We start from the raw sequence: 110065 nt of genomic DNA on the forward strand, positions 1-110065 counted from the left end.
AGAGTCCAGGACCAGAGGGCTCAGCTTCAAAGTAGAAGGATGTTACTTTAGAACAAAGATGAGGAGGAATTTCTTTAGTCAGAGGGTGGTGAATTTGTGAAACTCATTGTCACATGCATGGAAGCCAAGTCATTGGGCATTTTTAGAGCGGAGGTTAATAGGTTCTTTATTAGTCAGGCTGTCAAACATTACGGGGAGAAGGTAGGAGAATAGGATTGAGAGAGAAAGTAAATCAGGCACAATCAAATGGTGGAGCAAACTTGGTGGACCAAATGACCTAACTTTCCTCCTATGTCTTCAGATCTATACGTTGATAAAGAGCCACAAGTCAACATTGGGACTTGTTCATTAGACTTTGAGCATTACTACTTTTTAAATGCATGGACATGTTTGTATTATAGAAACATGGTTGAGACAAGAATTTAATTGGTTTATTGTGGAATACATCACAGATATGCATTTTTAATATTTATATTTCCATATTTTCTGATGATGTAAAGGAGGTCTTTGAGCCATTGGAACTATGCTACCTGATTCAGAGAATTCACATGTTGTTCCTATTCTCTCTCATTTACCTATCAACCCCACTCTGATTCTATATCTGTCCAGCTGCACTGGGGATAATTTTACAGTTACTATTAAACCCATCAGCACATCCAAAGCATTTGTGAGAAAGACACATGGTCACGGGAAAGCACACAAATGCCACACAGACAGTAGCCAGGGTCAGGATCAAACATTGTCATCTGAGCTGAGAGACATCTGCACTACCTGCTATGCCACTATACTACCTGCTTCTTTTAAAATCATAAGCACTAAAATGAGAGGTGTTGTATTGCAATAGTTGGATACCCCAATGGCCACTGGTTGATAATGCCAGGATAGTTTAGGAAAAGAATCTCTGATACCACCCAAATTCCTGTGGTCTTTCTAATTACCTAGTCAGGAGCTCAGTGGGAACCTTTCCTGCTTGCTTTGATTGCAGTTTCAGCAAATCTCAAGAAGCTCAGCAATACCCAAGACCAATCTGGCTGCCTGATTTCACCTCCATTCAGCAACAAAACATTCACTCTCTTCACCAACAGCACACTGTGACAGTTCTGTGTAAATCTGCAGAACACTCTGTGGTTTTTCATCTGGGTTAGGCCAACAATATCACCCAAATCTCTACCTTCAAGGAAGACATGGGCAGCAGATGCATGAAAATGCCACTACTTTTGGGTTCTAAGTCACATATCATACTGCTTTGGATACTTAGCTCCTTATCTTTATCAAGAGGGTGATTTGCAATCACCATCTACTTTAGAGCAATAAATACCACCCTGCCAGCAATACCACCAAAAAAAATCAGTAAGTCCACAGGAACAACAAACTTTTAAAAGTTTTTAGAAAGAATCAATAGGCCAGCCAGCATCTGTGGAGAGTGAAACTGACTTAACATTTCTTTTAATGACCTTTCATCAAAACTCAGGAAGAAAGCAATATACAACTTGGCTTTGGATTTTTTCTTTTGCTTCATTTACAGTATAGTGCCATCCTTCTTGGTGATCTCTTTTGGAAATCAATAATAAATTTGACACTAAGAGTTTCAGACCTCTTATCACCCCATCATTGAATGTTTTCTATTAAGTCATCATCTGATTTGATTCTCTATCAATGTATCTGCAATCAAAATCCTAAAATGTGTTTTGCTTCTCTCTTTATATGATTCCCTTATCCGACTCTCTTTAAACTTGAGCTGATTCATATCTTATTATCACAGATTTTCAAATACCTATCAAGCTTCGCCCTTCCCCATTCAATTCCTAGCTCTTGATGCCAGTCAACCAACACAAACATCTGCTTAAGAAGTCCCCTCAATGTAAAATTCTTGCTCTTGCTTTCAAATTCCTCTTTGGCCCTGTCATTATTGCTACAAGGATCTACCCCTTAGCAAAATGATCAGAGAGGCACAGAGAGAATCTGTAATTACCGACAAGTACCTTTATTGTCTCAATGGGAGAACACGTCAATTTATACAACCTGTGTGCACACCTACTAAGTTTTCTGACCCTCTGTGAACAGTCAAAGAATAGAAAAGGTAATAACAGTAAAGTGAACCTATAGAGTCTTGCCTGTTACGCACTGGTGCTTAGAGCAGCAATGAAGGTCCTCCATTTCTGGTGATGTTCAGGGCTTCCTTCATCATGTCAGTAGTTTCCTCTCAGTTTTCACTACCGTCAGTCATGCAAGTCCCGGGTGGAGGCTCAAGAGTACCATCACACTCAGATGTAGATGGATTCCTCTTTGCTGTTTCTGTAATAATTTTGTTTTACCATTCAGGGGTGTTAGCCCTGAACTGAACCCATGAACTTGGAGGACCCATAAACCACTCTTACTCTGTCCTCTACCCTTTGACCTGTTTGGTATGGGTAAAATGACAACCTCCATCTCCTTCAAGCACACGGCAAGAACAAAGACAGTTGGTTTGTCTGCTTCCACTGTCCTTGATTCATTCGAATTCACTGATTTACTGAGTATGCCCACAAGAAAATGAATCTCTGGGTCGTATATGGTGACACATATGTACTTTGATAATACATTTACTTTACTTTGAACATTGAACTTCTTTGCTCTGAATATCGATCTGGTTGTATATTTCTGCAAGAAAAGGGCAAAACCCTAATTTCAGCTTTTGGTCATCTAAGGATTTAATCACTGCATCTTAGGTGGCTATGGTTTGGCCCAAAACTTCCCTTTTGGTTATGTGTAAAATCTTATGTACTTGGTGTGAGGTTTTTGTTTGATATTTTTCATGTGAAAGGTCATAGTATTTTTTTCTATGTTAGTGGCACCATATATGTAGAAGAGTATATTTTACTTAGTTAGATATAAATCAAGGTTAATATTGATTTCCCAAAAGTTATGAGCTACAAACTGCGAGAGTTCAATTTACAGAAAATTTTACTTCTGTCAATACATTTTCCTTGAAATATTAAATATTTTTGCTTCCCAGATACTTTCTGATGCTTTTTAATTAGACACATCTACTTTTTCCTTCATTTCGATCAGGAAAAGGGTACAGGAGCCTCAGAACTCACACTACCAGGTTCAGGAATGATTATTACCCTCAACCCTCAGACTCTTTAACCAATTGGGCTACTTTCATCCCACTTCACTTGCCCATCACTGAAATGTTCCCTTTAGACTTATTTTCAAGGACTCTTCATCTCATGTTCTCAATATTTATTGCTTATTTTTTCTCCCTCCTGTATTTGCACAGTTGGTTGTCTTTTGCACATTCGTTGTTTGCTCAGCCTGTTGTGTTTCATTGATTATTTAATGGTTCTTGGATTTACTGAGTATGCCCACAAGAAAACTAATCTCGGTTGTAATACAAGACCATATGATATAAGAGCAGAATTAGGCCATTTGGCCTATTGAGTCTATTCCGTTATTTCCTCTCAGCCTCAATCTCCTGACTTCTCCCCATATCCCCTCATGCCCTATCAGTCAAGAATCTTATCAACCTGTTCCTTAAATATACATAAAGATTTGGCCTCCACAGCTGCCTGTGGCAAAGAATTCCACTGATTTACCACTCTCTGGCTAAAGAAGTTCCTCCTCATCTCTGTTCTAAAGGGATGCCCCTCTATTCTGAGGCTATGTCCTCTGGTCTGAGACTCTCACACCATAGGAAACATCCTCTCCACATCCACTCTATCAAGGCTTTTCACCATTTGATAGGTTTCAATGAGGTCACCCATCATTCTTCTGAATTCTAGTGAATACAGTCCCTGAGCCACCAAATGCTCTTCATATGACAAACTACTCAATCCTGGAATCATTTTCGTGAACCTCCTTTGAACTGTCTCCAGTTTCAACACATCCTTTCTAAAATAAAAGACCCAAACCTGCTCACAATACTCCAAGTGAGGTCTCACCAGTGCTTTATAAAGTTTCAACATGATATCCTTGCTTTTATATTCTAGTCCTCTTGAAATGAATGCTAACATCTTCTTCAACAGGCTCAACCTGCAAATTAACCTTTAGGGAATCCTGCACAAGGACTCCCAAGTCCATTTGCACCTCAGTATTTTCACTCCATATAGAAAACAGTCAACTCTTTCATTTCTTCTACCAAAGTGCATGACCATACACTTCTCAACACTGTATTCCATCTGCCACTTCTATGCTCATTCTCCTCATCTGTCTAAGTGCTTCCATAGCCCCTCTGCTTCCTCAAAGCTACCTTACCCTCCACCTATCTTCATGTTGTCTGCAAACTTTGCAACAAAGCCATCAATTCCATCATCCAAATCATTGACATATAACGTATAAAGAATCGGTTCCAACACAGACCCCTGTGAAACACCACTACTCCCTGGCAGCCAGTCAGAAAAAGCTCTCTTCATACCCACTCTTTGCCTCCTGCCAATCAGCCACTGCTTTATCCATGCTAGAGTCATTCCTGTAATACCATGGGCTCATAGCCTGTTAACAAGCCTCAGTGTGGCACCTTGTCAAAGGCCTTCTAAAAATGCAAGCACACAGCATCAACCGATTCTCCATTGTCTGTCCTGCTTGTTACTTCTTCAAAGAATTCCAATAGATTTGTCAGGTAGGATTTTCCCTTAAGGAAACCATGCTGACTACGGCCTATTTTATCATGTGCCTCCGAGTACCCCAAAAACCACGTCCTTAACAATCAACTCCAACAACTTCCAAACCACTGAGGTCAGAATAGCTGGCCTATAGTTTCCTTTCTTCTGTCTCTCTCCCTTCCCGAAGAGTGGGTGACTTTTGCAATTTTCTAGTCTTCCAGAACCATTCTCGAATATAGTGATTCTTGAAAGATCATTAGTAATGCTCCACAATCTTTTCAGCCACAACTTTCAGAAAACTGGGGTGTACACCATCTGGTCCAGGTGACTTATCTACCATCAGACCTTCCAGTTTCCCAAGAATCTTCTCTCTAGTTACGGTAACTTCACACACTTCATGACCCCTGACACCTGGAACTTCCACCATACTGCTAGTGTCTTCCACAGTGAAGACTGATGCAAAATTCTTATTCAGTTTGTCCACTATTTCATTGTCTCCCATTATGACCTCTCCAGCAGTTCGCTATTCACCCTCACCTCTCTTTTACACTTTATGCATCTGATGAAACTTTCAGTAATATGGTGATACATACTGAATGTATTTTTGATAATAAATTTACTTCTAGTTTGAAATATAATTTTTTTTCTATATGTCTGCAAGTTCAGTAAATAAACCAGTAAAATGGCAGTGTGCTTGGATGCAGAGGCTTCTATGGGATCAATGAAAGGGGTTATTGTCTTTTTTTAATGTATTTTTTACAATCATAAGTTCCTGCTGGACATTAAGAACTTAAAGTATTGCAGGTATATCCTATCAGCGAGTTGTTTGTTGGCAGAGAAACTGGAGGATCTGGACCCAGTGCAGTGTGCAGCCTAACAGTGAGGAATTGGCTCAGTCGCTTTTCTTGTGATCACAGGACCCATTGGACATTGGTAATGTGGAATGTTGCAGGTCCGATTCCCTGGTTCATTGGTGGATGGTGGACGGTGGACGGAGCTGCGTGACCTCGGTCATGGTAAGGACTAGACCTCAAGCCACAGTGTCACCTGTTGGCAGAGTCGTTGGGTTGCTGCTGGAGGCGGAGTGACATGGATTCCACGTCGGCAGAGTCAGCTGCTCTCCAATGTTCGATCAGCAGAAGACAAGCTTTTTTTTTGTGTTTGACTGCAGGCTGCTGCAGCATTCATGAACTCAGGGCCATGGACTATATTTCTTGTGTGACTGTATCTTACTGCTATCTTATATGTGCTGTGTGTGACTATTGGTTCTGTGTTTTGCACCTTGGCTGTTTCATTTGGCTGTATTCATTGAATGACAATTAAACTTAAACTTGAAAGGTTAAGATAATTCTGAGATAATTCTGACAGTTATGGCACCTGCCCTGCTTGGGACCAGCTGAATCTGCAGTGAGAGGTAACCACAGCCCAGTCCATCACAGGTAGAGTTTTCAAGTATGGTGAAGAATAGGTTCATGGAGGGTTATGGGCTGAGTGCAGGTCGGTGGGACTAGGAGAGGGTAAGAGTTCAGCACGGATTAGAAGGGCCAAGATGGCCTGTTTCCGTGCTGTAATTGTTATATGGTTATAATAGCAAATGAGTAATTACTTATTCTGAGTTTTCCATCAAATAAACTCCGAAAAATAGATATATTAGACTCTTCCTCCCTCCCTCCCTCTTCTATTTTGATCTGGCTTTATGATAGTGCTTTATTCCTTCCTACAGCTTTTTTTGAACAGTTAATGCTTTGTTGTTTCAGACATCTCACTGAACTTTTGCTTTTCCAGAAGGATTAAACGATACAACATGTTAAGATTTTATGGATATGGTACAAAAATATAGCTTATTTCTTGATGGTATACAGTGTTAATTCTGCATCAAGCAATACTCCTAACTTGTTTGATTATGGGCAGTCTTTCAGTTATCCACTCTATGACATCGCACATCAGCATAAACATTTGCTACTGGATTTCTGCAGAAGGAAGCACTGGACAAGATCCACCTAGATTGCCTGACATTTTTAAAACCTAAATCCATGTTTTATTTCTGAATTAATCCCAATACATGCATAACTCAATTAAATAGCACCGTTGTCACCTACATTTTATTTCTTGCTTTGGCATTTCATATTCTATAATAACTGACAAAATAAACTGCATCCTCATCCTCTTCTGCCTCACCTCTTAATTGTTCGTCCTGTATGATAATCAACAGGCTATTAACCTTCCAAATGGGGGAAGGCATCATGAAATACGAGTGTTTTGCAATTTGAGTTTGAAAAAAATAAACCCCAGCCAAACACAAGTAGAAACTGACAGAACATGTACTGTGAACGTTTCAGTGCCAAAACAAATACCAAATTAAAAACAAACTCAAACCATGGAAATCAATATTCAAAATTCTTTAATAAACTAAAGCAGACATGGTTAGCCATAAATTACGCATTTATGCCAGTCCTATATTTACATATCTTCAGAATGCTTCCTGAATGACTTTTGCTTCATGGAATTCACTAAAAATTATTGTTTTATTTCATACGAAGAAGTATTAACCTTCTGCTGCTTTGAGAAACATGCTTTCAGCCATTGCACTTGAACCAGCACTGCTTCGGGATTCTCCTGCAGACAGCTTTGCAATTCCTAAAGTCAAAACACAACATGGTTTGAGATTACATTGCACCTCTACATGAGCAAGAACGTGCTGTTCATGAATCATGTCTTGCATTCTTTTCACCTTGCACTCAACTTCATCGAGACCAAGAAAGAAACTGTGAACGTCAGGAAGAAAAAAAAAACTTGCAGAACACACACACACCAGCTCTCACTGAGGGGTCAGCAGTGGAAAGGGAGGAGCAGCTTAAAGTTTCTCTGTGTCCATCACCTCTAAGGATCCATCCAGGCCCAACACGCATTGATGCAATCATGAAGGTATTCCAGTGGTTCTACTGCATTACGAGTTCAAGGGGATTTTACACATCTTGCAAATTTCTGTAGACGTACAGTAGAGAGCATTCTGACTAGCTGCATCACTGCCTGATATAGAGTCTCCTATGCACAGGATCACAAGCAGCAGCAGAGCATTATAGATGCAGCCAGTTCAATCACAGGCACAACCAAACCCATCTTCAAGAGATGATGCCTCAGGAAGGTGGCATCAATCACTGAGGACTCTCACCTTCCAGGACATACTCTCTTCTCTTTACTACCATCATGGAAGAGGAAGAGGAACCTGAGGACCCACAGTCAATGATGCAGGAAGAGCTTCCTCACCCCTGTCACTCCTCCATCTTGCCCTCCATGAACATCATCTCATTATTCCTCTCCTTGCATCATTTTATTTGTATGATTTACAGTAATTTTATGTCTTTGCACTGTACTGCTGCCACAAAAGAACACATTTCATGTCGTATCTCAGAGTAATAAATCTGATTCTTATCCTGGATTGCCTTTCATTACTGTGGCTATTTCACAAACAGAAGTTGGGCAACTGACAGAAACTAAGCCTGATAAGATTTCAACAGATAGTGCTGTCAGACAGTCTCTTCTAGCATTTCCAAATGTTTCTGATAATCAGAGACATTTATAATGAAAAAACTGATCAATTTTAAGATTTAAAAAAAAATTATGCTCTTTTTTAAACCACTAACAATGGGCATGAATAAAAGTAGCAAATGAGGTGAAAAAAACAAACTACTTACCTTTACTTACCCTTCTATTAAAATACACCAATCCAACTCAAACGAATGAAACTGCTCTAGATAAGACCATAAGACATAGAAAGAGAATTAGGCCATTTGGCCCATCGAGTCTGCTGCACCATTCAATCTTGGCTGATCCTTTTTCTCCCTCCTCAACCTTCTCCTTGTAACCTTTGATGCCATGCTCAATCAAGTTCTGCCTTAAAAACACCCAACAACCTGGCCTTCACAGCTGCCCGTGGTAATAAGTTCCACAAATTCACCACCCTCTGGCTAAAGAAATTTTTCTGCATCTCTGTTTTAAATCTTTATGCTGAGGCTGTGCCCTCTTGTCCTAGACTCACCCACTATGGGAAATATCCATTCCACATCTACTCTGTCTAGGCTTTTCAACATTCCAAAGGTTTCAATGAGATTCCCCCCTCATCCTTCTAAATTCCAGCGAGTACAGACCCAGCGCCATCAAACATTTCATGTATGATAACCCTTTCATTCCTAGAATCATCCTTGTGAACCTCCTCTGAACCCTCTGCAATGCCAGCACATCATTTCTCAGATGAGGAGCCCAAAACTGTTCATAATACTCGAGGTGAGGCCTCACCAGGGCCTTATAAAGCCTCAGCATCACATCCTTGATCCTGTGTTCTAGACTTCTTGAAATGAATACTAATGTTGCATTTGCCTTCCTCACCGCTGACTCAGCCTGCAAGTTAACCTTTAGGGTGTTCTGCACAAGGACTCCGAAGTCCCTTTGCATCTCAGATTTTTGGATCCCCCCCCCCTCCCATTTAGAAAATAGTAAGCACATTTATTTCAACTACCAAAGTGCATGGCCATGCATTTTCCAATATTGTATTTAATTTCCCACTTTCTTGCCCATTCTCCCAACCTAAGGCCTTCTGCAGCCTACCTGGTTCCTCAACACTATCTGCCCCCACCAATCTTCATATCACCTGCAAACTTGGCAACAAAGCAATCTATGCCATCATTTAAATCATTGATATACAGCATAAAAAGAAATGATCCCAACACCCACCCCTGCAGAACACCACTACTCACTGGCAGCCAACCAGAAAAGGATCCTTATATTCCCACTCGGTGCCTCCTAACAATCAGTCAAAGCTCTAACTGTGCCAGTAACTTTCCTGTAATGCCATGGGTTCCTAACTTGGTAAGTAGCCTCATGTGTGGCACCTTGTCAAAGGCCTTCTTAAAGTCCAAATATACAACATCCACTCCATCCCCTTTATCTATCCTATTTGTATTCTCCTCAAAGAATTCCAACAGGTTCGAAAGGCAAGATTCACCCTTAAGGAAACCACGCTGACTTTGTCCTATCTTGTCCCGTGTCACCAAGTACTCCATAACCTTATCTTTAACAATTGGCTAACTGCTGTCACGTGTGACGCCAAGCAGAGCTACCAGACGGATGATGCTCATGAGAGAGATAACGGAAGACAATGGAGAAACATTCAAAATGCTAATAAGAGAGAAGAGAGAGATTAATGAGAAAGAAAAAATTCAGATATTGACAGACCGTTTGCTTTGAACCTGAACTGTTTGAAGTTTGATGGACAGGTGATACCCCAGCAGGGGGATAAAAAGAGCAGGTTTGCTTAGGCACGAGACACCACAAGACCCTGGAAAGAGCAGTGTGCCCCCACAAGTTGGTGAGTGTTTGGAGGACTGGTTCGCAGGAATTGGTCAGAGGCTCAGAGGGTGTAAAGATACGATCAGTGGGAACCTGGGGTGTGTGTCCGCCCTTGCCTGGGTGCCGGGTTCACCGCGGAAGAACGATTGTATCCAGAATGGAGAGGTCACAGTCAGTGACCACAGCGGGATCAGAAGACATCAAAAGGTCTGCCTGAAACCAACTGCATCTCTCACTCTCTCTCTCTCTCTCTCTCTCCCCCCCCCCCCCACGGTACAACAACAGCGATTCCTTCAAACTTCACTAAACTGAACTGAACTCTGCTTCACTTAAGCAACCCACATCAAAGTTGCTGGTGAACGCAGCAGGCCAGGCAGCATCTCTAGGAAGAAGTGCAGTCAACGTTTCAGGCCGAGACCCTTCGTGTTGCTTGAATTTCCAGCATCTGCAGAATTCCTGTTGTCTGCTTCACTTAAGACTGATTATTTTACCCCTAGACTGCGATAGAGCTTGGTTGATTCCTATTACCCTATTTCTGTGTATATGTGTGTATTATCATTGCTAACCTGTTACATTTATATCCTTGTGATTAGTGTACTGTATTACTTATTTCTTTAATAAAACTTTATTAATTCCTATTAATCACAGACTCCAGTGAGTGTTCCATTTCTACTGGTTTGGCAACCTAGTTACGGGGTACATAACACTGCCTATAATTTCCTTTAGGCTGCCTCCCTCCTTTCTTAAAGAGTCGAGTGACATTTGTAATTTTTTGAAAGCGTTACTAATGCCTCCACAATCTCTACCCTTACCTCTTTCGGAACCCTAGGGTACAATCCGTCTGGTCCGGGTGACTTATGTACCCTTAGATCTTTCAACTTTTTGATCACCTTCTCCCTTGTAATAGTAACTGCACTCACTTCTCTTCCCTCATACCCTTCAACATCTGGCACACTGCTAGTGTCTTCCACGGTGAAGACTAATGCAAAATACTCATTTAGTTTATCTGCCATCTGCTGTCCCCCGTTATGAGCATTTTGAGTAAAATGAGTATTTTGCATCAGTCTTCATTGTGGAAGACACTAACAGTATGCTTCATGTTGTAGTGTGTGAAGGAAAATAAGTGGGTGTAGTTACTATTACAAGGGAGAAGCTGCTCAAAAAGCTGAAAGACCTAAAGTTACACAAATCACCCGGACAAGATGAACTGCACCCTTGGGTTCTGAACGAGGTAGCATTAGAGATTTTGGTGGCATTAGAAATGATCTTTCCAAAAATCACTGGACTCTAGTATGGTGCCAGAGGACTGGAAAATTGCAAATGTCAATCCACACTTTAAGAAAGGAGGAAGGCAGCAGAAAGGAAATTATAGACCAGTTAGACTGACCCCAGTGGTTGGAAAGATGTTAAGAGTCAATTGTTAAGGATGAGGTGATGGAGTACTTGGTGACACAGGACAAGATAGGACAAAGTCAGCATGGTTTCCTTCAGGGAAAATCCTGCCTGATGAACCTGTTGGAAATCTTTGAGGAGATTACAAGTAGGATAGATAAAGGAGATGCAATGGATGTTGTACATTTGAACTTTCAGAAGGCCTTTGACGAGGTGCCACACATAAGCTGCTTACCAAGTTAAGAGCCCATGGTATTACAGGAAAGTTACTAACACGGTTAGAGCATTGGTAGATTGCTGATTGGTAGAAGGCAGCAGGTGAGAATAAATAGGATCATTTCTGGTTGACTGCCAGTGACTAGTGGTGTTCCGCAGGGGTCAGTGTTGGGACCACTTCTTTTTATGCTGTATATCAATGATTTCGATGAAGGAATAATTGGCTTTGTTGCCAGGTTTGCAGATGATATGAAGATTGGTGGAGGGGCAGGTAGTGTTGAGGAAACATGATGGATGCAGAAGGACTTAGACAGCTTAGGAGAATGGGCAAGAAAGTGGCAAATGAAATACAATGTTGGAAAATGTCTGGTCATGCACTTTGATAGTAGAAATAAATGTGCAGAATATTTTCTAAATAGGGAAAAAAATCCAGGAATCTGAGATGCAGAGGAATCCTTGTTCAGAACACTCTGAAGGTTAACTTGCAGGTTGAGTCGGTGGAAGGGAAGACAAATGCCATTTCAGCATTCATTTGAAGAGGTCTAGAATACAAGAGTAAGGATGTGATGCAGAGGCTTTATAAGGCACTGGTGAGGCCTCACCTTGAGTATTGTGAACAGTTTTGGGTCCCTCATTTGGGAAAAGATGTGCTGGCATTAGAGAAGGTCCAGAGGAAGTTCACAAGGATGATTCCAGGATTCAAAGAGTTATCATACGAGAAACATTTGATGGCTCTGGGTCTGTACTCATCGGAATTCAGAAGTATGGGGGCGGGGGGGGATCTCATTGAAACCTTTCGAAAGTTGAAAGGCCTAGAGAGAATAGATGTGGAAAGGAAAAGGATGTTTCCCATGGTGGGAGAGCCTAGGACAAGAGAGCACAGCTTCAGCATAAAGGGGCGCCCTTTCAAAACAGAGATGGCGAGAAATTTCTTTAGCCAAAGGGTGGTGAATTTGTGGAATTTGTTGCCACATTCAGCTATGGAGGCCAGGTCATTGGGTGTATTTAAGGCAGAGATTGATAGGTTCTTGAATGGACGTGGCATCAAAGGTTTCGGGGAGAAGGCCGGGAACTGGGGCTGAGGAGGAGAGGGGGAAAAAAAGGGATCAGCCATGATTGAATGGCAGAGCAGACTCTATGGGCCAGATGGCCTAATTCTACTCCTATGTCCTATGGTCTTATTATTTCTCCAGCCGCACTTGCAGTTTCTTAACTCAGCCCACAAGGATTCAACATCTTCTGACCCCCAAGTCACATCTTTCTACTAATTTGATGCAGTTCTTTATCAGTAGAGCCACACCACCCCCTCTTCCTACCTTCCTATCCCTCTGAAACAACATGTAACCTTGGGCTTTTAGTTCTCAACTACAATCATCCGATAGCCACGATTCAGTGACTGCCACAAATCATACCTGACAATCTGTAAAAGTGCAACAAGGTCATCCACCTTATTTCTTATACTTTGTGCATCAAGATATAACACTTTGAGTACTGTACTTACTACCCTTTTTGATTCTGCATCCCTAATGTACTGGTACTCGTCCTGCTGGCTGCAATTTTGTCCCATCATCTGCCTGCCCTTCCTGACAGTCTGACCGCATGCTATCTTTGCTTTTTCCACCATCTGTCCTATCCTGAGTCCCTTCATTCTGGTTCCCAACCCCCTGCCAAATTAGTTTTTATCCTCCCCAGCAGCTCTAACAAACCTACCCGCAAGAATATTGGTTCCCCTGGGGTTCAGGTGCAACCCGTCACTTTTGAACAGGTCATACCTCCCCCAGAATAGATCCCAATGATCCAAGAACCTGACTCCCTGCCCCCTGCACCAACTTCTCAGCCATGCATTAATTTGCCAAATCATCCTGTTTCTACTCTCACGGACACGAGGCACAGGCTGTAATCCTGCTTCTCATCCAGACAAAACCCCACATCCTGTAATTTGATGCTGCTTGATCTAACAGTGTGGTTTCAAAATTCTAGACTTTATTTTCAATCCTTCTTTGGATTTGTCTCTGTCTTCCTTCAGACTGAAACAATAAGTAATTAAGGCTTGAATACTGAACCACCTCCTTTTTCCATTATCAGTCAATACTTATATAACCACCATAACACCTTCCTTAATTACTTTCTGTCTTTTAGATATCTTCAGCCATATCTTGGGTACTCAACCTTCACCTCTTAACCTTCTCACATTTACTATTTTCTCCTCAAATGAAACAACTTCAACACAGGATTTGCAGGATTGCAAGAGATAATTTAAGAAAAAAGTGGGAAAATGTAAATAATAGTATAAAAAGAAAAAAACACAAAATTGACTGAAAAACTAATCCTGCTTACCCGCATTTGGTTAGAATTATCCACTTGTGCCACAATGTGGGTAGTTTCAGCACAGAAATTGCGATCCACATTACCATTATAGGTGCATTTTAATTAAGGAAAGTAATCATCCCAAAGGAAATGACAATTAATTCACAACTTAAAAGAATGCAGTCAGTATCTTCTTTCAATTCAGGTTTATGACATGTGGGTATCACCCTGGGAAAATTGATAATCGGTCACCTTGAACCCCTCCAAGCGGACCACAATCTTGTCATGGTTTGGAGGCATTGTGTGCCTCAATTACCTCAGTTATGCTTTGGCTCTTGGTAGGGTCACCCATGACAAACAGATCAAAGGGTAGAGGCCAGACTATGAGTGGTCCACCGGTCTTCCAGGTTCAGGGGTTCAGCTCAGGGCTAACAGCACTGACTGGTAAAACAAAATTGTTACAGAAACATCAATGAAAAACCCTTCCACATCTGAGTGTGATGGTATTCCTGAGTCTCTACCTGGGACTTGCACAACTGCCAGTAATGAAAACCAACAACTAGCTATTGACGTGATGAATGAAGCCCTGAACACCATCCAAGACGAGGACTTTGCTGCTATCAACCCTAAATACCAGCATGTAGCAGACAGTAACACACCTTGAACCACAGCAGTTCAACAAGCAGCCACTGGGATATATTGGTTTGGTTTCTCACTTAACTGGGAACAATCACCTTTGTTACAGGTGTGGGTATAATATACTAGTAAGCATGTTGATTTCCTTCCCTGAAGGATAATTGAAAACCAGATGGGTTTATGCAATAAACCTGTAGATTTGTGTACATCATTATTGATATTAATTTTCAATTCAATTTCATATTTATTAATTAATTAAACTTAAATCAGGATCATCTATTGAATAAAGGGGCTAAAAGAGCTACATGGCCACACTAGCTCCGTGTAGACTCTGCAAAAACTAATTTAGACCCTTAACTAGGTCTGATTAACCACAAGACACAATTCAACATCATAAATCTGGACTGCCTTCATCTTACCTGACCTACATTTCTTTTTCCAATAAACACTAGCAGTAGCTTTAGTATCGAGAGTAACACACACAAAATGCTGGATGAACTCAGCATGTCAGGCAGCATCTATAGAAAGGAACAAATAGTCAGCATTTCAAGCTGAGGACCTTCATCAGGAATGCAGAATAAGAAGCTGGAGGCAGGGTAGGGGTACTAGCTAGAAGCCAGGTGAGGGGGAAGCTAGGTGGGTGGGGGAGGGCACGAAGTGAGAAGCTGAGTGGTGATAGGTGATGAAGGTAAATGGCTGAAGATGGAGGAATCTGATAGGACAGGAGAGTGGACCCTGGGAGAAAGGGAAGGAGAGGGAGCAGCAGGGGGAGGTGATGGGTGGTGAAGAGTAGTGATAAGAGGGAGCATGGAAGAAGAGGGAAGGGAAAAAGTACTGTAAGTTAGAGAAATCTACGTTCAAGTCATTAGTGTCATTATTTAAGAGCATAATAGCTGCTTTGCTACCGATTATTACAAGTATATGTTTATTGCTGGCCTATACTGTTGGGATGTTTTATTTCTCTCTTTGATTGAAACATTGAAATGAACTGCACAGGCACATTTGTTAACACACACAGTAAACCTGTTTTAAAATCCATTCTAAGTGACATCTGTAAGAGTATTGCAAGCAATAGTTCTGGACCTAACTTTTGACTCCACCAAACAGGAAGCTTTGTGTGACATCCTCCTCACATTTGACTGCCCACGTTAATCTCCCAGTCTTCTTCTTGCATACAATATTTATCAATGGGTTCAATCTCTTCACAGACATGTGTCAAACAAAGTTGAAGACTAATGGGAGTTGTTCAGTCAACATTGCCTCCACAGAGCTAATGTCACTTCCGATTATGGTTGGCAAGCTGTAATATTCATATGGTAGTTACAGTTTGAGAAGCCAATCTCCAAGTCACCTTCGGCTCATTCAGTATGGCATTTAAAAGGATGGACTACACGCTCAGAATTTACAAAACATATGTCCTCCATCAATCTGCTCCCACCACAGAACACTTCCTCTGAAAAATGTGGACAATTTCCCATACAACTGGAGCCATGTACTTCTCACCAGAAGCAGAAATTGAAGGTGAACGTCACCACTGCCACCAGTCACAACACAATGCAGGAACTCAGCAGGTCGGGCAGCATCTGTATAAACGATCAGTCACCAGTGCAGTGTTTGAAAGGCAGATCATAATTTCCGATGTGGCACAAAACTCATGCTTTACCATACAACAGTGATCCCTGCCTACCGCATGCTTCTGAGATTTGATCTACCTTCAGCATCCAGTCCAAAGTGTAAGACAGATACCAACATTGCTCTTTCTGCAAAATCCATTGGCTGGATGAGGGAACCAACATCTGCATTCTCCCCAGACCAATATTGCCAGCACTGAAGCCAAATTACACCCAGTTACCTTCACTGGGCAGATCACATCTTTTCAATACCTGATATCAGACTCTCAAAACAGAAGCCCTAAACTGAATGGTATCATGGGAAGCCATTATCTAAAGGACAGGGGAAAAGATGCAAGGGTGTTTTTGAAACCTCCTTAAGAAAATTGTAAAGTTCTTGCTAACTCCTGAGAAGTCCTTGACTAATGACTGTTCAAAGTGGAGGAAGAACATTTGGTATGGCATTGAGAACCTCAAGCTCTTGCAGAAGAAGCACAAAGAATACATTTGTCCCTCGGTATCCACGGGGGACTGGTTCCCAGAAGAGCTCTCGGCATCAGCTGATGTCGATTCCCCCCCCACCCCCCGATCTTTAAGCTCTTGAGGCTGTAGCGCTTTACATAGCCAGCCAGCCATCCCTTACTAGCCTTAAACTCCTTCCTCTCACTCACAACACAAGCAGTGAACGAGCGAGACACAAGGCGAACAATGCTCAAACAATGAGTGCTGGAGAGAGACTCTGTGAAATGGCGGGAGGCTACAGCAGGGTATGCCTACACATCACTTCATTCACGTGGATTCAGCTTAGTGCTCGGTGTGCGGCAAATTCAAGTTTTGCTTTTTGGAACTTTCTGGAATTTCTTTTTCAAATATTTTCGATCCGCGGTTGGCTGAATCCGTGGATGCGGAACCCGCGGATACGGAGGGCCAACTGTACCTGTATGGTAGCACACAAAGTTCCCAAACTATCCTGCTAAGTACACCCTGCTTCAACTGAAGAGAGAGAGATCTTATTTGTCACATCTACAGTGAAACATACAGTTTAGGTCTATTTAATGTGTAATACAGAGAATGTTGTCTGTAGTCAAATCAAATCAGCAAGAACTGTGCTGGGCAACCCACAAGTGTCATAACGCTTCCGGCATCAACATAGTATGCCCACAAATCACTAACCCTGACCTGTACACCTTTGGGATATGGGAGGACACCGGAGCACCAGGAGGAAATCCATGCAGTCACAGGGAAATTGTAGAAGCTCCTCACAGACAATGGCAGGAATCAAACCCCGATCCAACAGCTGGTGTTTAATAGTGTTACACAAACCACTACACCGTCATGCCACCTACATCCTAATCTGTGGGTTCTACAATAGCTTTATCATAACCAGCAGGACTGGAGAGGAAGGAGGCCATATTTGGTGCTGAGGAACTGTTCAAGTAGAAACTTAAAATCCACTTAGAGCAAAAGAAGGTTTCATTCATTTCATCATTATTCCTGTGTTCTGACTGATACAGTGATCATTTTGGTTTTCCCTATATAGTCCACTTGCAAAGTATTCACGTTCATTTGCTCTCTGCTAATACTCTGTTTGTGCTTTGATTCAAGGAGAACACTCATGCTGACTGCAGATTAAATTCAAATCAAGTACATTGTGATAACAAAATCATAGAATAAATTAGCATTTCACTAAGATTACAGAATAAACTTCCCATTGTATTTTTATTGCAAATTTTCAATACGGGGGGTGGGGACAGTTAATGAGAATACGGGCAGAATAAAATGTTGGGAATAATGTTGGATCAGTATAAAGGGATGGTAGACAGTTGGAATTGTGTTTCCACAGTGTTATTTCTATAAGACTCAGTAACTAGATAACGACTATTTCAGTAATTCTGACTGCCATAAGCATGACACTAAGAAATATAGCTAACACATCAGGCTACGCTTACCACATAAAATAAAAGGATATGTAATCAAATAGCGGCTTAACATCTTCTCTTCTGGTACATTGTAAAAGTAAACGTTCACCCCAGACATGAAATCTGGCAAAGCGCCTGGACCTCCTGCTGATTGTCCCGTCACATTATTCTCTGTCCCGCTTCTGTTTTCTTCATCATCATTTGCTGAAGCTTCGGTGGTAGAAGTTGAGGATCCGCAAGTAGCTGCGGTGGCATGATGCCTTTTGAAATAATAGCTAGCATATCTTGTAAAGGAATGAATCTTTGCAATTAGATGAAGTAATTTCATAAAAGAGACCCCAGAGTAGAGTTCACTGAAAGCACCATAACCAAGAAGTTATCATATGCTCCATCAAATCACAGCACTTAAAGAGGAGACAGGAAATCTCAATGAATGGTTAACTTTGAACTCTTCCTGCTGTGTCTGTATAGACCTCAAATTTATAGTCCAAAATTTAAAAAAAGAGATATATGGTAGAATCAGGGGCATCAAGGGTGTAGGCCCCGACAATGATTGAGGATATTTATGGACATGAATCTTTGAACATACGTGGATTGTTTATGCCTGTTCGATTTACCTCATTAAAAAGCATTTACATCAGTGCTTACAGCTCTAAGTGCATATATTTATAGCATTCTCACTTTCTTCCTTCTTCCAATCTCCTTCTATTCCACCTTTAGATGACAGTGGGTTAGCCAATACCAGAAACCGGAAATAGAAAAGAAAGGCTTGAGATCCTCAGCAGATCAGACTGAGAAGCAGTAATACAACATAAACCCTACAGTAATGTCATTCAAATCCTCAGTATAGAATTGACCATTGATTTGACAAACTTCAAACAATTCTGATTCAGATTTATTTATCACATGAACATGGAAACATACAGTGAAATGTGTCATTTGCATTGACAACCAACACCCCTTATGATGCACACGAGAATGCTGGAAATCCAAATGCTGGAAGAACTCAGGTCAGGCAGCATCTGTGGAAATGAATAAACAGTCAATGTTTGGGGCCGAGACCTTGTCCCAGGGGCTGCCTGCAAGTAGTTGATGGGAAAGCAACTATTCACTGAAAATGAGATACTTAAGAAATTGGTTCTCTAAATTTTTTTTGATGAGGTGTATTTGCCTAAACAGAAAAACTGTCACAAGTTTAACATTTTTTTCATTCGATCATGGAGGTGCTGCTGGCAAGGCAAACACTTGTTGCGTATCTCTAAATCTGTTGGGAATATGGTGGTAAGCCACTTTGGAGTCCAGGGTATTATAACAGCACTGTTAAGCAGGGAGTTCCATGAGCTTGATATGGCCACACAAATCCTTTTCAAGATAATACTCGATTTGGGTGCTTGCTAAAAGTTTATTCCAGGGCACGCTTGCCCTTTTAAACAATAGAGAACAATTACACTGTCCATCACATTGCTGATGACCAACCTCAGGAGGTTGGAACATATTTTACTGGAACATCTGGTTGTGTTCCTGGTAGGCTCTTCTATATTCTTCACTGAACAAGGTTGCTCCCCTAGCTTATTGTTAATGGTACAAGTGAGGGATATTCCAGTCTCAACAGAAGAGAGTTCTACCCTCATTGGGCCACAGTTCTTCAGGATGTATGCATTTGTCAGGTCTATTCTAAACCACTCCATTTAGCACAATGTTAACACCATACAACCTGATAGACTCTCTCCTCAGCAATATGGGGCACTAGAATTGTGCAGTCACTCCCATCAATAGTGTCATGGTCCATAAGTAGTGTGGAAAGGTCAAATCAAAGAGTATTCTCCTCCACACTGGCCATCTCACCATCAGCCTATGATAGTCGCAGCCATCGGAACTGACCCCATTTAGTCAGTACTTGTGTTCCTGTGCTACAATTGGTCATAGATTGTAAGTCCTATACCTCGAGTCCCTATTTATGCCCTTTCTTCCTTCAGTTCCCCTTTAGGGTGAAATGCATCTTGGATTTGGATAAGTAAGGAAGGTGAAGGAAGGAAGTACACTGTGAACATCAAAGTTTAAAATTGGGTTACTAAGAAAGCTACACATCCAGAATTGTGTGGAACATACCTCCCTAGAAACTGTTTATAAACAATCATAAAATTTCATTGAGGCATCCTAAATACACATTCACAATCCCCTTTGAAGGATGACAGGGATGTGGACAAAACATTCTACTCAGCTGGCTGTATAGTTTAAAGCAGTTGACTCTGATTCAGCTTAAGACTGAAATTGATGGTTTCCCCTGTTCTGATCTTCAGCCTTTGCCACAAGTATCTTTATAGATACAAAACAGCCTCTGATCAAAGCTGAAGACTGTATGGAGTTGACTGTATCAAAGCAAACAACCCTAAAATAAAGATGGCAACAAAGAAATGAGTAAAGAACTTTCAAATATCCAGCCTAAATGAGATCATGAGAGCAACAAGCTGCAAGAACATGAGTTATATTAGTTACATAAAATAATATTACAGGCATGGCAAGGACATCCCAAAGCTGAACACTTAATATTTTGATGGAATGCAGGTGAGACAGAGATAGATAGATAGATAGATAGATAGATAGGTACTTTATTGATCCCAAAGGAAATTAACCACATATAAAGTAAACCACAGCTATTACTTTCTAGATCACAAGGATACATGTATGTTGCTATCCCTCTTGATGAAAGATATTTCCGAATTAGTCTTTCGGTACCGTACCAGTTGAATCCTTTGGTTGTGTGCCCTATGCGTGGTAGATGAACACTTGCTGAAAACAAAAACAAAAATTAAGTATGTATCTCATATACTATGTCTTAATTTGTGTATTAATACCAATTTGTATTTTAATATTAATAAATGATAAAAAACAAAACATTTCTATAAAAATTAATAAAAATGGATATAGTTACATTGGTATCAAAACTCATTTCAACATAGCTTCAGTGCAAATATACAATAGTTCTCAATTTATTAGAAATTACAGTAAGTCAGTATACAAAATTTTTCTTATTTATTTGTAGCATGAATCTCTTCTAGCTTTTATTAGTTAATTCAAAATATTATAATTTAAGCTGTTAAATATTATTCTTGTTTTGCTTTATTGCATTCTTGCCATTCAGATTTCATTGTACAAATATCACAGCTGTGGTTTGAATTAAAATATAAATAAAACTATTGAATTACCATGTGTGTTAATTTCCCTATTAACTGTAGTATAAAAATCAAACTACTTTCAAGAATAAAGAGCACATAATTAAGATCATCTCTGATCTTTCAAAGGAAGCACTTGTTGCATTAAGCTATTGTACAAACATCAAAACAATAGCCTTGTTCTTAATCTTTGGAGCCAAACATTATGGAGTTTAGGTGACTATTAGGTAATATTAAATACTGTGGCAATCAATGATGTATTCAACTGATTGACAGTTATGTCTCACATTACAGAGTTGAGTCAATAAAATGAGTGTGATGATAAACTGGGAGAATATTTGTGAGCAAATCTGATCAGCGGAGGAAATCCATGGTGAAACATCTGGGCTGCAGATTTCACATGAGGTTAGTAGCTGCAGTGAGGTACCATACCCATGTGGATTCAATGTTTTAGTAAGCTAAGCAAAGCAGAAAATCTGCATGTAATGGCAACTTAACATATAATCATCTGCATAAACGCACACACAATGCTGGAGGAACTCAGCAGGCCAGGCAGTATCTATGGTAAAGAGTATATCCAACGTTTCAGGCCGAGACCCTTCATCAGGACTGGAGAAATAAAACAATGAGGAGTCGGAGTTAGAAGGCGGGTGGGGGGGGGGAGGAGAGGAAGAAGCACAAGGTGATAGGTGAAACAGGGAGGGGGAGGGGTGAAGTAAAGAGCTGAGAAGTTGATTGGTAAAAGAGCTACAGGGCTGGAGAAAGGGGGAATCTGTGAGGAGAGGACAGAAGGCCATGGAAGAAAGAAAAGGGGAAGAAGCACCAGAGGGATGTGATGGGCAAGTAAGGAGGTAAGGAGAGAGAGAGGGAGGGGCATTACCAGAAGTTCAAGAAATCAATGTTCATGCCATCAGATTGGAGCTACCCAAACAGAATATAAGGTGTTGCTCCTCCTAGCCTCACCGCGAAACTAGGGGAGGCCATGGACTGACATGTTGGAATAGGAATGGGAAATGGATTTAACATGGATAGCCACTGGGAGATCCTGCTTTTTCTGGTGGACAGAGGGTAAGTGCTTGGCAAAGCCATCTCACAATCTACATCAGGTCTCACCAATATACAGGAGGCCACACTGGGAGCACAGGATACAGTTGATGACCCCAACAGACTCACAGGTGATGTTTTGCCTCACCTGGAAGGACTGTTTGGGCCCTGAATGGTAGTGAGGGAGGAGGTGTAGGGACAGGTCTAACACTTGTTCCGCTTGGAAGGAGAAGTGCCAGGAGGGAGGTCAGTGGGGAGGGCCAAATGGACAAGGGAGCCGCGTAGGGAGTGATCCCCACATAAAGCAGAAAGCTGGGGGGCGGGGGGAAGGTAAAGATGTACTTGGTGGTGGGATCCCATTGGAAATGGCAGAAGTTCCAGAGAATTATGTGCTGGATGCGGAGGCTGGTGAGGTGGTAGGTGAGGAATAGAGGACCCTACCCCTGGTTTGACAAAACTGTTATTGTTCCTGCTGATACAATGCTTACTTCCTAATGCTAGTTATGGCATCATAGTGTTTACCACAATCACTTTACAATGCCAACAATCACCAATCAGGGTTAAATCCCTGCTGCTGTTTGCACATTCACCCCGTGACCAGTGGATTTCCTCCAGGTGCTCTTGTTTCCTCCCACATTCCAAAGACGTACACGTTAGCGTTAGTGAGTTGGGGGCATTTTACGCCGGCACCAGAGGCATGGTGACATTTGCGAGTTGGCCTGAGCACAATTCTTGGACCATGATGACTTCATCATGATCGTCATGACTCCAATATTTCTACTATTTTTTAATGTTTCTTAATTGTACATATGATTTTTTTGTGTTCTATCGCTGAGCAGCAGTGAACCATCTGATTGGCCTATCAGAGTTCTCTTTGGGAACTAGTTGACTTGATCAGCATTTCTGATCTGGCTATTGTTCACGATTGCATTTAATTAAAAAAAAATGACGGTTGACACAAAAGAACAAATTTCAATGCTTGTTACGATGTTTCGATGTAGGTGACAAAAAGTTATTCTTTAAATCTCTTTCTTGCTCCAGGTCCAAGTAAAAAAGGAAAAGGGGCACCCATGTTGATGTAGTAGATCAGAGTTGCAGAGTTGCCAAAGCAGTAACTTAATACATCAACCCTGTGAACAGAGTCATTCAGAGGAAGAGAGAAGTAAGGAACTGTGGGGTTTCAACATTCACAAGCACATTTCATTTCACCCTCTCAATTGCCACTGTGTTCTCACCTTCCTTAAGCAAAAAATCCAGGAAAAAAATAACCTACACAGTTAAATTTTAAAAGTCACGTGAATTAGTGTGGATAGTCACATAATTAAGTGACTATCCGTGCTGAAGTGACAATCTCTCTTGAGCAGGCTTAGAGACCAGTGGACTGGAGTTTCAGGTTATGCTATTAACTTCCCTGGTTTTAGCCCCACCATGTTCCAAAAACACTGGAAATCATCTTTTGAACATTTACATACCATTTCTTTTCTTTGCAGCTTTGTGGATCTTTTTCAGCCCTTCTTCTAAAGCTGTTAATTTGATGCCGGAGATATTGTTGGAGCGGTCTCTGTGTTGGGTAACTATTAATGCCAACTTTTAAAAAAATCTTTGTTAAACATTTACAGAATATTATCTATTTAAAAACAAAACAGGCAGACAAAACATATATTGTGCTTCACTGATCAAAAGGAATTTAAAACTGTGGTCTAAACATGAGAAAGATGTTGGTTGGTCAGGGCATGAAGGGATACAGGGAGAAGGCAGGAGACTGGGGCTGAGAGGAAAATTAGATCAGCCATAATGAAATGGCAGAGCAGACTCGATGGGCCAAATGGCCTAACTCTGCTCCTATAACTTATGGTCTTATACTATAAAGGACAGAAATGTACTCTTGATGCCGTGTGAATCAAATGATTAATATAAAGGTGGTAAAGAAGGCACTTCATCCATTTGCCTTCATCAGTCAGGGCACTGAATATAAAATTAGTCATGTTGCAGCTGTATAAAATTTTAGTTAGGCCACATTTGGAATACTGTATTCAATTCTGGTCATCACTTTACGGGAAAAATGTGAAGGCTTTAGAGAGGATGCAGAACAGCTTCACCTGGATGTTGCTTGAACTGGGCAGTATTAGCTATAAGCAGAGGCTGGACAAACCTGGATTGTTACAGCATAAAAGGCTGAGGGGCAGCCTGATAGCAGTATATAAAATTCTGAGAGGGGAAAAGTTTAAAGGAGATGTGCAAGGCAAGTTTTTTTTTGCAAATAGTGGTAGATGCCTGGAACTCACTGTCAGAACAAATATTGCCAGTAAGTGTTGCTTATTCCCATACATTTTGAAGGAAGTGGACAATGTGGGAATAGAGGCTTTGGCTAAAATTTCACAAGATCCTTTGGGAAAGAAAATCATGCCAAGAGATGACACATGAATGTTCGACACTCCTTGAGAAATAACGGAAATGCACAGGATATTGCTTACATTATGTTAAAGATATTTTATAAAATACTGATAAGAAGGCAATGACAAAGATATTGTGAAGTAGAGGAGAATACACTTGTAGAATATGAATGAAGGAGAATTTAGCTCCACTGTTAGGATCAGAGAAGAGTTGTAGATACAGGTTGACCACCACAAATCCGTAATGATTGAGACCTGTGCAGTGCTGGATTAGTGATCTTGCCAAATCACTGGTGGTTACATTAGGATTAAATAAATAAGCACATCTAACCCAGTTAATGATCACCTCACCCATAGATAATAAAGAAAAAACAAATGACAAATGAAAGGCAAGTGAAATTTATTGAAGTACAGGCAAAATAACCTTGCAAGGTAGATATATTTACATACATCAGAGGGTTGGTTATTGCCACTTCCAAAGTAAGGACTCAGATTGTACAACTAAACAGTGTTACAGGTCTGAAAGTGGGGGCCATCGGGATTGTTTTGTGTTTCATCTTGAAAAACGATTGAATCTTCATGACCTGGTGGTGGTGATGAAGTTGACACAGCATCTTCGAGAACTGGTGAAGATGGTGGCCGTAAATCTGCGTGAGCCAAAGTTGATGGCACTACTTGAAATGCTGAGGCCACCCATCACTGTAATCACACTCATATTCCAGTCCTAATTCTTCATGAGATAATTTCGCTTATTCCTACACCATAGGTACATGTTTTTTTTGTTTTTTAAGGAATATATAGGTCGGCACAACATCGAGGGCCAAAGGGCCTGTACTGTGCTGTAGTATTCTAGTATCTAGTGTCTAGTGTCTAGTATCTCTCCAGTCAGTTCTACGCCTTCACTGACGCGGAGTTTAAAACACTTTGAGAACTTTATCCAGTTGTGAACATCTTCCATATCTCATTGTTTACCTTATGCATATCTGTTTTTTTTAAATTTTCTGTCAGCAAAGGACTGGAGCAACTTTTCTTTTCGTTTCTTTATATCATAAACCGTGGAAGAGCCGATGTTATAAAAGAATGTAAAAACATAAGAAATGGGAGCAGGAGTAGGCCATCTGGCCCATCGAGCCTGCTCCACCATTCAATGATCTTAGCAGATCTGGCCATGGACTCATCTCCACCTACCTGCCTTTTCCCCATAACCCTTAGTTCCCCCCGTCTATACAAAAATCTATCCAATCTTGTCCTGTATATTTACTGAGGTAGCCTCCACTGTTTAATTGGGCAGAGAATTCCACAGATTCACCACTCTCTGGGAAAAACAGTTCCTCCTCATCTACTCCCTTGAAACTTGAAGCTATGTCCCCAAGTTCTAGACTCACCTACCAGTGAAAACAACTTTCCTACCTCTATCTTATTTACCCCTTATAATTTTATATATTTCTATAAGATCTCCTTTCATTCTTTTAAATTGCAACGAGTATAGTCCCAGGCGACTCAATCACTCCTCTTAGTCTAATCCCCTTATCTCTGGAATCAACCTGGTGAACCCGTTCTGAACCACCTCCAAGGCCAGTATATCCTTCCTCAAGTAAGGAGACCACAACTGCATGCAATACTCCAGGTATGGCCTCACCAGTACCCTGTACAGTTGCAGCATAACCTCCCTGCTCTTACATTCAATCCCTTTAGCAATGGAGGCCAACTTTCCATTTGCCTTCTTGATAGCCTGCTGCACCTGCAAACCAACCTTTTGTGATTCATGCACAAGCACTCCCAAGTCCCTCTGCACAGCAGCATGCTGCAATTATTTACCATTTAAATAATATTCTGCTCTTTTGTGGATGACCTCACATTTACCAACATTGTATTCCATCTGCCAGCCCCTTACCACTCACTTAACCCATTATTATCTCTCTGCAGGCTCTTTGAATCTTCTGCATAATTTGCTTTTCCACTCAATTAAGTATCATCAGCAAACTTAGATACACCCCACTTGGTCCCTTCTTCCAGATTATTAATGTATATTGTGAACAGTTGCAGGCCTAGTACTGACCCCTGTGGCACACCACTCATCACTGGTTGCCAACCGGAGTAACACCAGAGTATCCCAACTTTCAGCTTTCTATTAGTTAACTAATCCTCTATCCATGCTAATACATCACCCCCAACTCTATGCATCCTTATCTTATGGATAAGACTTTTATGAAGCCCTTATCGAACACCTTCTGGAAATCCAAGTAAATAACGTCCATCTATTCCCCTCAATCCACTGCGCTCATTATATCCTTAAAGAATCCTGTAAGTTTGTCAAACAGGATCCGCCTTTGCTGAATCCATGCTGTGTCTGCCTGATGGATCCATTTCTTTCCAGATGCCTCGCTATTTCTTCTTCAAAGATAGCTTCAAGCATTTTCCCAAATACAGATGTTAAACTAACTGGCCTATAGTTACCTGCCTTTTGCCTACATCCGTTTTTGAACAGTGGCGTCACATTTGCCGTCTTTCAATCTGCTGGGACCTGCCCAGAGTCCAGAGAATTTTGCTAAATTATCACCAAAGTCTCAGCTATATCTTCTGTCATTCCATTCAGTACCCTGGGATGCATTCCATCAGGACCAGGGGACTTGTCTATCTTCAGGCCCACAAGTTTGCTAGTACTACCTCTTCAGTGATCACTATTTTATCGAGCTCCTCACCTCCCATCACATCTATAACTTCTCTATTTGACATGTTAGACGCGTCCTCCACTGTGAAGACCAACACAAAATAGTCATTCAAAGCCTTTGCTACTTCTTCATTACCCAATATCAATTCCCCTTTCTCGTCCTCCAAGGGACCTACTTCCACTTTAGCCACCTTTTTCTGCTTTATATAATTATAAAAACTTTTACTATCCATTTTTATATTTTGTACTAGTATAGTTTCATAATCTAGCTCCCCTTTCTTTATTGCTCACTCAGTGGTTCTTTGTTGCTTTTTAAAGTTTTCCTAATCTTCCAGTTTCTCACTACTCTTAGGAGGTGGAGCTTAGGAGAGTTAATGGCGCCTAATGACAACTCCTTTGTTGCATCTTTGGAAAAAGCTCTATTTCCATATTTAATATCTCTATTTTTCCTTTTCAGAGTTCTTTTGAAGACCCTGACCTGGAGTTACATGCTGACTATGTTTCTTTGTGCGTCTGGGTTTCACAACCGGCCATTGTTGTTCAGCACGGCAAAGCCTCGGCCTAAGAGTCCGGCTCAGATTCAGAAGCCTGGGATCACGGGGCTCTGGAGATGGGCGGATCAAGGGTCGGTGTCATGACAGGAAACCCGTGTATCGTCGGGGGAGTCGGGATATCTGCAACTGTGTGCTCAGTTTTTTGGGCACAGAGCTCGAACAAAGCGACATGGTGGACTTTTAACATTGTAAACCAGCGAGTTGTTTATTATGTCTCCCCGCTCACAGGGAAAATGGAGACATCTCTTTCTCCCTTATTAGGGAGAGAGAGAACCTGTGGTATGTCAAATACTGGGTGAAACACAAATCTTTGGGGTAACTGCAAGTCTGTGTCTTTGCTGTTGCTTTACTCACGCTTGAGTGCTCGCTGGCGGTGCCGATGCCTTTTTTTTGCTGGTTGGGGGGGGGGATTGTTACTCACTGCCGCTTACACGTGGCGGGGGGAAGCTGGGGGTGGGACTCTGCGGTTCTAACATTTAACTGTCAGTCATTCTTTGGGGCACTTCTCTGTTTTCGTGGATAGTTGCGAAGAAAAAGTATTTCAGGATGTATATTCTATACATTTCTCTGACATTAAATTGTACCTTTGAACCATACTTTGAGCAATAAAGAAAGGGGAGCTAGATTATGAAACTATACAAGTACCTTTGCATGTCGCAAAGGTAATGCTACAGTTGTTATGGGGGACTTCAACGTGCAGGTAGACTGGAGGAATCAGGTTGGTACTGGACCCCAAGAAAGGGAGTTTGTGGAGTCCCTCCGAGATGGATTCTTAGAACAGCTTGTACTGGAGCCTACCAGAGAGAATGCAATTCTAGATTTAGTGTTGTGCAATGAACCGGATTTGATCAGGGACCTCGAGGTAAAGGAGCCATTAGGAGAGAGTGATCATAATATGATAAGTTTTAAATCTACAGTTTGAGAGGGAGGAGGGAAACTCAGAAGTGTCAGTATTACAGTTGAACAAAGGGAACTATGGTGCTATGAGGGAGGAGCTGGCCAAAGTTCAAAGGAACAATACCCTAGCAGGGATGACAGTGGAACAGCAATGGCAAGTGTTTCTGGGAATAATGCGGAAGGTGCAGGATCAGTTCATTCCAAAGAGGAAGAAAGATCCTAAGGGGAGTAAGGGGAGGCCGTGGCTGACAAGGGAAGTAATGGACAGTATAAAAATAAAAGAGAAGAAGTATAACATAGCAAAGACGAGTGGGAAGCCGGAGGATTGGGAAACTTTTAAAGAGCAACAGAAGGTAACTAAAAAGGCAATGCGCAGAGAAAAGATAAGGTACAAAGGTAAGCTAGCCAAGAATATAAAGGAGGATAGTAAAAGCTTCTTTAGGTATGTGAAAAGGAAAAAATAGTTAAGACCAAAATTGGGCCCTTGAAGACAGAAACAGGTGAATTTACTATGGGGTACAAGGAAATGGCAGACGAGTTGAACAGGTACTTTGGATCTGTCTTCAATAGGGAAGACACAAACAATCTCCCAGATATAATAGTGGCCAAAGGACCTAGGGTAACGGATGAACTGAAGGAAATTTATATTACGCAGGAAATGGTGTTGGATAGACTGTTGGGTCTGAAGGCTGATAAGTCCCCGGGACCTGATGGTCTGCATCCCAGGGTACTTAAGGAGGTGGCTTTAGAAATCGTGGACGCATTGGTAATCATTTTCCAATGTTCTATAGATTCAGGATCAGTTCCTGTGGATTGGAGGGTGGCTAATGTTGTCCCTGTCTTCAAGAAGGGAGGAAGAGAGAAAACAGCAAATTATAGACCGGTTAACCTGACGTTGGTGGTGGGAAAGATGCTGGAGTCAATTATAAAAGATGAAATTACGACACACCTGGATAGCAGTAACAGGATCAGTCCGAGTCAGCATGGATTTACGAAGGGGAAATCGTGCTTGATTCATCTTCTGGAATTTTTTGAGGATGTAACTATGAAAATGGACAAGGGAGAGCCAGTGGATGTAGTATACTTGGACTTTCAGAAAGCCTTTGATAAAGCCCCACATAGGAGATTAGTGGGCAAAATTAGGGCACATGGTATTGGGGGCCGAGTACTGACATGGATTGAAAATTGGCTGGCTGACAGAAAACAAAGAGTAGCGATTAATGGGTCCCTTTCGGAATGGCAGGCGGTGACTAGTAGGGTACCGCAGGGTTCAGTGCTGGGACCGCAGCTGTTTACAATATATATTAATGATTTAGATGAGGGAATTAAAAGTAACATTGACAAATTTGCCAATGACACAAAGCTGTGTGGCAGTGTGAAATGTGAGGAGGATGTTATAAGAATGCAGGGTGACTTGGACAGGCTGGGTGAGTGGGCAGATGCATGGCAGATGCAGTTTAATGTGGATAAACGTGAGGTTATCCACTTTGGTGGTAAGAACAGGAAGGCAGATTATTATCTAAAAGGAGTCAACTTAGGAAAAGGGGAGGTACAATGAGATCTAGGTGTTCTTGTACATAAGTCACTGAAAGGAAGCATGTAAGTACAGCAGGCAGTGAAGAAAGCTAATGGCATGCTGGCCTTCATAACAAGGGGAATTGAGTATAAGAACAAAGAGGTCCTTCTGCAGTTGTACAGGGCCCTGGTGAGACCACACCTGGAGTACTGTGTGCAGTTTTGGTCTCCAAATTTGAGGAAGGACATTCTTGCTATTGAGAGAGTGCAGCGTAGGTTCACAAGGTTAATTCCCAGGATGGCGGGGCTGTCATATGTCGAAAGATTGGTGCAACTGGGCTTGTATACTCTGGAATTTAGAAGGCTGAGAGGGGATCTTATTGAAACATATAAGATTATTAAGGGATTGGACATGCTGGAGGCAGGAAGCATGTTCTCGCTGATGGGTGAGTCCAGAACCAGAGGCCACAGTTTGAAAATAAGGGGTAGGCCATTTAGAACGGAGTTGAGGAAAAACTTTTTCACTGAGAGAGTGGTGGATATATGGAATGCTCTGTCCCAGAAGGCTGTGGAGGCCCAGTCTGGGATGCTTTCAAGAAAGAGATGGATAGAGCTCTTAAAGATAGCGGAATCAAAGGTTATGGGGATAAGGCAGGAACTGGATACTGATTGTGGATGATCAGCCATGATCACAGTGAATGGTGGTGCTGGCTCGAAGGGCCGAATGGCCTACTCCTGCACCTATTGTCTAACCTCTTGGCGACTTCGTAAGCACAAACTTTTAGTTTGATGCCTTCTTTTATTTCCTTAATTATCCAAGGCTGGCACTCTCCACCCTTACTGTCCTTGCTTTTTAACTGGAACATACTTTTGTTGAGCACCATGAAAAATCTCTTTGAAAGTCTTCCACTGTTCCTCAACCACTCCACTATATAGCCTGTGTTCCCAGTCTACACCACCCAAATCCTCCCTCATCCCATTGTAGTCTCCATTGTTTAGGCATAATACACTGGTTTTAGATCGAACTATTGTACCTTCCATTTGTATGAGAAACTCAATCGTACTGCGATCACTCTTTCCAAGAGGTTCCCTAACTACAAGATCACTAATTTTAACCTGTCTCATTGCACAGGACCAGATCTAAGATAACACATTCCCTTGTAAGTTCAGTAACATGCTGTTCAAGAAAGCCATCATGGATGGATTCTACGAAGTCCTCTTCAAGACTGCCTCGACCAACTTGATTCTCCTAATCTATGTGCAACTTAAAGTCCTGCATGATAACTGCTGTTCCATTTTTACATGCATCAGATATTTCTCTGTTTATTGCCTGTGCCACTGTTATGTTATTATTCGGTGGCCGATAGACAATTTCCACCAGTGATTTTTTTCCCATTACTATTCCTAATCTCTACCCAGATGGATTCAACATTCTGCTCCTTAGATCTTATATCATCTCTCACTGTCTCCCTGATCTCATCCTTAATTTGAATGCTACCCCACCTCCCTTACCTTCCCTCCTATCCTTCCATATAACCTGATATCCTTGTATATTTTATTCCCAATCATCTCCACCCTTCTGTAATGGCAACTAAATCATACCCCTTTGTACTCATTTGTGCCACAAGTTCACTGATCTTGTTTCGAATACTACAGGCATTCGAATGAAGTGCTCCTACAATTATTGTGCTTTTAAAACCTTGTAATTGTTTATTCTTTTACACTTGACTTTTCTTCACTTCTCTCTTACTTTTCTCTTTTTTATCTTTTATTTTTTCATTATCTTTTTCCACACTTTTCTTTTTTACTTTATCCATACTTCTCCAATCTGTTGAATCCACCCTCCCCCCACTATTTAGTTTAAAGCCCTATCTACAGCCCTAGTTACGCAATTTGTGAGGATCCAGGCCCCATCACGGTTCAGATGGAGCCCATCCCAATGGTACAGCTCCTTCCTTCCCAATACTGGTGCCAATTTCCCATGATGTGGGGGTAGAAGGGTGGGTTGGCAAGTTTGCAGACGACACAAAGGTTGGTGGTGTTGTAGATAGTGTAGAGGATTGTCAAAGATTGCAGAGAGACATTGATAGGATGCAGAAGTGGGCTGAGAAGTGGCAGATGGAGTTCAACCCAGAGAAGTGTGAGGTGGTACACTTTGGAAGGACAAACTCTAAGGCAGAGTACAAAGTAAATGGCAGGATACTTGGTAGTGTGGAGGAGCAGAGGGATCTCTAGGTACATGTCCACAGATCCCTGAAAGTTGCCTCACAGGTATATAGGGTAGTTAAGAAAGCTTATGGGGTGTTAGCTTTTATAAGTCGAAGGATAGAGTTTAAGAATCGCGAGGTAATGCTGCAGCTCTATAAAACTCTGGTTAGGCCACACTTGGAGTACTATGTCCAGTTCTGGTTACCTCACTATAGGAAGGATGTGGAAGCATTGGAAAGGGTACAGAGGAGACTTACCAGGATGCTGCCTGGTTTAGAGAGTATGCATTATGATCAGAGATTAAGGGAGCTAGGGCTTTACTCTTCAGAGAGAAGGAGGATGAGAGGAGACATGATAGAGGTGTACAAGATATTAAGAGGAATAGATAGAGTGGATAGCCAGCGCCTCTTCCCCAGGGCACCACTGCTCAATACAAGAGGACATGGCTATAAGGTAAGAGGTGGGAAGTTCAAGGGGGATATTAGAGGAAGGTTTTTTACTCAGAGAGTGGTTGGTGCGTGGAATGCACAGCCTGAGTCAGTGGTGGAGGCAGATACACTAGTGAAGTTTAAGAGACCACTAGACAGGTATATGGAGGAATTTAAGGTGGGGGCTTATATGGGAGGCAGGGTTTGAGGGTCGGCACAACATTGTAGTCCGAAGGGCCTGTAATGTGCTGTACTATTCTATGTTCTATGTTCTATGAATTCAAACCCACTTCTCCCACACCTTTCCTTGAGCCACGTTTTTAACTCTCTAAATCTTCTTGACCCCATGCCAAGTTGCACATGGCTCAGGTAGTAATCTAGAGATTATCCATTTTGGTTCTGCCTTTTAATTTAGTCTCTGGCTGCTCAAATTCCCTCAGTAGAACCTCTTTCCTCATTCTACCTATGTTGCCTGTGTTTTTCACAGCCACGCCTCTGTGGAGATTTTTTCAGAACTTCCACCATATCTTGTACAGATACCGTATGATGTTTGCACTTTACACCACAAGAAACACTTCCTTTATTCAATGAAGACATGACTGGGGCTAGATAAGCATTGGTTATAAAAATAAATGCAGAATAACACAGACAAACGATTTGCTCTTTTTAAAGGCTGTGCCAACAACAGCTGATTCTGCTAATGGTGCCACCAAAATAGTGACAACGGGTTGGCAGAGCAACATGGGAAATTTGAAATTAGGCTGGCGAAACTGATGTCCAAAACAGCGGTAGAACCGGATTAGTGATTGCCGGATTCGAGGTGGTCACCCCTGTATTGGAATAAAGGTAGGCTGTTCTGACTGGAAATATTGAGCGGTTTTCCAGACTCTTGTTTAAGTTACACACATAAAAGTTGCTGGTTTAAGCTTTTCTTTTACTCTGACAGCAAATGAAGCAAAGGAATTGATGAGACAAGTCTGAATCTTGATGATGACAGTAAACATAGGGCCTTAACGAATTCTCATAGACTTGTCAGAGGAGAAGAGTTTTTGGCCATTAGCTGGGTCAAAGACAGCTGTAAAATGGGAACTGATACTTGCACAGAGTAATAGAGTGGTGGCATTGATGGATGTGGTCATTCAAATAGCAAATACAAAAGTAAGGAGTAACACTTATATATCACATCAAAGCTAAGTAGAGGTTAGAATACTGTGTAAAGTTTTCATTGAATTATAGAACAGAAACGGCCCACCCTGTTCATGCCGACCACAATGGCCATCTACAATAATCCTATTTGTCCATATTAGGCCCATACTCCTCTACATCTTTTCCTTTCAACCCAGGTAATTATCCAAATGCCACTTAGCAGTGCAACTGTGTCTTCCTCCGCTACACTTTCTGGCAGCCTGTTCCAAATCTTCACCTCCCAATGCATGAAAAGCTTACTCCTCAGATCTCCTTTAAATTTCTCCTGTCACTTTTCACCTGCACCTCTAGTTTTAGACTCCTTTGCCCTGGGAAAAAGATTCAGTCCGTTATTTAATCTTTTAACTTATAAGCAATACGGACAATATTTCTCACCCCTTCCATGACATACTTGACAAACAGAGGAGCACCTTTAGTAACAAACTCTTTCCATAAGAGGAGCACCACTAAACGCCACAGGAGATCCTTTCTCCCTGTGACTATAAGACTCTACAACCCCTCCTCCTTAAGTATACATCCGAACAGACACCAAAATGTTAGTGTACAAAGCAGTGGTAATCCCAACGCTCCTGTATGCATCAGAAACCTGGGCAACATACCGACGACATCTAAAGGCACTTGAAAAGTTCCATCAACGCTGTCTTGGAAACATCTTAAATATCAGCTGGGAAGATAGAAGAACCAACGTCAGTGTGCTAAATGAAGCAAAAACAACAAGCATTGAAGCCTGCTTCATCAAGAACCAACTAAGGTGTAGCGGTCATGTTGTTCAGATGAAAGACGAATGTCTGCCGAAACAAATCTACTCCCAGTTTAAAGAAGGCAAACGTAGAAGAGGCGGACAACAGAAGAGATCCAAAGACATCTTAAAAGCCAACATGAAGAAATGTAACATCCACATCAACAATTGGGAAACCAATGCCAAGGACAGAAAACTCTGGCAAGCCATCATCCGAGAAGGAACAGCAACTTTCGAAGCCAACAGATGTGCAGAATTAGAAGAAAAGAGAAGAAAATGGAAAGAGAGGCAGCAACAACCAAAGCCCGATCTGCCATCTGGAACTACCTGTCCTGAATGCCGAAGAACTTTCAAAGCCAAGATTGGACTCATAAGAGAGCCCATAAGTAGATCAACAGAATGAAGACCATCATCCTCGACCTCGAGGGATACCCACGACGACAAGTGTATGATTTCATTCCACATCTGTATTTTTTACTATTACTCTTTAATGCACATTTTGTATTTTTTTTCGTACTTCAATGCTTACATTTTGCACTTTAAAGTTTATATTTCTGACCAAGCGACTTTGCAACAATAATTTTCTTTGGGATAAATAAAGTTTTATCTCAACTTAGCTTAACTTTGTAAGCCTTGATATGCTCACCCCTCAGCCTCCACTGAGTACAAATCCAGCTCATCTCTCCTTTTAACTACAGCTCTCCATTCCAGGCAATGTCCCAATGAATTTCTTCTGCACTATCTGCTGCTATTACATCCCCACTGCACTGTGCCAACCAGACCGTACATAATACTCAAAGTGCAGAGTAATCAATATTATGTCCTATTGCAACACTTACACTCAATTCCTTGATGTATGAACGCAAGCATACTAAATATCTTTTTTACTACATCATCTATCTATGGCCACTTTCAGGGAGCCATGGGTCTGTGTGCAATGTCTCTGTAAATCAATGCGTCTGTGATCCCTGCCATTTAATCTGTATGTTCTAACAGAAAAGGACCTCCCAATGTTCATTACTTCATACTTATCTGGACTAAGTTGCATTTGCGTCCACTCTGCCCAGCTTTCTAGCTGATCTAGGTCCCAATACATTTTTAAATAACCTTCTTGATTTTGCAATGTTTGCAAGCTTATTAATGATGCCACCATCTTTCTCATTCAAGCTTTTTCAAACAAAAACCAAGTGTCCCAATGCTGATCCCTTTGGTATACCACTAGTTAAAGATTTCCAATCAGAAGAACATGCATCCACCACTATCTTCTGTCTCTTTCACCCAGCCAGTTTTGGATCCAGTTCACCAACATGCCTCAGATACCTTACAGATTTACCTTCTGTGCCAGCTTACCATGCACCTGTCACGTAGGACCTTGTTTAGTGCAAACGTTCAGAGAGAAACAAAGAAAAAACTTAAAAGCAGTGTAAGGTGTGGAGATTATCAAGGATGTAAAATCATAGTTACTAAGAGATATGACCAAATAAATTGGTACACTCAGATCAAATAGGGTTTATCCCTAAAAGGAATTCTTTCTATAACAATAGGTGCCTTCTTAATATAATGCATTCCCCAAGACATCCTAAGGAAGACCTTATAGTATTAAGTTTAGATGCTGAGAAAGCATTCGACCATGTGGAATAGCAGTACCTCTATGAGGTTTTGAAAAAATTTGGAATGGGAGACAAATTTATAACTTGGATTAAGCTACTGTACAGTAACTCTAGTGCTAAGATGCTAAGTAAGCAGACCCTCTCTGAACCATTCAGATTGCACAGGGGCACAAGACAGGGCTGTGCATTAAGTCCCTTATTGTTTGCATTGGCCCTGGAACCACTGGCGGAGACTATATGTTCTCACCCCGAAATTTATGGGTACAATACAGAATATATTATCAACAACACTTCCCTTTATGTGGACGATGTTTTGTTGTTAGTAACAAAACCATATATTACTATCAACACACATCAAAGTTGCTGGTGAACGCAGCAGGCCAGGCAGCATCTCTAGGAAGAGGTACAGTCGACGTTTCAGGCCGGGACCCTTCGTCAGGGCTCAGGGTCTCGGCCTGAAATGTCGACTGTACCTCTTCCTAGAGATGCTGCCTGGCCTGCTGCGTTCACCAGCAACCTTGATGTGTGTTGCTTGAATTTCCAGCATCTGCAGAATTCCTCATGTATGCATATATTACTATTCCAGTTTTGCTGGAAATAGTCAAGTCAAGTCACTTTTTATTGTCATTTCGACCATAACTGCTGGTACAGTACATAGTAACAACGAGACAACATTTTTCAGGACCATGGTGCTACAAGAACAATACAAAAACTACACTGAACTACGTAAAACAACACAAAACTACACTGGACTACAGACCTACCCAGGACTGCATAAAGTGCACAAGACAGTGCAGGCATTACAATAAATAATAAACAAGACAATAGGCACAGTAGAGGGCAGTAGATTGGTGTCAGTTCAGGCTCTGGGTATTGAGGAGTCTGATGGCTTGGGGGTAGAAACTGTTACATAGTCTGGTTGTGAGAGCCCGAATATTTCGGTGCCTTTTGCCAGATGGCAGGAGGGAGAAGAGTTTGTATGAGGGGTGCGTGGGGTCCTTCATAATGCTGTTTGCTTTACGGATGTAGAGTGTGGTGTAAATATCTGTAATGGCCGGAAGAGAGACCCTGATGATCTTCTCAGCTGACCTCACTATCCGCTGCAGGGTCTTGCAATCCGCGATGGTGCAATTTCCGAACCAGGCGGTGATGCAGCTGCTCAGGATGCTCTCAATACAACCTCTGTAGAATGTGGTGAGGATGGGGAGTGGGAGATGGACTTTTCTCAGCCTTCGCAGAAAGTACAGAGGCTGCTGGGCTTTCTTGGCTATGGAGCAGGTGTTGAGGGACCAGGTGAGATTCTCCGCCAGGTGAACACCAAGAAATTTGGTGCTCTTAACGATCTCTACGGAGGAGTCGTCGATGTTCAGTGGAGAGTGGTCGCTCCGTGTCCTTCTGAAGTCAACAACCATCTCTTTTGTTTTGTTCACATTCAGAGACAGGTTGTTGGCTCTGCATCAGTCCATCAGCCGCTGCACCTCCCCTTTGTATGCTGACTCATCGTTCTTACTGATGAGACCCACCACGGTCGTGTCATCGGCGAACTTGGTGATGTGGTTCGAGCTTGTGTTGCAGCACAGTCGTGGTCAGCAGAGTGAACTGCAGTGGACTGGGCACACAGCCCTGGGGGGCTCCCGTGCTCAGTGTGATGGTGTTGGAGATGCTGCTTCCAATCCGGACTGACTGAGGTCTCCCGGTCAGGAAGTCACCCCTCCTGACCAGTGAAGTGAGGGGAGGGTAGGACTGTGAAGGGGGAAGGAGACGGGGTGGTAGGGTTTCCTTTGCTTTTTGCTTGTTTACTATACATACATTCATTTGACTTTCATTATGTTATTATAAGAAAGAAAAGGAAAAAAGAAGCATTGTACTTTAGGACATTGTCGGTTGTGGTTAAGCTGATGTTGCTTCACAATAAAAACATTTGAAAACTAAGAGATATGACACCATTAGGACTTTGTTTAGATATAACCAATGTTAAAAGGTTGACCTGCTGTCTCAAATATAATGTTGGAAAGTTGGAAAGTGCATGGTCACTTTGGGGGAAGATATAAACAGGCAGACTATTATTTAGATGGGGAGAGAATTCAAAATACAGAGATGCAAAGGGACTTGGGAGTCCTTGTGCAGGATACCCTAAAGGTTAACCTCCAGGTTGAGTCAGTGGTGAAGAAGGCAAATGCAATATTGGCGTTCATTTCTAGAGGTATAGGATATAAGAGCAGGGATGTTATGCTGAAGCTCTATAAGGCACTCATGAGATCACGTTTAGAGTATTGTATGCAGTTTGGGGCTCCTTATTTAAGAAAGGATATACTGACATTGGAGAGGGTTCAGAGAAGATTCACAGAAATGATTCCAGGAATGAAAGGCTTACTCTATGAGGAATGTCTGGCAGCTCTTGGGCTGTATTCCCTGGAGTTCAGGAGAATGAGGGGGGATCTCATAGAAACATTCTGAATGTTAAAAGTCCTGAACAGATTAGACATGGCAAAGTTATTTTCCATGGTAAGGGAGTCCAGGACAAGGGGGCACGACTTCAGGATTGAAGGTCGTCCATTTAGAACAGATATGTAGAGAAATTACTTTAGTCACAGGGTGGTAAATCTGTGGAAGTTCTTGCCACGAGCGGCTGTGGAGGCCAAGTCATTGGGTGCATTTAAGGCAGAGATAGATAAGTTCTTGAGTAGCCAAGGCATCAAAGGGTATAGGGTGAAGGCAGGGTAGTGGGGATGAGTGGAAGAATTGGATTGGCCCATAATTGAATGGTGGAGCAGACTCGATGGGCCTAATGGCCTAGTTCTGTTCCTATATCTTATGGTCTCCAAAATGGATCATAAGCTACAAGATGATCTATGACTTCATCATGTCAGTGCGACAATAGTGAGAGTCACAAACTGAACACATTCAAATGTCTTGAGGTAAATTAGAAAAATTATATTTATGACTGATTAAATTACAAAATCCTCTTCCTAAATAGTTATTAAAGTAGTGGCCCTCAAGTTCTTCAAACGAGGAATTAGATATTGGGTAAGAAAATGGTATATTGAAGTGAACATGTAGAGCACACAAAAGAGGTAATTATACTAGGTGGCTTATTGGAAGAAAAAATGGTTCAAAGACTCAAGTTGATTGCTAATACAGAGGAACAAGTGATAAAAAAAAACACATTTCCATGAAGAGTAGAAAAGGAAGAGTTAAAAACAACTTTCCTTCACACTTCCACATCTAAGAACCTTCACACTGCTCAGAATTTGCATCATTTTGAAACTGTGCTGTGGTTAAACAGATAATCATAATGATATGCTCATCAGTACTACCAAAATTCATCTTGATTCTCAATGGCATCCCTCAGTACATTGGGTTATGCAAAGAGGCAGAATACATAAATTAAAAATAATCCAAGATAAACATATTCTTCCTACGTACCAAGTCTTGACCAGTATTCCGTGATTCTTTATCATCAATGGGAAATAACAGGACACTACCCAGAGAAAGATCTGAAAAAAAAACAACTGAATCAAACAGCAATGATAAGAAAATTGTGTCATGACTTCTAATATTAGTAGTGCATATATAAGATTGTTTAATTATTTTTGTAATTGAAGGATAACTTTATCTTAGGACATGTCTGTCAGTATACAGGCCATACTCTTCTGATTAATGCTGTACCCTGCAATGTCTGATTTCATATAATCATCCCACAATATGTAAAATTATTTGTTTAATGGGACTTCTATATCTATCTATATACTACTAAAACTCTCATGCTCTGTCTGTCTGTCTGTTTGTGACCTCTAATTAGCACAAACGGTGCATTAGAGTGGCACTTCTTTTGGCTAAATCGAATTAAAATGCGCTAACTTACAGAATGCAGGCAAAGTTCAGGGTTACATATTCATATAAAATTGCTTATTTGCCAAAAATCAACAGGCTGCCTTTCACCCGAGATCCGATCGGCCATCATGGAAATCGGGACGCCACAGCCCGACGCATGCACACGGCCAGCCTCAGCAGCGTCTCACGATACTCACAGAGCTGCTTCCACCTTCCATGGAGACAGCGACGTCACAGCCCGACGCATGCGCACAGCCAGCCTCAGCAGCTTGGAGGCTTTTGGTGTTACTGCTTCCTATCTTCTACCAAGCATTAGGGTAAAAGTATATGGATAGCCTAATTATGCCGCGTGGAAAGAGAAGGGGGACATTATGGTCAAGAGATGATGCCAAACGTCGTCGGAAAGCGGCAAGGAGAGGGAGAGAACAACAATCAGATGAAGCCAGGGCTGTACGACTCCAGGATCAAAGAGTCAGGACAAAAAAATGAGAGAAGATGAGACAGAGGAGGACAGGCATGCGCGTCTCCAAAATGACAACAATAGGCACAGACGGAGGAGAGAACAAGAATCCAATCAGGCCAGGGTCGCACGACTCCAGGATCAGAGAGAAAGAACAAATGGTAGAAGAGATGAAAAGACGAAGGATGAAAGGGCTGCGCGTCTCCAGAATGACAAAAACAGGGATAGGAAGAGACAGAGGAGAAAAGGAAAAGTCAACTCGAGAATGTGCAGCACAGAATAATTATTGCGAGAATTGCTGAAGACGACAATGGCCGCTTTCGATGACAATACCTCGAAAAAGAAAGAGCAAGGCAAAATGCACGACTCGCATGCCGGCACATTTCTGCTGACGTTGGTTCGATGACCAGAGTATGCCCTCACTGTCGTGCCTTCCTATTCATTGGAGAAACAACACATTTCTGCTGTATGAAGAGAAAGGTCAGGATAGGCAATTTGCAGCCTCTACCTAATGAACTCCTCAATTTGTACAGCAATGATAAACCTATTGCAAACGAGTTCAGGAAGAACATCAGACAATACAATTGCCTCTTCCAAATGACATCCTTTGGTGCCAAAGAAGTCATTCCAACTAGGAATCGATGGAATCCTTCTGTGATTATTCAAGGCCAAATCCATCATTACATCAGACATTTAATTCCAGACCCGACCCAGCAAGCCTGATTCCTTCAAATTTACTTCATGGATATTTTAATTTTCATTCTGGTCACATATTTGTCTTGCTATGCGTCTTCCTTCTTTAATAAGCTGAGTTTTTCTTCTTTAATTTCCAAATCAAAGAGATAGCAATAGCATTCAGGCAAATTTAATGTTCATTCTGATCACATCAGATTGCACTACCCTTCTCTCAAAGGGTGCCCCAACGTGTCACCCCGTTGTCTAGTATATAACTATATTGCATCTACACAACTACCCACTGAAGTCCTGTAATGTATTTTCTTACTTGCATTTAAACCTTTATATATATTTTACAGTTCAAAGTAAAGTCCAGGGCCAAAGTCATAAAATATTATCAGCCACTAATGAATTGTGCAATGCACTAAGTAGTAATTACCTGGTTAGTACACCTTACAAAATCAGAAAAAGCCTTCCACTGAAGATTACACCCTATCGTGAACTCCCTTCTGAAGTTTAATTTTCTGAGAAGTTGCGGAATTTTCTCTACTAAGTCCGAAAAATGAATTTTAACATATAAAAGCCAGTTAAATTCAGAACATCCTGCATACAAAGCAAAAAATCCATTTTTATGAAACAAGTACTGCTGTTTTCCTTTGGAACGTCTTTGCTTCATCTTTGGTGAGACCACACACAGACAGGACTTCAGATTTTCAAATATTTCCCAGTAACTGAAAGGGTGCTGGCCCAGTAGACAGTGTGGAGTGAAGCAGGGACAAGGGTGGACGGAGAGAAGTGGCAACTCACCAAGGAATGCTCAGTTGCAATTGGCCACAGAGTGAATAGAGTTCACCCCAAAATGTAAAAAACTATATGGTGGCAGGGAAAAATGCAAAGGTATCAAAGTTCAGAAGTTCAAAATTCAAAGTAATATTTATTATCAGAGTACACACGTGTCTCCACATACAATCCTAAGATTCTTTTTCTGCGAGCATACTTAGCAAATCTATAGAACAGTAACTGTAAACATCAGGAACTGTAAACTAAACAAACTGCAAATGCAGATATACCGTTTGTAAATAAATACCAATAAGAGTCCTTAAATGAGTGTAGCTATCCCCTTTTGTTCAAGAACCTGATGGTTGAGGGACAGTAAATGATTTTCAACCTGGTCGTGCAAGTCCTGAGGTACTTGTACCTTCTACATGATAGCAGCAGCGAGAAAAGACCATGGCATCACAATTGACCTAGAATGAATCTGTCAAACAGGGTGTGGACCTGGCAGGGTGAAGCTAAAGCAGATGTGGAAGGGGGAGAGCAATATCCAGCTCAAGTGAGATCAAAGGGAGATGGTAACGTGGAGTTCAAGAGCACCTGAAAGGGAGATGGTCTAGCGGACCACTTGGTGCGGACCAGGGTAGGGACAGACAGAACAAAGAGGCAACTAACCAAGGTGTGTTTCAACAGTGTCAGCCATAGGTTGGACCAGGGAGAGCACGGTGAAGGAAACTGGGCTGTGAGTTGTGAAGAGGGTGCAGAAGGATTAAGCAGAAACAATGAGGTAAATAGCGCTAGTGTAAAAAGATAAAAGGGTGGCATGGAATAGCAGATTAAAGAGCCTCTTTCTGTGCTGGATGCCACCACGAAAATGACTCAAAAAAATACTAAATCAACCATTCCATAATCTCTCCTAACACCTCCACGTCCTCCTTGCCATCAAAATGCCTGTCTACTATCCAGTAGGATAAACCACAATTTCCTCCAGCAAAACTTTGAAATAAATGCTAGAAACATAGGAAATAAGAGTAGGAATATGCCACCATGCCCTTAAAGTCTGCCTAACCATTCATTATGATTATCGATTATTTATGCTCGCTTTCTGTGTTTTTTCACTCACTCGTACTGCAGAGACAGGTCATGGTTGATAACACAGGACAGTTCTTTCCATTTGGTACAAAAGTGGCCATCTTACGTTAGCATAAACATGAGACAGAACTGGAAGTTAAAGTGCTTCAAAAGGTTTAGAATCACAGAATGATTATCACATCAAAGAATGTCATCAGCTTCTCTAGTCTGTACCATCTCAATGTAGAGCCAACCCAGTTATACCTGAAATCTCCTTCCACAGTTTTGAATTTTTTTTCCTTTGAGTTAATTACCCAGTTTCCTTTTGAACACTACATTTGAGTTTGCCTTCACTATTGCCCTATAGTACATAGTCATTCACTGCATAAAACATTTCACTTCATGTTCAATTCGGTTTTCTTTCCACTCAACCTGATTCCATGTCCACAACTGTTGACCTCTCTGCCCATGCAAATACTTTTTCTTTATAGAAAGAAACCATAGAAAAACTACAGCACAGAAACAGGCCTTTTGGCCCTTCTTGGTTGTGCCGAACCATTTTCTGCCTAGCCCCACTGACCTGCACATGGACCATATCCCTCCATACACCTCCCATCCATGTATCTATTCAATTTATTCTTAAATATTAAAAAAGAACCCGCATTTACCACCTCGTCTGGCAGCTCATTCCACACTCCCACCACTCTCTGTGTGAAGAAGCCCCCCCTAATGTTCCCTTTAAACTTTTCCTCCTTCACCCTTAACCCATGTCCTCTGGTTTTTTTTCTCCCTTTGCCTCAGTGGAAAAAGCCTGCTTGCATTCACATTATCTCTGTCCTTTATGATTTTAATATATCTATCATGACCTCTCACAATCTCTTCTACTGAAAACAATTCAAGCTTTTCCAGTGTAGTCATGTAACAGAAATTTTATACTTAATGTGTAGTGCCCAGAGCAAAACAACAAGACTGCAAATGCAGCCAAATTGGTGTTAAATAAATAATCACCATGACTTCCTTGATTTTGTATCGCGTGCCTCTATTCATAAGCCCAGAAATACTGTTTCAAACTGTTCTGCCATTTTTAATTAATGTTTAGGAATAGGTAAGAAAGCAGTTTTAATTATGGGGGTCTTAGTAACATTGACCCATGAGGGTTGGGTTCACTCGAGTAAAAGCTTTTCAAAGTGCCAGTAAGCCTGAAACCTACCCTCTCAAAACAACTTTGCTATGAAAATTGATGAGAACGATTAATAAAGTTTGCAATATATGGGCATACGTGGGTTTAGTTGGACATAAATGATACCAGTGAAAAGGCTGTTTGCATCCTACAGCTGTCATAGAAGGTTGAATGGGGCAAACGGAGGGTGGGGGGGCAGCTTACAAGGGGTTGTACACAGGACGGATCATTTGTAGAGAAGGAAGCAGCTAAATCTGAGTGATCAGCAGGGTGAGTTGTGTTAATGAAGTGAAACAATTATGGAATCAGTGAATAGATGTGCTTTTCCTTACAGAATCTTAATGTTATTTTAAAATGAATATTTTTTTTAAATAATTTATTTAAAATACTTTTTCATGTCTAGAAAGAAAATCTGCTGCAGTAGACACCATGAGGTTCAAATCAAAAAAGTGAAATAATATAATGAATAAGTTTATGTTGAACACTAGATCTTCTGGTAAAATGGCGGTGCAGTCGATCGCAGTGGCTTTTAGTGGGTCAACCAAAGGTGTTACTGTCTTTTTAACTGTATTTTTTATGATCACAAGACCCTGCTGAATATTATGAACTTAAAGTGCCACAGGGCTACCCTATCAGCAAGTTGCTCATTGGCGGAGAAAGTGAAGGCGTTGAACTTGGTGCAGATCGTGCTACTGCCTACATCAGAGAGGTGTAGGAGGAATCAGTGCATGAAGACGGTGTGCGAAGACCGCGAGTGATCCTCTCCGTCACTTTTCTTGTGATCGCAAGACTCTGGCGGACATTGTTAATATGGAATGCTGCAGGTCCAATTCGCTGATTTATTGGCGTGGGAGCTACGTGGCCCCAATAGTGAGGACTAGGTCTCAAGCTGCGGTATCGCCTGTTTACAGCCGCCCAGGAGAGAGATATCGGAGTCTTTGTGCTCCATCAGAGGCGCAGGAATGTATCATCCAGGCTGGAGTTGACGCTGCCCCCTAGTGTTCACTCATCAGAAAACAAGCTGTATTGTGTTCAACTGCAACTCCTGCAACATTCATGGGACTCAGGGTGTTGGACTATGTTTTTTTTTGCGTGACTGTATTTTCCTGATATCTTATATGTACTTTCTACCTTATATGTGGCTCATTCTGTGTCTGACTGTTGGTATTGTGTTTTGCACCTTGTCCTGGAGTAATGCTGTTTCATTTGGCTGTATCCATGGGTATTCATGCACGGTTGAATGACAATTAAACTTGAACTTGAAGACATTTTATTCTAGAAATCTACTCAATTACATAGGTAAAATGGTTCAATAGCTTTTAGAATGCAGTGACTTAAAACAAAATCAGATAAAATTTTTAAAACTCTTTTTAAATGTTTTTAAAACTCTTGGTCTCTCTTACCTTTCATTTTCCCTGCTTTTCCATATTGCTTTCTTGGCTCATCAGATCGAGTTTCCAGTGCTGTAAAAAGCCCTCCGTTACCCCATCTTCCAGAGTCATCTAAAGAAAAGAAAAATGTTTTCATGATTACAAGAATCAGTGACCATTTTATTAGGTACCTGTGTCTTCTGCTGCTGTAGCCCATCCAGTTCAAGGTTCAACACATTGTGCATTCAGAGATGCTCTTCTGCACATCACTGTTGTAACACGTGGTTATTCAGTAACATCACCTGTCAGCTTGAACCATTCTCCTCTGACCTCTCTCATTAACAAAGTTTTTTCACCCACAGAACTGCTGCTCACTAGATGTTTATTGTTTTTTGAACTATTCTCTGTACACTCTAGAGGACGTTGTGCGTGAAATTACCAGGAAATCTGAGATACCAAACCACCCTGTCTGGCACTAGCAATTATTCCACAGTCAAAGTCACTTAGATAACATTTCTTCCCCATTCTGACGTTTGGTTTGAATAACAACTGAACCTCTTGACCATGCCTGCATGCTTTTATGCATTGAGTTGCTGCCACATAATTGGCTGTTCAGGTATTTGTGTTAATGAGGAGTACGAGTGTCCTAATAAAGTGGCCAAGGGTTTATCTTTCAAATTAACTCAGGTAAATACTTTAATAACAAGTAAGGGCTCTTCCTTTCTGTGCACCTTGAACTTGCACTGAACCTCTGTCTCGAGTTACAGCATACCTGATTTTCAGTTCTGTGATGTTTCAGTGAAGCGTGACCTACAATAGATTGTTCTCATTCCTGGTATGCAGGGATTGCGAGTTTTGAATTGCTCTTACTTTCTTTGAATGGCTGTAAATAAAACAGAAGCCTCAGCAGCTGTGTCATTCCAGTTTCTTCAGGCAAGTACTGGAATTATGAGCAGCTTCTTTAGAATGAAACTGGTCGGTCTGGAAGAGGAATGAGTTATTTCCACTGTCCCGATGAAGGGTCTCGACCAGAAACATCAACTGCCCATTTCCCTCCACAAGCGCTGCCTGACCCACTGAGTTCCCCCAGGTTTTTGTGTGTTCCTCCAGTCCTTCCAGCTGCCAAGATATGCTACAGGCTCCAAAAAGGGAAAAGGAACCCAGTCACCTGAGTAGGTCCCGCAGCATCAATATGCCAGCCTGATTTCAAGTATAAGGAAGATACCACATACTTAACCACTGTATCTAGGGCGGCCTAACAGTATTTAACAAAGCAGATAAACACAATCTGTAGTTTCAATATAGAAAACTATTCTTAGACATTTCAAGATGAATTATCAAAGAACTGAGTTAGATTTAAATCTTAATCAAAGAGATACATTGTAAGGATACCTTCAAATAAGGAAATAGAAATAGGGATGTTCGGACTTCAATATGACACCCTAGAGCAGGGGTTTCCAACCTGGGGTCCACGGACCTTTAGCATAATGGTATCAGTCTATGGCATAAACAAGGTTGGGAACCCCTGCTCTAGAGCCCGTGTTTAAGGGACATATCCCAGTTAAAAACACACAAGGATGGACACAGAGAGCTGTATGTCTGGAGAAGGATGCAGGGTATAGGGACACACCATGCCTTGGGAAAATATGAACAAGTAGAAGATAAATCATATAGATCAGTGAGATTTGGAAAGATATGTGAATGAGCTGACATCTCACCATTCTAGACATACGACTGCAGCAATAGAATGTTATTTTTCTGCTTACCAACACAGTGCACTATTATGACATCCTCTTCATCAGCAGCTGAAGGGTGAGTGACATCACCGAGGACATAACAAATAGACTTCTGCTCTGTATCCGCAGAATCTAGATCACCTGGAAGGTCATTTTCATCTTCCTCCGATTCGTCCTCACTTCCACTATCCAATGGTGGAAGACATAGTGATCTATAGCCACAAGAATTCCACCAAGCCATCCTGAGGGAAAGTTTATTGAATATATGACAGTTAATTAATGAAGAATAACTGATTGTTTAAAAAAAAACTCAAAATAATCTCTTTTTTTTAAATCTCCTATTATTATAAAGAGAAGCCCGAACCTGCTCAACCCATCCTCAATCATTGCTTATCCAACTAATCCAGTGAACATTTTCTGCACTGACTTCAATGCAAGCGTACCCTTACATAAGAGTTACATTACTGAGACATTGCAGAGAGATCAAAGGAAACAATCTTATACTTCACTAATAAATCAATACTTCCAGGAGTGTAAGAAAAACTATTGCCAATAAAAGAGGTGCTGAGGATGCTAAAGCTATTTCATTCTCTGCCCAGCTTCTGGCACCTATTCTTGATGCCTTTTAGTTTCTGAATAGAATCATTAAGTAGCACTACAGAAGAATCCCAGTGGCTCACTGAGCTAGACCAGTTCTGCAAAAGGAATCAAGGAGGCCCCACTTTTTTCTTCACTCTAGAATCTTCAATGTATTGAATTAATTTTAGAAAGCCACCACTTAACACAAGAACAGAATAAAAATGGACCAGGTGCAGGCCTACCTTTCCACTCAGTGTGATCACAGCTGATTCATGCAGGCCTCAACCCCACTTCTGCACCATTTCTTCATACCCCCCATTCCTCAAATATTTATATTTATAAATTATAAATATTTATAAATCGAATATTTATCTACTTCAACCTTAAATAGCTAAAATGATGCAACTTCCACCACCTTCCACAGCAGAGTGTTCCAGAGACACAACACCATCTGTGAGAAGAAATTTCTATGTATCTCCGCTTTAAATGACTGGTCCTTTAACATGTTGTAACACCCCATTGTCTGAGACTCTTCCACTCGTGAAAAACATCTAATCTCAACATCTAATCTGCAAAGCTCTAGAAAGATCATATATGTTTGAATAAGATCTTCTCTTATTTTCCTTAACTGCCAGGAATACAGGCACAAACTATTTAGTCTCCTGTGTTAGGACAATCATCTCATCCAATAAGAGCTGTGCATTCAATTCTCCTCCAAGCTGCACTCATCAATAATTTCTAATTTCTATTACTTATCAGTAGTGGGAACAATTTTTGTTCAGTGGTTTTGAAAACACTTGGCAGGTCCAGTTGTGGCAATGAACGAGTAGTATTTTAATATATCGAGATACAGCATGGTAACAGGCCTATCCAGCCCAACAAGCCCATGCTGCCCAATTACACGCATACGATCAATTAACCTACTAATCCACAAATGTTTGGAAGGTGAGAAGAAACTGGAGCATCTGGAGGAAACGCATGCAGTTACAGAGAAAACTTACAAACTCCTTACAGTCAACAGCAGAATTAAACACAGGTCTCTGGCACTGTAATAATGCTATGCTAACCAGTATGCTAACATGCCACTCCAAACCCACATAGCCAAATTAGTGTTAAACAACATTGAAACCAGCTTAACTACAATGCTTTCCATTGAATCAAAGATTTTGATTAATAAGTCCTTGAGACAACACAGAAATCTGTGTATCTAGCTATCGAATTTGGATGTACAAAATATGGTATTGGTGAAGGCATGTCACCACACTGTATACTTTCCCAAAATCGAGCGTAAAAGTAACATGAGACAGCCTTTACTTTTTCTTTAGCTCCTCCTCTTCCCGTTTCTGTTTCTTCTCTTCCAGCAGTTTTGCACGCTTAGCTGCTGCTTCTTGATGTTTCTGACGTCTCTGTTGAAGCTCTTCAGGAGACAATATTCGTTTCTTTCTGGTGGTTATACTTAATGCAGCACCTGGAAGAAGCTATATAGACAAAAATCAAAATAAGACAGCTATTCTTTACTGATATGGAAAAATACTCAGAAATTAACTGTCTTACATTGGACTTTGTGCGAAGTGATCTTCCTCCTTTACTAGATTCTTCCAGTACCATTTTGTGAAGTTCTAGAAGTTGTTCAAAAGTTTTCTGGTCTGCTGAACTAGGTTCCTTAGAGTAATCTCTCCCCTCGTACTGGTACATATGTGCTAAAACAAAAAATGACCTTGGTAATAAGTGAGTTTAAAAATTTTGCTGCATTCATGTAAATCAAAAAAAAAACAGAACCACCCACTCACCTTAGATTTTTTTACTATTTCATCCTTAACTCTACATCAACAAATTGAAAAGATTTTTTAAAGATATTTTGGTTACAATATTAATAGCTACTTGTAGATCGTGGTTTGGTAAATAAATCATTCTGGATGTGTTAATTGTGCTTTTTGGATTAAAAAAAAAACTTCAAATATGTTCACTTTTCTGGTAAAACTGTTTAAGCTGTACTTAAGACCTGTGCTGATCAACTGTCTGGAATATTCACCAATATTTTTAACCTTTCACTTTGGCAAACTGAGATATCCACCTGCTTCACACAGGCTTCAATTACACCGGTGTCTGAGAAGAACATGGTAACGTGTACTGAGAATGAAGATCAATTTATACTTCTGCATCAAATCTACACCACAGGTACGGCGTAGCCGCATACCCTACGCCATAGCCTGGCGCACACCTCCCCAAAAATGTAACTATGTGTCGCGGCGACGCAGACCACAACAACAGTGATTGGTCCGCTTAGTAGCATCGCACTTCCTCCTACACATTTCCGGTTGCTTCTTCTTCTCCGCCATTTTCAAATTGAGAGAGAAGAGAGAAGAATGTGAGTTAACGTGTGTTGGAAAATGGACCAAATCGAGGAGAGGTTAATTGAGGAAGTCCAAAGATATGTACATTTGTACGACTCTTCATTGCCAGACTATAAAGACTGCCAAATGGCATCAATTCGTGGAAAGAAATTTCCACAAACATCAGTTTCAATAAAAGTAACTCTTGTTCAACATTTATTAGCTCCAACTCCAACATGATGCGCTCAGTTTCAGTCGCCATTGTTTGAAGTACACAAAGAAACTCAACACAGTGGCATAGAAACCCCACTGCCAACTAGCATTTTGGCAGTGAATTGCAGACACACCAACACACAAGTATAAATGCTCACAACAGCGTAGGCCACTTGCGTAGGCTACAGCGTAGAGCCTACATAGAAGTATAAATCAGCCTTGAGACCTCAAGCCATGGTGTTGCCTGTTTACAACTGCCCCTGAGAGCCGGAGGCCTTGGAGTTATGCACTCCACCTCAGTACCGAAGGCAGTGTGGCACAGCCTCTATGCTGGAGTTGATGCTACCCCCCAAAGTTTGCTTGACAGAAGACAAGCCATATTGCATTTGACTGCAGACTGCTGCAACATTCAAGGACTCAGGGACTTGGACTATATATTTTTTGTGTGACTGTATTTTATTGCTATCTTTTATGTTCTTGCTATCTTATATATGCTATATGTGTCCTCTGCTGTACAGTATATGGATGTTGGTACTGTGTTTTGCACCTTGGCTCTGGAGTACAGCTGTTTGGTATTCAAGAATATCCAAGTCTGATTGAATGACAATTAAACGAACTTGAACTTGAACTTGACTCTGTGTATGAAATCGCAAGCACATACTTCTAGTCTCCAGTTCTTCATTTGCTTCCATTTTGTTACTTGCTTGCTCCTGTGTGACCCACATTCCTTTTCTGGTTTCTCCAAGAATATTTTCCAGACTAACATCTTCAATAGTACTCTCTTCAGAAGACAACAGCTTATCCAACCCAAATTTCAGGATTTCACTTAGCTACGGAAAAGAAAAAGAAAAGAAATTTGATTTTGAACCTTGATGAATCATTGTGCCAAACCATGCTACGAAAACGTTTTGCAGAAAATAAAACAAATTAAATATTTATCTTTGAATTTTGAATGTTATTTTCATTTATACAATTAAGAAAGAAATCATAGCATTAATGGAACTGATAAAAGTTTCTGAGGATGTGCCTGCTTAAATCAAAATTACAATACTTGCAAATTTCTTATTCATTGAGCAAGCTGAGGATTAAAGTGGAAAGTCCGGGGGATTATTTTAGCTTATCCTTGTGTAAAGAGTCTATAATTCCACCTTTTATAGTTTCCAAGCTGCTTTGTTAAGCAATACCGGCCCATCTATTTTGCTAAAAAGACTTCCAATTTTGTATTTCTCCTTGTGAAAAGAGTCCTTCAAAAACACTAATTTTACCATAACTTTACATCTGTGTCCCAGATAGTAATGTCACCTTTACCTTGCGATGCTCCTGACTTACTTTATCTATTGGATCACCTCCAAACTGTTCATTTTCAACAAATCTTCATCATTCCCTTTTAACAGTGTTTTGACATGGGATATCAGTTGGCCAGTTTACTGTACATGGTATAGTTGCGATAAGCTGATTGATGGCTCTCAACGCTACATATTTACTAAGGTCTGGACTGGTCAGAATTTATCTCTAACTGCATGAAGTTAGTGCCACATAACACAACATCCTCAGTTTGGAGACATGTCTGAAAGGATGGCACTTGGCTACTCCTCCCAATATTGTCCTAGACAGGCAGAATAGAATTCCTTTTACCAGCTGCAAGCCCAGCTTTACAGGTTTGTCTGCCAAGACTCCATCAACCATATCCAATAAGGTGCCACAGAGCCTTGGATTATTCCCCAAGCAGGATGGTCTGTGCTTGTGTTGCCCTCAGCGCTTCCTCCTGGTGCTGTTGGACAAGGAACGGTGCTGTCTGATCAGCTGTGGAGAGCGGTAATTGAGGAGTCTGGGCCATGGGTTCAAAGGCATTAATTCTGGGTCAAGAACGCACTTTAACTAAAGCCCGGTTAAACATTTTCAGGTGTGGCACAATTATCTAACTGCTGATGTTAGGAATTTACACATTGACTAACACGGTTTCTTTTATCAATATCATTGCCTAGGTTGGGTGATCCCCCCCACCTAATTGTTGCACCTTGTGGTGATTCAGTACAACAGTTAGGCTAATGAGCCTTTGCAGACGGATTTTATAGTGAACAATATTAGTGCATGTCTGGAAGCATATCTGTACAGACAGGTTTCCTATACCAAGGACCTTAGTGAATCACACTTCACTGTTCCTGGCCACTTTACCAAAACTAGATATTATTTCTTATTTAACAGCTGAATTTAAATTTATAGTTCCACGGTGAAATATAATCCTGTGATCAATAATCAGGCTTGTTATTACTGTTACATAAACAATATTCTCCTATACTCCCCATCATTTATGAGATATCACATTGTTAATGTTCAAGTTTACTTTTATTTGCTTAATTATACAAAGATGTTTACAGTAGAATGTGTACACAGTGCTAAAATAAATGGTTATGGCCAGTACCAATTGCACATAGGATAGTAGGGAAAATATTAATACTGGCAAAACTGTAAGCAGTTTGCTACATGGTGTGGATAAAGTGCTAGATCATTTAAGATTGAACATAGGTTGAAACTGTTTTCAAGCCCGGACTGCACACCCCTGACCAACAATCCTGCAGAAATGAGAACAGAACTAGGTTTTTGACATGCTTAACATGGCAAAATCATCATGTATGGAGTACAAGACTTTTGATTCTGAATGATAGTTATGGAGGTACCAATCCAAGATAGCAACAGAAGGTCTAATTACAACAGCAGACCTATGACTTCTTTGCCTATTTGGACCATAATGGTTAGCAATTGCTCACCTGCATATCAGAAGTCCCAGATGATTCTCCCTGTTCCTTCATTGAGAATTGACCACCTTCAATCAAAGTATTTGTCAACTTCAATTTTGACATAGCCCGGCTGTATATCAACTGTTCAACTGTGTCTCTTCCGATCAGGCGAATAATTTTAACTGGTCTTTGTACAAAAGATAATTTTAGAGGAGAAAAAGGTTCCATTCATCTTGATAAATTGTACCAACTTGTCAAGACATCATATTCTAAGCTTAACCATACCAATTTTTGTATAAGCAAATATACAAAAATATTTTGACTACACTGTTCGTGCAGTCTAACATGGACAAATTACTTTTCAGCTTCAACTCTTTACATAATGAGATTTTTACTTACATTGCCGTGATATTGTTGCTTTACATAAATATGCAAACAGACCAAAAAAAATGGATTTAGTAATAATGCCTTCCATTTGGAAACATTTGGTATAATTGCTTTTTGGTTTGGAGCTAAATTAATAAGTGATGGGGGAAACTTCCATTCAATAGAAAAATAGAGAATGAATCCATGTCGCTTTGACGTGGTGCTTGGAGATGAACCCAACATCACAAAGCAATTAATGGAAGCAGGATATTTCCGTAGTGGAATACGCTCAGATTAATTTATTTGTAAAAGAAAGCTATGACGTTCTGCTGCAACCGTGCACCTCTAATAGAATGAATGGAATTGATTTAATATCATTGACATATGAAAGGAAATTTGTTGCTGTGAGGCAGCAGTACGGTACGGCACAAAGTCTATAAATTACAAATATAAGTAATCAGTACGAAACAAAAATAGTAATGAGGATTCTTGGAACATTCAGAAATCTAAAGGCAGAGGGGAGGAAGCTGTTCCAAAATCATTTAATGTGGGTCTTTAGGCTCCTCTACCCCCTCCCTGATGGTAGTAATGAGCAGAGGGCATGTCCCGGATAGTGAGGGTCCTTAGTGATAGGTACAGGCCTCTTGAGGCACCACCTCCTGAAGATGTCCTCGATGGTGGAGGGGGTTGTGCCAGTGAGTCTAGAGTCCTCCGCGGCCTCTTGCGATCCTTTGTATTGGAGCCTCCATACTGGTCTGTGATGCAACCAGTCAGAATGCTCTCCACTATACATCTGTAGAAACTTACAGGTCTTCAGCAACATACCTAACCTCCTAATGAAGTACAGGCACCATCAAGCCTTCTTTATGATTGCATCAACATGTTGGGCCCGGGATGAACCCTCTAAGGATGTCAACACCCAGGAACTAGAAGCTGCTCACCCTTTCCACCGCTGGTCCCTCAGTGAGGACAGGTGTCTGTTCCCCCAACTTCCCCATCCTGATGTCCACAATCAATTCCTCTGTCTTGCTGATGTTGAGTGCAAGGTGGTCATTGTTACACCACTGAAACAGCCAATCTGTCTCTCTTCTGTAAGCCTCCACATTGCCATCTGAGATCCTACCAACAGCAATAGTGTCATCAGCAAATTTATAGATGCCATTTGAACTGTGCTAAGCCACACAGTCATGAGTGTACAGAGAGCGGAGCAGTAGGCATCACGAGTTTGTCAGCTGCGCCTATGTGATAGTCAGAGGGTTACCAATCTGCAATGACTGTGATTTCTCAGTAAGCAAGGATCCAATTGCAGACATAGGTGCAGAGGCCCAGGGGCTGTAACCTGATGATTAATACTGAGGGAATGATGGTGTTGAGTGCAAAGCTATAAATGAAAACCTGTATCTTGCCATACATCTTGCAGTCATCTAGATGTTCCAAAGCAGACTATAAGAGCCAGGGAAACTGCATCTACTGTTGCAGCAGGAGGCAAAATGCAGTGACCAGGTCATTACTCAAGCAGGAGTTTGTTCTAGGCACATCCAACCTCTCAAAGCATTTCATTACAATAGATGTGAGTGCAACAAGGTGATAGTTATTGTGGCAGCTCACCCTGCTCTTCTTGGGCACTGACTGACAATCTTTTGATGCAAGTACGATTCTCAGACTGCAACAGTGAGAGGTTAAAGATGTCCTGAAATACTCCAGCCAGTTAGTCAGCAGAAGTTTTCAGTACTCGGTCAGGTATACAAACTGAGCCTGATACAACTTTTTAAAAGGTGTTCAGACATTGGCCTCTGAGTCGAAGATCACAGGGTCACCAGCTGTGTACAGGCATAGTGTTATTCTCCCTTTCAAAGCGTGCATAAAAGGCACCGAGTCCGGTCGGGAGTGAAGCATCACTGCCAATTATGCGGTTAGATTTTGCCTCATAGGAAGTAATCACATGCAAACCCTGCCATAGCTGTCATGCATTCAATGTTATCTCTGTCTTCATTTGGAATTGTCTTTTTGCTCTCATCTGGACTCCTTGTAGAATTCTGGAGCGCCAGTCTTGAACACCACAGATCTAGCCTTCAAGGGGCAGCTAATATTCTGGCTTTCATCCAAGGGTTCCAGTTTGGGAATAGTTGGCTCTGTTCTTAAAGGCACACACTCATTCACACAGGTCTTGATGAAGTCAATGATGGCTGTGGTGCATTCATTCAGATCCAAAGATGAATCCCTGAATATGATCCAGTCTACTGATTCAAAACTGTCCGATAAACAGTCTTCCACATCCCTTGACCATAACTTCGCGATCTTCACCACTGGTGTTATGGTCCTCAGTCTCTTTCTGTATACCAAGTGTAGAAGTACAGCCGGGTGATCAGACTTGCCAAAGTGCAGGTGGTAGGATGGTACAGTAATTGTTCCTGATCGTGGTGTAGCAGTGATTGAGTGCGTTGGGTCCTCTGGTTCTACAGATCAATTCTACACAAAAATATCCTGGATTTGATTTCTCTAACTACATAGACACTGTACACAAAAGCAAAACTGTATATGTTTTTAAAGAAAGAGTTCTTTAAATGTACCGATTTTTTTTCTAATTAATCAAGTTTTCTTCATTGACCAAGGAGATTATACGTTTGCAATAATAGCATATATCAGAAGTGGTGGAAAACATGTATCTGATTTCAGCAGCCCACAATCAGAGATAAAGGGAGAAGAGAAGAGTTATTTGTGGTCCTGCTTTGGAAATGTAATTTTTCAACCAAGAGTTGTAAAATTAGTCAGTTCCATTCATGGGTACTAGCCTCCGTAGAATCCAAGAATTCTTCAAGGAGCAGTGCCTCAAAAAGGCAGCATCCATCATTAAGGACCCCCACCACACAGGACATGCCCTCTTCTCACCATTACCAACAGAAAGGAGGTACGGAAGCTTGAAGGCACACACTCAGTGACTCAGGAACAAATTCTTCCCCTCTGCTATCTGATTTCTGAATGGACATTGAAACCATGAACACTACATCATTATTTTTTTTAATTTCTGTTTTTGCACTACTTATTTAACTATTTGATTATACACAAACACACACTATAATTCATTTTTTTCTATACAGTATTATCATGTATTGCCTTGTACTGCTGTCACATGACACATGCCGGTGATATTAAACCTGATTCTGATTGCAGTTCATTGATACTCTGTATCGCTGTATGCATTAATTTAAGACATGGATGGGCCAATTCAAAGTTCTGTGACCCCTTTCTCTCTTGGACAAGGCTGCACATAATCCTGATCTGAATATTTTGCTTTTGTTTGCAAGAAATATGTATTTGGAGAAATCAAATCAAGGATATTTTTGTATAGAATTGGTAGGTAGGACCAGAGGACCCAACAAACTCAATCACTTCACAGTTCTGTCCACCTAAAACTGATCAAGCCAAAGTTGCAGAATCAGTAAAGAGGGCATTGATTTACAAGTTCAGGAGTACACTTCTGGCAACATTATGTGATGATGTTGACTTCCATCCTAAAAGTATTCATATTAAGAGCACTTCAATATAACACTGGATAGCAATTTTTTTCAAAAGTGTTGCTTCCTCAGAATTATTTTTTGGTTATGATAGATCACTTGAAGCTGACTATAAATAAAATTCCAGACTACTTGTATCACACAGAAATTTGGAGAAACAAGAAATGGACGTTTATTGAATATTGCATAAAAGTGCTGATGCTTTGCAATAGTTCAACGAAGTTAAAGGTGTTTTGTTTATGATGTTCACTTGTACTCAGTGTTTGACTTAAGTATCCAACAAGAAGCAGTCAGCATTGATAGATTCCAGTTGCCCTGATACCATTTCACTATTCTGCAATATCCTGATGAAACCTTTCAACATGCTCATCACTGACAGCACCAAGATTTGCAGGGAAGAAGACTAAATGGGAATGCATAAAATTAACCTTTAGTGACATGTTGCACCACCTGGTTTTGTATGTTTGAAAAATGTAATCAACCAGCTGCACGTAGTTTGATGCTCTGTAGTTGCCAAGAAAATTTTTAACAACATTCTTGAATGCTTCCATGCGATTTTCTCCGGTCCCACTAGAAGTTCTTTGAATTGCCTGTCATTGTTGATGTCAGGGTAAGTTTTTTACTCAGAGAGTGGTGAGTGCATGAAATGGACTGCCGGCAATGGTAGTGGAGGCAGATACGATAGGGTCTTTTAAGAGACTTTTGGATAGGTATATGGAGCTTAGAAAAATAGAGGGCTATGGGTAAGTCTAGTAATTTCTAAGGTAGGGACATGTTCAGCGCGACTTTGTGAGCCAAAGGGCCTGTATTGTACTGTAGGTTTTCTATGTTTCTATGTTTACTATTTTTGATTTGTGGACCAACAAAAATGCCTTCTTAATCTTGCCATCAGTTATTCTGGGAAACATCTGTCACAAATATCGAAATCCTTCACGGAAACTTTTGTGTCTGGTGACAACAGATTGCATCATTGCAGTCTTGAACTCAGTAATTCTGCTTTTGCCTTTGACAAATTTGTCTCTGACCAGGTTATTTAGCTCATATTGAGTTATCAGATGAGGCTCAATTGACATAAAGGGTTCAAAAATCAGTATCAGTATCAGTGTTATTTTCCATTCCTGGCTCGTGCATCATGGCATCTTTGTCTGTTTCCTCTAGACTCCATGTCTCTGGTGGATTCAGTACCAGAAGACTATCATCATGGTAGCATAGGTCTCATGGCTGAAGGTAGATTGGGGTATTCAATGGACTTCTTGTCTTTAGCAGAGAAACCAGACACACTGGTCAGACAGACGAGAATGATCCTTATGTTCTCGCCATATCATTAGCACAGCGAAGTGTGTTGACATCCGAGTACCTCTGAACGAAGCTCTAAGTTCAACAGCGCATGTTATGCAACAAATGTGAAGAGCCCAGATTTTGTTTTTGTTGCCATTTCTACATGAAAAGTAGAGCTCATAGGCTTCTTTTAATAAGGGGATCATACCAGAATGAATGTGACAAGTTACTGTTCACAGATTTACATCTATTACAAACTGGTGAAACTCCTGGGGAGAAACTGTGCAACTTTCCTTTGGAATAATGGAGTCTATGTGTTGTTTTAAACTGTATAAGTCTGCGTCTGACGTTGGCCAAACAATTATGTATACTCTTTATACACTCATCCCAGACCTCCTCTGTCAGTTCTATACCCAATTCATCCACCCATGCCTGTTTAAAACCTGCAGTATTCACCTGAGCTCCATTATGTAGGATCTGATAAAAAATAGGATACCGCACTACGAGTAATAGGATCAAATTTATTTATTGCCTCCAGGGACTCATGTTTGTTTAAAACCTCAAAGTTAGGTATATATTTCCTAAAATAATCTTGAATTTGTAAATATCTAAAAAAAACTAGATGCAGGGATATTGTAAACTGCTTGTAACTGCGCAAATGAGGCAAAGTTTCGATTAATATATAGGTCAACTACACTACAGATGCCTCTCTGTTTCCAGGTAGAAAAAACAGTATCATTCAGGCCAGGCAAAAAGGAATGATTGTCACAAATCGGAGTGTCAGTATAAGTTTTTGGGGTCTTAATGTGTAGTTGAATCTGCTTCCAAATTCTTATAGTGCTACCAACCACGAAGCTGTTACTAAAATGTGACTTATTAACTGCAGTGGGGCTATTATGGAGAGCTGGTAGGGAAGTCTTCTTATAAAGCATTCGCTCTGTGAGTAACCATGCTGGGCACGAGTCTGAGGTAGAGGGTGGGCCTTTTTTCCACCGTGCAATGAATGGATGGTGGAAAAAAACAGTATTTTTCACTGTTTCTCTGAGGCTTTTGGGAAGCGGTGGGAACCAGACCCGCTCATAGCCATCCTTGGAGCAACAAGCTCCCTATCTTCAGCCAATATGTGTGAAAAAATGGCTGTATTGTTTGGAATGGTGATTGCTCAGAAGTTAATCCTGCAAATGTGGAAAATGGACTCTGTGTCTACGTACAATCTGTGGCTGAGAGAACTGGCAAATACTTTATATTTGGAGAGACTGAGACTATGTAATGAAGGACAGAGAAGACATCTTTGAAAGGATATGGGGCCCTGTATTGGACTTTCTTATGGGGTGAGGACTGAGGTTTTTTGGTGCGGTGCACCTCTGCTGTGTATGTTGTTTTTTGCCTTTATATTTTTCTCCGTTTTGCTACTTAATATTTAATTTGATTTTGTTATGGTTGTGGTTTTTGTGGATGTGCTGGTTTTTTTTGTTTTTTTGTTTGTTTATTTGTAATAAATAAAAAAAAAATTTTTAAAATAAGGGGATCATGCACAGTCTTTGAGACTCAAACATATACTTGCTACCAATATAACAGAAAGTATTGTGGCTGCAGCAGCACTGGCCAAGGTACTTTACTATCACAAATACTCCTGAAGGTACAATTACGAGTACACATGATATTCCATGCACATAGAGCATGTGCATCAACGTGATTGCAAACCGATATACATGTAAACACAATGCACAGAACAGTGTGCGTGTGTGATGCTTTTACAGTCTTTCTAAAACCCGTCTTGCTATGCAGAATCCGCCCTGCCGAACCACGCCCAGGCATGCCTGGACGAGATAGAAAACTGTTCAGTTTACATTGGTAGGCAATATTTTAATTGACTTGAATTATGAATTGAAATAACAAATATAGGTTATTTTTACAAAAATCGTGCAAGTTAGGGAAATTTCATGGTGATTTTCATGATCAGCAGCCCAAAATCCATAAGATACACCCAAAAGTATTCAGGAAGTAAAATCCTTGTAATTAATATATTTTGGCAACACCAACATTTGAAAAAGTCAGATGTTTAAAATACCTATTCACTGCAGGGGTGGAGTTGAAGAAAGGAGTCAGCCATTCATGACCTCCAGTCCTGCCTCCTCATTGAATAGACCTTTTTTATTTTGCAATCCTCAGCCACCCAAACCAACCAAACCAGCTTTCAGTCTCAATCCAGTTACTCATTGGATTGAATTCTGTTCCAAATTCTTCCTGTCAACTTATTGCAAGGAATGTTTATAGAATAATTTTCAACAATAATAATCTGCAGGACTAAACAAGCTAGCACCTGGTAAAAGGAAATGCCATCCATGATACGCAGCATTAACTCTCAATAGCATGGCTTTAAAGAACAAATTTCAAAAACTATACTTTTGGAAGGTAATTTGCATATTCATGTAAATTTTAGAAGCTTGCAAAAGATACAGCGTCTGAAGCCAGACCTTTTCAACCAACCTCAAGGAAAGTAATGTATGGGTTCAAATATAAGCAAATCATTCTAATGAATATTAACCCCATCACCTTTTCTGGCCAATCCTGTGGGCCCTTGCAGATGCCTGGAGGTCATTTTGAGGATTGAAATCACTGTCTACAAATATGACAGTGTCAGCAGCAGTCAGGTTCATTCCTACTCCACCTGTTTTAAAAAGAAAATCATAACATTTGAGCATTAGGTTGGCTATTAGGTCAAAAATGTTGTATTAATTTTGATGCTAGTTTTTATTTAATGGTCTTTTCCTGTGTATCATCTATATCCCTCCATTTCCTTCATATTTCCATCTAAGAGCCCCTTCGACATCACCAAACTGCCTGTTTTCACTAATACCTATTCTAGGCACCTGCCGCCCATCTACATTTTAAATCCAAATCTTTGATAGATATCACAAACAACAGAAGTCCCAGCACTGATCCTTGTGGAATACCACTGGTCACAGACCTCCAGCCAGGATAACAGCCTTGCAACCCTGCTCTCTGTCTTCTCTGGGTGAGCTAGTCCTGAATACAGACTTACAATTCGCCATGGATCCAATAGATCCTTATCGTCTGAATCAACCTTCCATGAAGGGCCTTTTCGAATATCTTTCTAAAGATAGTGTAGACAATGACCCACTGCCTTATCCTCATCAAGCACCTTTGTCACCTCCTCAGAGAACTCGATCATAATTTGCCCTCCCTCAATTTAGTACCTTCCGGCAAGATCCAATTTTATCCTTACTCATAACCATTTTAAAACAAATGACCCAAGTCAATGAAACATGCAATTCGAAAGACAAGAGGAAAAAGCATATATTGTGTTGAGAGGCTTCAGCTACCAAACAAAGTGATTTTCTTTTAATAAGAACAGTAGGGTTTAAAATAAAGTAAATTTTAAATAATCTACAACGAAATAAAGCACTTAACATGTTTTTTACTGTATGGAATGTTCCACCAGAAGCAATGTTGGAAATAGTGTCCAGAAGACATTTTAAGAGCACAGATAAATATTTTATAACAAAGTACACAGGTAGTATAAGACCTAACAGTAGCCAGTAGTGCCATGATGATTTTTTTCTGTCCAGTAGAATCCTATGATTTTAAATCAGCAGTATTATTTTCGGGGAAAAATTATGCTTATTCCTACAAACCTGCTCTGGTGCTTAAAAGAAAAACAAATACATCTTGTTGATTAAAGCTTTTGATTGCGAGATACCGTTCTTCTCCACGTACTGACCCATCCATGCGTTCATAGCTGTAACCTTCAAGAAAGTAAAATTAGGAATATATGTGAGAATCACGCAATATTAATAATAGCATCAACTTATAGACAGTGCCTAACACAAACTCATGGTTTAACCTAAACTACTTGAAGTATGTAAGTACCATTGCAATGTAGGAAACAATACGCCAGCAAGAGCACAGGCAAAGTCCTATAATCAGTAAAATGATAACAACAGATTATTTTGGGGGATATTGGTTGAGAGATGAATATTGGCAAGGACACCAGAGAGGATCCCTCTGTTCTACTTTGAAATGGTACCATGAGATCTTTAACATCATTGACAGTGGCCAAAAGGATCACGTAATGTTTCATTCTAAAAGATAGGAAAGGTATACTGATAGGGCAGAGGTAAGCCATTTAGTAAGCTTTGTTCAAGCAAACAAAGTTACATTTGCCTTCAGGAGCTAATTTCCTAAAACAGAAAGGACAACACCTAGAAAAATTACATTATGTTTCCATTCATTTGCTTTCACAACTATAAAGCTTGTTATGGATGTGGCAAAATAAATCCACAGAACATTCCCTGGATCCTGATGCTATTCCATTTCTATGACTAGAAAATTGAGACGGGCAAGTCCAATTGTCAAAGACATTCTGCAAATGTTCACTTTTTCAACATTTCCAGCTAAAAAGGAATCATTATATAAATGCCTTTGCAGTGTTTACCTCTATATTCCATATAGTCCTGCAGAATATCCAGCATTCTGGTCATTTGGGAAAACAGCAACACTCGATGACCTCTGATGAATAAATTAAAATTACAGCTTAATTATCTCATATATTTAAGAGATTTTTTTATTCCTCCTCCTCCCTGTGCACAAGATACATACACTCCTGTTTAAAGAGGGGAATAGTACTGGTTGTGGATAGCTTACTGACAATATCAAACACAGTGTACTGTAGCTACCCAGTATTCATGAGGAAAGGGGTGTATCAATTGTATGAATATGCCAGTTATAGAATAATAGCTCAAAAAATTACTGTACTTCACACACTAATATTTTATGCATAAGCCTTTAAGTAACCTACCAAACTATATGTCACCTCCTTACCATTTTAAATATCATTGATTTACAATGCAATTATATATTTAAGGCTAAACGTCGTCAATGTGAAATACAGCCCATAATTCAAATCAATGACTGTGTTCACCATTACATTAAGTGACAAATCTTCAGAGAAAATGTTGCTGCCGATCAGCCTGCAACTGCACTGCCCTTATGTATGTAACATCCAGTCAAGATTTTTACTGCTATGCAGCAGGTATTTCATTTTAGCAATTCTGTAAGAGCAGTTTGTTCTGCTTTCATCATGTTTGGGTTTGACCTAAAGAAGAAGGGTTGTGATGTTCATGTTTAGGAATGTAGTGTCATCCAAGCAGGATGGTGGAATTGGAAGAAGGTTATAGAGAACGCTGGGCAGAGAGGTTTTTGTGACAGACACTGGTGTGGGTCAAGGACTTTTTGACGGGAGCTGGGAGAAGACAGGAGGGAAGGTGGCTGAGGATGCCGTCCCTGTTGCACAAGGTGCTTTGTGCAGATGAATGGCTTCAAGGAGGAAGAACCAGTACTCCTGTGGGAGAACCCGTTTGGTCTAGATGGATTTGAAGCGACATTCAGAATTGGTATGTGCTTTCACACAGACCGTGGGGACAGCTCATGAGTTTAAGATAACTTCAAAATGAGCTGCAACTTAAGTGCACATTTGGACTGGGTTAACTGTAATGGGCTCTTATTATTTTTTTCTTTTTCTTGTCCTACTCACTGTTCGATAAAGCTAAAATTTGTAAATATACTTTCTTTATAATTGTACCCAGTGTACAGTCGTTATTTCTTGCTGACAGGTAATTTGTACAGTATTCGCTCAGATCATGGTTTGGGTGGGTGAGACATCTCAACCTCCTGGGTTTGGCGAGACTCAAGTCATATCAACCCTAAACGTACAGGGTCTGAGAATGGTGGGTTTCTCACCATTGAGTCTGGTGACTGTTAGCGAGGGGCTAACAAGCCACATCTCTAGAGAGGCCCAGTAAAAAGGTATTTCATGTACAAATGCAAATAAACCAAAAATGTCTTTCACATCAATTTTGCATAACACTTCAGAATCAGAATCAGAATGAGAATCAGAATCAGGTTTATTATCACCAGCATGTGATGTGAAATTTGTTAACAACTCAGTAGCAGCAGTTTAATGCAATACATAATCTAGCAGAGAGAAAATAATAATAATAATAAAGAATAAAATTTTTTTAAAACACATAAATCAATTACATATATTGAATAGATTTTTTTTTAATTGCAAAAACAGAAATACTGTATATTAAAATAAAGTGAGGTAGTGCCCAAAGCTTCAATGTCCACTTGGGAATCGGATGACAGAGGGGAAGGAGCTGTTCCTGAATCGCTGAGTGTGTGCCTTCAGGCTTCTGTACCTCCTACCTGATGGTAACAATGAGAAAAGGGCATGCCCTGGGTGCTGGACATCTTTAATAATGGACACTGCCTTCTGAGACACCGCTCCCTGAAGATGTCCTGGGTACTTTATAGGCTAGTACCCAAGACAGAGCTGACTAGATTTACAACCTTCTGCAGCTTCTTTTGGTCCTGTGCAGTAGCCCCTCCATACCAGACAATGATGCAGCAATTAAATTCACCATTTCAGCATTTTATGAAATTGCTGGATATTTTCAGAAATTTTCATGAACATCAGATAAACGTTAGTTGTTATCGTACTTCAAATCTCAATTTTCTAGGAAATATTAGATTTCAGTTTAGATCTCCTTACAGTGGAGATTAATTGGAATTGCCATTCTCAGAAACCATGTTCTCATTAAGAGGCTAGCTTCCTGGAAAACAAACATATGGATTGTTTCACACAGGCAGGTGAAAAATAGGGTAGAGTGCCAAGGTAGGTACTAAAAGGAGAACTGTGCGTAATTCTAAAATGCCTACAAAACAATAGTCAACAGTTAATCCAATTAAAACAACAACTGAGACCATTTACCATTGGTTTATACCTTTCCTGTTGAAGAGTTTAACAGCAAACCATGCAGATTTACCCCAAAATCTTGCTTAGTAGCTACACTCAGTAAAAATATAAAACATCTACAGACATGTATACTTTAACAGGAATCTGAGACCACTTGTATGAGTTAATCTAATATTTTTCAGTCTTGGTACATTAAGCCAATATTATTGCTAATGAATATAATGGCTTTGTAACTTTAAGTAGACACTGATGTAAAACTTGATTTGTTTTAAAAAATTAACTCTTGTTGCCACAATGCACAGAAATCATAGCAAAGCAATCTTATGCAAGTAGTTTTAATAATCATGCCTGGGGTGTAGAAACGCCAGTAATTTGTCCAGTAGATGAAGTTTCCCACTTGCTTCAACAAGGTGCTCTCCAATCTGAAACGGTTCTGGTTCCACCCCTAAAACAACAAAACACAAAATGCAAAAAATGACATAAGTCTGGACTGAGACATCAAAATTATTACTATTTCTATCCATCCTTTAAAAGATGGAAACCAATACAGGTAGGAAAATAAACATTTTTAAAAATACAAGCAACACAACAAAATTCTGGAGGAACCCAGCATCTATGGGAAAAAGCACAGTCGACGTTTCGGTCCGAAGCCCTTTGGCAGGACTGGAGAAAAAGAGCTGAGGAGTAGATTTAAAAGGTGGGGGATGGGAGAGAGAAACACCGGGTGATAGGTGAAACTTGGAGGGGGAGGGATGAATTAAAGAGCTGGGAAGTTGATAGGTGAAAGAGACAGAAGGCCATAGAAGAAAGAAAAGTGGAGACGAGCACCAGACAGAGGCAATGGACAAGGAAAGAGATAAAGGTGAGAGAGGGAAAAGGGGATGGGAAATAGTGAAGGGGGTGGGGGGGCATTACCGTAAGTTTGAGATATCAATGTTCATGCCATCATGTTGGAGGCTACCCAAATGGAATACAAGATGTTGTTCCTCCAACCCAAGTGTGGCCTCATTATGACAGTGGAGGAAACTATGGATGAACATATCAGAATGGGAATGGGAAGTGGAATTAAAATGGGTGGCCACTCAGAGATCCCTCTTGTTCTGGCGGGCAGAGTGTAGATGCTCAGCAAAGTGGCTTCCCAATCTACATTGGGTCTCAACAATATACAGAAGGTCATACCAGGAGCACCAAACACAGTAAATGACCACATTCGACTCACAGGTGAAGTATTGCCTCACATGGAAGGACTGTTTAGGGCCCTGGATGGTAGTGACGGAGATGGTGTGGGGACAGGTGTAGCACTTGTTTCACTTGCAAGGATAAGTGCCAGGAGGGAGATCAATGGGGAGGGACAAGTGGACAAGGGAGTCATCTAAGAAGCGATCCCTGCAGAAGGCAGAAAGTGGGGGCGACAAACATGTTTGGTGGTGGGATCCTGTTGGAGGTGGCGGAAGTTTCAGAGAACTATGTGCTAGATATGGAGGCTGGTGGCATGAGGACGAGGAACCCTATCCCTGGTAAGGTGATGGAAGGATGGATAAGAGTAGACATGCATGAAATGGAAGAGAAGTGGTTGAGGGCAGCGTTGATGGTGGAGCAAGGGAAGCCCCTCTCTTTGAGAAAGGACTTCTCCTTCATTCTAGAATGAAAAGCCTTATCCTGAGATCAGATGCAGTAGAAGCAGAGGAATTGAGAGAAGGGGAAGGTGTTTTTTCAAGTAGCAGGGTGAGACGAGGTATAGTCCAGGTAGCTGTGAGAGCCCGTGGATTTGTAATAGGCATTGGTGGATAAACTGTCTCTGGAGATAGAGACAGTGAGATGGAGAAAGGGAAGGGAGGTGTCAGAAATGAACCAGGTGAATTTGAGGACAGGATGGGAGTTGGAAGCAAAGTGGATGAAGTCGACAAATTCAGCATGGGTGCGGGAAGCAGCACCAATGCAGTCGTTGATATAGCATAGGCAAAATGCGGGATGGTCACTAGTGGAGGCTTGAAGCATAGACCGGTATGATATAACAGTGGTCAATTATGTGAATTCTTTACTACTTTGAAGATCTTTTCAATATACTATAAATATAATCCCAGGATGCATATGCACTTTGAAGCTATGAAGTATGGTTAATTTATTAAACAAGAAATTTTTAGGTTACTGCTCCCTTGGGTCCCAGGTCACATCCCCAGTGCCTCAATGCCCTTTCTGGCCACTACAGAAGAACTATACAGAATTTTGATTTATGATGCACAGTGAAAGAAGATAGGAACTGCAAATTCAAAGCACTTACAAACAATTCCAAAGATTATCCAATTCTAATTAAAGGTACAAATAAAATTATCTTTTTATTGAATCACAGCAAAAATTTTCAGCAACTATTTTAGACTGTACATTGGTGGTCTAGCTATTCACTACTTCATTGCTTTTTCATCTTTCAATGAGATGGATGGGCTTGGTTCAGTAATATCAAATTCTCAACATGAGGCAGAATTGCTCTCAGAAGGAGTCTCAGATCCTCACAATCGATAACTGGCAGTCTGTTTCGTTGCTTTGAAAGAAGTTGGGTGACCTCACCGTAACCATGCTTCATTAATTACGATGTTGGAAAGGCAAAAAAGAACATCTTGAACTTTTTCCACAGTGCAGGATAGTATTCAGAGATTTATTTCAGCAATCAAAAGTCTTGATATGATTTTTTGAACCTCGGCTTCAGCTCAAAGTCATTTTGCAGCAAAATCAGTTCTTCCTCCATTCTTCCTGTTAATTCCTCATTACGGTGTTCAGCAATGGATTTATTACCCAATCTAGAACTTATATTGAGAGAAGATCCTAAGATCTCTCTCTGACAACCAAAAGTCTTTACACAGCTCACCCAGGTAGGAACAGTATACTTGAAGATCGTCATTTGGTATTTTTCTTTCTCTTCCAACTTAGGCTTGGAAATTGGAAAAGGTCGCAATAGCCAGAGTTGCACTGAAATAGGGTTAACTGAGACAAAAACATGGAGATGACTGACAAAAACATGGAGATGACTGACACAATTCACATCACTGTGTTGCAGTTAAAGTTTGACTTCATTAAACTATGTCAATAATTCTAACAAATAAGCAACGTTAAGCCTAATATTCTTGAGTTGATTATTGAATGAAGCTTCAAAGAATTTTATCAGTTTCAAACTATCTCAGACGATTTTCTTTTGAGAGCCATCTGACTTCTGTGTGCAACAGCAAGCTTTTAAACTATTTATCATTCTCAATACAAAGCTCTTGAAATAGTCGAGAATTGACAGCATGGGACTTGGTTTTATTTACTGCTGTGATAACAGTATTTTATGATGTGTGCAGCCGATCACTTAGGCTTTTTGCAACAAGATGTTTTCTGTAAATTATACAGTGAATGGTAAATATTCTATGTATAGCTTTTTTCAAGAAAGTAATAACCCCACAGTGATGTCCTCTAACACTGGACAGCAATTTTTTTCAAAAAGTGTTGCTTCCTCAGAATTTTTTTGTGGTTATGATAGACCACTTGAAGCTGAACATAAATATAATTCCAGACTACTTGATTCACTTGGGCATTTAGAGAAAGAGGAAATTAAATTTTATTGATTATAATGCACTTAATTGATGGTTTGCAATGGTTCAACTAAGCTAAAAATGTTTTGTTGATGATTTTCATTTGTACTCAGTGTCAGAGGCTTCTCACTTAAATGTCTAATGATAATTAGTCAGCATTGATGGATTCCAGCTGCCCTGATACCTGTTGTCCAGGTCTCACTGCTGTGCAGCAGTCTGCTAGTGACCAAAGTGTTGTACACTGCCACTTTTCTTTTGTCTGAGAGTCTGCAGTTCTCCCAGACTCATGTAGTGAGGCAGGCAAGAGCTATTGCAATCTTCCCAATGTACTTGTCAATTTCTATGTCCAAGGAAAGGTTGTTACTGATGATGGACACCAGGTATGTGAACTAATGAGCAACAGTTTGTAGTTATCAATTGACTGGTGGTGCCTCCATTCCTTGTCCCAAAATGTTTCTCCTTTTCAGGCTGATAGTCAGACCAAGTTCCTTTCAGGCCTGGGAGAAGTGATCCATCAAGCTCTGGAGCTGCTGCAGAGTGTGCGTTGCGACAGCTGGATCGTCAGTAAACAGCATGCCTCTGATCATATCCTTTGGTTCTGGTTCTTAGGTGGGTGAGGTTAAAAAGCCTGCCATCTGATCTAGTGTGGAGGTAGATCCCCTTTGGTGCAGTCTGGAATATCTGGATAGGAATGCAGGAAAACACACTGCTGAGGAAGGAGCACCTGTCCAGGATCTAGTCCAGCTCGTCCCAGTGTCTGGAGCTAGAGTATCTCCAGGAAATCTCAGGTAGAAACTTTGTCTGGAAGTAAGAATTGGTGCTACATAGATCATGATAGGTGCAGAACTCCAGCAATCACAGTCTGCTCTCGTTCATTTTGCCCACACCAAAGTAACCTAAGCAGGATGGTCATGAGTTGTGATCTGCACCCACTTTGGTATTGAAATCGCCCAGAAGAACAAGATGGTCCTTGCTGGGGATATACATTCCTGATGGTGGTTGCAAGGTTCTCATGAAAGTAATCCTTTGCATGAGACGTGGAGCACAGCATGGAAGCATACACACTCACATGCTTACAAGAGTAACTGGACCTTCAGTGGTGTTGAGTCAAAGAGTAAGTCACTCAGATCCATTGCTGCCTGGTTTCACCATCTTCAACAATGTCTTCCTCGCTGCGAAGCCTACTCCATGCTCTCTGGGCTTGTCAAGGCCATTCCCTTGCCAGAAGAAGGTATAATCTTTCTTCTTTAGTGTGCCCGAGTCAGCCAGACATGTCTCCTGGAGGCAGGCTATATCAATGTGAAGGCTTTTGAGCTTCTTGTTTATTACAGCCATGTTCCTGACATCACTGATGTCTCAGAGGTTACCAGGGAGGCCAGCCATCATTGTCTGAGCACTCCAACATCCCAGTTTTAGAGCAGGTCTCTTATGCTGCTGTTTTGGTTCACCTGGTACAGCGTTTCCAGTCTGCAGTTCAGATAATATCTAATCCCCATGCATCCAATGAGCAAAGCATACTGTGGCAGGACAGAACCTTTTTGACTGGGGGCTGCCCAGTTTAGGGCAGATGGTAGCTGCCCAGTGAAATCCAAGCATCAGATGCAACACCTGGGGGTATGCTCTATGTCAATCGTAGTGGCTTATAATTTATGGTTAGTCTTACCTAAAGGATCACAACTGAGATTTTTTACCCAAACATGGAATAAATTTAAATCTAGATTCACCTCAATCCAAGTAAATTACAAATGACTCCATATACTCTTTATGGATTACTGCTTTGCTTACCATCAAAAAGATAAGGATGACCAACACATTTTCTAAGTTGAATCAAGATATTCATCAATCGAGCTTTCTTGCTCATTTCATTTTCGAATGCATCTGAAAAGAAAATTACAATTGTAATACAGTACAAACTAATCATTAAAAAACATGTGATACAACTAAATTCCACACTGTAATTCCAGATGGAATACATAAAAATGGCCACAGCTGCAAAAACTTAGAGAATATTAAAAATGATAAATGACTGTGAGTTGTTTTAACATTCAGAACTTTAAAAATGGGAATCTGGGTACTTATTAATCTGCAAATTAGTTTGTACGTTTTGAACCTATGTTCACTAAATACTTAAAATTAAACAGGATTTAAATTTACCCTAAAATAAATTTTCAGCACTTTTTCAGCTCACGCCAAAATCTAGAAAATTAAAACTGTTCAGTGATCCATTAAGTTCTTGAACAAACTGGTAAAATCCTAATCCACTAAAGTGAGGATGACACAAAAATGGTGTTTGTTATTGTAGTAGGTTACTACAGGATATGGATGGGATGCAGAACTGGGCTGAGAGGAGGCAGATGCAGTTCAATCTGGAAAAGTGTGAATTAATTAGAATCAGAATAGGTTTAATATCACTGGCATATGTCGTGAAATTTGTTGTCTCTGCAGCAGCAGTACAATGCAATACCTAATAGAAAAAATATGAATTACAGTAAATATATATATATTAAATAGTTAAATTAAATTAGTGCAAAAATAGAAATAAAGAAGTAGTGAGGTAGTGTCCATGGGTTCAATGTCCATTCAGAAATTAGATGGCAGAGGGGAAGAAGCTGTTCCTGAATCATTGAGTGTGTGCCTTCAGACTTCTGTGCCTCCTTCCTGATGGTAGCAATGAGAACAAGGCATCACCTGAGTGACGGGAGGCCTTAATGATGGATGCCACCTTGTTGAGGCATCGCTCCTTAAAGATGTCCCAGACACTATGGAGGCCAGTGCCATGATGGAGCTGACTAAATCTACAATTCTCTGATGAAGGGTCTTGGCCTGAAATACCAACTGTTTACTCTTTTCCATAGATGCTGTCTGGCCTGCTGATTTCCTCCAGCATTTTTGTGTCTGTTACTACAATTCTCTGCTGCTTGTTTTGACCCAGTGCAGTAGCCCCCTACCCATACCAGATGGTGATATAGCCGGTTAGAATGCTCTCCATGACACATCGGTAGAAACTTGCGAGCGTCTTCAGTGACATACTGAATCTCCTCAAACTCCTAATAAAATATCGCCACTGCCGTGCTTTCTTTATAGCTGCATCGATACCTTGGGTCCAGGATACATCCTCAGAGATGTTCACACCCAGGAGCTTGACACTGTTCACACTTTCCACTTCTGATCCTTCAATGAGGACTGGTGTGTGTTTGTGTTCCCTCATCTTAACCTTTCTGAAATCCATAATCAGTTCCTTGGTTTTTCTGACATTGAGTGCAAGGGTGGAGCTGCAACACCACTCAACTGGCTGATACACCACATAGAAGTGTAAAGATTGATCTTGAAGGCAAGCTACAAGGTTAATGGCAGGATTCTTAGCAGTGCGACAGAAGAGAGGGATCTTGGTCTCCAAGTCCGTTGATCTCTCAAAGTTGCTATGCAGATTAATATGGTGGTTTAAGTATGGTGTACTTGGTCAGGAGACTGAGTTCAAGTGCCGAGAGGTTATGTTGCAGCTCTACAAGACTCTGGTTAGAGCGCATTTGCAGTATCGTGTGCAGTTCTGGTCATCTCATTATAGGAAGGATGTAGAAGCTTTAGAGAAGGTGCAAAGGAGATTTACCACGATGCTGCCTAGATTAGAGAATAGTTATGAGGAAAGTTTGTGCAAGCTAAGGCTTTCATCTTTGGAGTGGAGGAGGATAAGAGGCAACTTGATAGATGTCTATTTAAGATTTTAGAGACATAGGGAGAGTGGACAGCTGGGGTCTTTTTCTGAGAGTGGCAGTAACTAATGCCAGAGGGCATTATTCTAAGATGAGGGATGTAATGTTTAGGGGAGTTATAACCGGTAGGTTTTTTACAAAGTGAAAATGCCAGGAATAAACAGCCAGGGGTTGGTGGTACAGGCACATTTAAAATAGGCAGATGGATAAAATAAATTGGGTTATGGGCTAGTAGAATGAAAAGGTTATATTGTACATGACACAGCTTAAAAGGTTGGCATATCATGTGTCGAAGGGCCCGTACTGTGCTGAGCTCGAAAGTTTAGCAACATCAACACCACTTCGCAGTAAAAATACATTTTTTTCAAATTGTGTTTTTCTTGCAAGAATTTTGTATAATTTATTTGAGCATTTTTATTCGTGAACGCTGCTTATACGATGCTATGTGCTGGTGATGTTACTGCAATAGTTTTCATTGGACTTTGACTCTGGAGCGGAGCGAACCTAAATTTTATTGATCCGGCAGTTCATCTCCCGAACTGCGGGGTTAGAGCTGCAACCCGAGCAGCCGCCGGCTGGGGTCGCTGTGGTCAGCGTCGTGGCCGGGAGGCGGCAGAACTCTACCGGAAAACACGTGAGGTGAACGGAGACACATCCTTTAGGGCCAGAGGTGCACGGTGCAGGCAGCGGCCTTGTAGCTCGGGAGCAGGTCAGTCTCGAGTGTTTCTGCGGGAGGTCCGAGGGCAGGTGGCTCCACCCGTCTCCGGGGGTTGGGCTGCATTTGCGCGGATGCTAACCGCCTGCCCCAGTTACAAAGCGGTGCCGCTCTAATTACACAGCTCACTAATGCCCCAGGTGCACAATGTACTGTAGGTCAAAGTAACACATTTCACTGTTATTTTGTTCGCAACATACTTCATAAACTTACTTACATTTTTGAAAGAAGTAAACCAATCCTCCCTGTCCGGAATGCAACCTAGTGCACTCACCGGACTAGGAAAACTTTAGCAGTGCTGCTTTTTCAGGGACTTGGGCACAGACTTATCCTTTGGAAAGGAGCAGTTAGTAACCGGCTAGACTTGTAATTGGCCATCTTGGCAAGGCCAAACAGCAGACCAGTGAGTACCCCTCCCCGACTTGCCACCATCCATACTGGGTGCACAAAAATCAGGAGAGTACAATCAGAATTGAGAAGCCTCCCATAGGTGGAACACATCCAGGCTACAGAAATGGTAGGTGATCCAGGAGTCTATGAATTAATCTGAAAACCTATCACAGTGCCTGCTCTCTCAATTCAGGGTCCACACTATAAAGAACATAGTGCTTTTGCTTAGAGGTAGATCCAGCTGTAAATCCCTCTCTGCCTGATGGCAGAATAGATTGCCACAGCATTACTAGATAAGGGCAAAGAAGGAGAAAATATGCAGAATTAGCCATAGTAGTGACTGATTCTGCACAGACCAAATATCAGTGTGGGCTTTGGGGACTGAGTCAGATGAGCAAGAATTACTTTAGACAGGATCACCCCACGCTCAAGTCTCCCTGTCACCAGCCACAACTCTCAGTGGCATGCAATATGATCTTTCATGGTCTTTTCTGTCCCTGTACCTGGCTGCCCAGACAAAGCTCCATCCTCTGCTGGTGACAGAGCATTATTGATGGAAACCATCGTGTCTTAATTAAAGTCAGCTAACTCCCTCAGAGAAGTATAGCTGAAACCTGCCACTGAGAGTTGTGTGTCGTCCTGAAGGCAGTGCCTCTGGCTGACCAAAGTATATTGTCAGTTTAAGGAAAATTATAGCAGTATATTTAATCCAGCTTTAATCCTCATATTTTACTGCACATTTCAAGTTTGTTAGCAGAAGCACCATTAATTAAATATAAAATGTAAATATAGATACAGATAATATGACAACTAATGACCATCAATTGTTCATGATTTGGTCTCTATAAGGGATAAAAACTATATTCATAGAAGTGCATTAATAGCTTAATTTATTCACAGCTTTCCTAGATGGGAATCTTTCATGAATGAGAAAATAAAGGATTTTGGTGAGAATCATGTAGAATACTGGAAGAAATGTGGTATTAAGCTTATTGGATTATAATCTACACTGAGTTTTCTTCTGGGTGTTGGGTGTTATAACACTTGAAAAAATAGCAACTTCTAGTGACGTATATTCCTGAACTGCCGTGTACATACATCTATTGATGCTTCTGGACACATCTTCAGTGATGTTCCTGGAATCATCGGTTGTTTCGGGTCTTTCAACATCATACAACCTCCTCCAGGTGACCCAGCCGGGGCTGATCAGACCCCAACTTGTGTCCAGATGGCTAGCTACTTATGACTCCATGGCTCCCCTCTTTTGAGCCACAGCCATTTTGAGGCCCTCTCTGCCGCATCGGTGGTACTGCGGATGGCTCTCCTCTTCCTCTCTCCCTTGATGCCCAAAATACTGAAGGCTCTAACTAAAGAATGGGCTACGAATCCCCTACAACCAACCTCCACTGGGAGACACCTCGCTCTCCATCCAGCCTGCTGACAGTTGCTGACCAGTCCTGCATACATGGAGAGCTTCCTTTCAAAGGCCTCCTCCAAGCTGTCTTCCCATGGGACTGTCAGCTCCAGCAGCACCACTTGCTTAGTAGACTCAGGCACTGGGACAATGTCTGGTCACAGGGTGGTGGCTGCGATATGGTTGGGGAACTTCAGCTGCCCTTCGAGGTCCACCATCAGCTGCCAGTCCCTTGCAGAGGTCAGAATGCCTGCAGATATTCTTTTTGCTGGTATTGAACTGAGACATCTAAAACCAAATTAAGTAATCATTTCTTTCATCAGTTGGTTGTACACAAAACAATGACTGCATTTCCTCAGATAAGTAGATTGAACATTTTCTCTGAATATGCTCGGACTTTTACAAAAAAATAACATTAAATAAATGCATTTTTTTTATTGAATTGTGACGGTCAAATGTAAAAATATACTCAAATTTATTTCTTGACAAAACAGTTTTGAGTTTATTTGATTGAGTCTTTATTTAAATGTATGTTGTTATAAAATATGAACTCTAGAGATGAAATTAGAATAACTGCCCTTGACATCAAGACAGCATTCGATTGACTATGGCATCAAGGAATCCTGGCTGAACTGTTGTCAATGGGAGTCAGGCGGGAAAACTCTCTGCTGTTTGGTATCATACCTAACACAAAAGAAGATGGTCATGGCAGTTGAAGGTCAATCATCTCAGCCACAAGACAGTAAGAGTCCATAGATGTTCCTCAGGGAGGTGTCCTAGGCCCAACCATCTTCAACTGCTTCATCAATTATCTTTCAGTTACAAGGTCAGAAGTAGGGATGTTTCCTGATGATCCACAGTTCCTCAGGTGATGAAGCGAGAGCTGGACGTTATCCAGGTTGGGCTGATAGATGGCAAATAACATTTGCACTACACAAGTGCTGGGCAATTATGATCAACATGAAGGGAAAATCCAGCTCTTACACCCTGACATTCAGTGGCATTGCCATTAATGAATCCTGCACCATCAGTATCCTGGGGGTTAATATTGACCTGGCTGCAAGAGCAGGTCAGATGCTTGGAATTCCATAGCCAGTAACTCACCTCCTAACTCCCCAAAATTTCTCCACTGTCTTCAAGGCTAAAGTCAAGAGGAATACTCTTCACTTGCCTGGATGAGTGCAAATTCAACAATATACAAGAAACAAACAGGACATGACAGTCGGCTTGATAGACAACCCACTCACTCACTCACTCATTTCAGTAGAAGTTTGTACCATCTACTGCAGCAACTCACAAGAACTCCCCATCACCCATGACCTTCAGCAGCTAGAAAGACAAGGGCATCGAAAGCATAGGGAAGTTACCCTCCAAGCCACACACCACCCTGATAAGGAAATTATATTACCATTCCTTCAATATTGCTGGGTTAAAATCAAGGCGCACTCTGCCTAGGAGCATTGTAAATATACCCTCACCTCAAGGTTCAGCAGCAGTTCAAGAAGGCAGCTCACAACCTCCTCAAGAGCAACTAGGGATGCGTAATTACACATTGGCTCTGCCGGTAAAGCCCATGTTCCCTCAGTGAATATAAAATATGTAGGAATTTTCCTTAAAATATGTGTTCATGTTTTTTTACATTACTGAAAAATACATGGCACTGGAGGAAAGATTAGAGCAGGGGTTCCAACATTTTTTTAAGCCATGGACCCCAACCATTAACCGAGGAGTCCATGGACCCCAGGCTGAGAACTGAAGAGTTATTTCATGAGCTATTGGAATTCAAGAATCAATTTAAAGTAAAAGGGTCAATTTAAAGTAATAGAAACAAACAGACATACAATGTAAAATAACTTTGGTTTAAATATATGTTGTAAAGATTAGCTTTACTTGTCACGTGTATTTCCAAATATACAATGAAATGCATAGTTTGCGTTAACAACCAACAGTCTGAGAATGTGCTGAAGGCAGCCCACAAGTGCCACTGGGGCCAACACAGCATGCCCACAACTTATGTCTTTGGAATGTGGGAGGAAACCAGAGCACCTGGAGGTCATAGAGAGAATGTACAAGCTCCCTGCAGACTGCGGGAATTGGACCCTGATTGCTAGCCACTACGCTACCGTGCCACAATACCTGGACACTCTTATTTTCCAGCTAAATGTGGCATGAAATATTACATCAATGCAAAATATCTAGCTATCAGATGTGCTTAAACTTGTACAGATATTTGAAAGCTATACTACCAGATATTGTTTGAAGTTGTTTTTTGAATTTAGATAGTATGTTTGAATTCATTTGCTCTTGTTTAAATTGTTCCTTAGATCACGGTAAACAGCCGACTTTTCCCATAACTGGAAAAAGAGTGAAAGTATTCAAGAAAAAAAAATTGTGACTCGAACATCCTATGCTGCAGAATTCCTGATAGTATCATCGTAGCTACAGAAATAATGGTGCTGTTTCATCAAGCGTTGCCTAAAGTTGTAAGTGCTCCAGAAAACCCAAAATCTAGGTGTGTTCTGCAGTGCAATTTGGGATCCTGAACTCAACCTCATAATAAAAGGACAAAGTCATTTATTTACAGCAGGCTGTCACAGTTTATTTTTGTTTCTTGTATTCTGAAGGCAAGGATGGGCCCAGAACTAATAGTAGTTTTGGTGTGAAGAAACTACCTCAGCCAGCTTCACTCACTGCCTGCGGTTGCTCATTACAATGTCACAACATGGTTTCTGACTCTTTAGGTCAAATTTTAGCCTCTGCAAATGCTGTCTCCTCCTTTTAATTTTCCATACTGTGAAATACAGAAGCTGAGCAGAAAGACCAGGTATATAGCTTAAACTGAATTGCACAGATCATCAGATTATTATAGTTAAGTACAAAACTGTATTTACAAATCAAATTTAATTTTTAAAGATTGAAATGGAACTACAATTAATTTAAAATTCCACCAATCTTTATCCTTCTAAAGTCAAAACATATTACTGGTGCTTGTGGAAAACACATAGCTACCCTGAACCTCTGAATATATTTAAACATAATTAAAAGCAGAGAATGCTGAAAATACCAAGCAGGGCAAGCAACATTTCTGATCTCAGGTCATCAACCTGAAATATTTCTCTCTCCTCGCATATTACCTGACTGAAGTATTCCCAGAATTTTCTGTTTCTGAAGATCTTTAGCATTTGCTATTTTCTGCTTTCAATTTCAGTGTGAAGAATGCTGTTATGAAGGGAAATTAGTGTTCATTGATTTGTAAACAGAGCAAGGAATGTTATAAGTTAATAAAGATCTGTTTTCCCTTCCAGGAACTCCATGCTCATCTCAATACCTCTATCAGCAGCACCACAATGGAAAAGCTGATACTGCAGAAACCACATCTCAGTGTTGACCACAATATGACCATGATCAGGAAAGGCCACACAAGAACATTGGAAGAGTGTGTACTGATAACTGTGGATTTAAGATCAAAATTAACTTAATATCTTAAACCAGTTATAAAAGTTGATGAAATGTTCTGCAGAATTTATCTTAGATTGGAAATAAAATTGGTTAATGTCTCATAACATAGCTAGGCAATCGTTTCAGATCATTCCTGATTTATTTCTCATTATCACAGTGCACTGTATATTTACCATGATTATAAGCAAGCAAAGTTAAAGTTGCATAAGTTTTCAAGTATGCTATTAGTGCAAAGAAAAGCACACTAAGTTCAATCTAAAGTTGAGGATGCAAACTACATCAGTTTTTCAGTGTAAGTTTAGAACTGATGCAAAGTAGAACCTGCTTCTCACAAACACTAAATTTATAGGGAATGTTAACCATTAAAATTGAAACTTGTTGAAAAGATATAACTTCTTTTAAGTTACACTTTTTTTTTTCCACAGATGCTTTGAGATGTTTAAAGTAATTCATCAGTTAACTGACAGCGTAGAACGAATCTTCATGGTAAATGATAGTCATTTTTACAAGATTAACCCACTGTGCCAAAGTAAATGTGCAGCAGTAAATATAGAACTACTTAGTTCATGCTAACAAAAGATATTTTTTGTTAGTGTCGCAAATGTTTTCTTGGAGTGTTATTAAGGACTCATTGGGCTGTACTGAAGTTCCAGCCAGTCCAATCATGTTGGCTGGGCTTTTTATCCATGTTGCTGGTGGGCTACAAACATGCCAATCTACCCAACTGCAAGACGGATTTCCATGTTGGACCCACACTGTTTAAAAGGAGAATGGAAAGTCTTAAAGCATGGATTATACTCCCCAGGTTACAACAGGGTTCCATTCCTGAGAAATGTTCCATAACCCAGTTTGCACATTGGAAACGTGGCCCCCTAGTCATATACTGTATGCAAATAAAATAAAGACCAACTAAAGGCAACATATAATTGAATCAGGGAATTTAACTCAACCATTCAGATGTCTTTGCAAGGTGTAATGATATTGCCACAAACTGAGATCCCGCACGGTAGAAATGTCTACAGCTGCACAGCAGCTGGCAAACCCATCCTGTCTGTCTTGCAAATGCTTGTTCATATGTGTGGGCTTTGTATGTCAGGTGTATGTAAGCAGGGAGGACATGTACATGGAAATTTGTGTTTCACTCGGAACTCAAATGTCTGTTTCTCCACTTGCTGCTCTTATCAGTAAAGCTTTCACAGCAACAGCTTCACAGTGCAACAATTTTGCACAAAACAGTGGCAGAGAGCAGGAATGCATCATTATACTGAGCATCCGTTAGTCTTGCGAGACCATGGATCTGCGCCTGGAAAGTCTTCAGTCTCCAGGGCGCAGGCCTGAGCAAGGTTGTATGGAAGACAGGCAGTTGCCCATGCTGCAAGTCTCCCCTCTCCACGACACTGATGTTGTCCAAGGGAAGGGCATTAGAACCCATACAGCTTGGCACCAGTGTTGTTTTGCACAAAGACACAACACGTTGCCTCAGCTGGGGCTCTAACTCACGACCTAAATACCTTAACCACTTGGCCACATGCCCACACTGAGCAAGTACATTTATAATATGATGAACTCTTCTAGGTGACCAAAGAGGTTATTAAGGAATTTGCAGCTGATGGAGTGAAATATCTTGAGCTACGAAGTACACCACGAACAGAAAACACAACAGGTAGTATCACAAGACTATATAAATTATATTTTAATCAGCATAAGCTAATTTTTCAAACATACACTTTACTTTTGTGAGGCATGCCTGTGCACAAATTCAGAAACCCAATTCTTTCTTAAGGAATATTATAAAAAGGTGGTTAAGAAGTTTTAACTTGTAAAATAAAAACCAAATGCTGGAAGTACTAAGCATTGGGTAGCAGCTGTTTCAGATCAATGACTTTGAAATTGATTTATGGTAGATAACTTGTAAATGTTACTTATTTTTACTTCTAAAACAGGGATGAGCAAGAAGTCATATGTTGAGGCTATACTTGAAGCCATAAAACAATGCAAACAAGAGAATGTAGACATAGACGTAAGGTACGTGATATTTATACTGTAATCAGCTGGTTTCCATGGCATCATTGGTGGGCTGGAACCCAGATAAAAAACATAAAGGTTAAATTGTTAAAATGATCAGGCCACTACTAAGGCTAAAATCACTGCTCAAGAACTAGAAGGGTCTCAAAGGGACATCCTGAAATTATTTAGGAACATTTATTGGCAAGACATTGTTATAGATTGAAAATCATTTGAAAAACTAGTTAAGTGATTTTGACTGTAACTTATTCTAATCAATTTTTTCTTCTATGTTTGTAATATCAAAGGGGTTACAGCAAAATGATGCAGAAAGCATGGCAGGTTACCTATGGGTACTGAAAGTCATAGTCATACTTTATTGATCCCGGGGGAAATTGGTTTTCGTTACAGTTGCACCATAAATAATAAATAGTAATAGAACCATAAATAAATATGTAAATTATGCCAGTAAATTATGAAATAAGTCCAGGACCAGCCTATCGGCTCAGGGTGTCTGACCCTCCAAGGGAGGAGTTGTAAAGTTTGATGGCCACAGGCGGCAATGACTTCCTGTGATGCTCTGTGCTGCATCTCAGAGGAATGAGTCTCTGGCTGAATGTACTCCTGTGCCCACCCAGTACATTATGTAGTGGATGGGAGACATTGACCAAGATGGCATGCAACTTAGACAGCATCCTCTTTTCAGACACCCCCGTGAGAGAGTCCAGTTCCATCCCCACAACATCACTGGCCTTACGAATGAGTTTGTTGATTCTGTTGGTGTCTGCTACCTTCAGCCTGCTGCCCCAGCACACAACAGCAAACATGATTGCACTGGCCACCACAGACTTGTAGAACATCCTCAGCATCCTCCGGCAGATGTTAAAGGACCTCAGTCTCCTCAGGAAATAGAGACGGCTCTGACCCTTCTTGTAGACAGCCTCAGTATTCTTAGACCAGTCCAGTTTATCGTCAATTCGTATCCCCAGGTATTTGTAATCCTCCACCATGTCCACACTGACCCCCTGGATGGAAACGGGGGTCACCGGTACCTTAGCTCTCCTCAGGTCTACCACCAGCTCCTTAGTCTTTTTACATTAAGCTGCAGATAATTCTGCTCACACCATGTGACAAAGTTTCCTACCGTAGACCTGTACTCAACCTCATCTCCCTTGCTGATGCATCCAACTATGGCAGAGTCATCCGAAAACTTCTGAAGGTGACATGACTCTGTGCAGTAATTGAAGTCCGAGGTGTAAATGGTGAAGAGAAAGGGAGACAAGACAGTCCCCTGTGGAGCCCCAGTGCTGCTGATCACTCTGTCGGACACACAGTGTTGCAAGCACACGTACTGTGGTCTCCCAGTCAGGTAATCAAGAATCCATGACACCAGGAAAGCATCCACCTGCATCGCTGTCAGCTTCTCCCCCAGCAGAGCAGGGCGGATGGTGTTGAACGCACTGGAGAAGTCAAAAAATATGACCCTCACAGTGCTTGCTGGCTTATCGCGGGCGTAGACACGGTTCAGCAGGTAGACGATGGCATCCTCAACTCCTAGTCGGGGCTGGTAGGCGAACTGGAAGGGATCTAAGTGTGGCCTGACCATAGGCCGGAGCAGCTCCAGAACAAGTCTCTCCAGGGTCTTCATGATGTGGGTGGTGTTCCTTATACTAGGGATGAATTAATGGGTCTTGGCAGTAACTGCTGAACATTGTGAAGTTTAGAAGCTCCTTAGGATTTTGGTGTTTGAGAAGTTTGGATGAAGTGGGGGGAGATTAGATGCAAAAGTATGCAAAACATGGACTTGCTGGAAGTTTTGGAACCAGAAAAGCCTTCTTGTTGTTTGAAGTAGATATTTCTCGGAGTCTGGGAGCACAGGAATGCTTGGGTTGTGAGTAATATATATGACACTCGCTGTGCTGAATGCTTCTCTGGGTTGTCGGCAGCACTGGTAACACAAGGTCTGATGGGCCAAAAGTAAGGTACAGGCTGTCCAAGTTGTGGCAGGGTTCTGTTCCTGTGAACTATTTGTAACCCAACAGCTTGCACGTGGGAAGTGCTAAACCAAGCTCCCACACAGCAGATGTTTGCAACCCTTTAATGGTCAGCAAATCCATCGCAGCGTTGTCCCAAAAGCTCGTTTGTAAGTGCAAGCTGTACGTAAGTTGGGCATTTGTAAGATGGTGACAGACTGTACTTCAAAGCAGCCAAGTGCTTTCAGTATGAGGAAGAGAGGTTCCATTTGCCAGCAAGTTTTCAGGAGAGAGGATCTACTTGATGCAATATTCAGTGGTAGGATTCTTAATTCATTTTCTTGTTCATCTCAAATGCAAAAAACGTTAACTTTTATTTCCTTAGGTTTCTGTTATCCATAGATAGAAGAGATGGGCCTGCTGTTGCCATAGAGACTGTAAAACTTACAGAAGAATTCTTTACATCCTCTGATGGGCTAGTGGTTGGCTTGGATTTAAGTGGCGATCCCGCAGTGAGTAACTAATTTTTATTTACCTCTGTCTATCTTAATTCAGAGCAGCAGGGTGCCGTATCCTGTCTCATGCAATCATTTTGTTGGATTCTTTCTACTTAGATGAACATTAATTTAAAGATTACTTTTCCTATAAACTGACATCATATAGATGTTTTTAGCTGGTCTTCACATGGCCATTAACTGTTCACCTCGTCCTCATCATCTGCTGTTATGCTGAATCAACACAAGACCAGCCATATGGGACTAGACCCTCTCTTGTGACGTGCAAGAGACGTGCAAATGTCCCTGTTTGCAATGAGATGGATTGTATTTGATGCCTGCTGGCAGTTGTGAAGCGGCAGTAGTTGGTATACAAAATTTTGAGGGGTATAGATAGGGTAAATGCAAGCAGGCTTTTTCCACTGAAGTTATGTGAAACAAGAACTAGAAGTTATATGTTAAGGGTGAAAGGTGAAATATTTAAAGAGAATCTGGGGGGGGAACTTCTTCATTCAGGGCCGGTGCAGGCTGCCAGTGGAAGTGGCGAATGCGGGTTCAATTTCAACACTTAAGAGAAACTTGGATAAGTACAGTAGATGGATGTGACAGGTATGGAGGGCAATGGTCCAGGTGCATGTTGATGGGACTAGGCAGAATAATAGTTCAGCACAGGCTAGATGGGCGGAAGGGCTTGTTTCTGTGTTGTAGTGCATTATGACTCTGACTGTATGGTGTGCGTCCTGTGCCAGGAATTGGAACCTGAGCCAAGTACTTTTGTAGATAGCATTTTTATTCTACACAAGTAAATTTACATCTACAAGTGTACATTGATATTATTTGTACTTATCTGACTTCAAATGAAGGCTGGGTGTGCAGCTAGAGCTGAGCTCAGGATCAAGCTAACTACCAGATATGATGGGATAAATCAGAAGATTGTTGATTTTCTCCTTATAATGATGTGATAAATCAAAATCTGAAGCATACACTTAGGAGTCAACTGTTGTATGTTACTGTAGCTTTAAAGTCAATGTCAGTGGCCTTAGGAGTGCGTGCATTTTCTTCTGCACAGGTAGTCTGCATCCCTATCCTGCATGGATAAGGAGAACTTGGTGTAGCCTTAAGTATGCATGTGATTCCTATCATTCACCATTCGTTAATCTATGCATTTAAAAATCCACAAATTACACAGCAGTCTGAAATAGTTTTGAATAAAAGTGAAGAGTGGTCAATATCTCGAGGGGTCAGATGTCAGATATGCACTTAAAGGATTTGGCGGGGGGATAAAAGTTACACAAAACACAGTGTTGCATCAAATCAGATTTGTTTGCTTACATCAATAATGAATCAGTTTTAGTTGTATAATATTGTTTACCATTTTCTACTTTTTAAGGTAGAACATGCTAAGAGCTTTCTTGCCCCACTTCAAGCAGCTAGAAATATTGGTCTTAAGCTTGCTGTGCACATGGCTGAGGTAAGAAGCATTTAAACTAGTTAAGTAACTATCTCTAAATTTTTTTTTACAGAAAAGGATATATTAATTCTTAAAATATTGAATCATATGAATCTTACCTACTTAATGTAACAAATATATCCAATTAAAAATTGTTCATCGTAAAATAATTAAAATTTCTTTTGATGGAAGAACATTAATACAAACAATTATATTTTTCATTAAGATCCCAAATAAAAATGAAGAATGGGAAATGTTTCTTGGTCTTCCACCAGACAGGATCGGCCATGGTACATTCCTTCATCCTGAAGCTGGAGGGACAGACCAGCTGGTCAACACTATTAAGAAGTATCAAATACCCATAGGTAACATTTTCTTTGGCTTAGACAAGTAATGGTTCTACAGAAAACATACAACTCATTGGATGAAAATTTTTGCAGAATTTTTTTTGGGGGGGGGGAAATTCCTGAAGCATATTATGTTAATGTTGTGCTATTCTATATCACAGATGTCTCTTCTGCTCCCATCGTATACTTATGACTTCTTGATTAAGCTTTAGGGGAAGTTCCTTTCATTTCCTGGAACAGACCATCTAGGGGAGTGTGGCTGTTGCAGTACAGCAAGGATTAAAGACAAGGTCCAGGAAAGGTTAGCCTGGTTCAGTGTGTGATCAATCCAGACAAGTGGGGCCTTTGAAGTGAGACTTTTTCTAGAAAGGTAGCTCCTCTTTACACAGTAAGAGTGCCAGTGGCAGACAGATAAGAATACAACAGAAGGATGCAAAACACATCCACCAATTAAGGAACACACATAAAAATTGCTGGTGGACGCAGCAGGCCAGGCAGCATCTATAGTAAGAGATACAGTCGATGTTTCGGGCTGAGACCCTTCATCAGGACTAACTGAGTCCTGACGAAGGGTCTCAGCCCGAATTGTCGACTGTACCTCTTCCTATAGATGCTGCCTGGCTTGCTGCGTTCACCAGCAATTTTTATGTGTGTTGCTTGAAATTCCAGCATCTGCAGATTTCCTCGTGTCCACCAATTAAGGGACAAGTACTTTACTTCAAAGTATCATTGGTTGTCAGCTTGTAGTTTCTATTGACTTTTAATAGCTCAATTGTGAATGGCAATTGATCTTGCTAGTAAGGAATTATACAGTTTATCAATGGTCAATATCTGTATCTAATAAGCCAATATTGTATTTTAAAAAGCTTCTGTCCTGTCTGCAGAGCAGTGTGGTGACACGGGCCACGCTGTTCTCCTTGTGCACAAGTATGATTGAGGAATGAGTGTGCATGTTCTCCAAGTCCAGTTAATCAAGTGGACTCAATAGGCCAAATAGCCTAATTCTACTCCTATGCCTTAGGTTCTAAAACAAAGAAAGTAAAATTTTCTGCTATTTTGTTACCACTTTGTAACTTCCAATACAAATTCAAAGACATAGAGATTTGGAATCCAGTCCTTTATTCATGGTTAGAGATAGCTATGTAATAAATAAGAAAGAAAGTAAAACCTTATGAAGACAGACAAACTTGCAGTAACACAGTCCCTTCCACAATCTCGGAATATATCAAGGCGCTGTGCAGATAATTAAGTACTTCTGGGAAGGATGAGGGTGCCGGAGTGATAGTGGAGGCCGGTAAGATAGAGACATTTAAGAGGTTCTTAGATAGGCATATACAGAGAATGGATGAATATGGGCCATGTGCAGGTAGAAGGAGTTAATTTATTTAGGCATCATCAGCTTAATGAGGTTGGCTCAACATTGTGAGTCAAAGGGCCTGTTCCTATGCTGTATTTTCCTTCTGATAGACTAACAGCAGGAGTGCACAGGAATCTGATAAAATGCCTAATAAAAAGTTGTAATGCACAAGAGACAAACACTGGCTGGGTTAAATGCACTTTTTGAATATTTTGCATCCAATCCAAGCCTACAGATGGGCTTTATTTTACGTGAAAATGGGTCTCTCCAGCTGGCTGAGTTATATGGACTTTTTGAAATGTTGTTGAATATTTTGCATCCAAGCCTACAGATGGGGGTTTATTTTACTGTTTTATGTGAAAGTAGATATCTCCATCAGTAAAACATTACCTTTATATTGCACAGATGGTCCGAACCCCTCTGTAAATCATTTAAAGAATGAGAAATTTTATTTAAGTTTTACCGCAGCACTTATAATTTGAACAGCAAGAAAAAGTCATAATACAAACAGAAAATGTGGGAGGTATACAGGAGACGAGGAAACACCTACGAAGAGAGAAAAGGTTAATGTTTCAAGTGGAGACCTTTCATCAGTACTGGCAAAGTGGAAAAGCAGCCTGTCCTCAATAAAATCATCAGCCTGAGACATTCAATCTGTTTCTTCAAATGCAAATGGTGTCAGATTATGGTGAATGTCTTCAGCATTTTTATTCTTGTTTCAGCATCTGCAGTTACTTTCATTTACAAGGATATGTTTACAACACAATTTATGTTATCTGTTTTCCAGAGCTTTGCTTGACATCAAATGTCAAGTGTCAAACTGTCTTATCATACAGTGAACACCATTTCCAGTATTGGCAGAATTGTGGACACCCCAGCATACTTTGTGTAAGTCAACTTTACTTTGATGTCATTAGATAGTAATTGATGTGTAGATTTACTTTCAGATATGTTGCTTTTGCAAAGAAATGAAAAAGGCTAGCATATTGTCAATATAAGGAGCACATTATCTTTCTGATAGATTCAGTGCTTCTCATGGAGATGTTACAACATTTTCACTTTATTTCCATCTGAGCACCTCCTTTGGTCAAAGTCTACCATGGATATTGCGCCCCAGCTATCCACACGATATGTAAGCCAGAGCAGTATGATGTAGGGAACAGGCTCTGGCCCATGCACCAGGCACCCCTCTCCACACAGCTGATGAATTCAAAGGAACAGCAGAGACCAATAGTTTGGTACCAGCTGCATGATAGGAGTTGCCAGTCAGCGTTGAACTCTAGCTCTGGATCTTTCTTCGGGGTGTACTCACGAAGGCTTTCCCATAAGTGTGTATCGCTGCAAGACACCAGAGGTTTCTTTCTCCTAGATGAGCTGCTAACCATGGCTGCTGAGCTCCATTTGCCCAAAGTGCCTGGCACCAGTAACGCACTTTTGCCCGTTCTCCTGTCAGTTTCGATGGGCTTAATAGCTAAGCCACACGTGAAGGCCAGGAGCTGAACTTGATTGTCAGAGGCTATTTAAGACACATGCTATTGAGAGCATTTAATAAGTAGCGGGAGCTTATCCTCAGTACCTACCCTGGCTATGACAACCTTTAAGAATCACCCAACACATACTCATTATAAACTACTGATACACTATTACAAACCCCATTTCCAGAAAAGTTGGGATACTTTCCAAAATGCAATTAAAAACAAATATCTGTGATATGTTAATTCACGTGAACCTTTATTTAACTGACAAAAGTGCAAAGAAAAGATTTTCAATAGTTTTACTGACCAACTTCATTGTATTTTGTAAATATACACAAATTTAGAATTTGATGGCTGCAACACACACAACAAAAGTTGGGGCAGAGTTAAAATAAGATTGAAAAGTGCACAGAAACCATCATGCTGCTGTGACAATTATAGCCACCTGGGCTCGGGAGTACTTCGGAAAGCCATTGTCACTCAACACAGTCCGTCGCTGCATCCAGAAATGCAACTTGAAACTGTATTATGCAAGGAGGAAGCCATACATCAACTCTATGCAGAAACGCCGGCGAGTTCTCTGGGCCCGAGCTCATCTCAGATGGACCGAAAGACTGTGGAACCATGTGCTGTCGTCAGATCAGTCCACATTTCAACTAATTTTTGGAAAAAACGAGCGTTGAGTTCTCCGTGCCAAAGATAAAAACGACCATCTAGATTGTTATCAGCGAAAGGTGCAAAAGCCAGCATCTGTGATGGTATGGGGGTGCATCAGTGCCCACGGCATGGGTGAGTTGCATGTATGTGAAGGTACCATTGACTCTGAGGCGTATATTAGGATTTTAGAGAGACATATGTTGCCATCAAGGCGACGTCTCTTCCCGGGACATCCATGCTTATTTCAGCAGGACAATGCCAGACCACATTCTGCACAGGCTACAAACAGCATGGCTTTGTAGACACAGAGTGCGTGTGCTTGACTGACCTGCTGCCAGTCCAGATCTATCTCCTATTGAAAATGTATGGCGCATCATGAAGAGGAGAATCAGACAACGGAGACCACGGACTGTTGAGCAGCTGAAGTCTTATATCAGGCAAGAATGGACAAAATTTCCAATTGCAAATCTACTACAATTAGTATCCTCAGTTCCAAAACGATTAAAAAGTGTTATTAAAAGGAAAGGTGATGTAACACAATGGTAAACATGCCCCTGTCCCAACTTTTGTTGAGTGTGTTGCAGCCATCAAATTCTAAATTTGTGTATGTTTACAAAATACAATTAAGTTGGTCAGTAAAACTATTGAAAATCTTTTCTTTGTACTTTTGTCAGTTAAATAAAGGTTCACGTGAATTAATATATCACAGATTATTGTTTTTATTGCATTTTGGAAAATATCCCAACTTTTCTGGAAATGGGGTTTATAGAATCAAGGAGAATACTTTGACATCCCCAGTCACTCAGTTCTCTCCTTCACATGACCTGATTTAGACCAAAAATTTGTATTTTCTTAAATACCACATAGGCAAACACTATAGTTTGAACATTCATTGTGCATGTCTAATCTCAGGGTGTCTGCTTGGAAACACTCATTACTGAACTCAGAATTTTGTGGGACAGAATGTGAAACTGGCCTCTCTCCAGTAATTCCTCCTCCTCCCCTGCCAACTTCTCCATGCCCTTGGCTGTTTTTCATAAACATTCTCACAGTCAAAGTCTGTATGCATAATCTTCTGTATTCTAGAATTACTGTATCTTGATCCAGTGGAAGCTATTGCATGCATTTTGATTTCAACTGCATTTGTTGATGTTTCAAGTCTGGCAAGTACAAAATGGAAGAAGAGAGAGACCCAACTCTTTCTATAATAATTAACAACATGACTTCCCAATTTCACCTATACATCTTAAGTACAGATAAAATTGTAAAGAGGGAAACTTGTGTTAAAAAAAATTATGCAGTGGACTGGAGCTTGTGGGGGGGGGGGTGAAAAGGAGGTGACTCCTTTGCCCAGCTGATAGTATTTGTTAAAGTAATTCAGCTAAGAATCTTTTAGGTATCTATTTAGGTAAAGCAAAGTATGCCTCAGCATGAGTTAAGTGTGATGAATAGGGTTGACATCCTACATTCTAGTATTCAAACTATTAAATATTTAAATAAGCAACAATATGAATGAGATTAAATGGATAGAACGTGGCAATGTTTGTTTGAACATTTATACAAGTACATTACAGCATTAATACAAATACATCTTGTCTCAATTATGAGTTAATAATTATGGCCTTTCTCTCCAGTAAGTATGTATTTATTCCCAGAACTCATGAGGAACAATTTATGGCATTATACCTTGTTTTGAATAGGAAGCAACGCAAAAGTTTGTGATGAATTATTACAAGGAATAATGAAATTAGTTATTTAAGCACAGATAGCTTTTGTCAAAACAACTAGTTGTGTTTCAAGCATTTGCAAAAATAATGATTGTGATCATTTTTTCTGTTCTCAGACTGATGGCAAAGGGGTTTTTGCCAGCAATTTGTCACAGGAATATCAGCTTGCAGAGTCAGCTTTCAACCTTTCTAAAGCACAGATATGGGATCTGTCTTACCAAAGCATTAACTACATCTTCGCTCCAGAAAGTACAAAATCTTATTTGAAAAGTCAGTGGAATAAGCTGAAGCCAGGACTATTTAACCAAGACTAAGCAATGATTGTGTGACATGGACAATGCTCTTGAGCCCTATTTCATTCAGCTGATACTTAATCTTGATTGTCTCTGATGAGAGACCTATGCAAGCAAATCAACATATCTGTAGTTCGGGCATTATGACAGGTGATGCTTCCCCATAAGCGGCTGACCCTTCTATCTTTTACATCACTGATAACAGATATGTATTGCTGATGCATAGGTCCGTCCAGATCGGAAAGCTTATAGAATAAGTTTCTGCACATCTTTTATACAAACTATACAGAGCACAATATTAATGAAAACATCTTTATATTAAATTTTATTTTCTTCTAAGACCTAGTAAAGCAACGTGCTATTTGAAAAAAAATTCCCAGGCACGAACAAGCAACTGAATATTTTAAAATAATGTTGATTTTTCTCTGCTCTTTCTCCATCAGCTCAGGTGTTGATGAGTACACCATACTTTTCACTGTGTATTTAGCAGTGTGATAAAACTTCAGGAACAAATCCAATATCAAACCTTTCTACAAATATAGTGCAGTCAGCGTAGTTTGATACTCTAGATAACGAATCCAACAATATCAACTTGCCCTGTGAACATTTTATTAAACTTCATTTATGGGAGTTAGCAGCAAGATGGATGTTTATTGCTCATCCCTAAATGCGTCTGAACTAACTGTCATCTGCCTTCATGAACTGTGGCAGCATGGGTGGCAATTGTATGTCAAAGCTTTCATTGTGACCATGTGGCAATTTCTATACCACTTCAAGCACTTAAGAAACTGGATAGTTTCAACAGTAGTTACTTTCTGTGAGTATACAAATATTGGCCTGGATTTTACTGAAACAACCTGCCAACTAACTAGTTTCCCCTACTCCAAACTGATTTAGCTAAATATAGAATGCTGTTCTAGACACTCCTGGAGTTGAGATGTAGCAGCCTTGTGCTGCAACATGACCTCAAACAATGCAATGAAATGACACAAATGGGCCAGAACAAACAATGTCCCAGATTTGTAAGCTGTCAAAGCCTTCAGAGTTCTAAATATCCCAGAACATTTCTGACCATCAGAAATACTTCTAAACTATTGAAAGTGAAATAGAGTTAAAATTAACATTTCATAACAAAACAAAATCAACAAACCATGGGCAGCATGGTAGCACAACGCTATACAGGACCAGTGACCCAGGTTCAATTCCCGCTGCTGCCTGTAAGGAGTTTGTACTTTCTATACACAACGGTGTGGTTTCCTCTGGGTGCTCCACTTTCCACCTTCAATCCAAAGACGTACCAGTTGGTAGATTAATTGGTCATTCTGAATTGCCCCATGATTAGGTTAGGGTTAAATCGGTGGTTGCTGGGCAACGCGGCCTGAAGGGCCTACTCTGCACTCTATCTCATTAAATAAACAAAAAAATGCCATCTTACTCTTCCCTTCCCCACTACATAGAATCCCCATCGAAATCAACAGACTAGGGAAAACGGAACTTGTTTTGATAATCAAGCTGTGTTCCAGTGATATAATCTACAAATTTATGAGCAAAATATCAGTATGATCACCTGTGTTTAGTACTGCTTTAGTCTACTGTAGATCGGCATTATTGGCCTCAGGCCAGGTGTTATAATATTTCATTGGGAATTGCTCAAGAATTAAACATCTTAAGTAGATCAGTAAATGCTTGCAAGCATAATATAGTTAAGGTTTCATATATTTTCATAGAACAGTTATAGTATGGTAATGTTTTGAAAAATTATATGTAACAAGCATCACACTGCTTTTTCTTTTAAGAAATAGGTATTTAGTACTCACCCAAATCCTTCATCAGAATGGCTTTATAGTACTTCTTCTGCAATACAGACATTCCATGATAGAGAACAACATCCATCTTTTTAGGTAGTTCAGATACAACATCAGCCTTGATTCTTCTCAGGAGAAATGGCTGCATCAGACTGTGTAGTTCTTTAGCTAAGGCGAGGAAGAAGAAAATGTCATAAAAACAGGATAAATTTTGTTTGTAATAACATTAGTAATATTCTAATTTTCAGAATAGTACATTAAATTATACGCTACCTTGTGGTTACTTTTGTGGTTAATTATTTTAAAGTTAAAATTCAACTATAAATAAAAAGAGTAAAAGGTTTGCATTTATTCAGCACCTCAGATCAAAGAAAAGCTTTTTTTTGCCAATGTACATTTGAAGTGTAATCATTACTGTGGGTATTACAGAATACAATCTGCACAGCAAACTCCCTCAAACAGATAATAATCAAATAATCTGCTTTAGCAATTAAAGTTAAAGGATATGTTGGCCAGAATGCTAAGGATAACCTCTTTGCTCAATATTTCTTCAAAGTCTTTTATATCTCCCTTTGAGAATAGATGGACCTTCAATTTAGCATCTCACCCAAAAAAAACTAGTTTCAACTGCATCATTGTAAAGTGAGCCTAGAGTTTTGCATTGAAATCTGGACTTCAAACCCATAATCTTATGATTCAGAGGGTGTTACTAACTGAGCTATTGTTGGCAGCGGATATGAAGTGTTTGATTTTAAAATAAAACAAGTAAAGCAGGTACTGAGTAATTTTGTGCCGCACTCTGCGTGACAATAAAATTAACTATCTGCATTTGATACAATCACAAGTGATGAACAAAGGTTAAAATGGGATAAGAGCTCTATCCGTAACAGTTCTGCTACTCCTATAACTCATTTACTGTTGGAAGGTAAGCTATGGCTAAAGGGAATAATATTGTAGGATGAAATAAAATACTTATCAAAAACAGTTGAATGAAAGTAGTAGTTTCCACAAAGCAATTAGAAATCTTTTTTTCTTTCTTTGCTTCCACCCTGCTGGAGGTACCCTTGCAGCATCTCTAGGAAGAGGTACAGTTGACATTTTGGGCTGAGACCCTACGTCAGGACTAACTGAAGGAAGAGCTAGTAAGAGATTTGAAAGGGGGAGGGGGAGATCCAAAATGATAGGAGAAGACAGGAGGGGGAGGGATGGAGCCAAGAGCTGGGCAGTTGATTGGCAAAAGGGATATGAGAGGATCATGGGACAGGAGGCCCAGGGAGAAGGAAAAAGTGGGGGGGGGAACCCAGAGGACGGGCAAGGGGTATAGTCAGAGCGAGAAAAAGGAGAGAGGGAGAAAGAATGTGTGTGTATAAATAAATAATGGATGGGGTACGAGGGGGAGGTGGGGTATTAGCGGAAGTTTGAGAAGTCAATGTTCATGCCATCAGGTTGGAGGCTACCCAGACGGAATACAAGGTGTTGTTCCTCCAACCTGAGTGTGGCTTCGTCTTTACAGTAGGGGAGGCCGTGGATAGACATATCAGAATGGGAATGTAATGCCACATCCCATTCCCATTCTGGTATGTCTATCCACGGCCTCCCCTACTGTAAAGATGAAGCCACACTCAGGTTGGAGGAACAACACCTTGTATTCCGTCTGGGTAGCCTCCAACCTGATGGCATGAACATTGACTTCTCAAACTTCTGCTAATACTCCACCTCTCCCTCGTACCCCATCCATTATTTATTTATATACACACATTCTTTCTCTCTCTCTCTCTCTCTCTCTCTCCTTTTTCTCGCTCTGACTATACCCCTTGCCCATCCTCTGGGTTTCCCCCCCTCCCCCTTTTCCTTCTCCCTGGGCCTCCTGTCCCATGATCCTTTCATATCCCTTTTGCCAATCAACTGCCCAGCTCTTGGCTCCATCTCTCCCCCTCCTGTCTTCTCCTATCATTTTGGATATCCCCCCCCCCCTTCCGACTTTCAAATCTCTTATTAGCTCTTCCTTCAGTTAGTCCTGACGAAGGGTCTCGGCCCGAAACGTGGACTGTACCTCTTCCTAGAGATGCTGCCTGGCCTGCTGCGTTCACCAGCAACTTTGATGTGTGCTGCTTGAATTTCCAGCATCTGCAGAGTTCCTCGTGTGTGGAGGTACCCTTGGCTATTTGGGGCAAAGGTTGTCACATTGCATCACCCATAGATGAAGATTCCTCTTGTTAACAAACCTAAATCCCGGTAGTGTAAAATATTATTAAATTGGAAATAGTGATCAATTGTGTCTTAACCTATGGTTTTACTTGCAACATAACATGCTATGACAAACATCTATAATTTCTCACATTTAATTTGCCATTTTTGCAAGTCATGCACAGTAATTGCCAGTATTGTCAGAAAGAAGATACAATTTTCAGGAGCACCAGTACCAGAGTTAGGGGTTACCCAGCAGTTCATTTGCATTTGATGCATTACACAAATTGAAAGAAGGGTATCCTGGATAGAATATCTTACGTAGCTTCCCCGCATGATAAAATTAAATAATTTACCACTCCAAAGCAAACTTACCTTTTTCTGTGTTCTCTTCTACACTGCTGTAATGTTTAACAAATTCATCAATTTCATCCGCCGAGAACACCTTTGGTTCCACAAAGCTCAGCAGTGAGTAGAGTTCATGAAGATTGTTCTGTACTGGTGTTCCAGTTAACAAAAGTGTGAATCGTACTGAAAACTAGCAATAAACAATCAATCACTGATAAGCACATTTCCATTTTTATACCACTACATTGATACAGAATTGAAAAAATGAGAGAAACTGAGAATGTGGCAATCTCAGCAATTGTGAAAAATGTATCTTTAAACAAGTCTTACAGTTTTCAGAGTCTTATACAGTAGAGAGTTCTGGTTCTTTAACCTATGGGCCTCATCCACAATCAGGACATTCCAGTTCAACCTGGAACAGAGCACATTAATCTTTAAGTAATACAAGTATATCAGTTTAGTTGAAGACCTGAAACTAAGATAATTTAAACTGCTATTTACTCATAATTATTCTGATTTAAATCACAGCCAAATTTGTGAATTCAAGGAATTTCACATTTAGACTTAATTGTTGTTGTTGGATAGCCATAGAAAATTTGATGATGTGCTTTTCAAGAAGGTAATGCTTACTTGGCCTGATTCCAAGAGTATTGTTCTGCTTAGATAATGTTTTATATACCATATTCTGTGTGTTGGCTGACCACTATAAAATAAAGTTAATTCAAAACTTTGACATGAAATAGACTGTACTTAAAACAGTAAAAGCAAAGTGAATTTCCCTTTGGCTTCACTGTACTGACAAACGTATTTATGCAGCTACTTTAGCACCTCTTCAGCAATATTCACTGCTCTGTATTTAAGTTGCTACAAATCTCATTTTAAAGTCATTTTGGCAGGCACCACATCTTTACTAAATGAACCATGTATGACTATATGCAATGTTTCAGAGTCACATTTCACAAAAATAATCAAGTGCCTTCCAATGCATTTTTGTCTCTCCATCAATCTAAATGCACACCACACTGACTGGAACCGGGGTTCCCAACCTGGGGTTCATAGACCCCTCGATTAAATGTAGGGATCCACGGTGTAAAAAAAAGTTTGGGAACCCCTGGATTGGAGCATCTAATTCCTCCTTCAGTAATTTCCTTTATTCACTGTTCCTACCCTTCCATCGTGGATCACAAAATGCCAAAACACTTTCTTGTGAGCCATCAGGAAAGCCTCACAGTTATTAAATAACTGTTGATCTGATCTTAGCCTTTACTTTTCTACCTGTTCCCACAAGCCTGGTCTCTTCCATTAGAAGAAAGTTCTGTCCATATTTGACAGACTACTTATTAATTTGTTTCCCTATATAAATTGAACACATTTATTAAACTACCTGGGAATATACGTACACATTTGCACTGTCTTTTTGTAAGTTTGGTCACCAAAATTAATCTTGTCTCTTGCCTTTATTCCCTGGAATAAACGTGTCTTTGAGTGTTTGTTTTGGCATCTTTTAGTTTTAAAGTATATACATGAAAAGTTGATTAATTCCACCTTGTATCTTTTGGTTGCTACTTGTCACCTTTTGTGTAGTATTACCTTGCACCATAGAATCTTTGACCACCTTCAGAATACATCTTTTAAAGCTCTGTGATTAACAGATGCACAGTAAGGTTCTACAACATTTGCAAAAGTAATCATTCATTTTATATTCAGTAATTTTGATCATTCACTTAATTCAGTGAATTATGGAGTATAAAAAAGACACAATTTAAGTGTGTGCAATAAGATGTAGATTTAGGATGAAATGTTGCAGAAATAATTTAAGGCTTCCCTCTACTGGTAAAATCTAACACTCAGTCTTACAGCATGTCTACCCAACTCTGTGATTTACTTAAACAAAGAATCCAAAAACCAGAAGATGCTATAAATCAGAAATAAAAACAGAAAATGGTGAAAGCACTTAAGTCTTTGATCTGCAATGTACACTCTGTTTCTATTTCCACAGATTCCACATTACCTGTTGAGTGTTCCCAGCATTTTATTTTCTTTACTTGTGTGTGAATGGCTGAACAACAGTCTCAGCCAGTGTGAATCAGTCCAGTATCTCAATTTTACCATGCGCAGGTGAATGTTGGAAATGTTAAGTGCATAGATAAATACAAAGTCCATGCAAAGGCATTCTTTTTACTTTCCATTAGACTAAATCAAATAAAGCTTTCTAGATCATAATTTGGTAACAGAAAAGCCTTTAATAAGTGCAAGCATACTACTTTACCAACAATATTAATAATATTTTACTATTTTGGAACTAAATTAGGGCTAAAATAATTTATCCAATTTACAGAGTAACTCACCTTCTCAGAAAAGATGCATCTTTCAGGCAAATCTAAAGCAAACAAATGTTTATCACTTAATCAGGAAGTTGTTTTGAATTTGATTAAGAAGATATGTCTAAGCCAACAACAAACCTTTTGTTTTTACATATTGTGAGCATCTAGCATTAAACTTGTGACAATATAAAACTACTGTTTTAAAATGATAGGTTGACTCATTATATAATACAGTATTTTATTCTCAAAATCACTTGCAGCTCTACCCTAAACAAAAGTTTCACATTAAAAGACAGTTAACATTGGTTAACTTTAAATCAAATGAATGAAGTAACAACATGCAGACAAAAATTAGTCTAGGGACGTCAATAATGAATTACTATTATTCAATCATACTTGAGATATAAAAACACATATGAAGACAATATACTGATCCTGCAAACTATATTGAGGAGAATGTTCGTCTTCCCTCATACCTCGTATGTGGTAAGCAGTACATGAAAATTACAATTTTCCAGGTCTTGTTGTGCAGATATTCTTGTTTCTTTGTCTCCGCTGTACACAACATATGAAAGTCGTGGAGCAAATCTGCAGAATAAATTAACTAGTATAATAAAAGCGTTGTGGTGCTAGAACACAGTGAAGCTCCGACATGAGGATCTGCTTAGGCATAGCTCTGCTCCAGTGGCACACCATACGGTTATTAATTACAACAAAAGGAAAAGAAAAGAAATGAAGCAGTTTACATAGCACAGCTGATCTTAACAAAGTCCCAAAACACTTTGCAAGTAGCTTATATGTGTGGTTAGACTTGTAATGTTGGAAAAACAGCAGAGCACAAGGGCCCAAAATTGAAGATAATTGTTTTATGTGTAATTGGAGATCATATTGGCTAATACAGTGGAGAAAAATCCTCTGTTCTTCTTCTAAGTAGTACTCCCTCAGTACTGCACTAGATTGTGTCATAGGGTCATCTCGAGATTGGGTTGTAACCTTTTGATTCAGGAGATGATTAGAACGACAAGTTGCATTAATAAAGATGCAGACATCAATTACCATTATATATTTTATTCATGTATGGCTTATTGTAACTTGAATAAAGGGAAAGGGAAAATAGAGAACTTAAACAAGTTTAGTTAAGGATTTCCAGAGTGCAAGATTTGTGTTTATTTCCAATGCACCTCACAGGATAATTTAGCTAAAACTATAAGATCTGGCCAAAGGAATGGAAGGAACTGCCAGCATTTATCCATGCACAAAGAAGCCTCTGACTTCAATGTCCTTGATGCATCTCCTGACTGAGCTGAGTGACATGTATAAGCCCATCTGCCACTTTGTTTCATATGGAATACATCTCAGTAATCCAGGGCAAACAGATCTGGCCTCAAACCAAAATCCACTTTCATTGAACAGATTCTTGACCTTCATATGAAACAAGTTTTTATCCTGTACTTGCTTATAGGGAGAGCTTTGCCATGCTGGATTGTTATTCCTTCGAGCGTAGGAAAATGAGGGGTGATGTCATAAAAGTTTATAAAATTATAATGAGTATGGATAAGATGGACAGTCATATTTTTCACAAGGATGAAGGAATTCAAAACTAGAGAAGAGAGGAAAAATTTAAATGATACCTTCCTTTCACAGTCGGTAGTGAGTATCTGGAACGAACTGCCAGAGGAAGTGGTCAAGGCAGGTGTATTTGCAACACTTAGGAAGCAGTTGAATATAAACATGAAGGAGAGGGACTTGGAGGGTTATGGGCCGAATGCTGGCAACTGGGACTAACAGGGAGGATGTTGTAGTTAGCATGGACCAGTTCGGCCAAAGGGCCTGTTTCCATGCTCTATTTCTCAATGACAGGAACTGTAATGCACACAAACATCTTGTTAGACAAGGAAATCACACTCTGTCATTTAATAAAATTCTATAATATCACTTATAAACAAAGAGTAACTTACACATTGCAAAAATGCATTATTGATTCAGTCCAATCTAACTTTCCACTGGAGTCAATGCAAACTAAAAACTGTTACTGATTTTACACAACTCAAAGCAACAACTAGTTGACAGGTTCTTGGGCAAGCAAATTTTCTTTCTTCTTCAATTACCGCTTTAATATTTTACTAATCTCTCAACCAAAGGTTGACAGGGCAGTTGCAAGGAAATAACAAAAAGAGAGCAGGACCAGAAGCAAGAAAATAGAAGAAACTCTAATTCAGAGTAACCCAGGAAACATGAGAAATAATTGTTTTACCTTCCCATTTCTTCCGTCCAATTCCTTAGTACAGACAGCGGACACAGGATCAGGAAAGGACCTTTCTCCTTTTGTTTTCCAGTTAGATAGAGGAGAAATGATATTGACTGAAAAGAAATGTGAACATGTCATTGTGTAACAGGTCTTAACTAAAATCCAATTTGTCCATTATTCCTGTCTTTAGTTATCTAAATTAAAATCTCTCAAATACTTTAAAGTATTTATTCTTAGGATTGAACCCTCAGACTGTACTCTGTTTTGTTGCTAAGCTTGTAGCGAATATGAAAATAATAGACAGGGTATTATACCTTCCAGGGTACTATACCTGCTCCAATTCTTTTTATGTCATGTTAAGAATCATAAAGTTACAGTTACAAGTCAAAGTTTGTGAACCCTTTCTAATTACCTGGTTTTCTGCATTAGAAACTCATACAATGTGGTCTGATCTTCATCTAAGTCGCAATAATAGACAAACGCAATCTGCCTAAACTAATAGCACACAAACAATTGTACTTTTCACGTCTTGAACACATTGTTTAATCATTCACAGTCCAGGCTGGAAAGAGTATGTGAACCCTTGTATTTAATAACTGGTAGAAACTCCTTTAGCAGCAATAACTTCCACCAAACATTTCCTGTAACTGCTGATCAGACGCACAAAGTGAGGAGGAATTTTAGACCATTCCTCCATACAAAACTGTTTCAGTTCATCAATATTTCTGGGATACCCTGCATGAACAGCCTCCTCAGGTCATGCCACAACATCTCAATTGGGTCAAGATCTGGACTCTGACTTGGCTATTCCAAAAAACTAATTTTCTTCTATTTAAACTGTTCTGTTGTCGATTTACTCTTGTGTTTTGAATCATTGTCTTGTTGCATCATTCAACTTCTATTAAGCTTCAGGTGACAGACCACCACCCTGACATTCTTCTGTAAAATGTCTTGATACAATTTTGAATTCACTGTTCCCTCAACATTTGCAAGCTATCCAGGCCCTGAGGCAGCAAAGCAGCCCCAAACCATGATGCTTCACAGTTGGGATGAGGTTTTGGTGTTGGTGTGTAATGCCCTTTTTCCTCCAAACATAGCAGTGTGCATTTCTGCCTAAAAGTTCAACTTTTGTCTCATCTGTCCACAGAGCAGTGTTCCAGAAGCATTGTGGAACATCCAGGTGGTCTTTTACAAACTTGATATGTGCAGCAATTTTTTTTTGGAGAGCAATGGTTTCCTCCATGGTGTCCTTCCATGAACACCATTCTTGTTCAGTGTTTTTCTTATGGTTGACACATGAACAGAGACTTTAGCAAGTTCTCAAGATTTCTGCAGGTCTTTTGCTGCTCCCCTTCAGTTCTTTTTCACCTCCTTCAGCATTGCGTGTTCAGATATTCCACCCTGCAAAAGCTCATTTCAGGGAGGTAGCACCCCCGCCCCCCCAGTCGACCACCAAGGGTGTATGTAATACTTTGTTTAGTGATTTTGTCTATTCTGTAAACCAAGTTGGGTACATGCAGAAAATGTGACATTAAAATATGTACTTATATTATATTATCATGGAGTCGTTTTTTATTCTATTACAACTTTACACAGGGAGTTTAGCCTCATCACGTAGGACATCAATAGAGTAGCTCTTTAGCAGCTAGCCAGCTAGTTTAAATAACGTTAGCTATGCTAATGAACGAATGACACCTGTTAAACTCATCTCAACATGTCTTTTACATTTTAACCCACCATGGGCAATAGAAAAATCACTGTTGCAAACAGTGCAGCAAGCAATACTGTTATTATTTTTGAGGTCGACTGTAAAGCCCGCCCACAGAGAAAACTGATAGGTCTACTTAGCACAAAGTGAGACCAATCAGGATGCATTGAGCTCTCCCTCTTCCTCTCCCTCTCAACAAAAATCGATTTCCGGGATATTGTATATAATTTGCAGGCGTCAGGGAGCTGCCATCAATATGCCGGAGACTCCCGGAACTTCCGGGAGAGGTGGGATATCTGCATGTTGTGCTCATGGTGTGATCTTTGCAGGATGTCCACTCCTAGAGAAAGTAGCAACAGTACTGAGTTTCCTCCATTTGTAGACAAATTCTCATATTGTGGACTAATGAACACTCAGGTCTTCAGAAACGTTTTTGGTAGTATTTTCCAGCTGCATGCATCTCTACAATTCTAAGGTCCTCTGAAAGTTGTGTTGATCGAGGCATGGTGCACATAAACAGATCTTTCTTGAGAAGAGCAGGCTCTGTCAGTAACCTAATTTTGTATGTCTTTTTTATAGGGCAATCCTACACCTCCAATCTCATCTCATTGATTGGACACCTGATTCCAAATAGCTTTTGTAAAAGGCATTACCCCAGGCGTTCACATACTTTTTTGATCCTAGACTGCGATTGTTTAAATGGTGTATTCAGTATTGATGAGAAGTGCAACTGTTTGTGTGTTATTAGTTTAGGCAGATTGTGTTTGTCTATTATTGTGACTTGGATGAAGATCAGACCACATTTTATAAGTAATTAATGCAGAAAACCACATAATTGCAAAGGGTTCACAAACTTTTTCTTACAACTGTATTTACTACAAAATCACCTGTTTATTAAAACTAATGCAGTTACAAGTTCTGGACAGGTTATCTTACCTGACATGTTTTACCAAGACCCATCTCATCTGCAAGGATGCTACCGTGTTGAATAGTGTGGCAATGAATAAGCCAGTTTAGGCCATTAAGTTGGTACGAATGGAGATTTATACCTAAAAGGAAAGTAATGACAAGTAACAGAGACCTACATTATAATCAGGTGCCAAATAAAAGAATCAATGTGAAGAAAATTTCACCTCAGGTTGTGAGAAATAGGAAATGTATATCGTGAGGTTGTAAGATCATGTGTATTTCTAACTTTGGGGCAACTATACACATTTAGGAAAACAAGAAACGTCAATATTAGTTGATTATATTCCAAATCAGAGACATGAAAGATTGCATGAGAATTCCAAAGGTTTGATAAAGATACAGACATAGGATAAACCACTTGGCCCTTGGCCCCTTGAGCTTAGAGAGTCACTGAAGAGATCATGACTATGTAATCTTCATTCTCTGCAAGGTAATGCAGTGGAGTACCTCCATGAATAATGGAGCAGCAGAGATTATGAAAAGAATAATTCAGAACGCTTTAAAAAGGCATCAAACATATTGCATAGTACTTTAGGTTCATTAAAATCCTCAATTGGTTCAACAGTTGCTCATTTCTACCTTCTCAAGTTTCTTTTGGTTCAATGGTTAAAACCATACCTTTGCATTTAGAGTCATAGAGAAGAACAGCACAGAAATAGGCCCTTCAGCCCATCTGGTCCATGCTGAAAGCAGTTAAACTGCCTACTCCCATCGACGTGCACTGGAACCATAGCCCTCCATATCCCTACTATCCATGCACCTATCCAAACTTCTCTTAAACGTTGAAATCGAGCTCGCATGCACCAGTTGTACTGGCAGCTCATTCTAGACTCTCACGACCCTCCGAGTAAAGAGGTTTTCCCTCATGTTCCCCTTAAACATTTCTCCTTTAACCCATGATCTCTGGTTGTAGTCCCACCCAACCTCAGCAGAAAAAGCCTGCTTGCACTTATCCTATCCATACCCCTCAAAACCTGGAATACCTCTATCAATCTCTCAATCTTCTACATTCTAAGGAATATAGTCCTAGCCCATTGAATCTTTCCTTATAACTCAGGCCCTACAGATCTAGCAACATCCCTGTCAATTTTCTCTGTACTTTTTCAATCCTACTTGCATCTTTCCTGTAGGTAGGTGACCAAAACTGCACACAATACTCCAAATTAGGCCTCACCATCGTCTTATGTAACTTCAACATAACATTCCATCTCCAGTACTCAATACATTGATTTATGAAGGCCAATGTGCCAGAAGCTTTCTTTATGACCCTATCTAACTGTGAAACCACTTTCAATGAATTATGGACCTGTATTCCCAGATCCCTTTCTCCAATTTAAAATCTCAACCTATCTTTTTGCATATTAACTTTAAATCTAATGGCATTGTGGTTACTAGATGCAAAGTGTTCCCCTACACAAACTTCTGTCACCTGCCATTTCATTCTTTAATAGCAAATCCAGTTTTGCACGCTCACTCACTGGGACTTCTACGTACTGATTAATGAAACTTTCCTGAACATATTTGACAAACACTATCCCATCTAGTCCTTTTACAGTATGGGAATCCTAGTCAATATGTGAAAAGTTACAATCACCTACTATCACAATCTTATGTTCCTTGCAACGATCTGTGATCTCTTTACAAATTTGTTCTTCTCAATCTCTAGTACTGTTGGGTGGTCTGTAATATAGCCCCAGTAACATAGTCATACCTACCTTATTTCTCATTTTCACCCATAATGCCTCACCAGTTGAGTTCTCCAGTCTGTCCTGATGGAGCAGTGCTGTGGCATTTCCCCTGACTAGTAATACCACCTCTCCTCCTTTAACCCCTCCCACTCCGTCATGTCTAAAACAACAAAACCCCAGAACGTTGAGCTGCCAGTCCTGCCCCTCCTGCAACCAAGTCTCACCAATGGCTGCAATGTCATGATTCCAGGTGTTGATCCATACCCTGAGCTCATCCACCTTTCCAACAATACTTCTTGCACTGAAACATATGCAGCTCAGGACAGTAGTCACACCGTGCTCAACCTTTGATTCCTGACCAATTTATAGAGATTGGCAAACATTTCTGCATACAGTAAGACTGTAGAGGATATAGTATAGAAAAATAGAAACATAGAAAATAGGTGCAGGAGTAGGCCATTCGGCCCTTCGAGCCTGCATCGCCATTTATTATATTCATGGCTGATTATCCAACTCAGAACACCGCCCCAGCCTTCCCTCCACACCCCCTGACCCCCGTAGCCACAAGGGCCATATCTAACTCCCTCTTAAATATAGCCAATGAACTGGCCTCAACTGTTTCCTGTGGCAGAGAATTCCACAGATTCACCACTCTCTGTGTGAAGAAGTTTTTCCTAATCTCGGTCCTAAAAGGCTTCCCCTCTATCCTCAAACTATGACCCCTCGTTCTGGACTTCCCCAACATCGGGAACAATCTTCCTGCATCTAGCCTGTCCAATCCCTTTAGGATCTTATACGTTTCAATCAGATCCCCCCTCAATCTTCTAAATTCCAACGAGTACAAGCCCAGTTCATCCAGTCTTTCTTCATATGAAAGTCCTGCCATCCCAGGAATCAATCTGGTGAACCTTCTCTGTACACCCTCTATGGCAAGGATGTCTTTCCTCAGATTAGGGGACCAAAACTGCACACAATACTCCAGGTGTGGTCTCACCAAGGCCTTGTACAACTGCAGTAGTACCTCCCTGCTCCTGTACTCAAATCCTCTCGCTATAAATGCCAGCATACCATTCGCCTTTTTCACGCCTGCTGTACCTGCATGCCCACTTTCAATGACTGGTGTACAATGACACCCAGGTCTCGTTGCACCTCCCCTTTTCCTAATCGGCCACCATTCAGATAATAATCTGTTTTCCTATTTTTGCCACCAAAGTGGATAACTTCACATTTATCCACATTAAATTGCATCTGCCATGAATTTGCCCACTCACCCAACCTATCCAAGTCACCCTGCATCCTCTTAGCATCCTCCTCACAGCTAACACTGCCACCCAGCTTCGTGTCATCCGCAAACTTGGAGATGCTGCATTTAATTCCCTCATCCAAGTCATTAATATATATTGTAAACAACTGGGGTCCCAGCACTGAGCCTTGCGGTACCCCACTAGTCACCGCCTGCCATTCTGAAAAGGTCCCGTTTATTCCCACTCTTTGCTTCCTGCCTGCTAACCAACTCTCCACCCACACCAATACCTTACCCCCAATACCGTGTGCTTTAAGTTTGCACACTAATCTCCTGTGTGGGACCTTGTCAAAAGCCTTCTGAAAATCCAAATATACCACATCCACTGGTTCTCCCCTATCCACTCTACTAGCTACATCCTCAAAAAATTCTATGAGATTCGTCAGACATGATTTTCCTTTCACAAATCCATGCTGACTTTGTCCGATCATTTCACCGCTTTCCAAATGTGCTGTTATCACATCCTTGATAACTGACTCCAGCAGTTTCCCCACCACCGACGTTAGGCTAACCGGTCTATAATTCCCCGGTTTCTCTCTCCTTCCTTTTTTAAACAGTGGAGTTACATTAGCCACCCTCCAATCCTCAGGAACTAGTCCAGAATCTAACGAGTTTTGAAAAATTATCACTAATGCATCCACTATTTCTTGGGCTACTTCCTTAAGCACCCTGGGATGCAGACCATCTGGCCCTGGGGATTTATCTGCCTTCAATCCCTTCAATTTACCTAACACCACTTCCCTACTAACATGTATTTTGCTCAGTTCCTCCATCTCACTGGACCCTCTGTCCCCTACTATTTCTGGAAGATTATTTATGTCCTCCTTAGTGAAGACAGAACCAAAGTAATTATTCAATTGGTCTGCCATGTCCTTGCTCCCCATAATCAATTCACCTGTTTCTGTCTGCAGGGGACCTACATTTGTCTTTACCAGTCTTTTCCTTTTTACATACCTATAAAAGCTTTTACAGTCCGTTTTTATGTTCCCTGCCAGTTTTCTCTCATAATCTTTTTTCCCCTTCCTAATTAAGCCCTTTGTCCTCCTCTGCTGAACTCTGAATTTCTCCCAGTCCTCAGGTGAGCCACTTTCTCTGGCTAATTTGTATGCTGCTTCTTTGGAATTGATACTATCCCTAATTTCTCTTGTCAGCCACAGGTGCACTACCTTCCTTGATTTATTCTTTTGCCAAACTGGGATGAACAATTGTTGTAGTTCATCCATGCAACCTTTAAATGCTTGCCATTGCATATCCACCGTCAATCCTTTAAGTGTCATTTGCCAGTCTATCTTAGCTAATTCACGTCTCATACCTTCAAAGTTACCCCTCTTTAAGTTCAGAACCTTTGTTTCTGAATTAACTATGTCACTCTCCATCTTAATGAAGAATTCCACCATATTATGGTCACTCTTACCCAAGGGGCCTCTCACGACAAGATTGCTAATTAACCCTTCCTCATTGCTCAAGACCCAGTCCAGAATAGCCTGCTCTCTAGTTGGTTCCTCGACATGTTGATTCAAAAAACCATCCCGCATACATTCCAAGAAATCCTCTTCCTCAGCACCTTTACCAATTTGGTTCACCCAATCTACATGTAGATTGAAGTCACCCATTATAACTGCTGTTCCTTTATTGCACACATTTCTAATTTCCTGTTTAATACCATCTCCGACCTCACTACTACTGTTAGGTGGCCTGTACACAACTCCCACCAGTGTCTTCTGCCCCTTAGTGTTACGCAGCTCTACCCATATCGATTCCACATCTTCCCGGCTTATGTCCTTCCTTTCTATTGCGCTAATCTCTTCTTTAACCAGCAACGCCACCCCACCTCCCCTTCCTTCATGTCTATCCCTCCTGAATATTGAATATCCCTGAACGTTGAGCTCCCATCCCTGGTCACCCTGGAGCCATGTCTCTGTGATCCCAACTATATCATAATCATTAATAACAATCTGCACTTTCAATTCATCCACCTTATTACGAATGCTCCTTGCATTGACACACAAAGCCTTCAGGCGCTCTTTTACAACTCTCTTAGCCCTTATACAATTATGTTGAAAAGTGGCCCTTTTTAATGCTTGCCCTGGATTTGTTGGCCTGCCACTTTTACTTTTCTCCATAGTACTTTTTGTTTCTACCCTCATTTTACACCCCTCTGCCTCTCTGCACTGGTTCCCATCCCCCTGCAGTGAACTAACCTCCTCACGCCTAGCCTCTTTAATTTGATTCCCAAATGCTGCATATCTAAGCTTCCATAAATATGATATCACCACCAGACTATCACTATTACTGTAATTAATACACAATTACTGTTCTCATTGTACTCTTGTGTTTTCTGGAAAGGAGCCTTTAAGCATGAAAGCACAGGATTTTTAAACATTGCAGTTAATGTTCAAAACTTTAAACCAGTCACTGGCTAATTAAGAGTCACTATTTTGCCCCTTTATGTGTGACATTGTATCTTTTAGATCCACCCAAGGAAGTTGGTGGGACTTTGAGTTAAAATCCCATCCCATTTTAAAATAAAAAGACAGCACTGTTTCTTGACTTTATACCTTTCTGGAAAAGCTGCTAGTTCTCTGTGCTTGTCTCTGGAACGAGACTTGAAAATCTAGCTTTATAATGCAAGAGTGCCACCAGCTGATGCATTTTGTGTGTGTGTGGAACCCCATATCCCTACAAAAGTTTACTATGTCTTACTTGATACCATTTAGAAAGCAGACTTTACTCTTCAGCTGCAGAAATAGCCTCTGATTTGCAGATACTGAAATCCATTCTTACACATTCTGCTCATTTACAAAATCTATTAATAACTTTTCATATATTTTTGCTTCTATCTATGTTGATTTCAGTAGAGTATGCTGTAACCGCATCAAGAAACATGAATGCTAATTGTATTAATAAATAATGAAAAGTTGAGGCCCCCAAATATGGTAGAACACAACCACTAAGCACATTTTGCCAATTAGCCAGAATATGTCCTGCTAATTATGAAATTTCCCAACCAGTCTTGTCTATACCACCATACAATTTCCTAATGACGGATGTTAATTTAACTGATCTTGTATTCTGTCTCATCCGTTAAATAGTCGAGTGACACAAACAAGTTTTCGAACAAGATATAGTTCGCGTATCAAGAGAGGATATTCTCAGCTACCTTCTCAAAACCCTCGGATGGAAACTAATTTATGGAGCAGTTTCAAAGGCCAGTGGCACAATGGGAATATTTTAAGTAAAATGTTATAAAAATAAGAGCACTTTAAGTACTGTTGCTTTTGCACCTGGTCTCACTGAAACTCCCATCTAAAGTACGATCTTGTTGTACCATCACTGAAATGTGTTCCCACAGACTTACCAAATTGAAAAGAGCATTTTCAATTCTATATAAAAATAAGATCAGAAACTATATTTAGCAAAATCTGGCAGTGACGTACTAGAATTCTAGATTTTAAAAAGAATGTATGATAATCTTTGTCAATTTATGAGTATTCTTCTGATAAAAGGTCAACATCGGAAACATTGGCTATTTCTTTCTCCACAAGTGCAACTTGACCTGCAAAGCAGTTCTAGAACTTGATGTTTCTTTTACTGTTTGTGCAGAAGAGATTCTGTTTCATTCAGGACTCTGTTTGATGCCGTTGCACGCTGAAGGATCTGTTCTGTTCTATTCTGTGCACTATGTTCTATTTCCAGAATCCAAAGCTTCTTGTTTTCCCGTGATTGAGCGATCCAGGTTAATGTAATCAGCAAGAAGTAGAAATTGACAGTAGGAGATAACCAGGTAAGCGACAGTACTGAGAGCTGGCGATGGGGATGAGGGTAGTAGTAGTGGTCTTTGAAGATATTTCAGTTTCGGGTTGGGAGGAATGAGTGTAGACACCGAGAAGGTAACTGAGCTGGGGAGGAGTGATTATTACAAACATCAGAGAAGGGAATGCACTCTAAACGTGGACGCCAAGCAAGGGATAGCGTTATTGCCGACGTAACAGGGGAGGGGTTAATGCAGGTCCTGACTGAGAAGAGCTCAGCGCAGGGGTGGTCCGAAGTTGAGAGGATTAGAGTTCACTGTGGACACCGAGCAGAGGGATCGGGTGGTTGGGGAATTAATGCGACTTCCCGGCGCAGCGGCACCAACCTGTCAAACCCCAGCTCCCAACTTCCTCTTCCTCAAACCGCTCCATCTCTCTTGCCTGTGGGCTGAACACTCGGTGGAGCTTTTGCACAAACTGGGACATGTTTCACTCTGACAAATGGCGGAGCTAGCTTTCCAAAGCCAAAGAGCTGTATTGGTACAAAGAGCGTCCGTCAGGGCAAAGTAACTCGGAACTGGACAGGCGACCCAGGGACGCCGGCACCGGCACGCATGCGCCCTCTTACGTTCGCTATTGGTCGGATCCTCCAGTTTGTGACTTTTAATGAATTGCAAGTTCGAGAGTTTGTGAGTGAAGCGCGTCTCCCTCCTGACATGGAAGATTTGGTTTAGATTCTGTTGCATGGACTAATCTTATCCAAGTACGTATTTTAGGTTCACAGATTCCTAAACTGCCTTCATTTTGGGTAGCCTGAAAGAGTCCAGGTTAAATTTGGGAGTAATTGCAGCCTCCCTCTCACTATTTGAAGTACTGTAGCTGCATCTGAATTGCCTTTGTCCTTTGGCAAAATCCATATCCCAGCATTTTCAGCTCTGTTAGTCAGTTAGTAAAATTGTTTGTCAGATAGTGATTGGCAGAAAGCTTTAAAACGCAAGTTAATTGCAGAGAAGCCTAAAGGCTCAGGCTCAACAATTCACAGCTTTTTCTTCTTGACCATTCCTTATTCATCTTTGGCACTATTTATAACTCATAATACTTTTGCACTGTACTGCTACCGAAAAAAAAACAAAGTTCACAACATATATTAGTGATAATAGAACATAGAATAGTACAGCACAGTACAGGCCCTTCGGCCCACAATGTTGTGCCGACCCTCAAACCCTGCCTCCCATATAAGCCCCCACCTTAGATTCCTCCATATACCTGTCTAGTAGTCTCTTAAACTTCACTAGTGTATCTGCATCCACCACTGACTCAGGCAGTGCATTCCACGCACCAACCACTCTCTG

General features: G+C 40.6%; 2 protein-coding genes across 9 annotated transcripts; one reads left to right on the forward strand and one right to left on the reverse strand.

Moving 5' to 3' along the window:
- Positions 1-6974: 6974 nt before the first annotated feature.
- On the reverse strand, positions 6975-109312 carry chd1l (chromodomain helicase DNA binding protein 1-like). 5 transcript variants are annotated; one of them, XM_072260116.1, is made up of 25 exons: positions 109100-109312; positions 101938-102050; positions 99300-99406; positions 97522-97633; positions 97070-97101; positions 95052-95133; positions 94749-94911; positions 92199-92354; positions 70702-70794; positions 65699-65795; positions 63029-63102; positions 62229-62339; positions 61126-61240; positions 53441-53597; positions 51334-51502; positions 49681-49826; positions 49441-49604; positions 47578-47789; positions 45845-45943; positions 39874-39944; positions 23699-23813; positions 20691-20799; positions 18060-18284; positions 13875-13956; positions 6975-7220 (listed from the first exon to the last, which is right to left on the reverse strand). In XM_072260116.1, the coding sequence occupies exons 1-25, from the start codon at positions 109197-109199 to the stop codon at positions 7101-7103; spliced, it is 3024 nt and encodes a 1007-aa protein (XP_072116217.1). In that variant the 5' UTR covers positions 109200-109312; the 3' UTR covers positions 6975-7100. The 5 variants fall into 5 exon arrangements, 3 of the variants coding, with proteins under 3 accessions (XP_072116217.1, XP_072116216.1, XP_072116218.1); XM_072260115.1 differs by having other exon boundaries at positions 39874-39959; XM_072260117.1 differs by lacking the exons at positions 6975-7220; positions 13875-13956 and having other exon boundaries at positions 18116-18284; positions 23699-23826; positions 39874-39959.
- Positions 73252-93290, forward strand: mapda (N6-Methyl-AMP deaminase). Of its 4 annotated transcripts, none has more exons than XM_072260122.1 (11): positions 73252-73335; positions 77470-77657; positions 78451-78581; positions 79030-79090; positions 80180-80267; positions 80548-80629; positions 82967-83093; positions 84466-84546; positions 84752-84890; positions 87017-87117; positions 90205-93290. In XM_072260122.1, exons 3-11 carry the CDS (start codon positions 78493-78495, stop codon positions 90400-90402), a joined length of 966 nt encoding a protein of 321 aa, XP_072116223.1. In that variant the 5' UTR covers positions 73252-73335; positions 77470-77657; positions 78451-78492; the 3' UTR covers positions 90403-93290. The 4 variants fall into 4 exon arrangements, with proteins under 4 accessions (XP_072116223.1, XP_072116219.1, XP_072116222.1 ...); XM_072260118.1 differs by having other exon boundaries at positions 77470-77628; XM_072260121.1 differs by lacking the exon at positions 73252-73335 and adding an exon at positions 73433-73858 and having other exon boundaries at positions 77470-77628.
- Positions 109313-110065: the final 753 nt, after the last annotated feature.

The sequence above is a fragment of the Mobula birostris genome, chromosome 6, assembly GCF_030028105.1.
Source record: "Mobula birostris isolate sMobBir1 chromosome 6, sMobBir1.hap1, whole genome shotgun sequence".
Classification (NCBI taxonomy): Eukaryota; Metazoa; Chordata; class Chondrichthyes; order Myliobatiformes; family Myliobatidae; genus Mobula; species Mobula birostris.

Bases quoted from the DNA above. Each gene is read 5' to 3' on its own strand.
- chd1l (XM_072260115.1), bottom strand. From the start codon at position 109,199: ATGTCCCAGTTTGTGCAAAAGCTCCACCGAGTGTTCAGCCCACAGGCA. The intron at 97,634-99,299 runs GTAAAACAATTA...TTTATTCTGCAG, and splicing joins TGGACGGAAGAAATGGGAAG to ATTTGCTCCACGACTTTCAT. The intron at 49,827-51,333 runs GTATGTGCTTGC...TTTTTGTTTTAG, and splicing joins TGAAGAACTGGAGACTAGAA to CACATATGTACCAGTACGAG.
- mapda (XM_072260118.1), top strand. From the start codon at position 77,596: ATGGTGCTGTTTCATCAAGCGTTGCCTAAAGTT. The intron at 79,091-80,179 runs GTAAATGATAGT...GAACTCTTCTAG, and splicing joins GCGTAGAACGAATCTTCATG to GTGACCAAAGAGGTTATTAA. The intron at 84,547-84,751 runs GTAAGAAGCATT...TTTTTCATTAAG, and splicing joins TTGCTGTGCACATGGCTGAG to ATCCCAAATAAAAATGAAGA.